General features: G+C 36.9%; 1 protein-coding gene and 1 pseudogene across 2 annotated transcripts; both read left to right on the top strand.

Moving 5' to 3' along the window:
* The first annotated feature begins 6542 nt into the window (after window positions 1-6542).
* P4HA1 (prolyl 4-hydroxylase subunit alpha 1) lies at window positions 6543-101648 on the top strand. 2 transcript variants are annotated; one of them, XM_065922557.1, is made up of 15 exons: window positions 6543-6717; window positions 30197-30304; window positions 31502-31598; window positions 33990-34141; window positions 37686-37823; window positions 59836-60075; window positions 62438-62631; window positions 64977-65153; window positions 73652-73722; window positions 83837-83940; window positions 91556-91605; window positions 94135-94200; window positions 98433-98501; window positions 98994-99090; window positions 100562-101648. In XM_065922557.1, the coding sequence occupies exons 2-15, from the start codon at window positions 30229-30231 to the stop codon at window positions 100630-100632; spliced, it is 1602 nt and encodes a 533-aa protein (XP_065778629.1). In that variant the 5' UTR covers window positions 6543-6717; window positions 30197-30228; the 3' UTR covers window positions 100633-101648. The 2 variants fall into 2 exon arrangements, with proteins under 2 accessions (XP_065778629.1, XP_065778628.1); XM_065922556.1 differs by lacking the exon at window positions 73652-73722 and adding an exon at window positions 72563-72633 and having other exon boundaries at window positions 6544-6717.
* A 153-nt stretch (window positions 101649-101801) lies between these two features.
* LOC136159854 (transcription factor BTF3 pseudogene) lies at window positions 101802-105645 on the top strand (annotated as a pseudogene).
* Window positions 105646-127252: the final 21607 nt, after the last annotated feature.

Below are 127252 nucleotides of genomic sequence, written 5' to 3'. Positions count from 1 at the left end.
TTCTGTGAACTCAGAGACCTAGATAGGTGAAGATTTCATCTTGATACAGCTTCTGTGGTAACTGCAACAGAGGGAAGGGAACATGATGAAACACATCCTGACTTTGAAATATGTTGCCTTCATTGACCAAAGCAAATTAGTTGGCCACAACTAACTTCAGAGAATGTGAAGAGCAGATCTCTCTGTCTGAGAAGAGAAAAGCCCTAGAACCAGTTGGTGAACAACATGAATGAACACCATGGGGAGGTAACCTTGCCTTCTCAGTCAACAGCAGAGAGATATGAACAGTTAAAATGTGCTTGATTCAAGTTGAGCAGAATTAAATTTAAAGAAACCACAGATTTTAAATTAGAACTGCAGCTGGATAAAAAGTCAGAATTTTAGCCCTTATATCAGTTCCTGTTTTGTTGTGGAAATCTGCCTAATATTGACAAACTGGTTATTAATTAGCAGAGTAAGTGTGTAGCCTATGATGGTCCCTGTCATTTCAAATCCATTAAGATTCAGAATCAAATTCTTCATTTTCTCTACAAATTCAGCTCACTTTCCCAACTTCCTTATTTTGTTTGTTGATACCCACTATTTGGCCAGTTTTCGAAACTAAAGACCATGGCACAGTTTTTATGTAATTCACATGTCTTGCTTTTTGAGGGCAAAATATGAGCAGGTCATATGCCTCTTAATATTAAAATCAGAGGTCTTAATACTCCTATTGTGCTTTTTGAGAGAAGCTCTTTCTTTTTCTCTGAAGTCCTCTTCCTCAGACTATTTCCATGATTTTAAGAATGTTTATCTAGTGTAAAGGGTCAGTCCTAATAACTGCATTCACCTCTAGTAGAGAACATTGGGAAATTTACTCTGACCCTTGAGAAATGTCATAATCTTCAGACATTGTTTCAGTTGTGATCATATATGTAGGTGTGTCAGTTTCTTATCGCTACTATGACAAATTACCACAAATCTGATGGCTTAAACAATACAAATTTATTACCCAATGGTTCTATAGGTTATAACTCTGACAGTGCTCTCATTGGGCTAAAATAAAAAAAAAGTACTGTCAGGGTTGTGTTCCTTTTTGGAGGCTTTAGAGAAGAATCCAATTCTTTTCTACTTTCTAGAGGTAATTCTTTGCTACTTTCCAATTCTTTGCTACTTTCCTACATTCCTTGACACATGGTGCCCCTTCTCTATCTTTAAATAAGCAATATATCAAGTATCTCACTTTGCTTCCATCCTCACATCTTTCTCTGATCAGAGCAAGGAAACGTTCTCAGCCTTAAAGAATTTATTTAATAAGATTGGGCCCAACTGGATAATCTGGGTTAGTCTCCGCATATAAGAGTCCTTAATTTACTTACACCTGCAAAGTTCTTTTGCTGTGTAAATTAACGTATTCAGGGGTTCTAAGGATTAAGATGTGGACTTCTTTGTGGGGCCATTATTCTGCCTGCTACAGTGAGTGTCCCTATTGAGGCCACACGATGGAGGTGGTCTGGCTGCCCTACTGTAGCCACTCTCCTCAGTGCCACAGTGACAGGATGTTAGTGACTGGAATGGTTTCTAGTTTCAGCTGTATTCCAGAATAACTCATCTCTTGACTTTCATGTTCTTACTCAAGATTAAGGAGGAAGTCCCTATCACTCCTTGTTCCAAGGCTCATCCCACCCCCAGTGACATAGAAAACTCTTATGTTTTTACATTGTGTTTTTACTTTGTTCACGGTAAATAATGTTACTGCACTGTTTGAATACTTCAATGCTTTCCCATTATACTTGTTTCAGTACTAAGCAAGCCCCACTGACTGAGCCTTTGCATACCGATCATACCAGTTTCTCCCTTGCTTATTGAGCTACAATCACACTGAATTTCTTTTCGCTTCTCAAATGCGCCAAGCTTTTTCCTGCAACAGGATTCTCACACAACCTGTCCTGTCCTCTTACATGAATAAGAATGAAAAGATTGTTCTTCCTCACATACTTCGGCTGGCTAACTTAGATCTCAGTTTATGTCACTTCTTCAGAGACACTTTCCCTGTGCTATGAATCTAAATTATGTCCTTCCTATTACTGTTTTCCATTATTCTTTTTCATAGCATCTGGTCATTTTCCTTGTTGCTTTTGTTTATTCACTTATTTATTTAAGTGTACTGTTCATTTCCTTAAAAGGACCCCAAGTTCTATGATAGCAGGAAACATATTCCCAGCACTTAGCATTATTTGACTCATATAGGGAAATCTTTATTGGATGAATGAATTCTCACTGCCACAAGTGCAGGTTTTAACTCTATCCAATAAGTTTATAAACTCTTTAAAAGCAGAGACTGTCTTAATTAAAATTTGATCTTCCACAGTGCAGTAGACAGTGTCTTGGACACAATGGTAGGCTTTCCACAAATATTTACTCAGTGAATCTTGGATTACTAATCTAGATGCCACTTTCTTGTAATTCACATAGTATAATATTTCTAAAATATTGCTTCCATCATCTTAACCCCTGCTAAAGAACCTACCCACCAATATCTATTTTATCAAATTTACTTTATTCAGTCTCCTAACTCTCAAGGTTATTTTATTTATTTATTTTCCAGAGAAGGAAAGACTTGCAGCAAGTGAGGAGAGCACATGCTTTTCAAAGCAGTGTCCCCAAATAAGTAGTATCTTATCCTCACAATACATTCAACATTTATTCACTCTATCAAATAATTTCTAATTGTTTCATATGTATGAATGCCTTCAATAACAGGGTCTTGTGTCTTCTGTTATGGCTGACTTTTTTGTTGGGCACACAAGTGCTCAGTGTCCAGAGAAGAAACCATCATTCAAAATGTGAAATAAAAACTTGACTTATTACTTTCTATGTAAGAAAAGCACTATGCTTGTTTGACACATTCCCCCTGCTGATCTTATCTAGGTTTTGTGAAAGATGGAGTCCAGGGATTGGCTGACTTTCAGAGGTTAAAGTGGGTTGACGTCAGCCGTGGAAGCATGATTACTGTGCTGGAGAGACTGTTGACAATTGGCTGAACTTCACAGATGTGTTCATGAGAGTAAAACTGTTGCTGTCTGGTCAACTTTAAAAGTGGGAAGCTATCAATGACTGGCTGATTTTTCAGAAGCTTGTTCACAAGGTTGAGTGGCCATTTATCTATTAACTGAGTTTAAAATCACTTCTGCTCATTAGCTGTTACAATGGTTACACAATAGGCTTTTCCTAAGAATATAGGACTTTAAATATTTTTTAAAATAAATATTCAATTGATGAATTTTTTCAGAAGTAAAAGAAGAGATTTACTGGAGGCTTACGTACATGTGTGCTCAGTTGTGTCTGAATCTTTTGACCTAGGTAGCCCACCAAGCTCCTCAATCCATGAGATTCTCCAGGAAAGAATACTGACATGGGTTGCCATGCCCCCTTCCAGGGGATCTTCCCCACCCAGGGATCGAACCTGCATCTCCCGTGTCTCTGCACTGCAGCCAGATTCTTTACCACTGAGCTACTGGGGAAGCCAATGAAGGTTTACCTCCACTCTAGTGTTTGACCATTCAGAGGGGATCCATGTCTTTTTTAGCCCCCAAAGTATCTGCCTCTTCATATTAACTAAGCAAGGATGACGATGTGGGTGGTCATATGTAGATCTGATATGAAGTGTCCTTTTTGGGCAACCAAATGATATTGATAGGGATAGGTAAGAAGTTTCAGCTGCATAGTTCTGATAATGTCATGTAAATTTTTAGGATTGTTGTCACATTTGGGAAAAACCCAATAAGGTTATTTGTATGACTTAAAAGAGTTCAGGGCACATCAGTTTTCTTTAAACTGATGACATTCTAACCAGTTTGTTATGGATAGCCTCATTAAATTCTGCCAAAAAAAACCCCCCACTTACTTTTATTGGTTAAGCATTGATAAGCACTAAATCTTTAATTAAAAATTTATATATCCCATAATTGGAAGAATTTCTCACAGTGTAGCTTTAGATTGCCAAAGCTTCGACCTAGTTTCTCCTTCACTATTCATCTATTTTTGATGCTGAAACATAGGGCACGTTCAATGGCTGTACGGCGTCTGACCCTGTACCTTTGTTTCACAGTGCTGGGCAGGTCAGAACAATGGGTGGTAGTATTCCTGGCTGCCGCTCCTACACTGGGACAGCTGGAAATAGCTTAACTATACATGGGAGTGACTGTGAATTACAGAAATAAATCCCACTAAACTCAAACCAAATGTATTCTAAATGAAGTTCCCTTCAGTTAAATTATAAAAATGCCTTCTAGCCACTCCAACACTAGACAAAGGGAAGTGTGACAGAGGGAAAGCAGTGAGAAAAGAATTAGCAGTCTAAAAGATTGCAGTTAAAATTTTTACTTTCACAAATGTTACAAAAGCATAAGACTGTGTGAGCATATCGCTAAGTCCCTTCCAGGGTCTTGGAAAGGGCTACTGCAAATGAAGTCCCCCCAAAGCTGAGACTTTCTTAGCTTCACTAAATCTGCCTCAAGGTCTGGAGCCATTTTATTTACAGGGTAAATTGCAGTTTTCAGGGTTTTCTGCTCTATATAGGGCCAGTGGATACCACTGATTATAGCTTTACTTGAGACCAAGATTTAAGGAAAAGATCTTTGCCTTGCCCTTTAGTCAAAGGGCTCCCTGGTTTTTGTTTAGACTAGTGGTTCTCAAACTCTTTGATGTCATAACCACTTCACGCTCCTAAAAAGTATTGAGATCTCCAAAATGCTTTTATGTGGATATCTATCAAAATTGACTGTATCAGCAGTTAAAACAAACATGCAAAATATTTGTTTATTAATTCATTTAAAAACAACAATAATAAAGTGGTTACATGTTAATGGGAGACCTGGGTTGGATCCTTGGGTTGGGAAGATCCCCTGGAGAAGGGAAAGGCTACCCACTCCAGTATTCTGGTCTGGAGAATTCCATGGACTGTATAGTCCACAGGTCGGAAAGAGTTGGACTTCCACTTTCACTACATTATAACAGGGTTTCCAGGTGGCGCTATTGGTAAAGAACCCGCCTGCCAATGCAGGAGACAGGGGTTCAATCCCTGGGTCAGTAAGATCCCCTGGAGAAGGGCATGGCATCCCACTCCAGTATTCTTGCCTGGAGAATCCCATGGACAGAGAAGCCTGGCAGTCCATACAGGTTCAGAGTCAGACATGACTCAAACAACTTAGCACATACATGTTAAAATACTTTTAAACAGAAAATAACTGTTTTCCAGAGCAAAAAGAATTTAGTGAGAAAAGTGGCATTATTTTACATTTCTGCAGATCTTTTTATCTGACCTAATAGGAGATTCTCATTCTTCTGTGTGCACTCTGTTGCAATATCCCAGGACATGTAGTCTCTGGAAAACCCCATTGTACTCTCATTAGCGTGAAAAAGGCAAATAAACTTTTAGTATGAAGTGACTTTTTTCCTGTGAATTCCCTGACCGCACTCTGAGAACCACTGATTAATGGTTCACTATGTTTTTCACTGTATTTCCTTTGGGTTGCCTAATGTTCCCTAAGTACCCTCTCTATGACCATTTCTGTATCTGTTATAATCAACCCCCCCTCCTAGATAAGAGTTAAATTTTAATTATTGCTGTGCCATCATTCATGGAAAACTTTAGAAACAATTTTTAATGACTAACAAGTCTTAGAGAAGTCTTTTTTCCCTTCACTGACAAGGGAAAAAAATATTTCCTTCATTGTCTGCTTCCAGATAGTTAAGACTTCTCTTAGGAATATAATGGCTAAGGGAAATGTTAAACGAAGACCAGACACAAGACTGGGTTCCTTATATGCTACAACACCATCTAATAATTACCAAGTCCTTTCTGTGTGCTAAGCATGTTCTGAGTGCTTTACATACAACATCTCATTTAATCCTCACAACAACGAGGTAGGTACTATGAGGTACCTATTTGTCGTTCTCATTTTGTAAGAAACTGATCTCTCTGTATAGAGAGATCAATGCCCATAGTTTTACGGGACTGAGCCAGAAATTGAACCCAGAAAACCTCCGGAGCGCGCAGTCCGTTATCTGCTGATTAAGTATAAAGATGTGCAATGGAACAAGATACAGATAAAATGAGTGTAGGTGACAGAGGGAGCCTCAGGGCCAAGACAGCAAGACAGAATATACTGTTATTTTCCACCCGATACTTATTCTTTTCTGCTTTATTTTCTACGCTTCCATGTTCCTCTTCTCACATTTAAGACATTTTCTCGCTGGCGGTTTCGTCGCTCAGGCCTGATTGAGGGGCTGATCCCAAAATTCAGGCTCTAAACAACCTGTTGAAAGAAGCAGCGCAAATCCCAGGTAACCATGGAGACGGTGGCGTGGTGAGAGCCCCGCGCAGGCGCGTTACATCCCAGGCCCGCCCTCCGGTCCCTCCTCTCTGCCTCAGACTCCACCGGCTGGTGAGGAGTCCCGGGCGTGGGCCGTGGGCCACGGGTAGGGGCGGAGAGGGCCCGGGCTGGACGCCTGCGCAGACGCCGGGCCGCTGGTGTGATCGAGCTCACGTAGCGAGGGTTGCAGTCGCCTCCTCCTCAGCGCAGCCGTCGCAGTCTGGAGGTTATAAAAGGGCTAACTGGCTCCCTCTGCTGCCGAGTCGCGCCGCCAGCGGGCTGAGGGAAAGGAGTAGGTAGCCGGCCGGGTGCAGGCGACCGGGTACTGAAGAAGGCGCAGCTCTCGCGTGCCATTTCCCAGGTGAGACGTTCCCCCGACCTTGGGGACTGAGGCTGCAGTCCTTGGGCAGCCGTGACCCTTCTCGAATGGCTCTGCTGGTCTGGTCCCTGCCCCCTCTCGTGGTATGGCTCGGGGGCGGGGGGGGGGGGTGCTCCCCAGTTTACTACTGTCGCCTCAGTTCCTTCTCCTTTGGAGACTCGCCCTGAGCCCCGTTTCCCCTGGGAGCCCCAGAGGCCCTTTAGCAGTCCTCCTTGCTCCTCTTGCCACCTCCTCGCTGGTTGGCGCCCCCGATCGTTGGGGCTGCGGCAGCCTCAGCCTCCGCCCCGGGGACCAGGACTTTCTTGAATATTCCTTCCTGGGGAGGAATCACCCTGTTGAGTTTTCCAAGCGCCTCGCCTACGTGAGTCCCTCCCGTCAAAACTGAGGGGTATGCAAGGGTTTTCGGCCTCCACAGCCGCAGATGGTTATCATGTGGCAATAGAGAGCGGTTTTTAAAGCTTAGACCTGACGCTGAAGCGCTCGAGCATTTTTATTCTGCCGGAGTCGTGGGGTCTGGGAAGCGGACCTACCCGGGAAAGTTCAGGTTTAACTCATCTGTTGCGCGCCGCGGGCTGATTGAGCAGCTGGAGGTAGCCCCGGGCGGCGAGTTTCGGGCAGCTAGGTTGAGGAAGTCGGCTGTCAGATCGTCCAGTGAACTGGGAAGCTAGTCTTCTTCCTTCCTTCTTCTGCCCCCAAAATTTTTTAAAGGCACATGAGCTTTTCCCCTCCCCCCCTCTTTCTCTCAGCCTAGTTTGCAGCTTTTAAAAGTCCACATCAGTAAATCAAATTCTGTGGCTCTGTGAGAAGTTTGAGTTGAGTTACATGGATGGCCCGCAGCTGCATGTTTTTAAGGGGTGGGGGGAATGGTTTCATAAGACCATTTCTCCTAAATAATCGAGTGTATTAAATGCAGTCAGGTCGTAGACGCTAATAACTTAGGCGTTCCGAATAGAATGGACAGGACTTGGAATTTTGCACTGTTTGCTTTAAGAAAGGGATGAAGCAGAAGCTGGATCTCCTTTTAGGAAATTGATCTGAAAGGCCAAAGAGGCTTGCCAGTTTCAACTTAACTGTTTCTGGTTTCTCTTGAGAGCTGTGGCTCTTGGACTTTCCCTTGGAATGCACTCTGAAGGAATGGAATAGCCACTACTGAGCGGGGGAAGGGAAAAGACGTGGCAGCGGTGTTCTTTCATCAACTTTTGCCTCCTTTTTTTTTTAAAATAGGTTCTGGCAAGAAACGTATTTCCCCTTTTAGATTTATATGTAGCTTATGAATGAGGCTAGTCTTTTCCTAAAAATAATCTGATGAAATATTCAAGTCTTCATAGCGGGAATACTGAAATTTAATTTATGAAACACTTAAAAGGGATTTTTTTTCTGATCAAATATCTATGGAAAAAATGGATATGATAAGCAAGAAATATTTAAGAAGCTGAAAGTGAACAACCTTGAATAAGGGTTTTTCTCTTGATTTAAAATTTAAGTAGACATTCAGTGATTTTTTTTTTTAACTTTGACTTTTAGCCTGTGAATGTAATTCCTAATCTTAATGATGAACTTCATATTTTACCTTCCCCCCCGCCATGGGAAGCGTAAGTTTTATTACTTACCTTAAAACGTTTTTATTTATTTATTTGTGGCTGTGCTGGCTCTCCCTTTCTGCCCATGGGCTTTCTTTTTTTTTTTTTTTAATGGGCTTTCTTTAGTTGTGGTGAGCAGGGACTACTCTAGTTGTCAGTACACAGGCTTTTTATAGCGGTGGCTTCTCTTGTAGAGCCCAGGGCTCAGCGGGGGTTTGAGTAGTTTGGCACATGGGCTTAGTGACTCCTCCACATGTGAGATCTTTCCAGACCAGGGATCAAATCCGCGTCCCCTGCGTTGGTAATTAGATTCTCAACTACTGGACCACCAGGGAAGTCCTGTTACTTAGCTTTGAAAGTCCTGTCAGTTTTGGTTTTAGTACATTATGCCTTAAGTCCTGTCAGTATTTTAGATGGCTGATGGCAAATGATTCTTATAGATTTAACATAGTTACTAAGAAAAGGACTACTTTGTGTCTTTAGGTGAAGAATGCTATTTCCTTTGACAATGAGTTTTATCTTGAAGTACTGAAAATCAAGGATTTTGATAAGCGGATAATTATATTTGCCATTTTGGTAATTAAAATAGTGAAAAAAATGAAAGTGTACTTTTAATTATTGCAGAAAAAATTAGTGTAAAATACTAATAAAAAAAAAAATCTGTGTATACCAGAGTAGTGCAGGTTGTTGCAGGTGAATCTTGGCTTTTTGGTAAGGAGATGTTAACCTTTTCTATTACCTCAGAGTGGGTTGTATTCTGACAAGCAGTATCTTTCATAGGACCAATAGGTTTGAGCTCCTGCTTTTATTTCATGGATGCAGCCTAAAGCTTGTGAGCCTTCACTTTTGTGAACGGAATGCCCTATTTTACTTAGCAGTTATCAACTGGGAGAAATATAATTACATCACTTAGATTTGAAAAGTGTCCCTGTGGGATTCTCATAGTAGTAATTCTCAACCTATTTTGTGGTCGTGAAGTCCATTGGAAATCTGATAGAAGGTGTGGACTCTGGGTCTGAAAATGCAAGTACACATATCATTGTGGAATTTTAGTTACCATTTACAGAAATTCTCTCCCTCCGTAAGTGCATCTGTAAATTCTAAAAACCCTAACCCTGTTAAGAACTAAAAAGTAAAAAGAGATACGGAATAAAGGCATCTCGGTATCTTGAGACAGGATTTCTTGAATATTTTTGAAAACAGATCTAGGCTTTTATGTTTGACTGGCCTTGACTGTATAGATTACTCTAATAAACTTTGGCTAAAAGAGTTTTTAGGGCTTCCTGGATGGCTCAACGGTAAAGAATCCGACTGCAGTGCAGAAGACAGGGGTTCATTTCCTGGGTTGGGAATGATACCCTGGAGGAGGAAATGGCAACCCGCTCCAGTATTCTGGCCTGAGAAATTCCCTGGACAGAGGAGCTGGTGGGCTACAGTCCGAAGGGTCACGAAAAGTCTGACATGACTGAACAACTGGGCAGAGAAGAGTTTTAGCAAAGTGAATAAGTTGGTTGGAGAATTGTTGAATTGCTTAATTGCCTAGATAATTATACATCATGTCAGCCCCCCTCACCCCCTTAAATATTATAACATATCTTTGGTTCTGCTCTAAAAGTGGAAAATGCTTGAAGGTAAAGAAAAGTGAATTGCATAGACCTTTGGCATTACACTTTATTGCTCTTCTTACAGTGAGATCTTGAATCTTTTAAAAAATATTTATGTATTTGACTGCACCAGGTCTTCATGGTGCCATGCAAACTCTTAGTTGTGGTATGTGGGATCTAGTTCCCTGACCACAGATGGAACTGGAGCTTGGAGTCTTAGCCACTGGACCACCAGGGAGGTCCTAAGATCTTGATTCTTACAGTTACATTATAAGGTGCGAGTGTGTGTGTGTATAGTAAATGAATATATGAGACAAGTCAAATAAAGTGCGTATGTGGTTTTGTGAAAGCTTCATTAGTTAAAGCTTCGTTTATGTTTCTACTCAATAAAATTTATTTGAATAAATTAAAGCTATGCTCTCATTAGTTTTTTATAGCCAAATAATTGTGCTTCAGTAAAAACTAATGAAACTCAAAAGATTTCATTAGGTTTATTCCAATGGTTTTGAACTTGATATAATTAAAAACATTCCTTTTCCTGATGTTGTTTGAATGATCAGTGTGACTATTAGTACATTTGGTTGTGCACTGACAAAAGCAATAAAGTTTAGAGATTCATGGTTCTTATATCGTTGTCATCAGTAAATGAGTACTCGCCTGGACTTCTTAAACTTTCTGCTTAGTGTGTTATATAAATGTCCATGTTTAGTGTCCATGTTTTGGTTTGCATATTTTTCATTTATATAGTGATATTATATGAAGTTAATATACTCAGTCTTTTTTTCTTGTTGGGCACTTGAGTTATTTCTTCATTGTAAATATTGTGAAGAGAAGCCTGAAATTTAGTGGTTTATTTTATTTTATCTACCTGTTTAGCAAAACCTTAACTAGTTTTCTTTCTACCTGTACTTTTTTTTATTTTGGAAAAGAAACACATGACAGTAAAAATTCTTATACCAGTAATTTTTTCTTCCTACTAAGAATTTTCTAGGGGATTGAATTGGTTTTTTTAATCAGACTAAAGATTTTTAATCAATCTGATAGCAACTAAAGGACTTTCAGTTCAGTCACTCAGTCATGTCCGACTGAGACCCCTCATATAGTATTTATTTCTTGTGGTGGGGGGAGGATGTCTGGCTTCTTAAACTCAGTATTAGTGCTTTGAAATTCATCCATATTGTTATGTGTTCATGTCTTTTTATTGTTGGGTAATGTTATATTGTATGGATATACTGCAAAACTTTTTGTCCATGTTCTAATTGACAGCCATTTGGGTGGTTTTCAGCTTTTAACTATTATAAATAAAGCTACTGTGAGCATTCACATATAAGTCTTTAGAGGAATATATACTTTCTTTTCTCTTGCATAAATGTCTAAGAGTGGAATAGCTGCATATGTGATAGGGAAATATTTTTTCCCAGATTGTGGCTTGTTTTAATTCTTTTAACAGCATGTTTCAAAGGGCAGCAACTGGCTCTAATCATGGACAGAGTGTCTGTGCAGAAAATCTTTTTCTGTTCAGAAAAATTTTAAAAAATGTCTCTATATCTAATAAGTGAATTCTGCAAGGTTAAAAGATAGAAAGTCAATATATAACAATCAGTTGTATTTCTATATAATAGCAAAGGACAACTGGAAAGAAAAATTTTAAAGTACCATCTCAATAGCACCAGAACTTATAAAATATTTAATATTAGCTTTACAAGACGTGCAAGATTTGTATAATGAAAATTACAAGATACTAATGGAAGAAACCAAAGAAGACCTACATAAGTAGAGAGAGACACCATATTCATGTATTGGAAGAGTTAATATTGTTAAGGTAACCGTTTGTCCTGAGCTCATCTACAGAGTCAGTGCAATTCCAGCCAGATCTCAGGAGGAGAGGATTTCTTATAGAAAGAAATAAGCTGATTCTAAAATTGATATGGGAAAACAAAGGAATTAGAAGAAGGTAAAACAATTTTGAAAAAGACAAAAAAGTTGAAAAACTTGTGATTTCAACTTACTATATTACTGCAAATACTCAAGAGTAAAGATAGAGAAAAGACAAACTTACAGATCAATGGAACAAAATAGAGAATTCAGACATGCAAAATGGTCAGTTTGTTTTGATGAGGGTATTAAGGCAATCAAGTAGAGAAAAGATAATCTGGAATTGTTGGATGTTCATATATAAAAAACTCTGTCTTATTTGGGCATCTAATATCCTCTGTTGGACACTGGGCAGCCCCTTGCTCAGGAATTCGTATAAATGTTGGAACAGATGACAGAAAGGCGCCAATGGATATGAAATAGGAAATAAGGTTTACTCACAGAGTCAACTGCAAAAGGATTCCTTAAGGAGAGGTCTTAGGTTTAGTCCAGACTGAAGCCAAAATGAAGGAGGGTGGTTGAGTTTAATTTTCATTGTGACTAGGAGTGTGATAGTTCCCATGTGTGGGATTTTCATGGTTTTAGCTTCCCATTGATAGTGGAGAGAATGGACAGGCTTTCCTACTAACTTATCCAGATGTGGGGCAAAGGGAGAGGGAAGTGGGCTTTAAGGCAGTTAACCTCCAAACATCAAAATAGAAAATTTTTCTTTATTATAGCCTCAGCGCAAAAATTCCCCACTTTTGCCAGTCTATGCAAAAACTGGTTCAAAATGGTCCATAGATCTCAAAATAAGACCTAAAGCTAGAAAATAACTTGAAGAAAATGTAAGACAATCTTTTGGACCTTAGATTGAGCAAAGTTTTTTTTTTTTTTAATCAGCAAAAAGTTAAACACCAAAAGCATGATCCATAAATGAATAAATCAGTACTATGTTCAACTTCATCAAAATTAAGAACTTATGCTGTCTGAAAGAGTGTTATGAGAGTGAAAAGAGAAGTCCCAGACTGGGAGTTAATGTTCTCTTATCACATATCTGACAAAAAAACTTGTATCCAGAATTTGGATACAAAAAACTTGTATCTACAGAACTCACAAAATTCAATAGTAAGTGAACAACCTAATTAAAAATTTGACAAAGGATTTAAGTAGAAACTTTACCAAAAAAGGAATATGGATAGCAAGTAAATATACCAAAAGATATTAAACATCATTGATAATTGAAGAGTTTTAAGTTAAAACCACAATGAGAAACCAGTAGTGAGAAAGTTAAGACATTAAGAAAAATGAAGGAAGAAAGGAAAAAAAAAAAAAAAAAAACCAAATGCTGATGAGACCATGGAGCAGTTGGAGCTTTCATTTGTTGACACGGGCAATGAAAATAGCATAGCGACCTTAGCTTTTGGCAGTTTTTTATGAAGGTAAACATATATATGGTTGAACTTCTCTGATGGCTTAACTGGTGAAAAATCTGCCTGCAATGCTGGAAACTGGGTTTGATCTCTGGGTTAGGAAGATCCCCTGGAGAAGGGAATGGCAGCCCACTCCAGTATTCTTGCCTGCAAAATCCCATGGACAGAGGAACCTGTCGGGCTACAGTCCATGGGATCACAAAAGAGTTGGCCATGACTTAGCGACTAAACCACTAAACCACCACCACTATATATGCTTACCGTAGAACCTAGCATTCCTACTCCCAGATTTACCTAGTGAAATCAGAGTTTATGTCGATTTTTTAAAATAATTTTATTCATTGATTTTATTTTTGGCTGTGCTGGGTCTTTGCTTTGGGCAGGCTTACTCTGGTTGCTGTGAGCAGGGGCTACCTCTAGTTGCAGTGTGTAGTTTTCTTATTGCCGTGGCTTCTCTTGTTGCTTAGTTACTCTGCAGCAGGTTTGATCTTGGACTAGGGATCAGACCTCCACCCCCTACACTGGCAGGCAGATTCTTATCCACTGTACCACCAAGGAAGTTCTTGATTTCTTTTTTTAAAAACAGCTTTATTGAGATATAATACACATACCACATAATTTACCTCTTCAAGTGTACAATTCATGAATTTTAATACACCTACAGAGTTGTGTAACCATTATGACAATCAATTTTAATCCTTTTTTAAATAAATCACTCCAAAAAGAAACCCCAGATCTATTAGCAGTTACTCTCCTCTCCCTCCCCCAGCTCTAGGCAATCACTAATATGCTTTTTATGTCTGTAGATTTTTTTCATGTAACATAATGTTTTCGAGGTTTATTTGTGTTGTAGCATGTATCAGTACTTCATTTCCTTCTATGGGCAAATAAGATTCCATTGTATGGTTATATCAAATTTTGTTTATTCAGTCATCATTTGGACATTTGGGTTGTTTCCACCTTTTTGCAATTACTAACAAAGCTGCTATGAACATTTCTGTACAAATATTTCTGTGGATATGTGCTTTCATTTGGTTTGGGTATAGACCTAGTAGTGGAATTGTTGGGTCATATGGTAACTCCACGTTTAACTTTTTTAGGAACTGAAAAACTGTTTCACAAGGTAGCCACACCATTTTACATTCCTATCAGCAATTTATGAGTATTCCAGTTCCAGTTTCTTCATATCCTTGTCAATACTTACTCTTTTTATTACTGTAGCTATCTTAGGGGCTGTGAAGTGGTATCTCATAGTGGTATTTCATTTACATTTCCATAATGACGTAACAGAACCTTGTGTGCACCAGGACCCGGGAGAAAGGAGCAGTGACCCCACAAGAGACTGACCCAGACTTGCCCAGAGTGTCCAGGAGTCTCCAGACAAGGCATGGGTCAATGGTGACCTGCTACAGGGTTGGGTGCCCTGAGTGTAGCAGTACATGCATGGGATCTTTTGAGGGAGGTCGCCATTATCTTCATTACCTCCACCATAGTTTGGCCCCAGGTAAATACCAGGAAGGGAACACAGTTCTACCCATCAACAGAAAATCGTTAAAAAGATTTACTGAGCATAACCCTGCACATCAGAACAAGACCCAGTTTCCCCCTCAGTCAGTCTCTCCCATCAGGAAACTTCCATAAGCCTCTTATCCTTCTCCATCAGAGGGCAGACAGATTGAAAACCACAATCATAGAAAACTAACCAATCTGATCACATGGATTACAGCCTTGTCTAACTCAATGAAACTATAAGCCATACTGTGTAGGGCCACCCAAGACAGACGGGTCATGGTGGAGAGTTCTGACAAAATGTGGTCCACCGGAGAAGGGAATGGCAAACCACTTCAGTATTCTTGCTTTGAGAACCCCATGAACAGTATGAAAAGGCAAAAAGATAGGACACTGAAAGGTGAACTCCCCAGGTCGGTAAGTGTCCAATATGCTACTGGATATCAGTAGAGATATAACTCCAGAAAGAGTGAAGAGACGGAGCCAAAGCAAAAACAACACCCAGTTGTGGATGTGACTGGTGATAGAAGCAAAGTCCAATTCTATAAAGAGCAATATTGTATAGGAACCTGGAATGTTAGGTCCATGAATCAAGGCAAATTGGAAGTGGTCAAACAGGAGATGGCAAGAGTGAATGTCAGCATTTTAGGAATTAGCAAACTTAAATGGACCAGAATGGGTGAATTTAACTCAGATGACCATTATATTGACTACTATGGGCAAGAATCCTTTAGAAGAAATGGAGTAGCCATCATAGTCAACAAAAGAGTCCAAAATGCAGTACTTGGGTGCAATCTCAAAAATGACAGAATGATCTCTGTTCATTTCCAAGGCAAGTCATTCAGTATCACAGTAATCCAAGTCTATTCCCCGACCAGTAATGCTGAAGAAGCTGAAGTTGAATGGCTCTATGAAGACCTACAAGACCTTCTAGGATAACACCCTCAAAAGATGTCCTTTTCATTGCTGGGGACTGGAATGCAAAAGTAGAAAGTCAAGAGATACCTGGAGTAACAGGGAAATTAGGCTTTGGAGTACAGAATGAAGCAGGGCAAAGGCTAATAGAGTTTTTCTAAAAGAATGCACTGGTCGTAGCAAATACCCTCTTCTAACATCACAAGAGAAGACGTTACACATGGACACCACCAGATGGCCAACACTGAAATCAGATTGATTATATTCTTTGCAGCCAAAGATGGAGAAGCTCTATACAGTCAGCAAAAACAAGACAAGGAGCTGACTGTGTCTCAGATCATGAACTCCTTATTGCCAAATTCAGACTTAAAGTGAAGAAAGTAGGGAAAACCACTAGACCATTCAGGTATGACCAAAATCAAAACCTTTATGATTATACAGTGGAAGTGAGAAATAGATTCAAGGGATTAGATCTGATAGACAAGTGTGCCTGAAGAACTATGGACGGAGGTTCATGACATTGTACAGGAGACAGGGAGCAAGACCATCCCCAAGAAAAAGAAATGCAAAAAAACTAAATGGCTGTCTGAGGAGGCCTTACAAATAGCTGTGAGAAGAGGAGCGAAAAGCAAAGGAGAAAAGGAAAGATATACCTATTTGAATGTAGAGTTCCAAAGAATAGCAAGGAGAGATAAGAAAGCCTTCCTCAGTGATCAATGCAGAGAAATAGAAGAAAACAATAGAATGGGAAAGACTAGAGATCTCTGTAAGAAAATTAGAGATACCAAGGGAATATTTCATGCAAAGATGGGTTCGATAAAGGACAGAAATGGTATGGACCTAACAGAAGCAGAAAATATTGAGAAGAGGTGGCAAGAATACACAGAAGAACTATACAAAAAAGATCTTCACGACCCAGATAATCATGATGATGTGATCACTCACCTAGAGCCAGACATCCTGGAATGCAAAGTCAAGTGGGCCTTGTAAGCATCACTATGAACAAAGCTAGTGGAGGTGATGGAATTCCATTTGGGTTATTTCCAGTCCTAAAAGATGATGTTGTGAAAGTGCTGCCCTCAATATGCCAGCAAATTTGGAGAACTCAGCAGTGGCCACAGGACTAGAAAAGTTCAGTTTTCATTCCAATCCCAAAGAAAGACAGTGCCAAAGAATACTGAAACTACTGCACAATTGCACTCATCTCACATGCTAGTAAAGTGATACTCAAAATTCTCCAAGCCAGGCTTCAACAGTATGTGAACCATGACCTTCTAGATATTCAAACTGGATTTAGAACAGGCAGAGGACCCAGAAATCAAGTTGCCAACTTCTGTTGGATCATCAAAAAAGCAAGAGAATTACAGAAAAACATCTATTTCTGCTTTATTGACTATGCCAAAGCCTTTGACTGTGTGGATCACAACAAACTGGAAAATTCTGAAAGAGATGGGAATACCAGACCCACTGACCTGCCTCCTTAGAAATCTGTATGAAGATCAGGAAGCTACAGTTAGAACTGGACATTGAACGACAGACTGGTTCCAAATCGGGAAAGGAGTGTGTAATGGCTGTATATTGTCACCCTGCTTATTTAACTTAATGCAGAGTACATCATGAGAAACGCTGTGCTGGAGGAAGCACAAGCTGGAATCAAGATTGCTGGGAGAAATATCATTAACCTTAGATATGCAGATGATACCACCCTTATGGCAGAAAGTGAAGAAGAACTAAAGAGCCTCTTGATGAAAGTGAAAGAGGAGAGTGAAAAAGTTGGCTTAAATCTCAGCATTCAGAAAACTAATCATGCCATCTGGCTCCATCACTTCATGACAAATAGATGGGGAAACAGTGACAGACTTTGATTTTTTGGGACTGCAAAATCACTGCAGATCGTGATTGCAGCCATGAAATTAAACGACGCTTACTCCTTGGAAGGAAAGTTATGACCAACCTAGACAGCATAAAAAAAGACAGACCTTATTTTGCCAACAAAGATCTGTCTAGGCAAGGCTATATGATTTTTCCAGTAGTTATGTATGGATGTGAGAGTTGAACTATAGAGACAGTTGAGTGCCGAAGAATTGATGCTTTTGAACTATGGTGTTGGAGAAGACTCTTGAGAATCCCTTGGACTGCAAGGAGATTCAGCCAGTTCATCCTAAAGGAGATAATTCCTGGGTGTTCATTGGAAGGACTGATGCTGAAGCTGAAACTCCAGTACTTTGGCCACCTCATGCGAAGAGTTGACTCATTGGAAAAGACCCTGATGCTGGGAGGGATTGGGGGCAGGAGGAGAAGGGGATGACAGAGGATGAGATAGCTGGATGGCATCACCGTCTCAATGGGCATGAGTTTGAGTAAACTCCGAGAGTTTGTGATGGATAGGGAGGCCTGGTTTGCTGTGACTCATGGGGTCGCAAAGAGTCGGATACGACTGAGCGACTGAACTGAACTGATTCATTGGAAGGACTGATGTTGAAGCTGAAACTCCATTACTTTGGCCACCTGATGCGAAGAACTGAATCATCTGAAAAGACCCTGATGCTGGGAAAGATTGAAGGCAGGAGGAGAAGGGGACAACAGAGGATGAAATGTTTGGATGGCATCACCGACTTGATGGACGTGAGTTTGAGTAAACTCCGGGAGTTGGTGATGGTCAGGGAGGCCTGGCGTGCTGCAGTCCATAGGGTCACAAAGAGTCGGACATGACTAAGCCACTGAATGACTATTGATGTTGAGTTTTTTCAGGTATTTATTGGCCATTTGTAGCTTCTTTGGAGAAATGTCTTTTCAAATCCTTTTCTAACTTAAAAAGTGGATTATTTGTAATTATTCAGTTCCAAGAGTTCTGTATACTAGGTATTAAACTTTTGTTAGAGATATGATTTACAATTTTTTTTTAACCATTCTTTTGGTTGTCTTTTCACTTTCCTGAAGGATCAAAGTTTTAAATTTTGATGAAGTCCAATTTAATTTTTTCGTTGGCTTCTTGTGTTTTTTATGTGTCATATCTAATAAATTATTGTCTAGATATTAATGTTTAAGTGCTTAATCAAAGTTATGAAGATTTACACCTCTATATATAGGTTTATAGTTTTAAAGATAATCTTGGATACATTTTGAGTTAATTTTAGGGTCAATATAAAGTTTTCTTAAGTTTATTTCCAGGTAATTAACATATTGCTTGCTGTTGCTTCTGGTGATTGATTCTTGTTTGTATGGAAAGGTCCTTTTCTAAAGGGAATGCTGCTGTTTTGTAAATGGTAATTTTTCAAGTAGTATAGCTTGCTTTAAAAAAAAAAATCAAGACCACCCAGAGGGATAGGGTGGGAGGGATTTGAGAGGGGGGTTCAGGATGGGGGGGACACATGTGCACCCATGACTGATTTGTGTCACTGTATGGCAAAAATCACAATATTGTAAAGTAATTATCCTCCAATTAAAATAAATTAATTAAAAAAATCAATCTTTAAGGAAGTTTCATTGAAAGCACTTCTTTTGGAATAGTTTGCTTTGCCACATGTTCCTTGTTGTTTTACTGGCTGTGCCGTGTCTGACTCTTTTGCAAACCATGGACTATAGCCCGCCAGTGTCACTTGTCCATGGGATTTCCTAGGCAAGAGTACTGGAGTGGATTGCCATTTCCTCCTCCAGCGGATCTTTCCCACCCTGGGATAAAATGCCAGTCTCCAGCATTGGCAGGTGGATTCTTTACCACTGAGCTACCTGGGAAACCCACATATTCCTTGCTTAAGTTTAATAAATCTAAAATGTGTATTGTACAAGATTTTATTTTCCACTTGTATCCTAAGTGTGGCAAAGACACTGATAAGTTGCCTTATCAAGATTTTTTCTGTAAATCAGATATACATATAATTTATTTTTGAACAGAAGGGATTGATGGTGGTATTATGCCCCAGTAGAGGTATGGAGTTGCTCATTTGAATTTTACTAACCCTGTGATTTGATTTGATCATTCACTTCAGTGCTACTTTGACTTCATTTTTTAGCTTGCATATTTATTTATAGAAATACAAATTTTCTGTTAAAAATGTTTATTAAAATGCAGAAATGAGTAAAGAGAATTGACTGTGATTCCCTCAGACAATTGTTAACATTTTTTTAATTCTTTTAATTACTGTATAAAGTTTTAAGCTTTTTACATGTATATCCAAGTATATTCTTTAAACTTAGAAATTAGGCTTTAAACTTTCTCATGTTTATATTTAACACTCTCTAAACTAGAAAACAAAACTAAATTATAAAGCCTGTGTATCTGTTTGCTAGTAGATTGGGCTTCTTGGTCCTTTTCACTGCCTTAGCCCAGGATTGAGGTTGCCTGGGCTCCCCACAATTCTCCAAGTCACCTCTTTTTCCATGTCCTTTGAGATGCTCTTGGCAACAAATCCAGTTATTCTTGTGCTCTTGCCCCACATCTAAAAGTAACATTTCTTAAATGTCTTATAGGTGTCAGGCATTGTCCAAGGCACTTTCATCTGAAGTACTGCTGATTTTTTATTATTAGCTGGTGGTTAAGTTTGGCCTCATATTAGATACCTTACCTTTTTGCTTATTTCACTTCCTTTTAAAGGGACCACCAAATAAAAGTCAACATTACTGATGAAATTTTACTAAATTGCAGGACTCCTAGTCTTATGGTAATTTTTGTTTTTTTCCTGTTCTGAGAAAAAGAATCCTGATACTTTATCCTGTATTGGGAAACGTACGCATTGCTAACTAAAGTGTTTGAAATAATTGAGAGGTATATTGTACAATTTAAAATACACAGTTTAAAAATCAGTGAAGAATGGCACCATTTTAATTATAAATAAGATTTGTTTCTTTCTCAAACTTTCCCCTCAGCCTACATTTATTATTAAAATGTTTCTGGTTTAGGGGAACTTGAATTTCCTAGTTGAAATAGAAACTTTAAATATTGAGCTTAACTTCAATTGTGAATCCAGTTTAAATATTTTTAAAAAATGGATTAAAATCGTATTTATTCTTAAATTTTGTATCTCACATATATTCATTGAATTTATAAAATTAAGAAAAACATTTAAAAGATCATTGAAAAATATTGCTTTTTGGTGATAGAGAATAGACAGGAGTAAATATATGAGAATTATTTACCTTTTTTAGTTTGCCTTAAAGAAACAGGGTTGATGAGTGAAAGAGTGTGTGTGTGTGTGTGTGTATTTTAGATCTGATGTCAGATCTTATTTGTCACTCTTGGAACATCTCATTTTTGACTGGACTCAGAAGTTCTCAGGACAGCCTCCATCTCTTGGTAATCTGTTATTGCCATTTTTTTTTACTTCCTTCATTCTCTTGGCCAAAAATTTAGCATATTCTGCAGCCTCTTCCTTATTTTTCTTAGTACACTGTTTCTTCAGAGCAATAGGCCAGCATTTTTGCGTTGCAGAATATGTGGAGTAACATGATGCTGAATCTTGGGCGCTTTGGTAGTGGGTTTCTTACCTTCTTTGTTTAAGGGCTTTCTCACAATATATTGGTGGACATCTTCTTTAGAGAGGAGAGAAAGTATATTAATTAGGACTCTGAGTTAAACAGAAATCTTAACTCATACTAGTCCATAATGGAATTTAAGAATTATGGTGATAGGAAGTTGTCTTAGTTGTCTTAAAGAACATTACAGCATACTAACACATATATATGGAATTTAGAAAGATGGTAATGATAACCCTATATGCAAAACAGAAAAAGAGACACAGATGTACCGAACAGACTTTTGGACTCTGTGGGAGAAGGCGAGGGTGGGATGTTTCGAGAGAACAGCATGTATATTATCTATAGTGAAACAGATCACCAGCCCAGGTTGGATGCATAAGACAAGTGCTCGGGCCTGGTGCACTGGGAAGACCCAGAGGAATCGGGTGGAGAGGGAGGTGGGAGGGGGGATCGGGATGGGGAATACATGTAGCTCCATGGCTGGTTCATGTCAGTGTATGACAAAACCCACTGCAATGTTGTGAAGTAATTAGCCTCCAACTAACAAAAAAAAAAAAAAAAAAAAAGATGTAGTAACTAAGTGCAGTGTGGTATCCTGGGTTGAATCCTGGAATAGAAATGCACGTTAGTGGAAAAGCCAGTGAAATTTGAATAAAGTCTGTGATTTAGCTGAAAAAAAAAAAAAAAAGAATTGTGGTGATAGGAAGTTGTCTTAGCAACACAGGTCAGGAGTATGATTAAATTTCAAGAATAATTGGAACATCAGCATGTTTTCTTCTGTCTCTTGTCTGTCTTCCTCTCTGTGTATGTGCATCATTTTAGAATCTTTCTAGATAAGCTTCATTTCACTTGGTCCCTAACTTTTCCCGAGCTTTGTTTATAAAATAGTTCAGACATTTGAAGAGTGCCTGCCACCTCTTTTCTCAGTTTCATTTTCAAATTTTCTGACAAAGAACTTTGAATGGCCACTTGGTCAGGGAGAAGTATCATGCTATACAACATGACTGGTAAAACTATGAGAATGAATTAAAGGTGAACTGGGGCAGTTAAAAAGGTAGAAGGGGGCAATTTCCAGAAGAAAGAGTAGGAATGATTGAGGTGCCATGTAGGGAAAAACAAGTGTGTGTTTTTGAAGTGATCTTATCTTCAGATTACTTCTGACAGGGAAGACTGAGCTTTGGAAGAACCTCTGAAAGACAGCCTACATTGCACTTTCAGTTAAGGGCAGTATCTTGGTTTAGAGGTCCTCTCCAATCATATCCTAAACTGCTGTTCCGTTGGAATGATGCCAAAGACTGGGCTCACTGCTCAAGTATAGAAAATTGTGGCAAAGAGGCTAGCATGACTTCTGGGTTTTTAATCGAAAAGTTGGTCATACCATTGAATCACTAATCCCAGATTTTATGTATGTACCAGAGATGCAGCTCACTCTCTTTGGGAGCAGAGGTATGACTGGGATTCTTAGAGTTAAATTAAAGCAAATGGCAGTTAGCAGAGCGATTACAGGGAAGAACAGAAATATAACTGGTTCTATTAGCAATCACTCTTAGCTGTCTTGGAAAATCCATCCTGCTTATATGAAAGAGACATTCTGTCTAGATGTATATACCACGTTGCAGTGGCCTGAATTAGCAGCTTAAATGTGTGTTGATCTTTTGCGCTGACCATAAAAACTGTCAGAAAGATTAAAGTCTAACACAGATGTCAGGAAAACCAACAGTTGAGTACGGAATTTGTATGAGGAAAAATAATCTTAAATTTGGAACCTTCTAAAAGAAGGTTTGGAACAAGTTGTGGAAGATGTGGAGAGACTGTTAGAAGGAGCCCTGTGAAAAGTTTTTCATGTCAGAGAAAGATTAGAGTATCAAGCATTCTTTAGTCTGCCTAATTTTTGAGTGATTTGTTTGGGAAAGACAGACTTGTTAATGTTGCATTTTTTGGGGAGGGGGGGAAGAAAAATGTTAGACCAAAAGGCTAATAGAATTATTTGCCAGATGCCCTGTTACAGTAATCCATTGAATAACATACAATTCAGTGAATCCTGATAACTCAGAGTCATATTTACAATGTAGTAGAACTGTTTTAAAATCTATTCCCAGGTTTGATTGATCTGTGAGTATGTGGGACTGGACTTTCCTAGAAGAAGGAATGTAGGAAAGTTTTAGATAAATAGTACAGTTTGCATTTTATTTTTGTCCAGATCTACCAGAGAATATGTTTCCCAGGTGGTTGTTTCTTTATAGTTTTAAAAATATTTAAAATTATAAAAATTTTTTTAAATTTAAAAATATTCATGCATTTCAAAAATTATATGTAATATATAGAGAGATTATTTATAGATTAATAAACACTCATGAAACTGCCATCCAACCAAGAACCAAAATATTATGAATAACTTATCCATACTGTTTCAGTAATAAATTTTATTCCTGTATAAATTTGTCTTTGTATCTGCCTCTTCTTTGTCTTTCTTTCCTTTCTTCCTTCCTCCCCTTTCTTCTTTTCAGTCTTTCTCTCATTGTGTCTTCTCTGGGATCTGAGATTTACCTTCTTTTGAAGAAGATTGCATCCTCTTTAACCCATTTGAATTCTATTTCAAGCTTGTTGGAGGATTTAGAACAGAAGGCATTTATGTCTTACTGTTTTTGATAAAACCCTAATTTCTAAACTGAACTGAATGTCTTTTGGGATGCTTTACTCTTAGTTGTACATAATGATTGCTTTGCATGCTGCTAAATTAAAAGACGCTTACTCCTTGGAAGGAAAGTTATGACCAACCTAGACAGCATATTAAAAAGCAGAGACATTACTTTGCCAACAAAGGTCCGTCTAGTCAAGGCTATGGTTTTTGCAGTGGTCATGTATGGATGTGAGAATTGGACTGTGAAGAAAGCTGAGCGCTGAAAAATTGATGCTTTTGAACTATGGTGTTGGAGAAGACTCTTGAGAGTCCCTTGGATTGCAAGGAGATCCAACCAGTCCATCCTAAAGGAGATCAGTCCTGGGTGTTCATTGGAAGGACTGATGCTGAAGCTGAAACTCCAATACTTTGGCCACCTCATGCGAAGAGTTGACTCACTGGAAAAGACCCTGATGCTGGGAGGCTTTGGGGGCAGGAGGAGAAGGGGATGACAGAGGATGAGATGGCTGGATGGCATCACTGACTCGATGGACATGAATTTGAGTGAACTCCGGGAGTTGGTGATGGACAGCGAGGCCTGGCGTGCTGTGATTCATGGGGTCGCTAAGAGTCAGACACGACTGAGCGACTGTACTGGATTAAACTGAACTGAAAAAAGGTGGTAATAAATGGAAGTGAGACATTGTAAGTAAAGAAACCATTACGTTTTAAAAACCTGTGATTGATAAGGATATGCTTGCCTATAAACATGCCACTTAAGGTTTCTGAAAGAATGTGCATGAGGCATAGTATTCAGACAGATTAGAGAAACCATTCCCTAGAGTAATTAGAAATTCCGTGACATGTTCTAAAAAGTAAATTGAAGTAAAATATATTTTAAAGGCAGAGAGCACCTTTTGTATGATTTCAAGAGGTAGTCATATCCTGTGGTTCTCAAAGTGTGATCACCTGAGCAGCAGCAGCAGCATCACCTGAAAACTTGCATATATGATCTAGGTACTTTGACCTTTGGGTGATCTGATACAGCTAAAGTTTAGAACCACTGCTATGTAGGCTATCTTCATTTATATTAACTAGCTTAGGTTGGCATGGTAATTTGGAGTAATGCTGTGAGAGGGTCTGAATTTTCTATTGCAAGTGACAGAAATCCAGCTTAAGCTAGTTTAAGAAAAAGGGAATTTACAGGCTCCCTCAGCTGAGTTGGAAGATTATTAGGGAAGTTCACAGGTTCAGAGCAGAAACTATAAGAATCAGGGCCATGGAGCTTGTAAAACTGCTTGTTTCTGCATAACTTTGTCATTTTTATAGGCTAGGTTCCTGTGTATGCTTGTCAGGTGGCACAGATGGTCACAGGCAGCTCCAATTTCACATCCTCTGAGAGTAGCAATTCCAGAAAGAGCTGCTGCTTACCATTTCACAAGCCCACTCTTCAGCAGTTAAACTCATTGGAATGAGGGTCAATGACTGGCTTAGCCTGGGTCATAAGTCTATTTCTGGGAGACAGGAGCATAGAAAAGTGTGCCACTGTGTTGTCAGGAGTAGCACACTTTTGGGTTGCTTTCAAATAAGCTTAACAATCTTTGAAGCAGGGCAAGAAATCTAGAAGATTATAGAGTTAGAAAATGGAACATACTCAAACATGTTAGCTACTTTATTGTATTAGAGTGTGGTTAACCACTTCATTAAAGGCTTACAGTGCCGTAATATGAAGTCGATGTTTTAGGTGTCTTATTTTGTATAGAGTTAATTTGTGTCATTATAAAAGCAAATATAATTAGAGAAGTGCAAATGAAAACTACAGTGAGGTACCATCTCACACTGGTCATAATGGCCATCATTAAAAAGTTTACAAATAGAAGATGCTGCAGAGGGTGTATAGAAAAGGGAGCCCTTCAACACTGGTGGCGGGAATGTTGGTTGGTACAGCCACTGTGAAATACAGTGTGGCAGTTCCTCAGAAAACTAAAAACAGAACTGCCATATGATCCAGCAAACCCATTCCTGGGCATATACCCAGACAAAACTACAGTTCACAAAGATACATGCACCCCTGTGTTCATAGCAGCATCATTCACAATAGCCAAAACATGGAAACATCCTAAATGTTCATTGACAAATGAATGGATAACGGTGATGTGGTAACTATATAAAATAGCATACTATTCAGTCATGAAAAAGAATGGAAGGCCATTTGCAGCAACATGGATGCAACTAGAGATTATCATACTGTGAAGTAACTCAGAATGAGAAAGACAAATATCCTATGATTTCACTTATATGTGGAATCTAAAATATGACCCTAGTAAGCCTCTCTACAAAACAGAAAAAGACTCACAGACAGAACAAACTTGTGGCTGCCGAGGGGGAAAGGGTGTAGGGGGAGAGAAAGACAGGGGGTTTGGGATTAGCAGATGTAAACTATTATATATAGGATGGTTAAACAACATGGTCCTACTCTGTAGCAGGGTACTGTATATACAGGGAACTATACTCAATATCCTGTGATAAACCATAATGGAAAAGAATATTTTAAAAAAAAGAATGTATGTATATACCTGAGTCACTTTGCTGTAAGCAGAGACTTGTACATTGTAAAACAACTATACTTCAATAAAAAATTAAATAATAACCTATTACATGAGGAAAAAATAAGCCTTGAGTATAAAAGTAAATATACCCTGTGTTGTTGTTTAGTTGCTAAGTCGTGTCCAGCTCCTATGTGAGTTCATGGACAGTGGCCCACCCGGCTCTTCTGTCTGTGGGATGTCCCAGGCAAGAGTACTGGAGTGGGCTGCCATTTCCTTCTCCGGGGTCTTCCTGACCCAGGGATCAACTTGTGTCTCCTGTTTTGGTAGGTGGGTTCTTTACCACTGAACCACCAGGGATGCCTAAAAAATACACCTTTGACATCTGGAAAATACTGAGAAATAGAAAAAAAAAAAAAATCACCTAATGTTCTGCTCTCCAGAGACAACTACATTTTGGTGAATTTCCTCTGCATATTTTCTTGTAAAGTTATGATCATATTATAATGTTGTTTTTTCTTTGTTTTGATTAGTATTTATTTATAACTTTCTATCAGAGTATAGCAGAAACTTAATCATCTTCTTCAGTATAGATTCCACCAGGATTGTATGGTGTTTATTTTTTTTAAGATTTAATTTTTTAGAGCAGTTTTAGCTTCATAACAAAATTAAGGGGATGGTATGGAAATGTCCCATGTCCTCCCTGCTCCCCATATGTGTTGCCCCCCACCAGAATGGCATATTTTTTAAAATTAATGAATCTACATTGACACATCATAATTACCCAAAGGCCATAGTTTAACATTACCCCTTCACTCTTAGTGAAATTCAAATGTCAAATTCTGTGAAACTGAACAAATGTATAATATGTATTCATCATTATGATATTACACAATATTTTTACTGCCCTAAAAATCCTCTGTGCTCCGTTTGTTCATTCCCTGTCGTCTTCTAGCAACTACTAATCTTTTTATTCTCTTCATAGTTTTACCTCTTCCAGAATATCATATAGTTGGAATTATACAGTATGTAGCCTTTTCAGATTGACTTCTTTCACTTAATAATATTTTTAATTCCTCCATGTTTTTTAATGACTTGATAGCTCATTCCTTTTTTAGCATTGAATAATACTCTGTTGCCTAGATGTATCACAGTTTATCTGTTCACCTACTAAAGGACATCTTGGTTGCTTCCAAGTTTTGCCCATTATAAATAAAGTTGCTATAAAAATATCCATATGCAGGCTTTTGTGGACATAAATTTTCAACTCCTTTGAGTAAATACTAAACATAATTCCTGAATCATATGGTAAGAGTGTATTAAATTTTTTAAGAAACTGCCAAACTGTCTTCCAAATTGACTGTACCATTTTGCAATCCCACCAGCAATGAATGTTGTAGGATTGATGTTAATTTTTAAATCTTGTTTTTCATTTGAATTTACAAGTAAGGAATATGTTCATTTTAAGTTTCTTGACATATAGCACTATCATTAGGTATTTTAAATTTAGTTGTTAAATTTGTTTAATTGTTCATTTGATAGGCAAAAACTGGCTATCTTATTTCAACTTCTTGTGTCCTTGATTACTGATGAGTGAGTTTTTGTTTTGGTGGGTTTAGTTAACTATAGTTCCTCTTTTGTGGCTTTCTGGGTTCTTAACCCACTTATTGGGCTTCCCTGGTGGCTCAGCTGGTAAACAATCTACCTGCATTGCAGGAGACCTGAGTTCAATCCCTGGGTTGGAAAAATCCTCTCGGTAAGGGAACCCACTCCAGTATTCTGGCCTGGAGAATTCCATGGACAGAGGAGCCTGGTGGGCTACAGTCTATGGCGTCGCAAAGAGTTGGATGTGACTGAGTGACTTTCACTTTCAGCCCACCTATCTGCTGATGTCTTGGGTTTTTTATTGATTTGTAGGAGTTCCTTAAATGAGCTCTGTTTTATTTAGTTTCCTAGTTTATAGTTTAGTTTAAAAAATATATAAACCTAAATTATTTTGTGTATTTTAATTCCATCTGGCTTTTGATAGATTGTCTTATTTTTAAGTTTAAAAATTCTCTTTTCAGAGGGCCAGTAACTTTTGCTGTTTTGTTTTTTGTTGATTATGACTCTTTATTTCATCTAGAATAAAGAAATTTTCAAGCTTTTTTGTTAATTTCTGTAGGTGTTTCTTGATTCATTGTGAGGTTTAAGGACGATGAAAGATGACAGAGAAACTTTAATGACAAAATACATTTTAGCAATGAAAAAAATGATAACTTCTTATCTGACAGATCTAAACTTTCTCATCAGAGTTAATGTTTAGACAACATTTCTGGTTAGCCTTCTCTTGGTACAGCAAAAGCATTTGTATTTGCTGGAAATAACATTCATTTATGAAGAAATTATGGCAGAAATCTGTTTAAACAGTGAGAAAATTCTAGACTGTTCAGACAGCCCAGGATTTTGAAAAAAACTTGCGCGTTGGCAAGAGCACAAGAGAGGAAGTGTCTGCATCTGCCACATTCTAGAAGCCTTCCCAAAGAGTTACTGTGAGGCAGCCAAGAGAACAGTGCATTTCACTACTGTGTGGTTCTGGAGGAGGAAACTTAGGAGGACTTCCATCCAGCATGTCAGCTTCTGTGGTGATCTATTTTTATTGAGTCAAGTTAGGCGGAAAATGATGTGTGTATGTGTGGTGTGTGTGTGCGCGTGTGTGAGAGAGAGATTGGGAGTTTTCTAATGTGGCAAATGGTGTGTGTGTGTGTGTGTGTGTGTGTGTGTGTGAGAGAGTGAGTGAGTGAGTGAGTGATAGGGAGTTTTCTAATGTGGACTTGAACCTGTTGCTTTTGGTGAAGTCTGTTGGGGAGAGTCAGAGGTTCCTGCACAAAGAGGAACAGGGTGACAAGTGAGAATAAGCAATGGGTGTCTGTTATTGGGTAAACAGTATTGCAGGGGTAACTTGTTTTCCTGTAAGGTAATAAAGAATAACTTAAAAGTCCATGTTTATGTGGTAAAGAAGGAGCAGGAGAAGAGTGCTAACAGGGCCTTTGGGAAAGCAGAGTAAAATCTGGTTGAAAATCTGCATCTGCCATGAAGAATCCATTCCAGAAAAGACAGACAGACAGAGGGGCTTTACTGCCAGTTTTTGTTTTTTTTTTGCATGCTACAGCTGTGTACTGGGCTAAGGATTTTTTACATGGAACACAGTAGATAAGAGAAAAAACTCAACATTGGGTCCTTTGAGAGAGATTACTAGCCTAAATTGACAGCTTGCTGGCTTAAATACCACACTGTTCACCCATTATGTTCACGATTGGTTCATTTTGAGTAGTTTCACAGTGTTCTTCAGCCATCAATCCCCACAGTATATTTTGGAACATATTCATCACCTCCAAATCTATAGCTTTTAATTGAACTTATTTTAAAATTTAAAGTCATTGTAGGGAAAAGATGACCAAGTTCGGAATTAAGGGGATTAATCAGAAAGCTCTGAAACATTTTGTCCCTTTAAATATATTCTAACATTCTAGAATGTATTTTGGTAGTATTTAAATTAAATTGCTATAATAAAGTGGTATATTTTAATGGGAAATTCATGGCTTAGATCTAGATCACAAAGTAAACTTAATGAAAAAGTGTACTACTCTCCAGTTAATCTAACTGTAGTAGTACCTAAAGAGAAAACAAACAACATTTTTAAGCATATATTATCATGGTGATAGCAAACATGTATATTTTTCTTTTAACATGAACTATCAAGTGAGTACTCTTCTTTGAAAAATAAGATAGTAGCTCTTACTAAGTTATTAAGTCAGTTTACTAGAATAAACAATGTTCTATGGGCAATCTTAAAGTCTGACTTACATTTTATTCATAGGAAAAATAGGTTAGGAAATTTTCCTATCCTTCCTTTTTTTAAATAATGGCCATATTTCTCTTGTAGGTGTGTGAGCCTATAAAATTAAACCTTTGAAGATGATCTGGTATATTTTAGTTGTAGGGATTCTACTTCCCCAGTCTTTGGCCCATCCAGGCTTCTTTACTTCTATTGGTAAGTCTTAATTATTTTGTTATTGTTTTTGTATTTAAAATTTTCCTTTTTTTCATGCTTTTAAATTGATAAAAACACATACATTGTATTTCACAGGGACCGATACATTACTTCAGTCCCTACCCCTCTAAAAGTCTTTCTTTTAAAGTCATTTTTTTCCTTCATATTTAAATATTTAATTTTTTCTGATTGCCACAACTTAGTAAAGCATACAAAAGAAAATTCTCTGGTAGAGTCTACCTGGCAAATCACTTAATGTATATACTTAGTCTTTTGTATTTTCCTATATGCGTACTTTATATGTTTTAAAAGAGGTGTTTTCCTACATCCTGTTGACGAGTTTTACCCTTATGTGATTGTGGAGCTAAATAAAATGCAAGCAAGTATATTTATGACACTTAATTTTGTGATGTAAAATGATGAGTTTTCTCATCCTATTGGGGCTTCCCTAGTGGGAGGAGCCTGGTGGGCTGCCGTCTATAGGGCCGCACAGAGTCGGACACAACTGAAGTGACTTGGCAGCAGGAGTGGCTCAGACAGTAAAGGATCTGCCTGAAATTCAGACATGGGTCGATCCCTGAGTCAGGAAGATCCCCTGGAGAAGGGAATGGCTACCCACTCCAATGTTCTTGCCTGTAGAATCCCATGGACAGAGAAACCTGGTGGGCTACAGTCCATGTGGTCCCTAAGAGACACAATTGTGCATCTTTTTTCTCTCATCCCATTAGGAATAACTAAATATGGATATTTGAATTTCAGTTGTGAAGTATACTTTTTGTTAGTGTGGTCTTTGTCAAATTGAATAAAAATTTAATTCTCAGTACTCTCAAAACCCAAAAAAGATGAGGGGGGAGGTAGGGAAGAAGAAACGTTGATCCTTGGAAAGTAATGTTTTGAAATTAAAAAAAAAAAAAATTCTTCTATGAAAAGACAATTTGTCGATGTGGTCCAAACTTGCAGAATTAAGTAGCTTGAAAATTAGAATTGGACCACATGCTTAGAAAAGTTTGGGGCTTAGTTTTTATTTATTTGGTTTTAAAAAGAAAAAAAAAATGGTGCTCTCTCCAACATATCCGGTTCATGCCTGTTAAGTCCTTTCATTAAATGAAGCATTCTCAATCATTCTTAAATTATTCTAGAAAACTTGTTTCGACAATATGGGTATTTGATAACTTTCTTCTCTTTCTTCTCTTCTAGGTCAGATGACTGATTTGATTCATACTGAAAAAGATCTGGTGACTTCCCTGAAAGACTATATAAAGGCAGAAGAGGACAAATTAGAACAAATAAAAAAGTAAGCCAAGTGTTTTACTTATTATGACTGACTCTACCTGGATGTTTTCTTCCTGGTTAAAACATTCTTTAAGTGAAAATGAAAGCCCTCTGTCAGTCTTAGAAGGCCAGATAAGGGCTAAAATAGGACCACAGAAAACAAAAGTTAGGCCCAATTAAAGACTTCACGTGGAAGAATATGGATTGAGATAAGAGCGTAAATGGATACAGGTAATTGACTGACAGTTTTTTTTTTTAAATAGTTGCTAATGTCTTCTATCCTCCCTAATCAAGCAATTTTCCACTGCTATTTATCCTTTAGTTTTATGGTTGCATTCTGAGATTACAGTGGTAAGTATAGTATTATTTAATTGATATGGTTTTTCTTCAAATGCTGATTTATCTTTAATTGACTCAGGTTCATAGTTAATCCTGACCTGAGAGTTCCTAGCCTTTGTTTAATGAGTAGCTAAGTAGTCAGGTTTTTTTTTTTTAAGATTTATTTATTTATTTTTGGCTGTTCAGGGTCTTCATTGCTTCACTCAGGCTGTCTCTAGTTGCAGTGCACAGGCTTCTCTTGTTGTGTACCTAGGCTCTAGGTGCATGGGCTTCAGTAGTTGTGCATGGGCTTAGTTGCCATTCGGCATGTGGGATTTTCCTGGTGTAGGGATCGAACCTGTGTCCCCTGCGTTGACAGGCAGATTCTCAACCACTGGACTATCAGGGAAGTCCCAGTTTTTCTGTTTTAAAATATAGTTTCTAAGTACTGAGTACAAAATTTTTCTATAAGTGTGATTTAAATGAATATGTAAGTGAATTTGGATTGGGCTGATTTGTACTTTGTAATAATCAATTGTTTGGACTTGTAGGGAAATACATTTTTAGATTCTTACAGAGGGGTCCAATCAACTTTTACTAAGATATGTTACATTTACTATAATCATTTGGGAGAAACAACAAACTAAAAAAGTTTTATGTTTTAATTTTGCCAAATTAGATTTTATCTGTAAAGAATCTTGCTTTTTAAAAATAGGCAAAACACTCTCCTACATAAATCACAGCAAGATCCTGTATGACCCACCTCCCAGAATATTGGAAATAAAAGCAAAAATAAACAAATGGGACCTAATGAAACTTAAAATCTTTTGCACAGCAAAGGAAACTATAAGCAAGGTGAAAAGACAGCCTTCAGAATGGGAGAAAATAATAGCAAACGAAGAAACAGACAAAGGTTTAATCTCAAAAATATACAAGCAACTCCTGCAGCTCAATTCCAGAAAAATAAATGAATGACCCATTCAAAAAATGGGCCAAAGATCTAAACAGACATTTCTCCAAAGAAGACATACAGATGGCTAACAAACACATGAAAAGATGCTCAACATCACTTATTATCAGAGAAATGCAAATCAAAACCACAATGAGGTACCATTACACACCAGTCAGAATGGCTGCTATCCAAAAGTCTACAAGCAATAAATGCTGGAGAGGGTGTGGAGAAAAGGGAACCCTCTTACATTGTTGGTGGGAATGCAAACTAGTACAGCCACTGTGGAGAACAGTGTGGAGATTTCTTAAAAAACTGGAAATAGAACTGCCACATGACCCAGCAATCCCACTCCTGGGCATACACACCAAGGAAACCAGATCTGAAAGAGACACGTGCACCCCAATGTTCACCGCAGCACTGTTTATAATAGCCAGGACATGGAGGCAACCTAGATGCCCATCAGCAGACGAATGGATAAGAAAGCTGTGGTACATATACACAATGGAATATTACTCAGCCATTAAAAAGAATTCATTTGAATCAGTTCTAATGAGATGGATGTAACTGGAGCCCATTATACAGAGTGAAGTAAGCCAGAAAGATAAACACCAATACAGTATACTAACGCATATATATGGAATTTAAAAAGATGGTAACGATAACCCTATATGCAAAACAGAAAGAGAGACGCAGATGTACAGAACAGACTTTTAGACTCTGTGGGAGAAGGCGAGGGTGGGATGTTCTGAGAGAACAGCATTGAAACAAGTATACTATCAAGGGTGAAACAGATCAGCAGCCCAGGTTGGATGCATGAGACGGTGCTCAGGGCTGGTGCACTGGGAAGACCCAGAAGGATGGGATGGGGAGGGAGGCGGGAGGGGGGATCCGGATGGGGAACACATGTAACTCCATGGCTGATTCATGTCAATGTATGGCAAAAACCACTACAATATTGTAAAGTAATTAGCCTCCAACTAATAAAAATAAATGGAAAAAAAATCTTTATAATTTTGCTTAAAAAAACTTTAGGTATGATTTTAACTCAAAAACCTCCTGTTTTGAGTGCTTTACTAAATTATGTTCTTCCTCATTAAGTGTGTATATACTTTATGTATATTCCATTTATGTCTTACATTTTAGATGGGCAGAGAAATTAGATCGGTTAACCAGCACAGCAACAAAAGATCCAGAAGGATTTGTTGGACACCCTGTAAATGCATTCAAATTAATGAAACGTCTGAACACTGAGTGGAGTGAGTTGGAGAATCTGGTCCTTAAGGATATGTCAGATGGTAAGTCAGATGGTAAAACTAACGAGCCAAAAAAAAAAAAAATTTTTGGTATAACCTGTAGAAATGCCAAAATAAGTGATAAATTCAGTTCCCAGAACATCAGGTATTCAGTCTTGTAACTGAATTATTGCTGAAATGTGTTTGATTTGACTGGGGTTATATTAGCCTAGATCCTGAATTCTTGATTTAAAAAAAAATGAGTAAAAACTGAAAACAAAGAGAAATAAAATTTTATTCTTAAAAAAGTAATTTCTACTCTTTGTTTGCTTAACACTGGCCCTTTTTACTTTGAAATATACTAAAGTGAATCTATTATTGGCATATAGCTTCATTTCTGATGGTAATCATTTGCATTTTAGGATTTCCTTCAGATTTTAAAAATTTATGACTAGTTCTTTATCTTCTAATCAATTATTAATGTACCGGGAGTGGTACTGATAAGGGAAAACATTAGCTGTGTTTTACCTAGTCCTTTGAAGCTTAGGATTGTTTTGTTTAACATAAACTATAAATTTAAAACTGAGACTGCAAACAGTAGTAATGAATGTCCTTCTCAATGAAACAATAAAATTGTAGTTGGAGTAATGAGATGTTTTAGATATTTAAGTAACATATACAGAAAACTAAGTCTGAAGTTTAAGGAAGTAAAGGTATTATTCTGCTTAGTACATAGTATTTATTTGTTGAATGATTGAAGATGGCAAAAAAAAGAAAAAAAAAAAGAACTGAGCCAGCTGTGTAGGTGAAATACTCCAAGGGGGCTTTCAAGTGTTTGTGAGCAGTAAACCAAATTATTATGCATAGGACAGGAAAACCTTGCTAAGAAAAATTAAGACAAGCACTTATAAATATTTTGACATGAGAAGGAAATACCTGTGGTCATTTGCTCTCATATAACACCATGAGAATATTTTTAAGGTCATATATATTCATATATATATGCATTTGTATACATATATACATGTTTATTTTTTAAAAAAAACCTCAAGTAACAACCTGTATGACCTAAGTGTTTTTAAAATAAGATAAGCCTTAAGACTTTGGTATTTTAATCCATGGTAGTACCCCATAATGCCATAGTAGATATAAATTTTCTCTTATTGGAGAGGATTTTAAGCAACTTCTAGGAGACTTTTTTTGAGGCATAAAAAACATTACAGGTCTCTGTAAAACTTGCTTGTACAAATTGTGTGGATTTTGTGACTTAAAACTAAAGAATATGCTTAATGTGAACTTAGACCTCTTCAGCTAGTTGTTTATTTGCACATTTCAATTAACATAAAAATACCTGGCCTTCTGATGATCAGAGTGTGCATAGTTGATTATAAGTAAATGAGAATGGAGGGAAGTCTCATGCCTAACTTTGATCTGCAGATGATGACACATATATTATTCACATTGTAAATCACTTTTTGTTTCTGTTGTATTGGTTTATTAAGGAAGTATTTAGCACCCGTTTTCCTTCGGAGTTATGTGTATGCCCTTGTGCTTAGTTGCCCAGTTGTGTCCGACTCTTTACGACCCTTTGGACTGTATAGCCTGCCAGGCTCCTCCGTTCATGGGATTTTTTTCCTTAATATATATATTTTATTGAATTATGGTTGATTTACAGTGTTTCAGGTACACAGCAAGGTGATTCATTTATATGTATGCATATATTATTTTTGAAATTATTTTCCATTATAGATTTTTACAAGATATTGACTATAGTTCCTTGTATTATACAGTAAACCTTTGTTGCTTGTTGTATATCTGTATTTTTTAGTTAGAAATTTAGCGTTTTATTCATAGTAACTAAAAGTGTAATCAAAATGTCATATATTTTTTAATTAGGCAAAATTTCATAAGTTTTCTAAAATACATATATTACACATATATATGTATACAAAAACTTTACTACTATACTTGATAAAGCCTTGAGAATATTAAAAAAAAAAAGAGATGGGGAAATTGGAAAACATAATCTATAAGTGAAATGGGAGCACTGAATATAAAATAGAAAAAGTGAAACAAACTAAATAAAAGTAAAAGATCATCATGTAGTTTCCATGGAATGTTTTTTAGGCAAGAATGCTGGAGGAGTTGCCATTTTCCTCCTCCAGGGGATCTTGCTGATCAGGGATCAAATTCCTGTGTCTCCTCCTTTGAAGGCAAATTCTTAACCTGCTGAGCCATCAGGGGAGCCCTAGGAGTTACACAGTTATCAGTAATTAGTTTCTGAATTTGATTTTTGCTATATTTTATGTAAAACATTTTAAAATTAATATTAGGATTTAGGTAGAGCAAACCTTGATTGATGAACACGATATTTAATAAATGAGCTTAAAGAATTCCACCAAACTATATATTTACACATTTGTGTGATATGTGGCACATGGAAGAAGAAAATAGAACTTTAAGAGCATACATTTTATCTGAAAATCTAATTTATTGCCAGTGAATATGGTTTTCAAGTCTTTAAATCTGTTTGCTTGTCAAGCTTCAAGCTTAGCAGAGGCTATACTGTGTAACTGAAACCTATTCATATAGATATAATTTATGCAGTGACCTCAGATTACATAAAGTGAAGTCGCTCAGTCGTGTCTGACTCTGCGATCCCATGGACTGTAGTCTACCAGGCTCCTCTGTCCATGGGATTTTCCAGGAAACAGTATTGGAGTGGGTTGCCATTTCCTTCTCCAGGGATCTTCCTGACCCAGGGATCGAACCCAGGTCTCCTGCATTGCAGGCAGACGCTTTACCCTCTGAGCCACCAGGGAAGCCCTGTTGCCAGATTACATAAGCAACATTAAAAATGGTCTGGGAAGATTTAACAAGTTAGAGGTATATGAAATCTCATTCAGTGTATTTAATTTTTTCTTGTTACACATGATATAGTGGAAAATTATAATAATATAGATTTAAAAAATCTTTATAAGACTTATATTGGAAATTAAAAGTCTGTGAGGGTCTAGAGTCTTTTTTCTTCCTATTTTATTGAGATATAATTGACATATGGTACTATAGAAGTTTAAAGTGTACAGTACAATGATTTGACTTACACACATTATGGAATGATTATCACAGTTAATTAGTGAACATTCATCATCCCATGTAGTTACAAAATTTAAAAAATAGAAAAAATGTTTTTCCTTGTAATGAGAACTCTAAGGATGTACTTTTTTTATGTAGCAGTGTTAATTATATTTATCATGTTGTACATTACATCCTCTGTACTTATTTATCTTATACCTGAAACTTTGTGCCTTTTGCCTGCCTTCCTCCAAATCCCCTATACCCCTACCACCTGCCTCTGATAACCACAATCCTGATCTCTTTTTGTGTGAGTTTTATTTTGAAATATAACTGACCTACAACACTATGTTAGTTCCTGTTATACAACATATTGATCCTATATTTCTGTGTCTTTCAAAATGATCACCATGAGAAGTCTAGGTATGAAATGTCATTACCGTACAAATATATTATGTAGTTATCAACTATATTCCCTACATTGTACATTTCAAACTTGTGTCTAAATCTTTATTTGCTCCTCTATTTTAAGGTTTTATCTCTAACCTAACCATTCAGAGACAGTACTTCCCTAATGATGAAGATCAGGTTGGGGCAGCCAAAGCTCTGTTGCGTCTCCAGGACACCTACAATTTGGATACAGATACCATCTCAAAGGGTGATCTTCCAGGTAAGAATTCTTGTAGCCTATGAAAAAATCCATCTCCTGGCTTCTCTGTTCAGTCCATTAGGAAACTATTAATATAAGGAGACTTCAGTTATTAAAAAATTTTTAACTTTAGTTTGTTTCATAGCCTTTGAGGTCAAAACAACGTTTTCTCTTGTTCTTAATAGTTGTAGATAAGCTGCTAGCTTGTTACTGTGAAAGCCTGTGTTTTAGGGACTAACTTAAGCAATTTTAGCATGAAAGAAAAAGAAACTATTTTTCTAAATGTCTTTCTTTAGAATACCAAAGTTTGTATGTAAAGTTATAAGGGAATTAATAAAGTTTGTATGGTTAATAATTTAAAACCAAGGCATGTTGAGTGTGCTGATTTTTAGTATTCTGTAGTATGAAACATCCTGCTTTCTGACTTCTTTTTCACAAACACTTTTTAAAATACTTTATTTTTGGCTGTGCTGGGTGTTTGTTGCTTCATGTGGGATTTCTGTAGTTGCAGAGAGTGGGAGCTGCTCTAGTTGTGGTATGCTAGCTTCTCATTGCAGTGGCTTCTCTTGTTGCAGAGCACAGGCTCTAGAGCACTCAGGCTTGAGCAGTTATGGAGAATGGAATGAGTAGTTGCGGCTTTCAGGCTCTAGAGTGTGGGCTCAGTATTTGGCACACACACTTAGTTGCCTCGTGGCATGTGGGATCCTCCTGGGCCAGGGATTAAACTGGTGTCCGTGCATTGCAAGGTGGAATGTCAACCACTGGACCACCAGGGAAGCCCCCAGACCCTCTTTTTTTAAGTTACAGCTGATTTCATGACAATCCATTTACTTTTTTTATTGTGAAAAGAACATAAAAACAAAATTTACCATGTTAACCAATTTTAAATGTGCAGTTTATGGCATTAGGTGCATTTGCATTTTTATGCAACCATTGATTACCATCCATCTGCTTAGCTCTCTTCATCTCCTGAAACTGAAGCTCTGTACTCATTAAACAATAACTCCCCAACACCCACTTTCCCAGCCCCAAGCAACTGTCATTCTACTTTTTGTCTCTGATTTTGACTACTCTGAGTACATCATGTAAGTAGAATCATACAGTGTTTGCCTTTTGTGACTGGCTTATTTCACTTAAGATGATGTCCTTCAAGGGTCATCCATGTTGTTGTATATGTTGAAACTTCCTTCATTTTTAAGACTGAATTAATATTCCATTGTATATATCCATATTTTGTTATGCATTCATCCCTCAGTGAACACTTGGGCTCCTTCCACATGTCAGCTATTGTGAATAATGCTGCTGTGAACAAGGATATGCAAATAGCTCTTCAAGACACTGCCTTTCATTCTTGAGTATATACCCAGGAGTGGAATTGCTGGATCAGATGGTATTAATTTTTGAGAAGACACCATACTCTTTTCCATAGTAGATAAAGCGTTATATTCCCACCAACAGTGTACAAGGGTTCCAGTTTCTCTAGACTGTTGCCTACACTGGTTATTTTCTTTTTTTTAAGTTAATTTATTTGTTTACACAAATTTCATATATACAGAGAAGTATAGAGAATAACATTCATGAACCTGCCACCTAGCATGCATATTAATATTGTACCTTATTTGCCACATAATTATGTATTTATTTATTTATGTTTAATTGGAGGATAATTACTTTACAATTGAAGGAAATGGCAACCCACTCCAATATTCTTGCCTGGAGAATCCCCATGGACAGAGGGGTCTGATGGGCTATAGTCCATGGGGTCTCAAAGGGTCGAACATGACTGAGCGACTTAAGCACAATTACTTTACAATACTGTGATGGTTTTTGCCCTACATCAGCTTGAATTGGCCATAGGTACACATGTCCCCTCCTTTTTGTTACTCCCTCACTCCTTCCTTCCACCCCATGCATCTAGGTTTTCACAGAGCACTGGCTTTGGGTCCCCTGCATCAAATATCAAACTCCCACTGACTGTCTGTTTTACATATGGAAATGTATATGTTTCAATGCTATTCTCTCAAATCATCCCACCCTCTCCTTCCCCCACTGTGTCCAAAATTCTGTTCTTTATGTCTGTGTCTCCTCAGATGCCCTGCACATAGGATCATTGGTACTAACTTTCTAGATTCCATATGTATGTGTTAATGTACAATATTTGTCTTTCTCTTTCTTATTTACTTCATTCTGTATAATATGCTCTATGTTTGTTATCTCATTAGAACTGACTCAAATGCAATCCTTTTTATAGCTGAGGAATATTCCATTGTGTATATGTACCGGTTTCCTTATCCATTCACCTGTCTATGGACATATGGGTTGCTTCCACGTTCAGTTAAGTCGCTCAGTCATTTCTGACTCTTTGCAATGCTATGGATTGCAGCACGCCAAGCTTCCCTGTCCATCACCAACTCCCGGAGCTTGCTCAAACTCATGTCCATTGAGTCGGTGATGCTATCCAACCATCTCATCCTTTGTTGTCCCCTTCTCCTCCCACCTTCAATCTTTCCCAACATCAGGGTCTTTTTTAATGAGTCAGCTCTTTGTGTCAGGTTGCCAAAGTATTGGAGTTTCAGCTTCAGCGTCAGTCCTTCCAATGAATATTCAGGATTGATTTCCTTTAGGATTGACTGGTTTGATCTCCTTGCAGTCCAAGGAACTCACCAGAGTCTTCTCCAATACCACAATTCAAAAGCATCAATTCTTCAGCACTCAACTTTCTTTGTAGTCCAACTCTAACATCCATACATGACTACTGGAAAAATCATAGCTTTGACTAGACAGACCTTTGTCGGCAAAGTAATGTCTCTGCTTTTTAATATGCTGTCTGATTTGGTCATAGCTTTTCTTCCAGGGAGCAAGCGTCTGTTAATTTCAGGGCTGCAGTCACCATCTGCAGTGATTTTGGAGCCCCCCAAAATAGTCTCTCACTGTTTCCATTGTTTCTCCATCTATTTGCCATGAAGTGATGGAACCAGATGCCATGATCTTCGTTTTTTGAATGTTGAGTTTCAAACCAACATTTTCACTCTGCTCTTTCACTTTCAAGAGGCTCTTTAGTTCTTCTTCGCTTTCTGTCATAAGGGTGATGTTATCTGCATATCTGAGGTTATTGTTATTTCTCCTGGCAATCTTGATTCCAGCTGGTGCTTCATCCAGCCTGGCATTTCACATGATATACTCTGCATTTAAGTTAAATAAGCAGGGTGGAAAATAAACAGCTTTGACGTACTCCTTTCCTGACTTGGAACCAGTCCGTTGTTCGATGTCTGGTTTTAACTGTTGCTTCTTGACCTGCGTAAGATTTCTTAGGAGGCAGATCAGGTGGTCTGGTATCCCCATATTTCCACAGTATGTTGTGATCCACACAGTCAAAGGCTTTGGCATAGTCAATAAAGCAGAAGTAAATGTTTTTCTGGATCTTTCTTGCCTTTTTGATGATCCAACAGATGTTGGCAATTTGATCTCTGGTTCCTCTGCCTTTTCTAAAACCAGCTTGAACATCTGGAAGTTCACGGTTCACATACTGTTGAAGCCTGGCTTGGAGAATTTTGAGCATTACTTTGCTAGTGTGTGAGATGAGTGCAATTGTGCGGAGTTTGAGCATTCTTTGGCATTGCCTTTCTTTGCAATTGGAATGAAAACTGACCTTTTCCAATCCTGTGGCCACTGCTGACTTTTCCAAATTTGCTGGCATATTGAGGGCAGCACTTTCACAGCATCATCTTTTAGGATTTGAAATAGCTCAACTGTGATTCCATCACCTCCACTAGCTTTGTTCATAGAGATGCTTCCTAAGGCCCACTTGACTTCACGTTCCAACATGTCTGGCTCTAAGTGAGTGATCACACCATCGTGGTTATCTGGGTCATTAAGATCTATTTTTGTATAGTTCTTCTGTGTATTCTTGCCACTTCTTCTTAATATTTTCTGTTTCTGTTAGGTCCATACCATTTCTGTCCTTTATTGAGCCCATCTTTGCATGAAATGTTCCCTTGGTCTCTAATTTTCTTGTAGAGATCTCTAGTCTTTCTCATTCTATTGTTTTCCTCTATTTCTTTGCATTAATCACTGAGGAAGTGTTTCTTATCTCTCCTTGTTGTTCCTTGGAACTTTGCGTTCAGATAGGTATCTTTCCTTTTCTCCCTTGCCTTTTGCTTCTCTTCTTTTCTCAGCTATTTGTAAGACCTCCTCAGACAACCATTTTGCCTTTTTTTATTTCTTTTTCTTGAGGATGGTCTTGATCACTGCCTCCTGTACAATGTCACAAACCTCCGTTCATAGTTCTTAAGGCACTCTGTCTATTAGATCTAATCCCTTGAATCTATTTGTCACTTCCACTGCATGATTGTAAGGGATTTGATATAAGTCATACCTGAATGGCCTAGTGGTTTCCCCTACTTTCTTCAATTTAAGTCTGAATTTGGCAATAAGGAGTTCATGGTCTGAGCCACAGTCAGCTCCTGGTCTTGTTTTTCTGACTGTATAGAGTTTCTCCATCTTTGGCTGCAAAGAATATAATCAATCTGATTTCAGTATTGACCATCTGGTGATGTCCATGTGTAGAGTCGTCTCTGGTGTTGTTGGAAGAGGGTGTTTGCTATGACCAGTGTGTTCTCTTGGCAAAACCCTGTTAGCTTTGCCCTGCTTCTTTTTGGATTCCCAAGGCCAACTTTGCCTGTTACTCCAGGTATCTCTCGACTTCCTACTTTTGCATTCCAATCCCCTATGATGCAAAGGACATCTTTTTTTTGGTGTTAGTTCTAGAAGTTCTTGTAGGTCTTCATAGAACCGTTCGGCTTCTTCAGCATTACTGGTCGGGGAATAGACTTCGATTATTGTGATATTGAATAGTTTGCCTTGGAAACAAATGGAGATCATTCTGTTGTTTTTGAGATTGTACCCAAGTACTGCATTTTGGACTCTCTTGTTGACTATGATGGCAACTCCATTTCTTCTAAGGGATTCTTGCCCACAATAGTAGATATAATGGTCTTCTGAGTTAAATTCACCCATTCCAGTCCATTTTAGTTCACTGATTCCTAAAATGCCAACGTTCACTCTTGTCGTCTCCTGTTTGATCACTTCCAATTTGCCTTGATTCATGCACCTAATATTCCTATGCAGTGTTGTTCTTTATAGCATCAGACTTTACTTCCATCACTAGTCCCATCCACAACTGGGTGTTGTTTTGCTGTGGCTCCATGTCTTCGTTCTCTTTGGGGTTATTTCTCCACTCTTCTCCAGTAGCATATTGGGCACCTACCAACCTGGGGAGTTCATCTTTCAGTGTCCTTTCTTTCAGTGTATATCCATGTCATCTTTCAATGTCACAAGCTATTGTAAACAGTGCTGCAGTGAACACTGGGGTACATGTGTCCTTTTCACTTATGGTTTCCTTAGGGTAAATGCCCAGTATTGGGATTGCTGGGTCGTATGTTAGTTTTTTCCTACTTTTTAAAGGAATCTCTGTACTGTTCTCCGTAGTGGTTTTATCAGTTTGTATTCCCACCAGGAGTATAACAGGGTTCCCTTTTCTCTACATCAAACAACATTTATTGTTTGTAGATGTTTTGATAGCCATTCTGACCAATGAGAGGTGATACCTAATTATAATTTTAATTTGCATTCCTCTAATAATGAGCAGTGTTGAGCATCTTTCATGTGTTTATTAGTCATCTGTATGTCTTCTTTGGAGAAATGTCTGTTTAGGCCTTCTGCCTGCTTTTTGATTGGATTGTTTGTTTTTATGGTATTGAGCTGCATGAGCTGCTTGTATATTTTGGAGATTAAATCTTAGTCATCAAGTTTGCTGTTATTTTCTCTCATTCTGAGGGTGGGTTGTCTTTTCGCCTTGCTTATAATTTCCTTTGTTGTGCAAAATTTTTAAGTTTAATTAGGTCCCAATTGTTTGTTTTTATTTCTTTTCCTCTAGGAGGTAGGTCATAGAGGATCTTGCTGTAATTTATGTTAGAGAGTGCTCTGCCTGTTTCCCTCTAAGATTTTTATAGTTTCTGGTCTTATATTTAGGTCTTTAATCTATTTTGAGTTTATTTTTGTGTATGGAGTTAGGAAGTGTTCTAATTTCATTCTTTTAGTAACGTAGTTGACCAGTTTTCCCTGAACTACTTGTTGAAGAGACCATTTTCTCCATTGTATATTTTTGCCTCCTTTGTCAAAGATAAGGTCCACTGGGGCGTGGATTTATCTCCAGGCTTTATATCTTGTTCCATTGGTCTGTATTTCTGTTTTTGTGCCAGTACCATACTGTCTTGATAACTTTAGCTTTGTAGTATAGTGTGAAGTCAGGAAGGTTGATTCTTGCAGTTCCATTCTTCTTTCTCAAGTTTACTTTGACTGTTCAGCATCACTTGTGTTTCCATACAAATGAAATTATTTGTTCTAGTTCTGTGAAAAATACCATTGGTAGTTTGATAGGGATTGCATTGAATCTATAGATTGCTTTGGGTCATATAGTCATTTACACTATATTGATTCTTTCAATCTAAGAACATTGTGTATCTCTCCATCTTTTGGTGTCATCTTTGATTTCTTTCATCAGTATCTTAGAGTTTTCTGCATACAGATATTTTGTCTCTTTAGATAAATTTATTCCTAAGTATTTTATTCTTTTTATTGCAGTGGTGAGTGGGATTGTTTCCTTAATTTCTCTTTCTGATTTTTCATTATTAGTATATAGGAATTCCAGGGATTTCTGTGTATTAATTTTATATCCTGTGACTTTACTATATTCATTGATTAGCTCTAATAGTTTTCTGATGGCATCTATAGGGTTTTCTATGTAGAGAATCATGTCATTTGCAAACAGTGAGAGTTTTACTTCTTCTTTTCCAGTCTGGATTCCTTTTATTTCTTTTCTCTGATTGCTGTGGCTAGGACTTCCAAAACTATGTTGAATAATAGTAGTGAGAGTGGGTATCCTTGTTTTGTTCCTGATTTTAGAAGAAATGCTTTTAGTTTTTCACCATTGAGGATATTTGCTGTGAGTTTGTTGTATATGGCCTTTATCATGTTGAGTTATGTTCCTTCTGGTTTTGAATTTTGTCAAAGGATTTCTCTATCTATTGAAATGATCATATGATTTTTGTCTTTCAATTTGTTAATATGGTGTATCACATTTATTTGCATATTGAAGAATATTTGCATCCCTGGGATAAAGCTAACTTGTTCATGATGTATGATCTTTTAAGAGTATTATTGAATTCTGTTTACTAGAATTTTGTTGAGGACTTCTGCATCCATGTTCATCAGTGATTTTGGCCTGTAATTTTCTTTTCTTTTGACATCTTTGTCTGGTTTTGGTGTCAGGGTGATGGTGGCCTTATAGAATGAATTTGGGAGTTTTTCTTCCTCTGCATTTTTCTGGAAGAGTTTGATCAGGATAAGTGTTAGCTCTTCTCTAAACTTTTGGTAGAATTCACCTATGAAGCCATCTGGCCCTGGGCTTTTGTTTGTTGGAGATTTTTGATTTCAGTTTTGATTTCCATGCTAGTGATTGATCTGTCCATATTTTATTTCTTCCTTCTTCAGGTTTGGAAGGTTATACTTTTCTAAGAATTTGTCCATTAATTCCAAGTTGTCCATTGATTGGCATATAGTTGCTCATAGTAGTCTCTTAGGATCCTTTGTATTTCTGTGTTGTCTGTTGTAACTTCTCCTTTTTCGCTCCTGATTTTATTGATTTGAGTTTAGATTTTTAATCCCTTTTTTTCTTGATGAGTCTGGCTAGTGGTTTGTCAATTTTATCTTCTTAAAGAACCAGCTTTGCTATAGTCTTTCATTTCTTTTTCATTTAGTTCTGCTCTGATCTTTATGATTTCTTTCCTACTAACTTAGGGGTTTTTTGTTGTTGTTGTTCTTTTTCTAGTTGCTTTAACTGTAAGTTTAGGTTGTGTGTTTGATATCTCTCTTGTTTCTTGACGTAGACTTATATTGCTGTAAACTTCCCTCTTTGCACTGCTTTTACTGCATCCTATAGATTTTGAGTTGTCATGATTTCTTGTCATTTGTTTTTAGGCATGATTTCTTTAGTTATCTCTTGGTTATTCAGAAGCATGTTGTTTAGCAACCACGTGTTTGTGTTTTTTAGTGTTTCCTGTAGTTGATATCTAATCTTACAGTGTTGTGATCAGAAAAGATGCTTGATTTCAATTTTAAATAAATTTACCAAGGCTTGGTTTGTGGCCCAGGGTGTGATCTATACTGGAGAATGTTCCATGTGCACTTGGAAAAATAGTGAAATCCATTGTTTTTGGATGAAATGCCCTGTAGATATCATTTAGGTCCAGTGGGTACAATGTATCATTTAAAGCCTGTGTTTACTTATTAATTTTCTGTCTGGATGATCTTTCCATTGGTGTGAGTGAGATATTAAAATCCCCCACTATTATTGTGTTATTGTTTGTTAGCATTTGCCTTATTTTTTGAGGTGCTCCTGTGTTGAGTGCATATGTATTTGTAATCATTGTGTCTTCTTCAACTGATCCCCTGATCATTATGTAGTGTCCTTCTTTGTCTCTTCTAATGTTCTTTATTTTAAAGTCTGTTTTGTCTGATACGAGCATTGCTATTTCCTCTTTCTCTTTGTCTCTATTTGCATGGAATATCTTTTTCCCATCCCTCACTTTCAGTTTGTTCATGTCCCTAGGTTTGAGGTGGATCTCTAGTAAACAGTATATATAGGGGTCTTGTTTTGGTATACATTCAGCCAATCTGTATCTTTTGGTTGAAGCATTTAGCTCATTTACATTCAGGATAACTATTGATGAGTATGATCCTGTTACCACTTACTTTATTGTTTTGGGTTTGTTTTTATAGGCCTTTTCTGTGTTTCTTGTCTAGAGAAGTTCCTTTAGCATTTGTTGAAAGGCTGGTTTGGTGGTGCTGAATTATATTAGCTTTTTCTTGTCTGTAAAGCTTTTGATTTCTCCTTTGAATGAGATTCTTGCTGGATAGAGTAATCTCAGTTGTAGGTTTTTGCTTTTTATCACTTTAAATATATCCTTTTATTCCGTTCTGGCCCGTATGAAAGTGGAAGTCGCTCAGTCGTGTCCGGCTCTTTGTGACCCCATGGACTGTACAGTCCATGGAATTCTTCAGGTCAGAATACTGGAGTAGGTAACCTTTCCTTTGTCCAGGGGATCTTCCCAATCCAGAGATTGAACCTGTATTAGGTCTCCTGTATTGCATGCAGATTTTTTACCAGCTGAACCACAAGGGAAGGCCAGGAATACTGGAGTGGGTAGCCTATCCCTTCTCCAGGGGATCTTCCTGACCCAGGAATTGAACCAGGATCTCCTGCATTGCACGTGGATTCTTTACCAATAGTTTCTGTTTAAAGATCAGCTGTTAGCCTTATGGGGATCCCCTGGTATGTTATTTGTTTGCTTTTCTCTTTCTGCTTTTAATATTTGCTCTTTGTGTTTAATTTTTGTTAGTTTGATTAACATGTGTCTTGTTGTTTTTCCTTGGGTTTGTCTTGTATGGGACTCTCTGGGCTTCCTGGTATTGGGTGGCTATTTTGTTCCCCATTTCTTTTCTTTTTTTTGGTAGTAGCCAGCCTAGTACATATGAGGTGGTATCTCACTGCAGTTTTGCATTTCCCTAATCACTGATCTTAAGCATCTTTTCATGTACTTATTAGCAGCTGTCTGTATATCTTCTTTGAAGAAATATCTGTTCAAGTCCTTTGCCTATTATTTAATTGGGTTATTCATTTTTTTGTTGTTGAGTTTTAGAGATTCTCTACATATTCTGAATATTAATTCCTTATGAGATACATGATTTGTAAATATTTCCTCCTGTTCTATGGGTTGCCTTTTTACTCCATTGATAACTGTATTTTGTATCCAAATTTTTTAATTTTTACAAAGTCCAGTTTTTTTTTTTTTTTTCTTTTCTTGCCTGTGCCTTTAGGGTCATATACAAGAAATCATTGCCCAATCCAGTGTTATGAAGCTTTTGTCCTATGGTTTCTTCTAAGAGTTTTACTGTTTTAGGTCTTATATTTAGGTCCTTGATTTATTTAGAGTTAATTTTTACATGTGGTATTTGGTAACGGTTCAGCTTCATGCTTTTGCATGTAAATATTTGGTTTTCCTGGCACCATTTGTTGAAAAGATCATCATTTTCCCATTGAATGGTCTTTCCACGCTTGTCAAAAATCATTTGACAATATATACAAGGGTTTATTTCTGGCTCTCTATTGCGTTGGTCTCTTAAGTCTGTTTTTATGCTGGTCTATAAGTTTTTTTATGCACTACTTTATTATTATAGCTTTGTATTAAGTTTTGAAATCAGGAAGTATGAGTTCTCCAGTTTTGTTCTTTTTTAATATTGTTTTGACTCTTCTGGGTTCCTTGAGATTCTGTAAGAATTCTAGGATGGAGTTTTCTATTTCTGTCTTTTGCATTGAATCTGCAGATCACTTTGAGTAGTATTGACATTTTAATAATGTTGTCTTCCAATCCATGAACATGGCATGTGTTTTTCATTTATTTATGTTGTCTTTCAGTAGCTTTTTGTAGTTTTCACTGTATGTCTTTCACCTCCTTGGTTAAGTTAATTCCTAAGTACTTTATGCTTAGATTTGTTTTTGTAATTTTTTATATTGTTCATTATTGGTACATAGAAATGCAATTCATTTTTGTGTGTTGTCTGTGCATCCTGAAACTTAACTGAATTCATTTATTAGTTCTAACAAGTGTTTTTGTGGGAAGATTCTTAGGATTTTCTAGTATAAGATAATGTTATCTGTGGGGAGTATCCTGATAGTCCAGGGGCTAGGACTCTGAGCTTTCACTGCTAAGGGCTCAGGTTCAATCCCTGGTTGGGGAACTAAAATCCCACAAGCTGTGTGGTGTGGCAAAACAAAAAACTGTTATCTGCAAATAGAGATCAATTTACTTCTTCTTTTCCAATTTGGGTACCTTTAAGCTTGTTCTTGCCTATTTGCTCTGGCTAGAACTTCAAGTACTATGTTGAATACAGTGGCAAAAGTGGGCATCCTTGTTCTCATTCTCAAGGGAGAAGCTTTCAGTCTTTTACCATTGAGTGGGTTTTTCAAATATGTCTTTTGTTATGTTAAAGTATTGACAGTTCAACTTCTATTCCTAGTTTTTTGAGTGTTTTTTTTAATTATGAAAGAATACTGAATTTTGTCAGTTGCTTTTTTTGCATAAGTTGAGATGATCATATGTATGTTTTTTCCCCTTCATTCCATTAATGTGGTATGTTACATTGATCAATATTCATATGTTCAAACATCCTTGCATTACAGGAGTAAGTTCCACTTGGTTATGGTGTGTAACCATGTAATCATGGTATATAGTCATAGGCTGCTGAATTCTGTTTGCTAGCATTTTTTAAAAAATATTTATTTATTTGACTTTGCTGGATCTGAGTTGCAGCACATGGGCTCTTTAGTTGTGGCATGTTGGATCTAGTTTCCTGACCAGGAGTTGAATCTGGGACTCCTGCATTAGGGGGACAGAGTCGTAACCACTGTACCATCAGGGAAGTCCCTGTTTTTTCGTATTTTGTTGAAAATTTTTGCATCAGTGTTCATAAATGATGTTGGTCTGTAGTTTTCTTGTAGTGTCTTTTTCTGGCTTTGGTATGAGGATGATTCTGGCCTTATAGAATGAGATAAGAAGTGTTCTTTCGTGTCTTTTTGAAAAGTTTGAGAAGGACTGGTATTAGTTTTTTTTAATGTGTGATAGAATTCTCCAGTGAAGCTAATAGTCTTCCAATCCACAAACATGGCACATGTTTTCCATTTATTTGTGTTAATAACAGAGCTTTTCTTTTGTCAGAAGACTGTTGATAACTGATTCAGTTTCCTTACTTCAGTTCAGTTCAGTCGCTCAGTCATGTCCGACTCTTTGCAACCCCATGAACTGCAGCATGCCAGGCCTCCGTCCATCACCAACTGCCAGAGTCTACCCAAACCCATGTCCATTGAGTTGGTGATGCCGTCCAACTATTTCATCCTCTATCGTCCCCTTCTCCTCCTGCCCTCAATCTTTCCCAGCATCAGGGTCTTTTCAAATGAGTCAGCTCTGTGCGTCAGCAGTTTCCTTACTAGTTAAAGGTCTATTCAGATTTTCTATTTTTTTCTTAGTCTTGGTAGGTTTTGTGTTTTTAGGAATTTGTCCATTTCATCTGGGTTATTCAGTTTGTTGGTGTACAATTTTTCATAGAATTCTTATAATCCTTTGTTTTTCTATAGAATCAGTAGAAGTATCCCCACTTTCATTTCTAATTTTAGTAATTTGTCTTTTTTTTCTTGATCCATGTAGCTAAAAGATTGTCAGTTTTATTGACAAAATTCTTTTCAGAGAACCAACTTTTGGTTTCATTAATTTTATCTATTATTTTCTATTCTGTGCTTTAATATTTCCTTTCTTCTGCTAGCTTTTGGTTGTTTCTTCTTGTTTTTCTAGTTTCTTAAATTGTAAAATTAGGTTGTTGATTTGAGATCTTGTTTTTTTAATGCAAGAGTTATAACTATAAATTTCACCCTTAACACTGCTTTCATTGTGTCCTGTAAGTTTTGGTATGTTGTAATTTCATTTTCATTTGTCTTTTAAGTATTTTCTAATTTTCCCTGTGATTTCTTTTCTTTTTTCTGTTAGCTGTTAAAGAGTGTGGAGTGTGTTAATTTTTGCAAAATTTGAAATTTTCCAGTTTTACTTGTGTTACTGATATCTACCTTCACGTGATAGTTTACTATTGCCATCTTCATTTATTCTGTGAATATACATACCATTACTATCTTCTTGTCCTTATCAATTGGAAAAATAAAATGTTACCTCTGTCTTCATACTAAAATTGACTTTCTCAGTAAGAAAATACAGTGGTATGAATGACTTAAGATGTTTTTCTTGCTTATCTTTCTAAATTTGGAATGAAGTAGCAAGTAGAAAAACTAACCATGGTGTTCCATTAAACTATAATGTAATTCCATTAAGTTGGACTTCCAAAAATGTATACATTTGCAAATTTTATTTTCTATTTCTACTGTTATAACACTTATGATAAGATCACAGCCTTGTTTTTTAATTTGCTTCTGGTTTAAAACATAAATTGTTTAATAGATATAAGCCATTTAGTATCTATTTAATATCTCTTTAACATAATAACCATTGTGTATAAGTATTAGAGATGCAATAATGAATAACACTGTTTTTGCCCTTAGGGTACTTATATTCTTATGCTATGGTATGATGAATGCCTAGCTGGAGATAGCTTAGGAGACCATGGAGCACATAGACAGAAATCTAATTCTGAACCTGATAAATGAGAGGTGTAAAGTAAGACTTCCTGGAAGACAGAATATGTTAAAAAATTGAGATATAACAGACAAGGAATTAGTCAGGAAATAGGAGGTATGAAAAAAGTACTGCAACCAGAACATGTATATAGGCCAGAGAGGAGAGAATGTTTAAATCAGATAGCTAAAAAGTAGTTTGTTTAAGAGCTAAGTGCATGAACTAGGGGCACGGGATGGTGTGAGAATAGTGAGAGATGAGGATATATAGGTAAAGCTGAAGCCATCTCTTGAGGGACTTTGTAAGTTATGTAGAGAAGTTTGAACCAATTCTGAATATAATGTGTAGTTATTGAAAAGTTTTAAACAGGGAAATCATATGATTTTCATTTTAGAGATATCATTCTGGCTACAGAATGGTTTGAGACCCAAAGGTAGAAACAAAGAAATCAGGGAGGAGGCTGTTGTAAAAATTTAAGAGATGACAGTGGTAGCTTAGGTTATTTCCAATTTTTGCAGGGCCAAGGTTTCAACAAACATTTTCATTATGTTTTCTTGTGTCCATTGCACACATGCAAGAGTTTCTCTAGGATGTAAGGTTCTCAGACTTTACTAGATGTAGCCAGATTGTTCTCCAGAGCAGATGTACCCAATTACAGTAATATTCCCTCCAGCAGTGTATGGGAATTCTCATTTCTTAATGTCCTTGCTAACACTTGGTTTTGTCAGATTTAAAATTGTAGCAGTTGAGATGTGAAGCCTCAAGAATGAGGACTGGAGGGAAGGATAATTGGCCTTTTTAAATTGCCTCACCCCCCAAAAATCAGGGAAATGCTTTTCTCAGTGGATTTATATTGATGTGATGTTACTCCTTGATTAATTTTGTCTGTTTCTCCTTTTTGAGCCTACCCTTTGAAATGCTTTCTTGATGTTTTAATACAAAATCTGATAAGTTACATGTATTTTGGCATCGATGATGCCTTTACAGTTCATATGGACCATTCCTTTAGTTTCAGGTTGTTCCTAACCCTAATTTGTTTAATAGATTCATAGCTTCCGGAGATATTACACTTTTGAGGGGGAGGTGGTAAAGTAGAAAAGAATGGTGGTATTGCTTTGATAGGCAAAGGGGACAACAGGGAGCTAATGCCCTCAAAACTGTGTGTCCTCTACACTTTTTTTGTGTGTAGAATATGTCATATATAAAATCTGAGTTACTTCGGGTAGAAGTTGAATGTTCTTATTGGTCATTTGCATCATTATCTTGGTGAACTGATAAGCTTACTACACCAAGCAGTAGATTCTCTGTACATCTCTGGAGTGCACTCAGCTATGAGTGTACCATATTGCCCCTGATGCAAGACATCAGCTTCCCAGGTATGTGCATTTTAAATGTATTTGTTCCTTACAAATCAAGTTTTTATCCAGTAAGTGTTCCTATAAAGTGTAAGGATTTTAAAATTAAACCTTGCAGTTTAAGGGTGAACCAAAAATTTCTAAGTAAGTTTTCCTATACTGTCTACTGTCACATATTATTATAGTTTATATTGTGATAGTAAATTTAAAGGACTTTTGTGTTTTAACTGTAAATTTGGGTTACTACATTCAGTTTTTTTTTAATGGGAAGATAATTGCTTTACAATGTTGTCATAGTTTCCGCTGCACAACATGGTGAATCATCTATAAGGATCCATGTAGCACTTCCCTCTTTAGTCTCCCTCCCACCCCGACCCCCCACTCCGCTAGGTCATCACAGAGCACCGAACCAAGCTCCCCTGTATTTACAGCAGCTTCCCACTAGTTACCTATTTTACACACGGTAGTGTATGTATACGTCGGTGCTACTCTCTCAATTCATCCTATCCTCTCCTTCACTGCATTCAGTTTGACATGCTAATGTCAATCATCTGTGCCATTTGCTTTGAACCGAAAGAATTTGCCTTTTTTTGTCATCAAATTCTAACTATTCATGCTTTGTGTGAACACTTTTTATGGTTTTTTTCTGCCAACATCATTTCCTTTATGTCATTTTATTTGTCTTCTTGTCCATTACTTTTTCTTCTCATGTTCTCTACTTTGGAAGCAGCCTTCCCTTTCAAATGCTACATCACTTCTCTTTCATTTTCATTTTCTTTAATACAGTTCCCAGACATTTTGCCTTTGATAATTGTGAAGAGATCAGTAGGTAAAATAACCAGAGATACTTTACCAAGGCAGAATAGCTCAAGATCCTCTACTGTCTCCATTATGCTTTCAAATAATATTGCCAGGATATAAGGTCATGTGAAAAATTTTACTGGTGCTGTCTACATTTATTAATAGCATACTTTCCTCTTGTGTCTTTTGTATGTCCCTGAGAAAAGACATTCTTAATTTCTGCATTGTAAAGCTCATCTTAGAACTGTATTCCAGTTCTCGTAACTGAAAAATAACAGTCAAAATTCAGTGTGTTTCTTTTGTTTCTGAAATTGCATCGTGTTAAACTATTAGTAAGTTAGTTTGTTGGTATCCTTTTCTAGATTAGAGTGTTAAGTAGAGAGTACCTGTCAAAATATGGATCTTTATCTTCATTTTAGTAGTATACTGATAATCAGTTATGGACTTCACAGGTGGCACAGTGGTAAAGAATCCACCTGCCAATGCAGGAGATGGAAGAGACTTGAGTTTGATTCCTAGGTTGGGAAGATGTCCTGGAGGAGGAAATGGCAACCCACTCTAGTATTCCTGCCTGGAAAACTCCATGGACAGAAGAGCCTGGTGGGCTATAGTCCATTGGGTTGCAGAGTCAGACATGACTGAGGGACTGAGCATGCAAGCATGATAATCAGTTACTATCCATAAGTGACTAGTAGGAGGCAAAAAATTATATACTAAATGGAGGTAGTTGTATGATTTGAATATTTGATTGTATTGGTCCCCGTGATCCTCCAGTACGTATACCTCCGTATTAGGACTCTGCTTTGTACTGAAATCTAACATCTTCAGAGCATGTTATCACCTAGACAAATAATCACTAGCAAAATGTGTCCTTGATTTTATTTCTTCTTAATTTTTCATGAACCTTTTCTGCTAGCACTGAAAAAAAGTGTTGACATCATTGGGTAGATTAGAGCTAAGTCTGATTCTAGTCAATATACTGATTTGTTGAATTATATTCAATCAGAAGTTTTTAAGGAAAACACCGTTGTGTTCCTTTTTCTATCTGTTTCCTTTGTGCTGTCATCAGACATATTAGGCATGTGTTTCTTTTGGTTAAATACTTAGAAGTGAATTGGCTGGGTTGCATGGTAGGTATATATCTTATTTTTAAAGTAAAATAATTGGTAAGTATATATTTGATTTTTAAGAAAACTACCAGATGGTTGTATCATTTTATACTCTTGTCATTAGTATATGAGCATTTCAGTACCTCCACGTACTTGGAAACACTTGTGAATAAGTTCTTTAATTATGTTCTTTGTTAAAATTGCTTTGGCTATTCTAGATTCTTTGAATTTCCATATAAATCTTAGAATTTCCTTGGTAGTTTCTACAAAAATGCCTGTAGGAGTTTTAATTAGGTTTATTTTGAATCTTGGGGAGAATTTAGGCAACACTGTCATTTTAACAAGACAATTTTCTAATCCATGGACGTGCTATATCTTTTTGTTTTGGTATAGGAGGTAAGATATTTTGACATTAACATTAAACCACTGAGAGCTTCACATTTATTGTTTGAACATTGGTATCAAAAGTTGGAAAATACTCCCCTCCTTTTCTTTCTCCCCTTCTGTTTTTCTTCTTCTATATCTTTTCTACTAAAAGCAAATTTATCACAGGATTTTTTTTTTTTTTTTTTTAGATTTCTTTATTTACCAGGCTGTGGTGGGTCTTTGTGGCTGCACATGGGCTTTCTCTAGTTGTGGTGAGCAGGGCCTTGTCTTTGTTTGGTACACAAGCTTCTCATTGCAGTGGCTTCTCGTTGCAGAGCACAGGCTCTCGGGGCGTGGGCTCAGAAGTTGCAGCTCACAGGCTCTAGAGCATCAGCTTGGTAGTTGTGGTGCATGGGCTTAGTTGCTCTGCGTCTTGTGGGATCTTCCTGGACCAGGGACCGAACCAGTGTCTCTTGCATTGAACTGGTGTCCCTTGCATTGCAAGGCGGATCCTTAACCATTGGACCACCAGGAAAACCCCACAGGTTCAGTTTTTAATTTATATCCTATCTTTGTCCTCTTCTATTATTAAAAAATTTAATGTTTTTATTTAAAAGAGGTGCCCAGATAAACTTTTAAAAAATTGAGATGTGATTGATATATAACTTTGTGTTAGTTTTAGGTGTGCAATATGACTTGGATATGTATGTGTTGCGAGATGATCACTGCAATATGTTTAATTAACATGCACCATCACATCATATCACATAGTTACAAAAATTTTTTTCTTTTAAAATATATCTGCTCTTCCAGCAACTTTAAATATATAATACAGTATTATTAACTATAGTTAACATGCTGTACATTACATCCCCAGGACTTATCATATAATTGGGAGTTTGTACCTTTTGACCACCATCACCATGTCTCTTGTATTAGTTTTAGTTATGCCGAACTTTTTTTATTCATTCAGAGTCCAAGCTGTATTAATGAGGTCCACTTATAGAAGGTTGACTATCATTTCTGTACTTCCCAGCCTGTTGCTTTCTTCTTCCTATATGAATTACCACTTGATTAGGTTTTTCGTTTCCACTGTTTCTTTAAAATATAAGCAAATATGTATATATATTCCTATTTCCTCTCAGCCTCAGCAGAGAAGGCAGCATAGTATACTTTCTGTATTTTGGTATTTTAATTTATTGATATGCTCTAGATATTACCTCATATGCTATGTAGAAATCCTCATTTCTTTTTACAACTACCTGTTACTCTATTTTGTGAATTTACTATGGTTTATTTAACTGGGGCCCCGTTGATATGGATACTTGTTTTGTTTGTAGTCTTTTACTATTATAAAAATAATATTGCCAATAACCTTGTGCATATTTTTTTTTTTTTTTGCCAAGTGATCTTTGGGATATTTTTTCTAGAAATGATGCCACTGATTCAGAGTAGATGTATAGGACATTTTGCTAATATTGTTCCAGTTTCCCTCCATAGTGGTTGTATCATTTTTCCTACCAGTGATACATGAGAGTGCCTATTTCCCCACAGCATCACAAAAAAAATTTCAGACTTTGGAATTTTTGCCAATCTGATAGCTCACTTTTCTTTAAATATATACCAGTTTCTTTATCTATTTTTTTTTGGTACCTCAGACTTTTCTTTTGGAATTATTTTCCTCCTCCTTGTTGAAACAAATCCTTGAGAATCCCTTGCATGTACTTGGCTTAGGATTCTCTGTGCTTCCTGAATCTTTGGTTTCATGCATTCTAATTCGAGAAAATTGTTCACTGTTATTTCTTTAAATAGTGCCTTTTCCACATTCTGTTGTCTTCCTAGTTTTTCTTCCTTACCTTTTAACTAGCACTTTTATGTATTCCTCCTCTCTGCTACATTCTGAGTAGTTTATCCCATGGCAATTTATTCAGTTGTCTCTTCTAGGTACGTTATTCTCTTTTTTGTTGTGTCTAACTGTTTAACTTAAGCAATACATGTTTGTCTCATTGATATTTGTAATTTCTGAAAGTTCTATTGTTTCTCCTACTCACATCTTCCTGGTCCTTTTAGGGTATCTTACATGTTCATATTTTCTTTTTTTTAGAAATTCTTTAAACATTTGAGTCATAGTTATTTTGTATTCTTAATCTGATAACATCTGAATATATTGGGTGATGTCTAATACTGTTTTTGAATAGTTTCTGCTGATTTTGCTCATAGTGGCTTGTTTCATCGTGTGCTTTGTGATTTTGAATTGTGTGCATTTCTTCAGATTGTGTGTGGGAATATTGCAAAACCTGAGGTGAGGGTGCATTTTGCAGAGTATAAATGTTGCTTCTGCCAGGTGTCTTTTGACCTTACCAGCCTCCAACCACTTTAAGTTAAATTCTTGACTTTAGTTTCCCAGACCGTGGAGATAGCGTATATTTGAAATTGAAACCTCCCAGAAGGCATGCCTGGGGAATTCTTAAGAGATTGTTTCCTTACCTGCATGCAGAATGAGAAAAATAAGTTCTTTTGTTGTTTCTCTTTGCCAGCTGACAAGAGTTTTTTCTAGCTCATTTTTTTATTCAAGATGTAGTCTTTCAAGGGTCTGTTCTGTCATTTTGCATGGGCCTGAGGCTTTATCTCCTATCCCTTTCTTTTTTAAAAAAAATTTATTTACTTATTTGACTGTGCTGGGTCTTCATTTCTCTGCAGGCTTTTCTTTAGCTATGGCAAGCAGGGCTACTCTCCAGTTGCAGTGCACGGGCTTCTCATTGAGGTGGCTTCTCCTGTTGCGGAGCACAGGCTCTAGAGCATCGGGGCTTCAGTAGTTGCGGCACATGGGCTCAGTAGTTGTGGCTCGCAGACTCTAGAGCACAGACTCAGTTATGGCGTACGGGCTTAGTTGTCCCTCGGCATGTGGGATCCCCGGACCAGGGATCGAACCCATGTCTCCCATATTGGCAGGCAGAGTCTTTACCACTGAGCCATTAGGAAAGCCCTCTTTTATCCCTTTATCCCTCTCTTGATGGTTAAAAATCATGCTTCTAGTTTTCTCATCTGACGACTGCCTCCAGAGGAGATGCAGCTTCATCTTTTACTTACCTCTAGGTTTCAAGTTCCTTTTTGGTTTTGACCTCAAAAAATTTGCTTAATTCCTCTGAATCTGGTCATCATACAGATGGATAAATGGATAACTGTTACATTTTATCCAGCATTTCTAGGTAGAATTAATCCTACAAAAATGCTGGTGTTACAGCTGCTGAGCTCCTGAGCAGTTGAAAATCAGCATGTAAATTTTCATTCTCCCTAGACTTAACTACTAATAGCCTACTGTGACCAGGAGCCTTACTGATATTTTAAACAGTTGCTTATTAACACAATTCGTATGTTGTATGTGTTGTATGCTACATTTTTGCAATACAGTAAGCTAGAGAAAAGAAAATGTTATTTAGAGAAGCATAAGGAAGAGAAAATACATTTATAATACATATATGCATTTATTGAAAAAAATGCACATATAAGTGGACCCATGCAATGCCAACTTTGTTGTTCACAGATCACCTGTGTTTTATATCAGAAGCAGTTCCCTTCCCCACTCCACCCCCAGAATATGTGGTCCAGATGTAATTTTCTCACTATTGCTTACTTAACATGTTATAAACAAAGAACAGCATAAAATACTCAGGCTCTTAAAGTCTCAACTCATCTGATTTACTGTTTATAAAATGGAATGTTATATGGTTGCTATAATTCAGAGAATATTTTTTGCATTTATTTCTTTCTGTAGTTCTTCATCTTTTCCTTATTCTTATAAAAGTAATGGTGATTGTACAACATTTGAAACATAATTAGTCAATAGTAAAAAGACAACCAAGTTTTTAAATGGACAAAGGATTTGAACAGGCATTTTTCCAAAGATGATATATAGATGGACAATAGGCATGTAGAAACATGTTTAACATCATCATTAGAGAACTAAAATTTAAAAACCATAATGAAATGCTACTTCATACCCTCAGTGGCTATAATAAAAAAGATGAGCAGTAGCAAGTATTGGTGAGAATGTAGAGAAATTGGAACCCTCATACATTGCTTTATGTATGAGCATACATATAGGATTGTAAAATTGTAAAATGGTGCAGCCACTTTGGAAAACAGTTTGGCAGTTTCTGAACATGGTAAGCATAGTGTTGCCATAAGACCCAGCAATTTCACTGCTATGTATATACTCAAGAGTAATGAAAAAATATTTCCACACAAAAACTTGTACATGAATGTTTATAGTAACATTATTCATAGAACTCAGAAAAGTGGAAACAACTCAAATGTCTGTCAACTGATAAGCAAAATGTAGTCTGTCCTACAGTGGGCTGGTATTTGGCAATAAAAAGAACCTTGAAGACATTATGTTGAGTAAAGCAGTCCAGTCACGAAAGACTACCTGTTGTCCAAGTCCATTTATGTATGATAGCCAGAATAGACAAGTAGATACAGAAAGTAGATTAGTGGTATCTAGGGATAGGGCAGGAAAGGGGAGATATAATGGGTAGGGACTGCTTATGGTTACAGTGTTTCTTTTTGGGGTAATGAAAATGTTCTAAAATCATATTATGGTAATGGTTGTACAATTCTGCGAATATAGTGAAAAACTATTGAATTCTTTAACTGGGTGAACTTTATGATATGTAAGTTACATATCATTAATATTTTTGAAAAGGGGAATGGTAGGGGAAGGAGTCAATAGACATGTATAGTCCATGTATCCCTTTATCCTAAGTTGTAGTTAAGAGTTAGATATATCTCACATGGTGATTCCCACTGTGTTGGAAAATGGCATACTTCAGCTTAATTGGTGCGTCTTTTTGGTATGATGACTGATAATTGAAATCTTGGATTCTCTAGTTCCCACGTCACCTATTAGCTGTGTGATCCTTGCCATGTTTCATTACCTTGTACTTTGTTCCTTTGTTTATAAATCTAGGGTAATTCCTGCTTTTCCTACCTCAGAAGGTTGTTGTGAGGTTCAGATGAGAGTGACATAGTACTTTGAAAGCAGTATAGTCCTAAACAAACATATAATAGTATTAAGATTCCTAAAGTTCTCTGTATTTTCTTTCCACAGGAGTAAAACACAAATCTTTTCTAACAGTTGAGGACTGTTTTGAGTTGGGCAAAGTGGCCTACACAGAAGCAGATTATTACCATACAGAACTGTGGATGGAACAAGCACTGAGGCAGCTGGATGAAGGCGAGGTTTCTACCATTGATAAAGTCTCTGTTCTAGATTATTTGAGCTATGCAGTATACCAGCAGGGAGACCTGGATAAGGCGCTTTTGCTCACAAAGAAACTTCTTGAACTAGGTATGTTAGTTTGGCCTAATTCAAGGTTAAGGATATATTGGGGGATATATAGATATACTAATTATAATTGTGTGTGAGTATGTATATCTGTCATATAGTTTTGGTACGTTTTGTCACAAGTCAAGAGCTCATCTGTCAGACATACTTTATCTTTCTGTTCATCCTCTAAATAAATGGCAACTGATTTTTCTCACCTAATAGTACTATAAGAGTAGCTGTGTTTCTCTGCTCTGTACTTCTTAGGAACTTCAAAATTGAATCGAACATAGCTAACTCAGTCAAAAATGTTTATTTGCCATGTTGCCATATTAAATATTAACCAGTATCCTTTGAAGGAAATTTTTGGTTTACTGAATTTCCTGTTTGGAAATTTGAAAGTGATTTGAAATGTCAACCTAAATAAAAAGGTAAAATGAAGCAAACTCATAATTGTCAAAAAGATGAGTTTATTCAGGAATAGCAGAGGAACTGCATTTGGGACATGCAATCTATAGGAAGCTACAGGTAAGTCCGTTGAGGGTTTGAAGTAGGGCAGGGAATATAAAGAAGCGAGAGTTCAGTTAGAGTTTGTTGAAATCAGAAACAAATGGGGACCAGCATTGAACATTCCTTAGGCAGACAAAACCCTCCAGTCATACAAACAAAGCTCGATTTAGCTTACTTTGTAAGACCATCTCAACCTGGGTCATTTCTTGTTCATGCCCCTGGAAACTGTAAGCAAAATTTCCCAAGATTGATATGAGGCAACCCCTGACCAATTCCCTGAAATTTAAGAAAATTCCAGTATTGTCAATTTTCTGAAAATCAGGCCTTTATGGGAAATCAGTCTCTCAGTCTTTAAGTTTTGTGTTCCTCAGGGCACATGCATGAGATTTTCCATTTAATATCTTCCAGTTCCATCAGAGATTGAAATTCTTTCACAGAAATAAATAGAATGAAAATATATTTGATTGTCATATTTAAATATTAGGAAAATGTGATACGAAGATTTTACCACTAGTATTTTTAACAGGGATGTAGTGTTTCTCCAAGTATGATCCAAAGGCCAATGATCAGAATTACTTGGATGCTTATTAGAAATGAAAATTCCTTGATCTCACCCCAAACCTACTAACTTAGAATCTGTGGTGGTGGAATTGTATGCTAAAAAAAGTCATGTGGCCTTTGGTATATAATGAAGCTTTAAAACTTAAATTCTTTTTATGAATAGGTAAATATGTATATGTTAGGAGTCAAACAATTCAAAAGGATTGATCATCTGAAATAAGCTTTTGAAATTAGCTTATTTCTTAGTTGAGTGAATTGATAAATTGAGATATTCATTTAGCCCTTTCCCCCCAGTATTTTAAGTGATTTTTTTCCTCCTGACTTAAAAATACTTCATTCATTTTAGAAAAAATTTTAAAAGTAAAAAAAGATACAGGAGAGTCACCATAAACCAATCACCCAGAGATACCTACCAATTTTTTTCTTTCCTTGTAGCATACCCTCTTCTCCCCCCATTTTTCCATTTCTTTTACAAAATTAGCCTCATATTCTGTACATCACAACATATTATAATTAGTTTCTCAAAGACAAGAAGTATTTTACAAATCTAAGGCTGGATTTTTTAAAAACACTTCAATTAATGTCACAAGTGAACTTTCTGTGTCCTAGTCTGTCTTCTTCATTTGTGTGTGTGTGTGGTGGTTTATATTTTTTTCCTCCCAGATGGGTGGAGTAGTCTTCCTTCCCCCTACTAAAAGATAGCTAAAAGTTATGACTAGCAATTCTGAGGCAGTTAGTGGATTCTGGCTTATTTGAAAATTATATTTTTAGTTTCTCTTTTCTGTCTCACTTAGAATTTTGGGACTGAAATGCACTCAGCCCTCAGAAGTAGACTGTGTTCAGCATTTATAATATTATCTGTGGTAAAGGTTACCTTTGAACTGTATACCCTGTCTTTCCCATGGTCATTACATTTCAATCTTAGAAAAATCTTTTCTCTTGTTTAAAATAAGTTTTATCAGTAATACTTTAAAATTCATTTGACATCGAATTGATCATAGTTCCTTTGGCTGCTTAGTAACTTGTCACATGGAACATTCTCAAAGTAAAGGCAATAATTACTACTTCGAAATAGATGGCTGATTCCATCTCCAGAACTCTCTTTATATGTGGCAACTGTACATCTTGATTTGCTTGGGGCAGTACTGATTCACACCTGTTGTTTTGGTATAATAATTTTCATTAATGCCTCCTTGCACTCTCATAAAGCAACCTGGTTTGGAAGGTAAATTACATGTTCCTCCACTGTATCTTATGCTCATGCTTGAACAATTGTAAACTTACTCATGGACATGCTTTCTTTCTTTTGTAATAGATCCTGAGCATCAGAGAGCTAACGGTAACTTAAAATACTTTGAGTATATCATGGCTAAAGAAAAAGATGCCAATAAGTCTTCAGATGACCAATCTGACCAGAAAACCACACTGAAGAAAAAAGGTGCTGCTGTGGATTACCTGCCAGAGAGACAGAAGTACGAAATGCTGTGCCGTGGGGAGGGTATCAAAATGGTAAAGTGGAAAAGCCAATTGTGTGTGTGTGAATGTGCATGTGTGTTTGTACATAGTTCTGGAGAGATTCAGAATTCTTTTAAACTTTTGTGGTAAAAATCAGATTTATTCCTAAAGTATTACATTATGTCACATCACTTTATTGTTGGTGTTGCACTTACTGTGTTCCAACTTCTAGTAAAGTAGCTTTAAAATACGTGTAAGTCAATGGCTGATTCATGTCAATGTATGACAAAACCCACTGAAATGTTGTGAAGTAATTGGCCTCCAACTAATAAAATTAAAAAAAAAAAAAATAAAAAAAAAAAAAAAATAAAAAAAAATAAAAAAAATAAAATAAAACTTGTGACTCATATACCATTACATGCATTTTTGGTAATTATTACCCTTTTCATAGATTAGAAGAGGCTTTGTAAGGTGAGGGATCAGATTATTTAAGAGAAGTGATACAGTTTTTTCTTATATCTTAATGCAAAAGAGATTTCAGCAGTCTTACATAGAAATAATATACCATTCTAACTTATCCTATGAAATGATGGATTTATCTATACAGTGATATCTTGTGGTTTTGCCCCTAGTCAGCCTTGGTAAGACTGCCTAATGTAATGTTTTAGTCTCTTTAAGAAATATTAAAAATGCATAAAGACTTTAAATAGATTTTGGCTTTATAACATTTTTAAAAATACTAAAATGTGTCTGTAAATATCCCTTTGTTTATTGTATATCTATATTATATATTTATACTCAGTTTACCAGAATACTAAAAAGGTAATAGGCCAAAAATAGTACAGTTCAAGCCTTGGGATCATAGGTCTTTTGTTCAGCTTTAGGACTTTTCAGATCCTTTTTATGATGATTATGAATGTGATATACTTTGTTTCTCAATGTTAATTGATCATAGAACCCTTTTTAAAGGAGTATCATGTGGTACTAGTGTTCAGTTGAATGCTGGTGTATGTAGAAGGATTTAGTGAAGTTTTGGAATAATTTTAAGTGAAAGCATTTGAATAGTGTTTAATTTTTCTCTACTACTGATAAACTCAGGCTGGGTTTTATGTTTTGATATTGATGACTTCTTGATATTTGGTGATTTACTGTTGACAGCCTAACCTCTACCAGCAAATAAGTAGATCTTTTCTATGTTGACACTTTTGGTAAGTTCATGGATTCCCAGAGAACATGTTTACTTTTGTTTTGATCTAATGAGTAAATACAAATTAGACTCATGAAACATTTTTTTAAAAATTTCACATGTAAATATTTTAGTGTGTATTGTTTAAAGATAAGAACTTTTAAATGACCACAATACCATTATCATGATATTTCCAGTATCGTTAGTAGTTAGTAGTTCCATAATATCATTAAGTACCTAGTCAGTGTTCAGATTTCCAGTAGTGAGTGGATATTTTTTACTGCCCTTAGAAACTCTTAAATAAGAGAGCAAAATAGAACTATAGGTATTTAACAGAAGTCTGTTAATTTGCCCATTTGTTGATGAGAAACACATGTAAACTCAGCCCAAAATCAAAGGAGCATCCTTTTTCTCAGAATAGTTAAATTGGTCTTATCATCATATAAAAGATATATTTAAAACCTTGGATTTGATTCTTCATAAATAAAGAACAAGAATAAACATAAATCATTACTAGTTCTACTTCATAATATGAAATACTTGTTTAATCAAGAGAAGAATCAGCAATGGCATAACATTGGATTGGCCAAAACATCCATGTGGGGTGTTTTTTTTTTGGTAAGATCTTTTTGGCCAACCCCATATTTAGTTAATGTGATACATAGGTGATTGAAAAGTACATTTGTTGATTTTTGCTGACTTTAATATCTGCTACTAAAAGCACCTGGCTTCTTTAATAACTAATTTTCTCTTTTTCAGAGCCACTGAGTTTCATCTTCAAAAAAAAAATCACTTAAATTTTTTAAAATTGGGAGGCACTTGGGAAACCCTGGTTAGGTTTTTTCCTTTAAGAAACTTTCCTAGGTTCTTCGCAGTTACTTGGTGAGGTTTGGAGCAGGGCTGGTCATTCATTTCGCATTTCTATAATCATTTTATTATTTTTTTCATATTTACAAGGCCTGAACTTTATTTTGATGAGAGAAAGGTTAAAGAGAAACCTCACCATCTCTTCCAGAAAACAATCATTAATAAAACTTTTAAAATTCTGAAGGTCCTGTTTGATGCAGAATATTTGCAGAGTACTATTTCTTTTGCACGTTCTTCCTCAAGTACTCTGTCTATACACCAGCATGATTATTGCTTCTTCATAGGAACAAGCATTAAGAATATTATTATTCTAATATATTTACAATTTTTTAAACTTTTTGTTCAGACTCCTCGGAGACAGAAAAAACTCTTCTGTCGCTACCATGATGGAAACCGGAATCCTAAATTTATTCTGGCTCCAGCCAAACAGGAGGATGAATGGGACAAGCCTCGTATTATCCGCTTCCATGATATTATTTCCGATGCAGAAATTGAAATTGTTAAAGATCTAGCAAAACCAAGGGTAAATAATTTTTTTCTTTTTTTCTCTCCTCAATTTACTTGTGTTTCAGCTTTTCCTTTGCAAGATTATAAAAATGATAATTGACGTGGCAATAACCCCATAGATAGTTTTAGATATTATTGTTGCAAACTAAGGGAATTAACTAAGCTCTGTTTATACCAGTTTTTCTGTTTTTGTTATCAACACATATTGCGTACCTTGTATGTAACCTTGCAACTAGGTTTTAAGCACTGAATTATGAAAATCATAGGTGATATTTTTATTGACACTTAACAGATTTGTGTTTCAGCATCTTCCTTAAAAAGTTTCTATGTACTTTGGAGCCCTGTAATCTCAGAGACTAATCAAAGGCCAACTTTTTATATATAACTTCCATAGTTTTATCTGAAATAATACTTATCTGCCTAGGTACATTATTACTTAACTGGAGGATATCATTGGGCATGAACATCTTGCTAATCTGAAATAATGACATCATAGTTTTCTGGCTTCAACCTACATCATTTATCTTAATAAGAAAGACAATTTATTATAAACACAATCCTATAAGCTTTAGTGTTTAGCATAGAAATTCATCTTTGGTGAGCAAGAATGACCTTTATGCTCTTGCCTTTTTCCCCATCAGCTTGTTCTTAAAATCTGTTTGGTCTTATTGACAGCAAAATACAAACTATGATTATTTTCATAAAGAGGCTGTTAAATAAACACTAGAAATATTTTTGCTCACTTACTATACAGGAGCTGGAAAATATTTCTGTAAAGGTCCAGATAGTAAATCTTTTTAGGTTTTGCAGGCTATACAGTTTGTTATAACTACTCACCTCTGGTGTTGTAATGCAAAAGCAGTCATAGAAAATACATAAATGAGTATGGCTGTATTCCAGTAAAACTTTTATTTCTAGAAGCAAGTGACTGGATGAATTCAGCCCATTGACCATAGTTTGCTGTTCCTTGTCTGAATATCTGTACTGCAGAATAAACTTGAAGTCAGAATGTTTGTTGCTGTTAAGTTTTACTGCTTTTCCAAATGGGTACTTTTTGTTTTTTTACTAAAGATTATGAACTTCTCTGGTGGCTCAGATGGTAAAGAAGTTGCCTGCAATGCAGGAGACTCAGGTTCAACCCCTGGGCCGAGAAGATCTCCTGGAGAAGGGCATGGCAACCCACTCCAGTATTTTAAATGAAAATGGATGTTGTCCAAGGGAGCTCTTATAAATCTTTTAAACAGATAAAAGATAGTGATGTCATATTGTCTTTTTTTTTTTGTTTTGGATTTTAGTCTTTTATTTGTGTCAGTAAACCAAAATTATTGTAGAATATTAATTAGGAATTCATTTCAGGTTGGAGACTGTCTTATATCTCTGAGTTTGGAGACCTCAGTCTTAAAAGGGATGCCTCAATTAGATTATTTGATCAAAAAACACAATGACAATGAAAATTTTATATTCTTGTTAACCTCCGAACCATCTTTCATTTTTAGAAAAAAGTTTAAAATCATTATCTTGGCTGTCATCTGTGTGTTGTTTTTTTTTTAATAATATTTATAAGTTCTTTTCATCAGTCTTTGTGCTCAGTCTAAGATTTTTTCACTGTTTATTTGAAATATATGAGCAAATATCTTGAAGGAAGAAAAGATTGACCTTGAAACTGATTTTTTTCTTTTTAATTAATTTTTTTATTGAAGGATAATTGCTTTACAGAATTTTGTTGTATTCTGTCAAACCTCAACATGAATCAGCCATAGGTATACATATATGCCCTCCCTTTTGAACCTCCCTCCCATCTCCCACACCATTCCACCCCTCTAGATTGATACACAGCTCCTGTTTGAGTTTCCTGAGCCATACAGCAGATTCCCATTGGCTATCTATTTTACATATGGTAATGTAAGTTTCCAGGTTACTCTTTCCATACATCTCATCCTCTCCTCCCCTCTCCCCATGTTCATAAGTCTGTTCTCTATGTCTGTTTCTCCATTGCTGCCCTGTAAATAAATTCTTCAGAACCTTTTTTCTAGATTCCATATATATGCGTTAGAATGTGATATTTATCTTCTCTTTCTGACTCACTTCATACTGGAAAATAGGTTTTAGATTCATTCACCTCATCAGAACTGACTCAAATGTGTTCCTTTTATGTCTGAGTAATATTCCATTGTGTATATGTACCACAACTTTATCCATTCATCTGTCAATAGACATCTAGATTGCTTCCATGTTCTGGCTATTGTAAATAGTGTTGCAATGAACAATGGGATACATGTGTCTTTTTCAACTTTGGTTTCCTCAGGGTATATGCCTAAGAGTGGGATTGCTGGGTCATATGGGTGGTTTTATTCCTAGTTTTTTAAGGAATCTCCATACCATCTTCCATAGTGGCTGTATCAATTTACATTCCCACCAGCAGTACAAGAGTGTTCCCTTTCTCCACACCCTCTCCAGCATTTATTGTTTGTAGACTTTTTGATGATGGCCATTCTGACCAGTGTGAGGTGATATCTCATCATAGTTTTGATTTGCATTTCTCTAATAATTAGTGATGTTGAACATCTTTTCATGTGTTTGTTAGCCATCTATATGTCATCTTTGGGGAAATGTCTGTTTAGGTCTTTTTCCCACTTTTTGATTGGGTTGTTTGTTTTTCTGACATTGAGTTGTTTGAGCTGTATGTATATTTTGGAAATTAATACTTCGTCAGTTGTTTCATTTGCTATTATTTTCTCTTATACTGAGGGTTGTCTTTTCACCTTGCTTATAGTTTCCTTTGTTGTGCAAATGATTTTAAGTTTAATCAGGTCCCACTTGTTTACTTTTGTTTTTATTTCCTTTCTGCTAAGAGGTGGGTCATAGAGGATCTTGCTTTGATTTATGTCATCGGGTGTTCTGCCTGTGTTTTCTTTTAAGAGTTTTATAGTTTCTGGTCTATCTTTGTGTATGGTTTTAGGAAGTGTTCTAATTTCATTCTTTTACATGTAGCTGTCCTGTTTTCCCAGCATCATTTATTGAAGAGGCTGTCTTTGCCCCATTGTATATTTTTGCCTCCTTTGTCAAAAATAAGGTACCCATAGGTGCATGGGTTTATTTCTGGGCTTTCTATCTTGTTCCATTGGTCTGTATTTCTGTTTTTGGGCCAGTACCTTACTGTCTTGATGACTGTAGCTTTGTAGTATAATCTGAAGTCAGGAAGGTTGATTCCTCCAGCTCCATTCATCTTTCTCAAGGCTGCTTTGGCTATTCAGGGTCTTCTGTGTTTCCATATGAATTGTGAAATTTTTTGTTCTAGTTTTGTGAAAACTGTCATTGGTAATTTGATAGGTATCATATTGAATCTGTAGATTGCATTTGGTAGTATAGTCATTTTCACAATATTGATTCTTCCTATCCAGGAACATATTTATGTTTTCTTTCATCAGTGTCTTACAGTTTTCTGTGTACAGTTTTTTGTCTCCTTAGGTAAGCTTAATTTCTCTTTCTGATTTTTCATTGTTAGTATATAGAAATGCAAGTGATTTCTGTGTATTGATTTTGTGTCCTGCAACTTTGCTAAATTCACTGATTAGATTAGCTCTAGTTATTTTCTGATACTGTCTTTAGCGTCTTCTATGTACAGTATCATGTCATCTGCAGACAGTGAGAGCTTTACTTCTTCTGTTCTGATGCCTTTTATTTCTTTTTCTTCTCTAATTGTTGTACTTAGGACTTCCAGAACTATGTTGAATAATAGTGGTGAAAGTGGGCACCCTTGTCTTGTTCCTTATCTTAGGGGGAGTGATTTCAGTTTTTCACCACTGAGAATAATGTTTGCTATAGACTTATCAAATATGGCCTTTACTATGTTGAGGTGGGTTCCTTCTGTGCCCATTATTTGAAGAGTTTTAATCATAAATGGGTACTGAATTTTGTCAGAGGCTTTTTCTGCATCTATTGAGATTATCATATGGTTTTTATCTTTCAATTTGTTAATATGGTGTATTACATTGATTGATTTGCATATATTGAAGAATCCTTGCATTCCTGGAATAAGCCCAACTTGATCATGGTGTATGAACTTTTGGATGTATTGCTGAATTCTCTTTGCTAAAATTTTGTTGAGGATTTTTGCATCTATGTTCATCAGTGATATTGGCCTGTAGTTTTCTTTTTTGTGTGTTGTCCTTGTCTGGTTTTGGTATCAGAGTGATGGTGGCCTAGTAGAATGAGTTTGGAGGTGTCCCTTCCTCTGCAATTTTTTGAAAGTTTTAGAAGGATAGGCATTAGCTCTTCTCTAAATGTTTGATAGAATTCTCCTGTGAAGCCATCTGATCCTGGGCTTTTGTTTTGGGGGAGATTTTTTATCACAGCTTCAATTTCAGTGCTTGTAATTGGATTGTTCATAATTTCTATTTCTTCTTGGTTCAGTCTTGGAAGATTGAACTTTTCTAAGAATCCGTCCATTTCTTCCAGGTTATCCATTTTATTGCCATATAGTTGTTCATAATAGTCTCTTATAATCCTTTGTATTTCTACATTGTCTGTTGTAACATCTCCTTTTTTTGTTTCTAATTTTGTTGATTTGATTCTTCTCTCTTTTTTTCTTGATGAGTCTGGCTAAAGTTTTGTCAATTTTGTTTATCTTCTCAAAGAACCAGCTTTTAGTTTTATTAATCTTTACTATTGTATCTTTCATTTCTTTTTCATTTATTTCTGCTCAGATCTTTATGATTTCTTTTCTTCTACTAATTTTGGTGTTTTTTTATTCTTTTTCCAGCCGTTTTAGGTGTAAAGTTAGATTGTTTATTCGATCTTTTTCTTATTTCTTGAGGTAGGATTGTATTGCTATAAACTCCCCTCTTAGAACTGCTTTTGCTGCATCCCATAGGTTTTGAGTTGTCGTGTTTTCTAGAAATTTTTTGATTTCCCTTTAGATTTCTTCAGTAACCTGTTGGTTATTTAGAAGTGTGTTGTTTAATCTCCATGTGTTTGTGTTTCTTACAGTTTCTTTTTTTTGTATTGATATCTAGTCTCTTAACATTATGGTTGGAGAAGATGCCTGATACTCTTTTTCAGTTTTCTTAAATTTGCTGAGGTTTGATTTGTGACCCAAGATGTGGTCTATCCTGGAGAATGTTCCATGTGCACTTGAGAAGAAGGTGTATTCTTCTGCATTTGGATGGAATGTCCCAAAAATATTGATGAGATTCATCTCATCTAATATATCATTTAAGACTTGTCTTTCCTTATTAATTCTCTGTTTTGATGACCTGTCCATTGGTGTGAGTGGGGTGTTAAAGTCTCCTGCTATTATCGTGTTACTGTCAATTTCTCCTTTTGTGTCTGTTATTGTTTGTCTTATGTATTGAGGTGCTCCTATGTTGGGTGCATAGATATTTACAATTGTTATGTCTTCCTCTTGATCAATCCCTTGATCATTATGTAGTGTCCTTCCTTATCTCTTGTAATATTCTTTATTTTAAGGTCTATTTTGTCTGCTATGAGGATTGCTACTTCAGCTTCCTTAGTAGTTTGGGGTTGATCTTGTAGATATTTTTCCTTCTCTTGTTTTTTTGACTATTAAGTCTGTTTAACATTTGTTGTGAAGCTGGTTTGGTGGTACTGAATTCTCTTAACTTTTGCTTGTCTGGAAAGCTTTTTATTTCTCTATCAGTTTTGAATGAGATCCTTGCTGGGTACAGTAATCTTGGTTGTAGATTTTTCCCTTTCAGTACTTAAAATATACCCTGCCATTCCCTTCTGGCCTGCAGAGTTCCTGAAGCGTGTGGGGTTTCCCTCATATGTTACTTGTTGCTTCTCCCTTGCTGCTTTTAATATTCTTTCTTTGTGTTTAGTCTTTGTTAGCTTGATTAGTATGTGTCTTGGCATGTTTCTCCTTGGGTTTATCCTGCATGGGACTCTTTGTGCCTCTTGGACTTGATTGACTATTTCCTTTTCCATATTGGGGAAATTTTCAACTGTAATCTCTTCAAAAATTATCTCATACTCTTTCATTTTCTCTTCTTTTTCTGGGACCCCTATAATTCAAATGTTGGTGCTTTTGATATTGTCCCAGAGGTCTCTGAGACTATCCTCAGTTCTTTTTGTTCTTCTTACTTTATTCCGCTCTTCAGAAGTTACTTCCACTATTTTATCTTCCAGCTCACTGATTCATTCTTCTGCTTCAGATATTCTTCTATTGATTCCTTCTAGAGTATTTTTAATTTCAGTAATTGTGTTGTTTGTCTCTGAATATTTATTCTTTAATTCTTCTAGGTCTTTGTTAATTGATTCTTGCATTTTCTCCATTTTGTTTTCAAGGTTTTTAATCATCTTTACTATCATTATTCTGAATTGTTTTTCAGGGAGTTTGCCTGTTTCCTCTTCATTTATTTGGACTTCTGTGTTTCTCATTTGTTCCTTCATTTGTGTAGTATTTCTCTGCCTTTTCTTTTTTTTTTTCAACTTATTGTGTTTGAGGTCTCCTTTTCCCAGACTTCAGGGTTGAATTCTTTCTTCCTTTTGGATTCTGCCCTCCTAAGGTTGGTCCAGTGGTTTGTGTAAGCTTAGCACAGGGTGAGATTTATGCTGAGTTTTTGTTTGTTTGTTTGTTTTTCCTGTGATGGGCAAGGCAGAGTGAGGTGGTAATTCTGTCTGCTGATGATTTGGTTTGTATTTTTGTTTTGTTTGTTGTTTAGATGAGACATCTTGCACTGGGTGCTACTGGTGGTTGGGTGATGCCAGGTCTTGTATTCAGGTGGTTTCCATTGTGTGAGTTCTCACTATTTGATACTCCCTAGGGTTAGTTCTCTGGTAGTCTAGGGTCTTGGAGTCAGTGCTCCTACTCCGTAGGCTCAGGGCTTGATCTTGAGTTTTGCGTGGGTCTATATATTCTTTTCATCTGACCAGGTACTCCTGTTCACTCTCAACTGGAGTTCTGCATGCACTTCTGTGTCTGAAGGTGTATTCCTGATTTATTCATGGAGAGAGATGTACTCCACGTTCACCTACTCTGCCATCTTGTCTTCAAACTGATTTTAACATTAGCTTTGCAAACATTTCCATCACTGAAAAAAATTAAAGCAAAAAGTTTGTAATGAGTTACTGAATGTATATAGCCATTCTTGTAATTATAAATTTACTTCAAATTTTAGAAATTTCTTTTCTTCATTTCGCATCCTGTAACCTTTCAAGGAAATTTAGTTTCCAGTCTGTTTTGTTTGTGTACCCTCCATTCATGAAAAAAAATTTTTTTTTAAATATTAAAAATTTAAAAATTAACTGGCTTTCAAGGTTCAACACAGGTGACTGGAAGTTTATGGAGTTATTTTCTCTTTTTAGCCTCCTTTGTAAAAATCCCAGATTTCTGACTGATTGGATAAATGTGATTCCTTTTTTTTTTGTTTTGTAATGCAACTATTTTGATGGTTGGCTTCACAGCTGAGGCGAGCCACCATTTCAAACCCAATAACAGGAGACTTGGAGACGGTACATTACAGAATTAGCAAAAGGTAAGAGATGTGTATGCTGCATATTTTGCCCTCTAATGAGTGTTTTGTACATCCTACAGGAATCATTCATTTAAGGGAAGTAGGTCATTTTCAGTCTCCAGTCAAGTCACCGCCTATTTTTAAGCATGGAAAAACTGTTGTGTTTCACAGGTCTTTCTCTCTAACTAGAAGTTCTGTTTTTAATATTTAATTGATCTATTATTTTTAGGGAGTTAATATACTTTTCATCTCTCTTCAGGTTAGGAATCAAATGTCCAGGAACTGGCCTAGTACTTGTTTTCTTATTCCTTTTTCTTTTTTCTTGCCAAAGATGGAAAAAAAAAAAAAGGCAGCAGCCTGGATTAATCTGGGAGTAGTCTTTGTTTATGTAGTTCTCTCATATTCATAAATATGCTGCAGTGAATTCACATCATTCTTCATGATGATTGTGTTGGCATTTGTTCATGCATTTTATAAAATAACATTGTCATTATGGAGTAATCTGTATTTCTCCTGTTGGAGTCTTTATTTTAAAAAACTTGCTGACTTAAACGTTGGCAATGGAAAGAACAGAGTTATGCTTCAGATCTCAGTCTTCCAAATGCTATTATTTATGAGTTTAGTTGCCTTTTACTTTACCAGAGAGATTTAACGACAGTTACAGCTTGGTGAGAGTTTTAAAAAATGAATTTAAAGAGACTATTCTTTTGCCAAATGATTTGGAGAACATTAAACTTCTAGATCTGAGAAAGCACCTGTGAAACCCAGTGCTATAAATCATTTACATACAGCTTCAAATGATTTAAAAAAAAAGTGAAAGGACAATCTGCAACAAAAATCTGTCAGCCCATTTTTTTCTTGATTTGGAAGTGGCTTTTCTTATCGCCACTTTTCTAAATGTTTCTGCTGATTTGAAACCATTGCCTACCATCCAGACCAATCTGAACCCTTCCAATCACCTGTGGCTTGGCAAAATAAAACAAAAGCCCCAAATTGCCTGCTACGTGAGTAAGCCCTTGTCCTTTCTCTTTTTTTGTAGCTGAGCCGAGCTACAGTACATGACCCTGAGACTGGAAAATTGACCACAGCCCAGTACAGAGTATCTAAGAGGTAAGGGAGTAATGGGAAGAATTTTAGTCATATTTGGACTATTTTCTTTCTTGAGAGTCTAGTTTTCACAAAACCCATCTTATGGTTTCTAAGACCTCGGCTATTAGGCATAGGTATTTGATAGCTGTGCATGACTTTTCATGATGGACATGGTTATGGGGAAGTTGATAGAGGTTTTTCAAAGTGACTTGCTAGGTTTTAAAATGCCTGCTGAGATAGCCCACACACCCTACCTGGTAAGTGAAGTTGTGTTATCATATTAAAGTAACAGAAGTTCCCAAAGACACTCCATAGAACAAGGCCTAATTTAATTTGTAGTAAAGCAGGGGCTTAAAAATCTCAGAGTGACTCAGTAGCTATAGGTAGTGAGAATGACACCTTGAAAGGTTACCTAAAAAGTCCTCTGTAAGTCAGTTGATTGCAAATTCTTTTTTTTTTAAACAATATTTAAGAGAATCTTAAGTTATTGGCTGATAGGTCACCGAAATAATTTTTAATAAAAGATCACTATGTAACTTGTAACTATATATAACTTAATAGAAGCTCACAAAATAAATGATGTTATTTCAACAGAACTCTTTTTCCATCTACTTATTTGTATAAATAAAGTTTCTCAGTTCTCATGAAAATAGAAGTGTCATTGAGCTGAATTCTGTCTCATTGTAGCAACAAGTAATATTTATTCACATATAATACTTAATTGAAAATAAACTAAGCTTCATCTCCTTAGGAATATTTTAATATATTTTCATTTTTTATATTTGATGATGATTGTTTAATTATGCTCTTTAGATTGCTGTTGTTCAGTTGCTAAGTCATGTCCGACTCTCTGGAACCCCATGGACTGCAGCATGTCAGGCCTCCCTGCTCTTCACTATCTCCCAGAGTTTGCTCAAATTCATGTCCATTGAGTCAGTGATGCTATCTCACCGTCTCATCCTCTGCCGTCCCCTTTTCTTCTTGCCCTCAAATCTTCCCCGGCATCAGGGTCTTTTCCAGTGAGTTGGCTCTTCACATTAGGTGGCCAGAGTGTTGGAGCTTCAGCTTCCAATGAATATTCAGGGTTGATTTCCTTTAGGATTGATTGATTTGACTTCATTGCTGTCCAAGGGACTCTCAAGAATCTTCTCCAGCACCACAATTCAAAAGCATTGTAATATCCCATTCTAGGAGACATGTTTTTTTGTTTTTTTTTTTTAACAGTTCAGCCTTTATGTTACAGGAAATTTATATTTTTATCAGTTTACATAAATATTTTGTTGTGGAGAAGTATCATGTGATGAATAAGACTTTTAGTCATAAAAATATATCCCTCTTGGAGAGGGCTTCTCAGTCTCAGCACTGTTGACATTTTGGATCAGATGATTGTTGTTTATTGACTGACCTGAGGCTTGTAGGATATTTAGCTGCATCTCTAGTGCCCGCTGAGCACCAGCACCCTTCTGTCACCAGTTGTGACTATCAAAAATGTCTTCAGACATTGTCACATGTCTCCTGGTAGGCAAAATTTCCACCACCATCCCTGGGAATTCTACCTCTCTACCCCTGTTAAGAACCACTGTTTTAAGATAGGAATGGAATGAAAATGCAAGTTCAAGGAGAAAAAGGGAAGACTGATGTAAAATTTTCAAGCATTTAAAAAATGCTTCATTCATGTATTTTCTTAAGTGGATGATGATGGGCATAAAATCATCATGGTATTTAGAGTCCACTGGATACATAAAAAAATAATCATTTCTCAGAAATTACCACTGTTTTCAGTATGACAGAATTAAATTTTTTGAAACTCTTGGGATGAAAAATTTCATTTGTCAGCTAAAAATTGTGCAAAGGAGTACATAGATTTTAACAACTAATTTAGGAGGCAAACAAAAAATAGCATTGCTCTGTAAGTCATAGCAAAAGTACTATAAAGACTATACAGAATGCATTGATTTGTTTTCTTAATTACTTTTTTAAGGCAAAGCTTTATGTTCTTTATGTATTAACCTTCAGTATCCCCACATACATATTCTGGTATACTGTCTGTCCTATACCACTAGCTACCCCCTTACCCCAATCACATTCCTGTAATGTGATTTTGATGTTTGTTAATACTAATACAAGGTAAGGATTTGCAATAATTAATTTGGATAAACATGTTAAACCATGATTATAATGCTTCTGTGCATTGTATAATAATTAACCCTCATTTGAAGTTAAGTACACTAATTTTCCATTTATAGAACCTTTTCATGTCTAAAAAGAGAGCTCATCTATTTTTAAAAATATATAAATCCATTATATATTTTATTAGAGATAATTACATGGTTTTAGGCTTTTTTTTTTTTTTTTAAGTGTCATAAAGCTAGTAAGTATCTAAATTCTCCAGATTTGGATGTTTTTAGGAAGCACTTAAAACAAAATTTTATGAACTTAGTGTTTTCGAAGTCATTTTTGGAAATTTTCTATATATACAATGGACTTTTTGACAAAATATTCAGCCCACAGAGTCACTGGACTCTTACCAAAAGTCAAATTACTCTTGGAAAGGTGATCCAAACCTTTTTTTCCCCTCTTTGGACCTAAATATTTCTAAACATTCTGAGCTTAGTTTTGAAAATATTATAATTTCATAGCTCTGGATTTTTGAGAAAGGTATAGTCATACTTTATATTATATTTAACAACAGAAGATACTTAGTAACATTAGACACATTGAAAGAGTGATAACACCACAGTAAATTCACACAGACTTGGCAACGTATGCAGCGTGAGTGTGTGTTTGTGTTCAAAACAACCTAGTAAAAAAAGAATTCCATAGCACAGTGGTTTTCATTTTTACTCTAAAGGAAAAATTTTCATCAGCCCTTTAAAAAATAAAATCTTTAAAGTGAGAGAGAGGTCTTAATAGTCAAGGAAGGAATTTGCTCCTTGAAATGTCCAGTACATTTCATATTTTAACAAATGAAAAGCTTTTACTATTTTGAAAATTTAATGTCTATTGAGAGATTTTCTACCCATCACTGTAAATCTGAAATTTGGAGAAAGTGAAATAAGTGAGTGTTTTATGTTTTCTTCATATTTTATACCTCTGAAGAAGGCATCTCCAAAGCAAAATAGCAGAAAGAGTTTGTGTGTACTGATGTCAGTTAAAGAGGTCCCTTTTTCTCTGGGAACATCTGTATTTTGAAAGAGTCAGAAGGGAATTTCAAATATCTGTATTCTGTATTCTGAGACATTTCTAAATGATTGCATCATCATCTGTGGAAGTGAAAATATGTTCATGTTCTAGCAAATAGAATTTTCTTTGGGGAGAGTATGTGTGGAAATCCACTACTGTTTAAAAAACAAAATATTTACTTTATTGACTACATGTGAACTTTTGGCAAATCATTTTTTGTCTTTCCAGTATATATATATATATATAAACCCTAAAGTTTTACTGTGTGTGTGTGTGCTCAGCTGTGTCTGACTCTTTGTAACCTCGTAGACTGTAGCCTCCAGGCTCTTCTCTCCATGAAATTTTCCAGGCAAGAATACTGGAATGGGTTGCCATTTCCTTCTTCAGGGGATCTTCCCAACTCAGGGATTGAACCTGTGTCTCCTGCATTGTCAGGCAAATTCTTTACCACCGCTCCACCTCAGCTTGTTACTGGAGAAGCTAATAGTTTGACTAAATCAAAGTAATGGAATTTTAGTTTTTGAGAGGTAATCATTCAGTTGTAGGTGGTGCAGTGATAAAAAAATCTATTTGTCAATGAAGGAGATACAAGAGACGCAGGTTTGATCCCTGGGTCAGGAAGATCCCTTGGAGAAGGAAATGGCAACCCACTCCAGTATTCTTGCCTAGAAAATTTCATGGATAGAGGAGCCTGGTGAGCTACAGTCTGTGGGGTCACAAAGAGTTGGACACAGTTGAGTGACTGAGCACACATACGCCCATACACATTCAGTTGTCTACTCAGAGAAAGTAGTTATATGAGTTCATAAGTCCAGTTAAAGTAATATATGCAAATAAACAGTTTATTGAGTGTGGTAGAAAAAGCTTCTTTAATTCTGGTGGAATCTATCACTTCTTGGAAGTGATTTCATTTTTTACTTTGAAGTACAGATTTCCTATAATATGATATCTTATTATGCATAAGATTTAATTTACCCCATGTTAAAAAGGAGCAAATGGAGTGTAAAAATGTATTAATATTTTTACAGTTTAGAGGCTAATGCAGATAGCCTTGAGTGATACCATTTTTTTTTTTAAATTGGCATAGCTTGTAACAACAACATCCCCTTCTATTGGCTAGAACAGTCGTTCTCAGATTGAGATAACTGAAATGGATAGATCTAGCTAGATCTATAGTGTTTTTGTATAACTGTCCCACTGAGAACCAAAGGGACTGGATAAATTCCAAGTCTAGATGATTAGCCTTTCTTTGTTAATTGTGAAGCACATAGGGAAGAGTTATTGAAAGTTTTGCCCTCGGTAACTTTGGGCCCTGAATTATATTTTGCCTTTGCTAAAAAATCACATAGTGGTATGCAGATTACATTAATCATGTTTTCTTTCGGCAGTTTTGTAACAATCTTAACCTTCCCTTGTGTCTCAGCGGGTAAAGAATCTGCCTGCAGTGCAGGAGACCTGAGTTTGATCCCTGGGTTGGGAAGATCACCTGGGGAAGAGAAAGGCTACCCACTCCAGTATTCTGGCCTGGAGAATTAATTCCAACGAACTGTACAGTCCTTGGGGTTGCAAAGAGTTGGACATGACTGAGTGACTTTCACTTAAAAACCTCCAGAGTGGTGGTGTCTTTTTACTTGAGCATGTATTCCTTAGTACTAGAAATATAGTCATGCAACGTCAGACTGTTTCTTCTTACTTAAATAAAGCATTCCAGTGATATTTTTTAAAGTATATATTAAAAGGATAATGAACTTTTTTACAGCAGAAACTCTTTAGAAATGAAAAAATGTTACTCTGCATGTACAACTCTCAGTTCCTATCATTAAGACCAAAAGAAATATATTTTGGGTTATCTAATTATTAATGAAAAAAGAAGACACATAAAGAGAGTTCTGTTTTTCTCCTAGTGCTGAACTATTTTTTGTGGAAAAAACACTATATAACTTAGTTGACATTTTCAATTATAATTGTACAAAAGATAAAGAATGTTCTTCAAATGATTTTTTTCCAGGTTACAGTAAATGCTATAATTTTACATTCTAGCTCAGTTAAAGCACTGAATACTAGAAGAACGTTGATACCTGATTTATTTAATTTAATGTAGGAGTAAGACTTCTAGATCCTAAAGAACAGACAGTTAACATATTACAGTATCATTGTCTTGTCATTTTTAGTAGCATTAAAACAACTCAGCTAATTTCAACTATTCAACAAGTCTACAATAATGTTCCTGAAGACAGATTAGCAGTATTGCTTTTAAGGATGGGATGAGTAAAATGTTTTAAATGTGTTCTCCAGCCTAGGAGAATCTTACTATATTTTGGAGAGGTTTCATGTAAAAGTCAAATTAAGTGAAATAACCTCCTATGTAGAACTCATTTTCCTCTGCAGTGACTATAGCAGTTTCTTTTAAAGCTGTGGTTATCAGTGACTGTCTCTCATCTGAGGCTTAATTTCTAAACCTTCTATTAAGATAGTTTATGATATAGCGAGAAGTGCAAATTAAAACTTTTTAAAAATTTAAACAATTAAAATATTTTTGCCTCTAAGATTGGCAAAGATTAAAAAGATTGATACTGTCAAGGATTTTATGAAATGGGCACTCATAAACAGTTGACAGAAGTATAAGTCACAAATACTTTTGGAAGACAATTCGATATCATTTATCAAAATGTAAAGCTTATGTAGTATTTCCACATCTAGGAAATTATGCTACAGAGATAATTGCAGAAGTATGCAAAATGTATACAGAAATTTGTTACAATATTGTTTGTAATAGAGAAAAATTAGAAGCAGACTTTTTAAACCAGTGCTTTATTGACCTTTGTGGTCATCTTGGAATTAAAGATATTTTAATATTAAAAATAAAAAACAGTAATTAAAAAGTGACAAATTGAAATGTAAAGTGGTATAGTTGCTGTGGAAAACAGGCTGGCAGTTCCTCACAAAGTCGAACATGGGATTATGATATGATCTAGAAATTCCACTTCTAGGTATATATCCCCCCAAATTGAAAAGAGGTCTTGAACTGATTACTTGTACATCCATGTTCATAACAGCCTTTTTCATGATAGTCAACAGATAGAGGCAACCCAAATATCAATTAGTGGATGAATGGATAAATAAAATGTGGTATAAACAAATTATGGACTATATTCAACCTTTAAAAGGATTGAAATTCTGATACATGCTGTAACATGGATGAACCTTGAGGATATTTACTAAGTGAATAAGCCAGGCACAAAAGAACAAATAGGGTATGATTCCACTTATAGGAGGTATCTAGAATAGGCAAATTCGTACAGACAAAAAGTGGACTAGAGGTTACCCAGGACTGGGAGGAGAAGGAAATGGCAAATTGTTGTTTCAGAGTATACAGAATTTCAGTGTGGGATGGAGAAAAAGTTTTGGAAATAGAGAGTTGGTGATGCTTGTGCAACTTTGTGAATGTATTTAACACCCCTGAATTGCACTCTTAAAAATGGTTAAAATGGTTAATTTTATGTTGTATATTTTTTACCACAGTAATTTTAAAAAATGAGGTAGCATTATGTGTATTAACTAGGAAATACGTCAGAAGTATTTTTAGGGAGAAAAAAGTATATGTGTATATTAAGGTGAAAGGTTGAAGGGTGGATTCTTTTTTTTTTTTTCTCTCAGTAAGTTTGTTTACACACAGGGAAAAGCTATTGAGAGGATATATATATATCTATTTGTTAATAGTGTTTTGAGACTTGGAAACAGATTTCATGTACTTTTATACTCTTTGAAATTTTTATAGTAAGTATTTCTTTTTAAAAATAGCTTTATTGAGGGACTTGCCTCACAGTCCAGTGTTAAGACTTTGAGCTCCCAATGCAGGGGGGCATGAGTTCAGCCCCTGGTTGGAAAACTAAGATCCTGCAAGCTGCTTGGTGTGGCCAAAAAAAAGCTTTATTGAACTATATACCATACAGTTCACCCATTTGAAGTGTATAAGTCAGTGGTGATTAGTTAGGGAATTATGCCTCCATCACCACAATTAATTTTAGAATATTTTCATTACCCCAAAGAGAAGTTTTACACTCCTCAACCATAACTACCCAATCCTTAATCCCCTACCTGCCCCAACCCTGGGCAACCACTAATCTACTTTCTGTTTTTAATGGATTTGCCTATCCTGAATATTTTGTGTACATGGAATCATATACGTGACCTTTTAGTGTCTGGCTTCCTTTGCTTAGCATGTTTTCAGGGTATGGTTGAGCAATATTCTTTTGTATAAATATGCCACATTTTATCTATCTTTTGATAGGTATTTGAGTTATTTCTACTTTTTGACTATTATGAACAATGCTGTTCTGAAATTCATGTCCTTTGAAATATAGTTTATTTTGATGATGTCCTGTTTGTTTTTGTTGTTGTTTCTACTTTTGATGTCATAGCTAAAACAATGACTAATCTAAGGTCACAGAGATATACATCGTGTTTTTTTCCAAAAAGTTTTGTAATTTTAGCTCTTATGTTTAGATCTTTAATCCCTTCTGAGTTAATTTTTTTATTATAATGTGAATGAGGTGGGGGTTCATCATCTTTCTTTTGCACATGGTTATCCTGTGTCCCAGAACCATTTGTTGAATATAACAAGCATTTGTGATAGTCTTGTTAAATAAACAAGCATATTATAATGTTGAATATAACAAGCTTTTATAATTTTAAAACTATACAGTGAAAGATTAGACTGATAATTTCCTAAAATGGTAAAAGTGAAGGTGTTCTTCTTGATAACAGGAGACTTCAGGCTAAAGAGTTAGTAAGCAAGGAATACCTGGAGAATGCATGAGTGAGGAGGAGAGTTTCAAGAGGGATGAACATTGTGAAATGTTACTAAAAGAACAAATAACTGTGAGAAAAATCAGAAAATCTTGTTAGATTTAATAACAGTAGGATTATGGGTGATATTAGCAGGAGTGGTTTTGATGGAGTGATAGAGATTAAAGCTAGATTGGAATGGATTGAGAAGTGAGGAGTCTCTGAAAAGGTTGGCTTGAAGAGGGAGGAGAAAGAAGTTGGTAGCTGGAGAGAGAAAGAATTTGAAATTTTTGCTTATTTGTTTAATGGGAGAGTCTTAAGCCCTGTTAAAAGCTGTGGGAGGAATTGTTGAGAATGGATGTTGATTATGTAAGAGAGATAAGGGCTAATCAGTGATTCATGATTCCTGAAATGGCAGGAGATAATAGAATCTAAGGCAGAGGATTGGCCTCAGATAATGGAGAGAAATCTCTTGGAACTGGAATGAACTAGAATGAACTGTGTATCAGTAATAGATTGTATGGTTTCTGTTTTGTCTTCTAAGTAGGAGATATGTTGTCCACTGAGTGAAGGGGGACTCATGGGTGGGCTGGTGTTCAGAATAAAGGAGAGGGTAAGGCCCACTTAAAGTTAGCGTTCATGAATTTTTAGTGGAATGTATTTGCCTTATTTCGTTATTTTCTCCAGTAGAATTTGGTAATACAGGTATAAGTTTGGAGAAAAGAAATTCATTCAGGATTGTGTTTTTGCCAGAGAGTTGAATTTAGGCTTTTATCAAGAATGCTGTTGAAGGACTTCCCTGGTGGTCCAGTGGTTAGGACACCATGCTTCCATTGCAGGTGGCATGGGTTCAATCCCTGTTTGGGAAACTAAGATCTTGCAGCCATGGCACTACTAAAAAAAATTGCTGATGCTGTAGAAATAATGGACCATAGCTTGATGAGAGAAGTGAAGAAAGAAAAAGTCGATTAGACTGGGGAAAAGCATACATAAAGGAGAGAGTTGAATTTTGCAGTACCATTTTATGGACCTATAGTTTCCATACCATAAAATTCATCCTTTAAAGTATACGGTTCAGTGGTTTTCAGTCTTCTTAGCTGTGCAGTCATCACCATTATCTAATTCTAGAACATTTTCGCCACCAAAAGGAAATCCTGTACCCATTAGCAACCATTCCTTAATTCCCCCTTCCCCTGGCAACCACTAATCTACTGTCTCTATCGATTTACCTGGACATTTCATGTAAATAGAATCATAATGTGTGATCTTTTTTATCTGATTTATCTTTAACATAATGGTTTCAAGGTTCATCCATGTTGTGGTATGTATCAGTACTTACTTTTCATGACACAATAATCCATCTTATGGATATATTACATTTTATGTATCTGTCCATCAGTTGATGGACATTTGGATTATTTCCACTTTTTGGCCATTAACAATGCTACTGTGAACATTTGTGCACAAGTTTTGCTATGAACACACATTTTAATTTCTCTTGGATATACATACCTAGGCATGGAATTACTAGGTCACTTTATGTTTAACAATTTGAGGAACTGCCAAAGTGTTTTCCAGAGAGACTGCACTAGTTTACATTCCTACCAGCAATATATGAGGGTTCTGATTACTTCACATCATCACCAACACTTGTTATTGTCCATCTTTTTGATTATAGCCATCCTACTGTGTGTGTTGGCTATCTTTTAAAAACTTTTTTATTTATACAATCAGTACATGAATTCTTTTCCTTATAAAATATTAGCATTATATAAATCAAGCTAAAATCCCTAACCTCCACCCTGGCCAGTTTCTATACCTTACCTAAAAGGAACAGTTGTTTTCAGTTTGATGTATATGTTTGTTTGATATATATATATATTTATCAAAATTAATAAGAAATTCTCAGTGTAGATAGTCCTTTATAGCCTTCTTATATTAACCTACCTGCTTTCATGAAAACTCTGTAATAAATGATATTAATTTTTTCCCTTTCCAACCTCCAGCTGTTGAATGTAACATCCTTTAACATCAGTAAAAATCATATCAAAGAAACAAATCAACTAAATGCTTATAGATAAAGCCATAATATTATGGCTTTTAAAATGGCCTTTATGTATTGAAACTTAATCAGTAAAAACTAATATTTTCTTCATGTTTTTAGTGCCTGGCTGTCTGGCTATGAAAACCCTGTGGTGTCACGAATTAATATGAGAATCCAAGATCTAACAGGACTAGATGTCTCCACAGCAGAGGAATTACAGGTAGGTAATCACATTATTCTTCTACTTCTTCAAAAGATGCTTCACATAGAGAACTCTCCTCAATGTTATGTGGCAGCCTGGATGGGAGGGGAGTTTGGGGGAGAATGGATACATGTATATGCATGGCTGAGTCCCTTTGCTATCCATCTCAAATTATCACAACACTATTAATTGGCTATACTCCAATACAAAATAAAAAGTTAAAAATTTTTTTTAAAGATGCTTCAGATGAGATTTTTCTGTAACTGTACAGACAGTATTCAATTTGCAATATGCTTTGTGACTGTAAAAGTGAATATATAGGCTGAAACTGTGTACACTGATTTTAATAATCAGTGGGAAAACTTAAAATTGTTCTGGGACCTTTAAATTTTTTTCTCAAAACATTAAAAACTCTTACTGTTGAGTATAAATTTCTAGGGAAATTAAAAATATGTAACACTAATATTTATTAGTACAGTTTTTCATAAATAATTTTTTCTTTGTTTTCTATTCATATACCATAAAATTTACCCTGGTTTTAGTATTTACATGGTTGTACAATCATCACCACTATTTTCATCACACCAAAAGAAACCCCATTTAAGTAATCACTCTCCATTCCCCTGCTCTAGTGCCCCTGGCAAATGCTTCTCTACTTTCTATCAATTTGCCTATTCTAGTTATTTCATATAAATGGAGTAATACAATATGTGGCTTGGTATATTTGGGTTATTTCACTTAACAATGTTTTTAAGCTATATATGTGTTGTAGCATGAGTCAGTACTTCATGCTTTTTTGTGTCTGAATAATACTCTCTTGTTGGATATACCACATTTTATTTATCAGTTGAAGAACATTTGTTTCCACTCTTTGGATATTATGACTAATGCTATGAACATTTGTCTACAAATTTTTGAACAGACAACATTTAAATTCCTCTTGGGTATATATCTACTTAAGGAAGTGTGCTGGGTCATGTGTTATCTTTGATATTTGAGGAGCTGACAAACTGTTTTCCCAAATGGCCACATGATTTTACGATCCCACTGGCAATGTGCAAGGGTTCCATTTTTGTCACATCTTTGCCAACACCTGTTCTTGCCTGGTTTTTTAAATTAAGATTATTCTAATATGTTTGAAATGCTATTTCATTATGGTTTTTATTTGCATTTCCCTGGAAAACCACTAGACCATTCAGGTATGACCTAAATCAAATCCCTTATGATTATACAGTGAAAGTGAGAAATAGATTTAAGGGATTAGATCTGATAGAATGCCTGATGAACTATGGACAGAAGTTCGTGACATTGTACAGGAGACAGGGAGCAAGACCATCCCCAAGAAAAAGAAATGCAAAAGAGCAAAATGGCTATCTGAGGAGGCCTTACAAATAGCTGTGAAAAGAAGAGAAGCGAAAAGCGAAGGAGAAAAGGAAAGATATACCCATTTGAATGCAGACTTCCAAAGACTAGCAGGGAGAGATAAGTAAGCCTTCCTCAATGATCAATGCAAAAAAATAGAGAAAAACAATAGAATGGGACAGACTAGAGATCTCTTCAAGAAAATTAGAGATACCAAGGGAACATTTCATGCAAAGATGGGCTCAATAAAGGACAGAAATGGTATTGTCCTAACAGAAACAGAGATATTAAGAAGAGGTGGTAAGAATACAAAGAAGAACTGTACAAAAAAAATCTTCATGACCCAGATAATCATGATGGTGTGATCACTCACCTAGAGCCAGACATCCTGGAATGCGAAGTCAAGGAAGCATCACTACAAACAAAGCCAGTGGAGGTGATGGAATTTCAGTTGAGCTATTTCAAATCCTAAAAAATGATGCTGTGAAAATGCTGCAGTCAATATATCAGCAAATGTGGAAAACTCAGCAGTGGCCACAGGACTGGAAAAGGTCAGTTTTCATTCCAATCCCAAAGAAAGGCAATGCCAAAGAATGCTCAGACTATCTCACAATTGCACTCATCTCACACGCTAGTAAAGTAATGCTCTAAATTCTCCAAGCCAGGCTTCAGCAATACGTGAACCATGAACTTCCAGATGTTCAAACTGGTTTTAGAGAAGGCAGAGGAACCAGAGATCAAATTGCCAACATCCGATGGATCATCGAAGAAGCAAGAGAGTTCGAGAAAAACATCTATTTCTGCTTTATTGACTATGCCAAAGCCTTTGACTTGTGGATCATAATAAACTGTGGAAAATTCTGAAAGAGATGGGAATACCAGACCATCTCACCTGCCTCTTGAGAAACCTGTATGCAGGTCAGGAAGCAACAGTTAGAACTAGATACGGAACAACAGACTGGTTCCAAATAGGAAAAGGAGTACATCAAGGCTGTATATTGTCACCCTGCTTATTTAACTTATATGCAGAGTACATCATGAGAAACGCTGGGCTGGAAGAATCACAAGCTGGAATCAAGATTGCTGGGGGAAATATCAATAACCTCAGATATGCAGATGATACCACCCTTAAGGCAGAAAGTGAAGAACAACTAAAGAGTGAAAAAGTTGGCTTAAAGCTCAACATTCAGAAAACTAAGATCATGGCATCTGGTCCTATCACTTCATGGCAAATAGATGAGGAAACAGTGGCTGACTTTATTTTTGGGGGCTCCAAAATCACTGCAGATGGTGATTGCAGCCATGAAATTAAAAGATACTTACTCCTTGGAAGGAAAGTTATGACCAACCTAGACAGCATATTAAAAAGCAGAGACATTACTTTGTCAACAAAGGTCCATCTAGTCAAGGCTTTGGCTTTTCCATTAGTCATGTATGGATGTGAGAGTTGGATTGTAAAGAAAGCTGAGAGCCGAAGAATTGATGCTTTTGAACTGTGGTGTTGGAGAAGACTCTTGAGAGTCCCTTGAACTGCAAGGAGATCCAACCAGTCCGTCCTAAAGGAGATCAGTCCTGGGTGTTCATTGGAAGGACTGATGTTGAAGCTGAAACTCCAATACTTTGGCCACCTGATGGGAAGAGCTGACTTATTTGAAAAGACCCTGATGCTCAGAAAGATTGAGGGCAGGAGGAGAAGGGGGCGACAGAGGATGAGTTGGTTGGATGGCATCACCGACTCAATGGACATGAGTTTGGGTAAACTCTGGGAGTTGGTGCTGGACAGGGAGGCCTGGCGTGCTGCAGTTCATGTGGTCACAGAGAGTCAGACACGACTGAGTGACTGAACTGAACTGATTGCTAATGATGTTGAGTATCTTTTCATGAGCTTATTAGCTATTTTTATATCTGTGAAAAAAATTTTAAATCCTTTGCCTGTTTTTTTAATGGGGTTATTTGTCTTTTATTGAGTTATATGTGTTGTTCATATTTTCTGAATACTGGACCCATATTAAGTATATGGTTTGCAAATATTTTCTCCCATTCTCTGGGGTGTCTGTTACTTTCTTGATGGTGTCCTTTGGCAAAAATTTTTAAATTCTATGGAGTCTGATATGATTTTTTTGGATTTTGCTTAAGGTGTCTTAAGAAACCATTGCCTAATCCAAGGACATAAAGATTTACACCTGTGGTTTTTCCTATAACTTTCATGGTTCTATTTCTTACATTCAGGTCTTTGATCCATCTTGAGTCATTTTTATATATGATGTAATGTAGAGGCCCAACTTCATTCTTTTCATGTGGTTATATAGGCAATTGTCCCAGCATCGTTTGTTGAAAACTAGTCTTTACTACTGAATTGTCTCAGTAATTTAAAATATTAGAAATATTGAGGATTACCATGTTTTAAATCTTTGTAAGCACTTATCAACAGTAGTTTCCTTTCTTCTCATTGTGAAACTTATGATACAGAGCGAGCATCTTTTCTCTTTCTTTGTAAATTGTCCTGCTTCTAAGTTTGGTTCAGTTTTTAGTGTTTTATCCTTTTGCTTTTAATGTTGTTAAATATCTCTGAGAGATCTTTTATTGATGATTTTTTCCAGAGTCACTTCCTCCAAGATATCTTCATTCTTTTCATCATGATCACTTTCTTTATGTTAATAAGTTTACTGTCAACAAAATTCCTCTGACCTTCACCAGATTCATCTGACTGCATATCTAGAGTTTCTCAAACAGCAAAAGTTGGAAACATTTTCCTTGTCAGCCTTTTATTCTTCATCTCCATTTTAGTTTGATTTGTGGGGGGATCAGCATGAGTTTTCTTTTTAATATTGAAGTATAGTTGATTTACAATGTTGTGTTAGTTTCAGGCATACCGCAAAGTGATTTAGTTACACATATCTATATATGTATTCTTTTTCAGATTCTTTTCCCCTATAGGTTATTACAGAGTATTGAGTAGAGTTCCTTGTGCTATATAGTAGGTCCTTATTAGTTATCTATTTTATATATAGTGGTGTGTGTGTATGTACAAACTGCTCAGTCGTAAATCCCCTAGGCAGATTCTTTACCACTGCACCACCTGGGAAGCCTCATTTTAACTAGTATGTGTATGTTAATCCCAAATTCCTAATTTATCCCTTCCTGCTACCTTTCCGCTTTGGTAATCATGTCTGGTTTTGTTTTGTTTTGTTTCAATTTTGTAGTTTGTATTGGAGTATAGCTGATTAACAGTGTTGTGATGGTTTTAGGTGAACAGTGAAGGGACTCAGCTATACATACACATGTATCCATTCTCCCCTAGATGGCACAGTGATAAAGAATTTGCCTGCCTGTGTAGGAGATGTGGGTTCAGTTCCTGGGTTGGGCAGATCCCCTGGAGGAGGAAATGACAACCCATTCCAGTATTCTTTCCTGGAAGATTCCATGGACAAAAGAGCCTGGTGGGCTACAGTCCATGGGATCACAAAGAGTCAGACACAACTAAGTGCGTGCACACACACACTCCTCCAAACTCCCCTCCCATCTTGGTCCTTGTTGGTTATCCATTTTGAATATAGCAGTGTGTTTATGTCCATCCCAAACTCCCTATCTATCCCTTTCCCTTAGTCTTTCCCCCACCCCAAACCATAAGCTTGTTCTGAGAGTCTCGTTTTTGTTTTGTAAGTAAGTTCATTTGTATCAGTTTTTTAGATTCCACATATAAGTGATCACATGATATTTATCTTTCTCTGACTTACTTCACTTGGTATGACAATCTCTATGTTGTTGCAAGTGGAATTATTTCACTCCTTTTTATGGCTGAGTAATAGTCTATTGACAAGTATATACCACGTCCTTGTCTATTCCTCTGTCAGTGGACATTTAGGTTGCTTCTTAAATGTCTTAGCTATTGCAAATAGTGCTGCAGTGAACATTGGGGTGCATGTATCTTTTAGAATTATGGTTTTCTCTGGTTATATGCCCAGGAGTGGGATTGCTGAATTATTTGAAAGCTCTGTTTTTCGTTTTTTAAGGAAGCTCCATACTGTTCTCTGTGGTGGCTCTATCAGTTTACATTCCCACCAAGAGTGTAGGAAGGTTCTCTTTTCTGCACACCCTCTCCAGCATTTTTTGTTTCTAGACTTTATGATGTTCATTCTGACCCTTGTGAGGTAAAACCTCATAGTTTTGATTTGCATTTCTCCAATAATTAGTAATGTTGAACATTTTTTTCATGTGCTTTTTGGTCATCTGTATGTCGTCTTTGGAGAAACATCTATTTAGATCTTCTGCCCATTTTTTGTTAGGGTTTCTTTTTTGATATTGAGTTGTGTGAGCTGTTTGTGTATTTTGGAGATTAATCCCTTATCAGTCGCATCGTGAGAGAAGTTAGCTCAGGTCCTACTCATCTTTTCCCATCTTGTCCCAGAACCGAGTCCATTTCAGTTTGATTTCAATTTCAGTTACAGCATTATTGCTTTCCATTTCTCTGCTGCAGTTGCCTTTGTTGGGCAATTTCTTCTAATTGTCTATTATTGCAAAATATCACATAGATTTTTACTGGGGAATAAGGAGGCATATGCTTTGCTGTCTGTACAAGAACTGAATAACAGATATGCAGTGGCCAGTCATTGATACTTTAGAGAAGTGGTTGGTCATTGGTCATGTTCTGTAGCTGTTATGTAGTAATTTGTGGATTGAAGAGCTAGTAGCAATATTTGCTACTATATATAGTAATTACTGTGGTCTTGTATATAATTACTCACAGTTAATGTAACATGGTAACTGAAATGTCCACTGTGCTGTTGGGGGTCTAGTGTTAATGGTTACCTTTGAACTGTGGTGTTGGAGAAGACTCTTGAGAGTCCCTTAGACTGCAAGGAGATCCAACCAGTCCATCCTAAGGGAGATCAGTTCCAGGTGATCATTGGAAGGACTGATGCTGAAGCTGAAACACCAATACTTTGGCCACGTCATGCGAAGAGCTGACTCATTGGAAAAGACCCTGATGCTGGGAGGGATTGGGGGCAGGAGGAGAAGGGGACGACAGAGGATGAGATGGCTGGATGGCATCACTGACTCGATGGACATCAGTTTAAGTAAGCTACAGGAGTTGGTGCTGGACAGGGAGGCCTGGCGTGCTGCGATTCATGGGGTCGCAGAGAGTTGGACATGACTGAGCGACTGAACTGAACTAAACCCATGATATCTGAGATTTGTGCATTTTAGAACTGTGCAAAACAGGACTGCCTATATTTAAGTTTGCCTAAGTAAGTTATCATACTCCATTGTCATCTACAACTTCCTAGGTACTCATTTGATTATTAAAAAAAAAAAAGCTATGATGTGTCTCTTTCTTTTCTAATTTGTATTTACTCTTACCTGCTTAACCTTCACAGGCTCTTTCAGGCTACTTGATATATTTCTGACTGAATAGTCTGATCCAAACAAAGGCATCTACAACATATGAAGTAAATTATCCACAGTAATAATAATTTACATGAGACTTGGACTGTGCTGTGGACAACAGTTTTAATTATGTACTCATTTTGAGAGCAATGCTCTTTAGCTTACATTTTCCTTTCATTTTGTTAGCATTTTGTCATATTGGGGTGAAAAGAGGTAGTTAACATTATCTTTATTTTACAAACAAGAAAACTGATTGTATCTAAAGTTACATATGCTGTATTATAACTAAGAAATCTGAACCGTGAACTCAGACCAAATATTTTTCTTACTTTCTTTTGCTGCTTCACACTGGGGCATTGTCACATCCAAATGAAGTTGTCAGGGCCTTCCAACAGGAATAATTAAATTGGTGTTTACTTAAGTAAAAAAAGGGAAAAAGTTGAGAAAAAAAAAATACATATCCAAGGGGGATTTCATTAAAGTAGATTGGGAATTTGCCAATATTTTGGGCTTTGGGAAACATGAATCTTGATTTAAATTCTTAAGGAAAGTGTTTAGTGACAATAATAAAAATTGTGAAATTCTAATTTTAGAAAACTAATTCTAAAAATCAAAGTTTGTTATGTATTAGGAAAATCATGTGCTCCAAACATTTGCTAAAGAAAAGCTTATTAACTAAGATTCTAAAATAGCATGTAACAGCTGTTAGTTTTTCATCCTTGATTTCTTAGAAACTCTCACCGATTTAAAAAAAAAAAATCCTTTGCTTCTCATTTATTTAGAAGTACCTAACTGTGATATATAAGACATCAAAATGGGACTCAGCTTTTTTTTGAATAGTAATCTTGATAGTTCTTTCATTCATGCCTTGTTTCTCATGCAGGTAGCAAATTATGGAGTTGGAGGACAGTATGAACCCCATTTTGATTTTGCACGGGTAAGTAAAAAAAAAAAATGGAGAATGTAGGACCCTATTTTGATTTTGCATGGGTAAGTTAAAAAAAAAAAAAGAATGTAGAAGTTCCACTGAAACTTAGGCATGACATGTTAATTCGGTTCTTTTAGTATTATAAATTCATAGCTCATTTTGGAATAGATTTGTAGCTCATTTGTGGAAGCATGGTGGGATAGATATTCTGTACATTTTAGAAGTAAGAAACAACTAGAGACATGGTAAAAGAATTTAGGATACTTTTAAATGTATTGCTGAGCTTGGGGGAAAGTATAGGAAGTTCTCAAAGGCAAACTGAACAAAGAAAATCTAGAGACTAAAATTAGAGTTAAAAGGAAGCAAAAAGGCTGAGGCTGAAGGCATATACCTCCAGGAACGTAGAGCTTTGGAGATTAACAGCTCTGTGAGAGGACCTGCATAAATGTAGGCTACTGACCTGAGATTCCTGCATAAAACCTAAATTTCTAAAGGCTTACACCTTCAGAGAAAAAAAGGATGGCCTAGAAAATCATCTGCTTTGAGTCAGGACACTTCAGGAGTTTCCTTTTGCATCCTGGCTTGAGTAAGATGTATTATGGGGAGTTTCTTTGGGCAGTTTGAAAGCATAGGCCTGCCAACAACTATAGGTGCCTGCAGGGTGTTGATACCTCAGTGATCAGATACAGAATATAAAATAACTATATGATACTTTAAAAATAAAAGATAAGACAAAAATGAATAAATTCTCAAAATGATTTAACTGAAATAAGCAGAATCTTCAGGTTGAAAAATTTTTTGAAATTTTAAATTTAGTGAATAAACAGATTAGACAGCTAAAGTGAATTAGTGAATTGGCCAGTAAATCTGTAGGAATTACAGGAATATATTTTGAAAGAAAAAAAATATAAAATAGATGCAGAGACTGGAGGAGAAATAATATTAAAGCAGTTTGTTAAAAAGCCATCCTTGCCCAAGTACTCTTGCTTAAGTGTTTAACCTTTTAAATAAAAGTAATTTTAACATGTTGAACTATGAATTATGTCATTACCAAATCTTAATCTAAGCTTTATTATAATTACATGAATTCTAAGAAATGTGCCAAGTATTCAATAAACTTCTTGATCTATTACCATTTTTAAATAAGAGTATATTCTTTGGAAAGGAAACACAGTCTGTTAACATATTGTGTTATATTCCTTGACTGACTTAATCCTAAAATCCTAGATACTTTCTGTGTATAGGCTAGCAAAGAATATATTTTTAGTGTATTTTCCTTCTATTTTCAATTACTGAAGAATGTCTTAGGATCTTGGATGACGTGAAAGACTGCAGTTTAAGTTCTGACATTAATGTAACTAAACTTTTTTTCTTAGATTTGTATTTTGAAATAATTAGAGACTCCTAGGAAGTTCCCCCCAAAAAATGTACAGGAAGAGCCCATGCACCCTTCACTCAGCCTTCTTCAGTGTTAACATCTTGAATAACTATAGTACATCATTAAAACCAGAAAACTGGCACTGGCACAAGCAACAGAGCTTATTCATGTTTCACCAGCTATACTGGCTCTCGTGTGTATATGTGTATAGTTTTATTACATGTGTAGCTTTGTGTAACTACCAGCCCAGGTCAGGATACATAACTGCACCATCACTGTAACACTCCTTTGTATACTGCTCTAGCTCCACATACCCTTCTGCTATCCCTAACTGCTGGTAGTCATCAATCTGTCTTTACGATAATTGTTATTTCATAAATGTCATGTAAATGTTATGTACAGCATGCATCCTTTTAAGATGGTTTCTTTTCACTCAGCATAATTCCCTTGAGATTCATCCATGTTTTTGCAGAACATATTGATAGGGCGTTTCTTTTTATTGCTGAGTAGTCTCTCATGGTATGGAAATACCAGTTTGTTTAGTCATTCATCTTTTGAAGGATATTAAGGGACATATTGAGGATATGACAAAGGAATGTGTATAAATTTCTGTATGAAAAATAATTTTTTTTTGAGAAAATGCCAAGAGACTATTCTGTGTTTTAATTAGCTTTAAATAGCCAGATGTAAATTCTCCAGCCAGATTAAAGTGCTGACAGTCCAAAAGACAGGAATAGTAGCAGTGTGAACATTTGAATGGATCATGAGTTCAAAGTAAATCTCAAAGATTTTTTTTTTACCCACAGAGAATTGATTTTATGAATGTGGCTGAAAGTCTCTCATGTCTTGCTTGTTTGGAAGCTAAAACTATAGGTGTTAATTTTTAAAACAATCTGTGGATAGTAGATATTGGTTTTCATTGTATAGACTAACACATCTGTTTTTCCCCCCAAATGCTCTTATCAAAAGTATTCAGTGTACTAGTTGAATAAACAGTCAACAAATATTTGAGAGACTTTTGTATAAAGTGCACTGGATATTACAAAGGAACCTTTAGGGGCTATTTTTAGCATACTGTTCAGCATGTTACTGATGATTAGTTGCCTGTGGAGAACTTGCATTACTGAATTTTATATCACTGAATTGTATTTTATTCACAGAAAGATGAGCCAGATGCTTTCAAAGAGCTGGGGACAGGAAACAGAATTGCTACGTGGCTGTTTTATGTAAGTTATAGCTAAAATTTTCATTTTAAATGGGATTTGATCACATGCCTTATTTTAATGTGTTTAGATGTTTGCTTTGGTTAGCTCTTAACATCTTAGTTGACTGTTTCTTACAACTGAGTAAAGAGAGTTAAGATTTTTTTTTTCATTTATCACTTTTTCAGATTGTACTTACTACAGCCTGAGGAAGAAAGTTAAAATGATCATATCAGAAAAGTGTACAAATCATAGGTATTAACTTGATAAATTTTCACAAAGGGAATATATCTAGTGTATTCGGCACTCAGACCAAGAAATGGTAAATTACAGCACCCTGGAAGCCCTTTCCTCAAGGGTAACCATTCTCACATGTTAATTACTTTCAACACAGTATGATGTTTTAAAAAATTGTTTATCTATTGAAATATATAGAAAAAACCAAGCTTTGATCATATAATATTTGCCCCAGTTGTCTATTGCTGCATAACAAGTCACACCAAAACTGAATGGTTTAAATTAATAACTTGATTTTTACCTTTCATGGTGGTGAGATTGGCCTTTATTCATGGTTCTTGCTCTGAATCTCTCATGATGGCTGGCACTTGGGGTCACCTTGAAGGCTGAGATTGAAGCTAACCAAAATATTGACTTGTGACCTGGGCTTCCTCACAGCATGGTGACTGGCTTCTAAGAGCAAGCATCCTCCCACAAAAGGAAGTACATGACATTTTTATTAGCCATGCTCCAAAGTCAAATACTATCACTTCTGCTGTTTTATTAATTGAGGCCATTATAGATGTCTTCCATGCTTCAAGAGGGAAGGAACATAGACTCTACCACTCAAGAAGGATGTCCATGTCATGTAAAAAGAACACAGGGGTCAGGACATATTGGGATATATTAGATTGAGCAAGTACAATCTCCTACAGTGTTGTAACCTTCATTAACTTTAAAAGATTTACTTTATATTGATTTAGTTTTGCTTATTTCATTGTTATTTCCATCCCCTATCCTCCTTTGATTTATATGAAATGGAATCTTTTTGTTACCTGTTTTACTTCACCCCCTACTAGATCTGTGTCTCCCTACTCTGTCTGGTTTCTTTCTTCCTTGCTCCCTGCTATCTTCTGTTTGTCTTCTGCCCAGTTTTTTCCCATTCTTCTTTCCCTCTTTTTTTTTTTTTCAAGCAGACCTCTCTCCCTGTATCCAACCTACCTTGTCACTCTCTTGATTTCTCTCCTTATCCCTCTCTTTCCCTCTCACAACTCCATCTGGTTTGCAGAAGGATCTTAAGACACTATAAAAAAAGGATTTAAGATGTATAAGATAAATTAAAAATGAGAATTATCACAAAGGGAAAACCAGGGGAGAAGTTGATAACATTATACAAAAATTCATGTTGTGAAGTCTTTGTATATTTTCTAGAGGTGAGATCTGTAGACTTGTACTAATTTATATACCATCTTTTAAGTGTGATGCTTGTCAAACTTTTGATCTGTACATCTTTTACTTTATCAGATTAGCAGTTATTGTGGTATTTTTTTTTTTCATTTATTTTTATTAGTTGGAGGCTAATTACTTTACAATATTGTAGTAGTTTTTGTCATACATTGACATGAATCAGCCATGGATTTACACGTGTTCCCCATCCTGAACCCGCCTCCCACCTCCCTCCCTGTCCCATCTCTCTGGGTCATCCCAGTGCACCAGCCCCGAGCACTCGTCTCATGCATCCAACCTGGACTGGCGATCTATTTCACACTTGATAATATACATGTTTCCATGCTGTTCTCTGAGATCATCTCACTTTCGCCTTCTTCCATAGAGTCCAAAAATCTGTTCTATACATCTCTGTCTCTTTTTCTGTCTTGCATATAGGGTTTTCGTTACCATCTTTCTAAATTCCATATATATGTGTTAGTATACTGTAATGGTCTTTATCTTTCTGGCTTACTTCACTCTGGATAATGGGCTCCAGTTTCATCCATCTCATTAGAACTGATTCAAATGAATTCTTTTTAATGGCTGAGTAATATTCCATGGTGTATATATACCACAGCTTCCTTATCCATTGGTCTGCTGATGGGCATCTAGGTTGCTTCCATGTCCTGGCTATTATAAACAGTGCTGCGATGAACATTGGGGTGTACATGTCTCTTTCAGATCTGGTTTCCTTGGTGTGTATGCCCAGTATTGTGGTTTAATTTGCATTTCTCTTATTAGAGAGGTTGAACATCTTTTCAGGTATTTAAGAGCCATTAAGCATTTGCTTTTGGCTGTATTTGATTCATAAAAGCAGACATACATGATGCTATATTATTTGGTCCAGTATTCATAAATGTTAGATTATTTGTAACTATTATACTACATATTAATTATGTCCCCCTTTAGTTATATATTGGAGAAGGAAATGGCAACCCATTCCAGTATTCTTGCCTGGAAAATCCCATGGACTGAGGATTCTGGTAGGCTCCAGTCCATGGGGTCGCAAAGAGTCAGATACGACTGAGCGACTTCACTTTAGTTATATACAGCATTTTTATTAATTAGTTTTCATTTTTTCCCACTATTTGAATGCTCTTCCCAGATAGGCCCATAGCACAAAGTTTAAATTTTTCTAAAGTTAATTTTTCATTGCTTAAGAGCAATCAGGTCTTTGATACTGGTTATATGTGTATCACAGTAAAATACATGTCTTTATATCACTCAGTGCTTTTACCTTTAAACTGTTTGATATCAAGGTCAGACTGTTTTCTTTGGTACAGCTTCCCTGGTGGCTTGGTACAGCATTTGCCTATATATCACTGATTATAGCATATAGATGGATTAAGCTTGCTTGATGATACACTACATTATACTTCCTTATTTTTTTGGAAAAAAATCTTCACTCTGTGATCTCTGTTTCCTTTGCCTCATTTTGTGAATGTGCTTCAATTTATTTGGAAGATTTTGTGTTTTTATTCTGATTTACCTTTAAGACTATAACTTTATAAATCTTAATTTTTAGTTACTATGTGTTACATGAGAAATGACAAAACTGGTTGTAGTTTGTTACTTTTCTCTTAGTGTTTATTTCTGTTTGAATTCACCTATTTAAATATTTATTGAAATACATACTATTTTGAGGTATCATTTTAGACAATGAAGTTCAGCAATAAAACAGGTGAAAATTCCTACCCCCATGGAGGTGATATTCTAGTGCTATATAATACATATTTATACCCTTATGTTACTCAATTTGTCAGTTTTAAATCCTCTCTTTTTACCTCTTGGCTATAAAAGAAATAGCTATCTTCCAAACCCTTTTCCTGTCTCCCTTGCTGACTTTATCTTTCCTTTGCTTTTATCTATGTGTGTAAACCCAAATGGCATCTTGTTTTTTAAAAACTGACCAGCATCCACCAATCCATCTATGTAAATAGAAGTCCAGGTATTCTCATTCTAGTTTTCAGTATCTTATCTATCTCACAGTAGCATGTTTAATTTTTTTTTTTTTAAATATCTGGCAGTTTATTAACCAGTGGAGCATACTGAACAACAAACTGTTACATCTTTCAGGAAGAAAAAACACATCACCCACTGAATTTGGACACAACACCTCTACTCAATTAAGAGAAACATTTATACAGTCTAGATCTTTATTTTTACACCCATCAGTCCATGAATTCATAGGGAATGGGCTCCAACAGTTCAGGTTCCTTTGCATTGGTCCTCATGAAGTGTGCCTCTCTGGGTGGAGCAGGCTGGCACTTCAGCTGAACTCAAGTCCCTTTCTCTCTGGTTTCCTTCCTTTTTGATCATTGTCCTTCACACGTTTCAGGAATCTATCTCAGCACATTAATTCTTTTGGCAAGAACCTTGTCCTTGTTTGTTTACAGTGATGCCAGCAGCATGCTGGGTAACGCTGTAGACTCCCCTAGTTTTGCCGTGGTAACATTTGTGGGGCATTCCTTTTTGAACAGTACCCATTCTCTTGGTATCTATAATATCACCCTTCTTGTAGATTTGCATGTATGTGGCCAAAGGAACAACTCCATGTTTTCTAAAAGGCCTAGAGAACACGTGGTGGGTGCCCCTCCTCTTGCCCTTTTGTTGGTCATTTTGGCGAATTAGCCTGAGGGGCCAGGGGAGAGATGGGAAGCAGCCGAAGACGCGCATGGGCCTTAGCTGGAAGATGGAGGTTCCGGCCGAAAGGGGCATGTTTAATTTTATTCCACCAGCACTTTTGATAATACTCTGTCATCTCTTATTAGATGAGTGATGTGTTAGCAGGAGGAGCCACTGTTTTTCCTGAAGTAGGAGCCAGTGTTTGGCCCAAAAAGGTAAGTTTGATTTGTCGTTTTAACTGGGGGTGTTTCTCTGTATTTTTTTCCCCTCAGGAAGAGAGATACCTATAGTTATTTATCTATAAAAATAACATTTTAAAAGGTAGTATACTTAAGGAATACATTATCTATAGGAAAATCCTTACTTTTCTTTTTTTGGTACAATTTACCATGGGTACCCAGAGGTATGAACATCCAGGGATTAGTATTTAGAAGTTTTCATTTTTAAAATGGGTTCCATATGGTGCTTGCTATTTATAAGATGTGTTAGCTTTGGCAGACATACTTCTTTGTTAAGCAACTCTGATGTTAATGTTTTCAGGTCATTGCCAAAATTTTGTAAGTTATGTCATACTTTCAGAATTCTATTAGAGGAAGATATAGTGCTGCCATGGATAATTATTTCCATAAAACAGAGGAAAATTTAATTACTGTAAAAGTGATAACCTGATACTTTATTTGGGGATAATTTTGCATTGTTCTCCTTAGGGAACTGCTGTTTTCTGGTATAATCTGTTTGCCAGTGGAGAAGGAGATTATAGTACACGGCATGCAGCCTGTCCAGTGCTGGTTGGAAACAAATGGGGTAAATATTTCCTGTACTCTCTGAATAGAATTTATGATTTTGGTCTCTTATTTTGGAATTATTTTTTATGACAATTTAAACACTATTTCCACTTGTTACTCTGAGAAACACTAATTGACTCAAAGTTGAGTTAGACAATATCTTCCTCTCATGGGATCCACAGTTGTCTCAGACACATTAGTGGGTAGAGTATAATGTAGTATATAATAATACAAAGATGTAAACAGAAGACAGTAACTACTTACATTTAGGGAGGCTTCTTTGAAGTTTTGATTTTTCTGTCTGGTCTTGAAGATAAGCAGTTGTTTTCCAAGCATGTTAGGGACCAGGGCCAGGACTCCTATGAGGCTGGAGAGCTCTTGAGGGTCATGCAAGTATAGAACTGGCCAAGTTAAAAAAAGGGACTAGAAATGGGTAAGATTATTTTAATAAAGATTCATTTAACCCCATAACTATTTTAGTATGTGTCACTTGGCCACACTTCAAAGATTTAAAAGAAGTGATGTTTATATTTGTGAACCACTGGACTAGAATAAAGAGAGGCTAGCACAGGAGAGATGAGTTTAGAAGGCTGTTTCCTGTTTTCTAAGTGGGTGATGATAAAGGCTGGACTAAGGCAGCTGCAGAAGATTTGGAGAGCAGTGAACAGATTGAAGAGATCAAAGAAGGAAAAATGACAGGGTTTAATGAAAGAAAGATTGGCTACACAGGTTAAGAAAGGTAACAGACTAGTTAAGAATTAGTAAGGAATTAGTAAGAGTTAGTTTAGATATCTTATACATGTTGATGCCATGTTCTATAATATAGGAGAAGAAGAAAATTAATTCCTTTTGGGGTGTATTAAACAGTATCTTGGAACACAGGAAGCTTAATGAGCACATAATAGGAGAGATTAATCATAGAATTGCTCCTTTAGCGTGGAGACTTTATGTTCATCTTATAAATGTCTTTGTATTAGAAGTTGTATTTTGTGAGCAGGTAAAACATTGTTTTGTTCTGTCTATACCTACATCGCTTCCCTAGTAGCTCAGATGGTAAAGAATCTGCCTGCAATGCAGGAGACCCAGGGTTTGATCCCTGGGTTAGGAAGATACCCTGGAGAAGGAAATGGCAATCCACGTCAGTATTCTTGCCTGGAGAATTCCAGAATATGGCTACAGTTTATGGTGTCGCAAAGAGTCAGACATGACTGGGCGACTAACACATATGCACATCACAAGCCTTAGATTGAACATTAGAAACTTTAGGAAGTGTACATTTACAGATTCTCAAATGTACATACATATAAAATCTGTGTCTCCATCATTTAGTGAAGTTCTTGAAAGACAGCCTCAGTAGCATGCATATTTGTCTGGTTTTGGTCTTGGGTTAAAAAATTCATGTTGAAACTTCATTATAGAGCTATATCTCAGAAGTTAATGCAATACTAGTTAGATAGCAGGGTACATTAATATATTTTGTTCTTTCACAGTATCCAATAAATGGCTCCATGAACGTGGACAGGAATTTCGAAGACCATGCACCTTGTCAGAATTGGAATGACAAATGAACTTTCTTTCTCTCCTGTTATTCTCTAATGTGTCTGATACACACAATTCCCAGTCTTAACTTTCAAGAGTTTACAATTGACTAACACTCCGTGATTGATTCAGTCATGAACCTCATCCCATGTTTCATCTGTGGACAATCACTAACTTTGTGGGTTTTTTTTCTTTTAAAAGTAACACTAAATCACCACATTGTACATATAAAACCCTTAAAGTTCAGTTAGTATCACAGAGGACAAAAAGGCAGGGTTAAAAATGAGGAACTTTTACCTTTATATTTTAAAAACTTTTTTTGGTTGGAAAAAAAAATACACGTTAAGCATCTGGTTGTAATATTTCAGTATATGTCTGTTGGTTGGTGGTGGACTAAAATGGTCCATCTGATTAAGGAACAGATGCCTTACAGGGTATACCTAGGTACTGTGTTTACCTAGTCTTAACTTTCTTCTGGATCTGCCTGACAACTTGGAATAAATTAGCCCTCTAAACTCGGTTCTGTTTAACGTTTGCCCCTATGTTTTCTAAGTACATTTTTTCTTCTCCCAAGTCCTTTTTAAAGTATTCTTTATTTTTACCAATCTGCTCCTTTCATAGCTCCTCTGTGGTGAATTAAATTTGAGTTAAAATACTTCGATTTTAAAAAAATTTAACAGAAGGTCCTACATTAAAAAGTTTTGGCCTTCATAACAGAAATGATCATGACTTAGCCTGTTTCTTCCTTTTCTTAAATGACTCATGATTTTGTCCAAAAATTTTTGTTGTTTTCCTTAGCTCTAATTCCTTGCCTCTTATTCCAGCTACAGACAGCAGGGGATGATGATGTTGGCATTCAGATTAAATAAATATTGTGCCTTAGGAGACTGGAAGTTTTAAAATGTACAAGTTCTTTCAATGATGAGGGAATTGATAAAAAAAAAGTTTTTCCTAAACAGCCAAAATGTTTGTTTCTTCAATTCTGGAAATGTGTTGTGACAATAACCTATTTATGATCTTAAACCTTTTTTTTTAAAATGTTTCTGTTTTCTGTGTGGTATTTTTCATATTTGAATGTGAATGTATGCTATTGCAATAACAGGTTATTTCTTTATATTTAGGACCTAAATTTATTCTCAATGTTCATTCATTCTAAAGTCTCATTGTATGGTAGAAAATGTAGGCTCTCTAAACCTTCAGATATTTAATCAAAATACATTACCTTTAAAGGGAGCTCCAATCTTTAATACTATGGTTATGGAATTTTTACAGTAATGTTATATAAGACTTTATTTTCTTCAGATATATGGTGTGGTAGTTGAAAGCTCTGAACCTAAGGAAGTATGTTACTTGACCCTTTAAGCTAACCTTTACATTTCTTATGGTGAATCCTAGTTCATAATAGGGCTCTTTATCCTTCACATAGTATTCAAATAGGAATTTGGTTAATTCTCTGGGAAAGAGGGTATTCAAAAACAATTGGTAAAAAGTTAACTGAAGTTTCTTTCTTCCACCTATCCTTTGTTCCACTACAAAGTCAGTGATGCCATCCAACCATCGCATCCTCTGTTGTCCCCTCCTCCTCCTGCCCTCAATCTTTCCCAGCATCAGGGTCTTTTCCAGTGAGTTAGCTCTTGGTATCAGGTGGCCAAAGTATTGGAGTTTCAGCTTCAGCATCAGTGCTTCTAATGAACACCCAGGACTGACCACCTTTACGATGGACTGGTTGGATCTCCTTGCAGTCCAAGGGACTCTCAAGAGTCTTCTCCAACACCACAGTTCAAAAGTATCAATTCTTCGGCGCTCAGCTTTCTTTATAGTCCACCTCTCACATCCATACATGACTATTGGAAAAATCATAGCCTTGACTAGATGGACCTTTGTTGGCAAAGTAATGTCTCTGCTTTTCAATATGCTGTCTAGGTTGGTCATAACTTTCCTTCCAAGGAGCAAGCGTCTTTTAATTTCATGGCTGCAGTCACTATCTGCAGTCACTATCTGAAAATTATATTTCAAGAAAAGTTTCTGTAGTGTGAGTGCCTTTCAAGAAGCTGTTAACTGCTGACACATCCATTTCAAAGGCATCCATCTTAAACATACTGCCAGCTGTATGACACGGCTGCAAGCAAAACAAATAGATAAGCAATCAGGCTGTCCCACCCCTGCAGCTCCCCTTTTATTAACAGAAAGTCCTGTGTCCTAGATCAGCTGTCCCCAACCTTTTTGGCAGCAGAGACTGGTTTTGTGGAAGACTTATTTTCCCATAGACCCGGGGCGGGGGGATGGTTTTGAGATAATTCAAAAGCATTACATTTATTGTGTACTTTATTTCTATTATTATTACACACTGTGATATATAATGAAATAATTCTACAACTCACCATAATGCAGAATCAGAGGGAACCCTGAGCTTGTTTTCCTGCAACTAGATGACCCTATCTAAGGGTGATGGAAGAGTGATGGGAGTGGCAGATGCAGCTTCACTCTCACTCACCTCACCTCCTGTAGTGCAGCCTAGTTCCTAACAGGTGGCTGGGGACCTCTGTCCTAGATAAATGACCATTCTACCGTATCTGTTTTTCCCTTCCCTTGCCCAGGTCCCACTCTTATACTTGAAATTTGCCAATACTGAGGCAGGCACAAAATCTCAGGCACCCTATCCTGGGAACTTAATAAAGGCAGAATCCTCCAGATCTGCGCTACCCCCTACTCTACCCGTGACCAACTCTGTGGCCCTGGGTAGCGCTGCACCCTGTAGGGTCTTTGAGTAATCTTGTTCTTTAAAGTCCTCTGATGGTTTTTGCTGAGGTGCTCCCTCCCTGTAGTCATAGTTAAGAACCACAGGGCTGCTGCGGCCACAACATTGACTCTAGTCCAGGAAATGTCCGGTGTTGGGGGTGGGGGGGGCTCTCCACAAGTAATAGGGACCCAGTCAAGTGTCTCAGGCATTCCTGTCCAACGTTATCACTATGAGTAGGCTGAGATGGACACAACACTTTGCTAAAATTGTTTAAAAGTATATATTGAAAGAGCAGAGACTTGTGTGCCAGAAAATAACTCAGAATAACCAACATCAATACGTACTTGTAAAATTACCAGATTTTAAAGAGGGGAAAAAATTCCTTTGAGCATTTTGGCAAAAGGACCACATTACTTGTAAAGGAGAGAGAATTAGATCATTATTAGATGTTGACAACAACACCTTATTCTAGAAGAAAATGGATATAAAATATATTTAAGATAGTCAAGGAAAGAAAATGTGAACAAAATGTTTTGTCTGTAGCATAACTAACCTTTAAGTATAAAGGCACAGACAAATCTATCAACATGCAGGAACTCAGAAAATATTGTTCCTATGACACCTTCCTAAGAAATCTAGAGAATGCACTTTTGATACCAGAATGGAAAGTATGAAATAGATATGAAAGATGATGAAAATACTAATTATCAAACCCATAGGATACAGCATCAGCTACAGAAAAAAAATTAACTTTTATAGTATAAAATTTAAAAAAAGATTTAAAATTAGTGTACTTATGGAGTAGCTACTCTGAAAAACAGTGTAAAGTTTCTTCAGAATGTTAAAAACAGAACAGTGACCCAGCAATTCCACTTCTGGATTTTTATCTGCAGAAATGAAAGCACTATCTTGAAAATATACATGCACTCCCATATTCTTTGCAGCACTGAACATGGAAGCAACCTAAGTGTCCATTGATGAATAAATAAAGAAAATGTGATATATACACACAGTAGAATATTAACCATCCATAAAAAAGAAGTTTTGTCATTTGTGACACCATGAGTGGACCTTGAAGATTACCATGCCAAGTGAAATAAGTTGGACAGAGAAAGGTAAATATTGAGTACTATATGATCTTACTTGTATGTGGAATCTAAAAAGACAAAATGGTAACAAAAAGACAGATAAAAGATCTAGTGGTTTCCAAAGGTAAATGATTAGGGTAAAGGGTAAAAAGAGTGAAGGTGATCAAGAAGTACAAACTTCCAGTTATAAAATAAATAAATCACATCTAGCTGCCATCTTGCATCCCCACATGTGTGCGCCTAATCTCAGATGGTCTGCCAGAGACCACCTGAGCACCAAACCTAGTCCCCAGCACAGCCCCATTTCCACTCCAGCAAGATGAAAGAAACTATCATGAACCAGGAGAAAGTTGCCTGCACAAATGTGCATTGGTGGGAAAGGAACTGCTTGCAGAAAGAAGGTGGTTCATAGAACAACCATGGCAGATGACAAAAAACTTCAGTTCTCTTTAAAGAAGTTAGGGTTAGACAATATTCCTGGTATTGAAGAGGTGAGTAGGTTCACAAATCAAGGAACATTGATCCACTTTAACAATGCTAAAGTTCCGGCATCTCTGGCAGCAAACACTTCCACCATTACAGGCAATGCTGAGACACAGCAGCTGACAGAAATGTTACCCAGCATCTTAAACCAACTTGGTGCAGATAGTGTGACTAGTTTGAGGAGACTCGTCAAGCTCCGCCCAAACAATCTGTGTACAGAGGAGCACCACTTGCCAGAGAAGATGATGATGATGAAGGTACAGATCTAGTGGATAATTTTGATGAGGTTTCCAAGAATGCAGCAAACTGAATTGAGTCAACCTCTGAAGAAAATAAATCTTGAAGTTACTGAGAGCTGCTATTTTATGTTATGACTGCTTTTAAAATTTTCTTTATGGGTCTGATAAAATCTAGATCTCTAATGTTTTTAAGCCCAGCCACTGGACACAGAAGCTCTTTTCAGGTTTTGCTTATATACAATTCATTCTTTGCAGCTAATTAAGATGAAAAACCTAAGAATAAAGTTTGAAATAAAGATTAATAAAGTTCTTTGCCTAATAAAAAAAAGCCACAAGGAAAAAATGTAACTATGTGTGGTGATGGATGTTAATGATTATTGTGATGATCATTCTGCAATATATATAAATATTGAAGCATTATATACCTGAAACTAATACAGTGTTATGTGAATTATAACTCAAAAAAAATTATCACTCCCAAATGTCAGTGGTGCAAAGGTAGAGAAACCCTGATTTCAGTCATTTGATTAAAAATAGCTGAAAGAAATATACTAATTGTGGTGAAGTGCTTGTTTGAAGAATCTGCCTTTAAAGTTTTCAGGTTGTATTATAGTTGAGCCTGATAGATATATTGATCAGATACCATGTTCTTCATCCTATTCATTTTTTCTTGAAACATTAAAGGGCATTATAAAAACCATAATAATCTGGTTTCCACCTTAAGGACCTGGAAAACTATACAATAGAGAATATTAGCAATAAAAATAAATGAAGTAGTGATACATACTACAAGGTAGAGGAGCCAAGATGACAGAGGACTAGGACGGGGAGACCACTTTCTCCCCTACAAATTCATCGAAAGAACAACTGAACGCTGAGCAAACTTCACAAAACAACTTCTGATCGCTAGCTGAGGACATCAGGCACCCAGAAGAGCATCCCATTGTCTTCGAAAGGAGGTAGGACAAAATATAAAAGATAAAAAGAGAGACAAAAGAGCTAGGGACGGAGAGCCGTCCCGGGAAGGGAGTCTTAATAGAAGAAGTTTCCGAATACCAGGAAACCCTCGCACTGGCGGATCTGGGGGAAGTTTTCGAATCTCGGAGGGCAACCTAACTGGGAGGAAAAATAAATAAAACCCACAGATTACGTGCCTAATAGCAACTCCCAGCAGAAAAGTACCCCAGACACCAGCATCTGCCACCAGCAAGTGGGGGCGGAACAGAGAGGAGCGGGCGGCATTGCTTAGGGTACATACTACAAGGTAGATGAACCTTAAAATATACTAAGCAAAAGAAATTACTCACCAGGGGCTGTATATTGGTAATACGATGCCTTGTATATGAAATGCCCAGAATCAGTCAGTCAGTTCAGTCGCTCAGTTGTGTCCAACTCTTTGCAACCCCATGGACTGCAGCACTCCAGGCTTCCCTGTCCATCACCAACTCCTGGAGTTTACTCAAACTCATGTCCATCAAGTTAGTGATGCCATCCAACCATCTCATCCTCTGTCATCCCCTTCTCCTCCCACCTTCAATCTTTCCCAGCATCAGGGTCTTTTCCAATGAGTCCAGCTCTCTCCATCAGGTGGCCAAAGTATTGGAGTTTCAGCTTCAGCATCAGTCCTTTCAATGAATATTCAGGACTGATTTCCTTTAGAACTTGACTGGTTGGATCTCCTTGCAGTCCAAGGGACTCGCAAGAGTTTTCTTGAACACAATTCAAAAGCATCAGAACAGACAAATCTAAAAAGAAAGCAGATTAGTGGTTGCCTGGGGATGGGGTTATTAGAGAGTGATGGTATTAGATCTTTTTTTTGGATTAATGAAAATGTCCCCAAGTTGATTGTGATGATGAATACACAATTCTTTGAATATACTAAAAGTCATCAAGTAGTACATTTTAAGCTATAGAATTGTATGATATGTGAATTCTGTTTTAGTAGAAGTGTATTTTTTTTTCTGTTTAAGGCAAAAAAGGAAGAACAAATTAAACCAAAAGGAAGCAGAAGAAAACTAAGAGCAGAAATAAATGATATAAAAACAGGCAAATCATAGAGAAATTCAGTAAAGCCAAAAAATATTTTCTTGAATACATCGATAAAAATTGATAAGTCCTTAGCTAGACTGATAGAGTCAAGAGAAAAGAAACAAATTACCAATGTCAGGCATCAAAAGAGGGACATTACAACAGTTTTAACAAGTATAATAAGAATAATGGAAGATTATGAACATTTTTATGCCAATAAATTTTAGACAATTCATATGAAATTGACAAATTTCTTAAAGACAAATTACCAAAATTTACTCAAGAAGAAATATACTGGACAACCCCATATCAAGTAAAGAAACTGAGTTAATAATTAAAACCATTACCACATAATCCCAAGAAATAAAAATAGTTCAATATTTTTAAAATCTGATGGCCAAAAAGCAGATGGAAAGATGTTCAACATTACTAATTATCAGAGAAATGCAAATCAAAGCTACAATGAGGTATCACCTCACACTGGTCAAATGGCCATCATGAAAATGTCTACAAACAATAAATGCTGGCGAGGGCATGGAGAAAAGAGAACTCTCCTACACTGTAGAGGGAATGTAAATTGGTATAACCATTATGGAGAACAGTATGGGTGTTCCTTAAAAAGTTAAAAACATAACTACCATATGATCCAGCTATCCCACTGTAGGACATAGATCCAGAGAAACCATAGCTAAAAGATACGCCCCAATAATCACTGTGGAACTGTTTACAGTAGTCAAGACAAGGAAGGAACCTAAATGTCGATTGACAGAGGAATGAATAAAGAAGATGCAGAACCTATATATAATGGAATATTACTGACCTATTAAAAAGAATGAAGTAATGCCATTTGCAACAATATGGATAAACACAGAGATTATCATATTAAATGAAGTCAGGCAGAGAAAGATGATTTCACTCAAATGTGGAATCTAGTTCTTTAAAAATGATATAAATGAACTTATTTACAAAATAGAAACAGGTTCACAGATTAAAAAAAAACAAAAAACTTAGGAACTCCTTATTGCAAAATTCAGACTTAAATTGGCCATTCAGGTATGACCTAAATCAAATCCCTTATGATTATACAGTGGAAGTGAGAAATAGATGCAAGGGATTAGATCTAACAGAGTCCCTGAAGAACAATGGACAGAGTTTCATAACATTGTACAGGAGGCAGTGACCAAAACCATCCCCAAGAAAAAGAAATGCAAGAAGGCAAAATGGTTGTCTGAGAAGGCTTTACAAATAGCTGAGAAAAGAGAAGTGAAAGGCAAAGGAGGAAAGGAAAGGTATACCCATCTGAATGCAGAGTTCCAAAGAACAGCAAGTAGAGATAAGAAAGCCTTCTTAAGTGAGCAATGAAAAGAAATAGAAGAAAACAACAGAATGGGAAAGACTAGAAATCTCTTCAAAAAAATTAGAGATACCAAGGGAACATCTCATGCAAAGATGGGCACAATAAAGGACAGAAACTGTATGGACCTTACAGAAGCATAAGAGATTAAGAAGAGGCGGCAAGAATATACAGAAAAACAGTACAAAAAAGGTCTTAATAACCCAAATAACCATGACAATGTGGTCACTATAGATATTCTGGGATGTGAAGTCAAGTGGGCCTGAGGAAGCATCACCGTGAACAAAGCTAGTGGAGGTAATGGAATTCCAGCTGAGCTATTTCAAATCCTAAAAGATGATGCTGTGAAAGTGCTGCACTCAGTATGCTAGCAAATTTGGAAAACTCAGCGGTGGCCACAGGACTAGAAAAGGTCAGTTTTCATTCCAATCCCAAAGAAGGGCAATGCCAAAGAATGCTCAAACTAGAGCATAATTGTGCTCATTTCACATGCAAGCAAGGTAATACTCAAAATCTGTCAAGCTAGGCCTCAACAGTACATGAACCAAGAACTTCCAGATGTACAAGCTGGATTTAGAAAAGGCAGAGGCACCAGAGATCAAATTGCCAACATCCTTTGAATCACAGAAAAAGCAAGAGAGTTCCAGAAAAACATCTACTTCTGCTTCATTGACTATGTTAAAGTCTTTGATTGTGTGGATCACAACAAACTGTAGGGACTTTTTTCAAGAGATGGGAATACCAAACCACCTTACCTGCCTCCTAAGAAACCTGTATGCAGGTCAAGAAGCAACCGTTAACAGAACATAGAACAACAGAATCGTTCATAATTGGGGCAGGAGTACCTCAAGGCTGTATATAGTTACCCTGCTTATTTAACTTATATGCAGAGTACATCATACAAAACGCTGGGCTGGATGAATCCCAAGTTGGAAGCAAGATGGCTGGGAGAAATATCAACAACTTCAGATATGCAGATGATACCACTTTAATGGCAGAAAGCAAAGAGGAACTAAAGAATGTCTTGATGAAGGTGAAAGAGGAGAGTGAAAAGACTGGCTTAAAACCCAACATTCAGAAACTAAGATCACAGCATCCAGTCCCATCACTTCATGGCAAATAGATGGGGAAAAAATGGAAACAGTGACAGACTTTTCTATTCTTGGGCTCCAAAGTCACTGCAGACAGTGACTGCAACCATGAAATTAAAAACTTTCCTTCCAAGGAGCAAGCATCTGTGACAAACCTAGACAGTGTATCAAAAAGCAGAAACATCACTTTCCTGAAAAAGGCCCATCTAGTCAAAGCTATGGTTTTTACAGCAGTCATGAATGATGTGAGAGTTGGACCACAAAAAAGGCTGAGTGCCAAAGAATTGATGCCTTCCAATGGTAGTGCTGGAGAAGAACTCTTGTGAGTCCCTTGGACAGCAAAGAGATCAAGCCAGTCCATCCTAAAGGAAATCAATCCTGAATCTTCACTGGAAGGACTGATGCTGAAGCTGAAGCTCCAATACTTGCGCCACCTGGTGTGAAGAGCCAACTCATTGGAATAGACCCTGATGCTGGAGAAGGTTGAGGGCAGGAGGAGAAGGGGATGACAGAAGATGAGATGGTTGGATGGCATCACCAACTCGATGGACATGAGTTTGAGCAAACTTGGGGAGATAGTGAAGGCAGGGAAGCCTGGCGTGCTGCAGTCCAGGGGATCACAAAGAGTCGGATACGACTTGGCGACTGAACAACAACAAAAATAGTTAACAAAGGGGAAATGGGGTGGGGGAGGATAAATGAAGAGCTTGGGATATATACACACTACTGTACATAAAATAGATAACCTAACAGGACTTGCTATACAGCCCAGGGAACTCTACTGAATATTCCTTTCCTTATATGGAAAAAGAATCTTAAAAAAGTATGAATATATGTATATGCATAACTCGGTCACTTCACTGTACACTTGAAGCTAACATATTATAAATCAACTATACTCTAGTAAAATTAAGAAATATAAAATAAAATTGACTAAATCCACAGCTTTAATAAATTTAATATTAATTGCTTGAGAAGGTGTTTGACATCCACATGTTTAAAAAACAAAACAAATTGGAAACTAAAAGTAGTAGGGAACCTCCTTAATCTGTAACAGGTAGCTACTATAAACTTCTAGTAAATATCACACTTGCTTGCGAAATTTGCTTTTAAAAATTTCAGTTAACACCAGAAGAAAGGTCAAATACTTGCTGGTGCTTCTTCCATTCAAAATAGTGTCAAGCATAAATCACAGCAAGACCTTTTTTTTATCCACCTCCTTCAGTAATGAAAATAAAAACAAATGGGACCTAATGAAACTTAAAAACATTCTCACAACAAAGGAAACTACAAACAATGAAAAGGCAACACTCACAATGGGAGAAAATATTTGCAAGCAAAGTAAGTGACAAAGGATTCATCTCAAAACTCTATAAGCAGCTAATGAAGCTCAACATCAAACAAATAATTCAATCAAATAATGGACAAAATTCCTAGACAGAAATTTCTCCAAAGACGACCTGCAAATGGGTAACAAGCAATGAAAAAGATGCTCAATGTCTTAATTATCAGAGAAATGCAAATCAAAACTACAAAGAAGTGTCACCTCACACCAGTCAGAATGAATGACCATCAAAAAGTCTACAAACAGCCTGTGAGCCACAGCTGTTGAGCCTGTGCTCTAGGGCCCAGGAACACAGCTACTGAGCCCTCATGTTGAGACCCCTGAAGCCCGCGCGCCCTAGAGCCTGTGCTCAGCAACAAGAGAAGCCACAACAGTGAGAAGCCTCCACACCATAACTAGAGAGTGGCCCCCACTTGCCACAACTAGAGAAAAGTCCACTCAGAAATGAAGATTCAGCACAGTCAAAAATAAAATGTTTAAAACTCTACAAACAATAAATGCTAGGGAGGGCATGGAGAAAAGGGAACCCTTCTACACTGTTGATGGGAACGTGAATTGATACAGCCACTAAGGAGATTCCTTAAAAAACTAAAAACAGAACTACTATCTGACCCAGCAATCCCACTCCTGGGCATATACCTGGAGAAAACCATAATCCAAAAAGATACATGCCCCCCAAATGTTTACTGCAGCACTATTTACAATAGTCAAGACATAGAAACAACCTGAATGTCAATCAACAGAGGAATGGATAAAGATGTACAAATATACAATAGAATATTACTCACCCATAATAGGAAGAAAATTGTGCCATTTGTAGAGACACGGATGAACTGTCATACAGGGTAAGTCAGAAAAAGACAAATATCATATATTAATGTATATATGTGGAATGTAAGAAAATGGTATAGATGAACTTACCTGCAAGGCGGAAATAGACACATAGACATAGAGAATAAATGTATGGATACCAAGTGGGGGAGAGGGCGGAACGGATTGAAAGATTGGGATTGGCATATATACACTGTTGTGTATAAAATACATAACTAATGAGAACCGACTATATAGCACAGGGGACCCTACTCAATGCTCTATGGTTACCTAAATGGGAAGGAAATCCAAGGAAGAGGAGATATGTGTGTACGTGTGGTTGATTCACTTTGCTGCACAACAGAAACTAACGCATGGTAAAGCAACTGAACTACAAGTTTAAGAAAATGGTACCAAGGTCCTTGTAAATAAAACAAGAAAAATAAGAGGTACATAGCAGACAGTTTAGAAAGACTCACTCTACCCATTCCAAGTCTTATGTTGCCATACTAAATAGACTGAAAGCTACAACAATTTTAAGACTTCCTGTCTGACGGAATCCACTTAGGTTTTACCACACAAACACACTGGAGAGCAATGTATGGCATCATTTGTACATTTGAAGACTGGATCTTTCTGCAAGCCTCATGATGGTGGCAACTAGCTTTTCCGGGCCCTCTATGGCAGAGTTTCTGGCATCTATTCACAAATATTGAGTGGCAGCATTTTTCCTCGCTGTGTTACATCCAAATTCAGCATCTCCTATTCCTGTCGTTTTAGTAATCTAATTCACATAATTTAAAACAATCTACTTTTTGCTTAAATTAGATATATTGCTATGTTATAAGCAGCTACAAGTCTTGGCCAAGGAAAGAAATTATGATTAAAAAGGAAAAAAATTCTTGTTATTTACAAGTTACATGATTAAATACAGAGGAAAATCTGAGAAACATGCTATATACAAATAACTATAATACCAGGTTAAAATGATATTATGAAAGTAGAGATAAAGTGCTACTTAGGTTCAAAAGGGAAATTGAATTTCTAGCTTTGAGAGCCCAGTGGTGGTGGTATGATGCTAGGAGGAGGCATGCACATGGTTATGGTGTATAATTTCTTAAAATGATGATCAATTTAGTTGGCTAGTATTTTGATGAAGACATTTGCATCAATATTTATAAGGGATATTTGCCAGTAGGTTTCTGTTCTGGTAGTATCATTGTTTTGCGTTGGTACACTGGACTTATGAAACGAGTTAAAAATGTCCTTTCCTCTCCAGTTTTTTGGGAAGAATCTGAGAAGCACTGGTGCTAGCTCTTTGTACATGATTTATAGAATCAACAGGGAAGCACCTGGTCCAGGGCTCTCCTTGATTGAGAGGTCTTTGATTATAGATTCAATCCCACACTAGTTGCAGGTTTATTCAGATTTTCCATTCTTTATTATCTAGTCCTCTTGATCGTGTATTTTTAGGAATTTGTCCATTTCATCTAGGTCATCCAATTATTGGTGTACAGTTGTTCCTAGTACTCTTACAACACTTTTCATTTCTATAAAATTGGTAGTGATGTCCCCACTTTCATTTCTGATTCAGTAGTTGAATCCTGTCTTTTTTTCTTAGTCACTGGCAAAAGATTTATCAGTTTTGTTGTTCTTTTCAAGTGGAGTTTGTTCTTGAAATGCAAGGATGGTACAATGTATGAAATATAATACACCATGTTAATAATAGAATGGAAGAAAATCCCACATGATAATTTCAATTGCTACAAAAAATGCATTTGACAAATTTTAACACCCTTTAATGGTAAAAACTCTTAAACTAGGAATAAAAGGGGATTTTCCCAACATGATTTTTTAAAACCCCATTGTTAACATATTCAAAGGTGAAAGGCTTTTCCCAAGACCAAGACAATTTTACCACTTCTATTTGCCATGGTATTGGAAGTCCTGGCCAGAGCAATTGAGCAAGAACAAGCAAAAAGGCATCCAAATTGAAAGAGAAGTTAAATTATCCTATTAACATGTGCTATGACTTTATATGTAGAAAAGCCTAAGAATTACAGGCAAAACCCCCGCTAAAACCAGTATGGAGTAAGAAAAGTTACAGAATATAAAATCAATTTTTAAAAAGAGTTGCAATTATATACAATAATATGACAATTGAGAAAGGAAAGTAAAAAAAAAAAAAATGTCCATTTCCAAAACTGAGACAGGCTGGGACCTGGGACCCTTTCCTGCAGTGCTACACTGCTTGCACCTGAATACAGCGCTCCTCCAGCAACAAAATACAAACAGAATATATGGGATGGAAAATAACTGCATGCATGCACACTTGGGGCAAACTCTGGACCCCAAAATACAGAGACCAAAAACCCACTTGCCACTTTATAGGAGCCTAGAGCAAAAAGAGGGTACTGCACATGCCCCCTGCACATGTAAGAGACATGCCCCCTGGAGACACCCCCGCCCTCACCCCATTAAGGAACAAGCTCAATCCCTCACTTTCAGAGTTGATTGTTCTCATTTTCCCAAGCTACAGCAGAGGCCCCAATAAGGCCTTGTCTGGATTTCTTTTCCGGGCTGTGATTAATTTCTATTGACTGGGAAAGGACAAGAACAGTGGTCAGTAACAAACGTGCTGCCCAACACAGGGCAGTGTCTGTCTGGGGAGAGAATGTGGATGCCTCCATGATCACCATACCCACCTCCTGGTGGGTGACAAATGTCCACCTCAACCTCCTGATGCTTCAGCATCACCATGTTTGCTAAGTCTGCCCTCCAGTCCCCTGGGGCCTCGGTCCCCTCACTACGGCAATGCTTTTCCCCTCTTCCCTTGTCCTTTATCCTTCATCATTTTCCCTCTGTCCTTTTGGGGCTTCCCTGGTGGCGCAGATGGTAAAGAATCAGCCTGAAATCACCCTGAAATCAAATCAGGGTTTGATCCCTGGGTGGGGAAGATCCCCTGGAGAAGAAAATGGTAAGCCACTACAGTTTTCTTGCCTGGAGAATACCATGGACAGGGGAGCCTGGTGGGCTACAGTCCATGGGGTCACAAAGAGTCAAACACAACTGAGCGACTAACATTTTAACTTTGTCCTTTTTCACTCATCACTTTCCCTTTGTCCCTTTCCCTCTCCTGAAACCTACTACTTCTCTCTCTGTCCTTTCCATCTGAGAGTGTGGACGTCGGGCAGCTTCAGCATCACCCTCTCGGCTTGTGAGACCTGCTCCCTCTGGCCGGCAATGGCGCACCTTGATGGGTGACGAGCAGAGGGGAGAGGGACTCGCCTCATACCCGGCAGGCCTTCATCCAGTGGGCTCCCCGCTGACCAGAGGCTTAGGAGACAGATCGAGGCGAAACCTCATATCATGTAGTGGCTAGAGGTCTGATCGTCCCAATATTCTCACCTTTATTTTCTTGTCTCCAGAAGTCCCATGGGGGTGGGCTGAAGTGACAGATTTCTAAATACTGGTGTACACGTGGGTGAGAGTTCCACTTGTGGGTTGCAGTCCCATACATGATATACAACAGGTACATCATGTACACATGATGCTTTCCAGGCTTGATCACCCTGGTGGACAGTGGACAGGGTGCTGTCTCCTCAACGGGCCCTTTCTGGAAGTGTACAGGCTGGGATCTGAATACACCCCCACAGTGGATGGGTGGAAATGGCAATCTCTCAGTCTCTGTCTCATTTTCAGTCCTTTCCGTCCCTCCTCCTTTTATCTCTCCCTTGGTCCTCATCTCTATACTCCAGTCCTCTTTATCCTGAGAACTCTTGTTCGTGTCTTTAAGTTTTGTCATTGGTATCTTTGTATGTGGTGTAGTTTTGTCTGTCCTACTGCTCCTGCAAGCCTCTACAGATATTGTGGACACAGTGGAGCATTGAAACCTTGAAAAACAAACAAGTCCCCATTGCCTGAGATTCCAACTTTGGATTACTAAGTGGGATTTTAAGAGCAGAAAGAGAAAACAAGAGCTTGCATTTTCCCCTCCTCTGTTCTTGCAATGTAACTAGCCTGCGGGGCTCTCAGGAACTACTTGAATCATCTGTAGTCTACCAGACTGAGGGGGAAAAGGGCCATTTTAAATACAAGTGGGAAAAATGTGAGATTTCTGGTTCTATCTTTGTGTAAAGATTAACTTCTAAATTCCTGGTTCTGCCTTTGTGTAAAAATTAACTTTTTTAGTAGTCACGTATGGATGTGAGAGCTGAACCATAAAAAAGGTTGAGCACTGAATAATTGATGCTTTTGAACTGTGGTATTAGAGAAGATTCTTGAGAGTCCCTTGGACAAAATTAACTTTTTCAGTAGTCACATATGGATGTGAGAGCTGAACCATAAAAAAGGTTGAGCACTGAATAATTGATGCTTTTGAACTGTGGTATTAGAGAAGATTCTTGAGAGTCCCTTGGACTGCAAAGAGATCAAATGAGTCAATCCTAAAGGAAATCAGTCCTGAATATTCATTGGAAGGACTGCTCCTGAAGCTGAAGCTCCAATACTTTGGCCACTTGATGTCAGCGAAAAGCTGACACATTAGAAAAGACCCTGATGCTGGGAAAGACTGAAGGCAGGAGGAGAAGGGGACAACAGAGCATAAGATGGTTGATGGCATCACTGACTCAATGGGCATGAGTTTGAGCAAGCTCTGGGAGATGGTGAAGCCTGGAGTGCTGCAGTCCATGGGGTTGCAAAGAGTTGGACACAACTGAGCAACTGAATAACAACAACAAACTTGTAAATGAGCTGTATTTAATTGGCTTAAAGGAAATCGAGTGCTTATACACATTCTCAGAAATTTAGAAGAGGTTCACCAAAGCTGAGAAACGAAGTGAAGTAAAGAGAAAGTCGCTTTGCAACTGTATAGTCCATGGAATTCTCCAGATCACAACACTGGAGTGGGTAGTCTTTCCCTTCTCCAGGGTATCTTCCCAGTGCAGGGATCAAACCCAGGTCTACCGCAAGCAAAAGGCAAAGGAGACAGGGAAAGATATACCCAACTAAATGCAGAGCTCCAGAGAATAGCAAGGAGAGATAAGAAGACCTTCTTAAATAAACAGTGCAAAGAAGTAGAGGAAAAGAGTAGAATGGAAAACATGAGATCTTGTTAAGAAAATTGGAGATATCAAGGGAACATTTCATGCAAGGATGGGCACAATAAAGGACAGAAATAGTAAGGACCTAACAAAAGCAGACAAGATTAAAAAGAGGTGGCAATAATACACAGAAGAACTATACAAAAAAGGTCTTAATGACCGAGGTAAGCACAATGACGTGATTGACATCACCTAGAGTCTGACATCCTGAAGTGCAAAGTCAAGTGGGCCTTAGGAAGCATCACTACAAACAAGGCTAGTAGAGGTGATGGAATTCCAGTTGAGCTATTTAAAATCATAAAAAATGATGCTATTAAAGTGCTACACTCTATATGTCAGCAAATTTGGGAACTCAACAAAACTCAGCAGTGGCCAAAGGACTGGAAAAGGACAGTTTTCATTCCAATCTCAAAGAAGGGTGGTGCCAAAGAATGTACAAACTACTACACAGTTGTTGTTCATTTCAAACGTTAGTAAGATTATGTTCAAAATCCTTCAAGCTAGGCTTCAGCAGAATGTGAACTGAGAACTTCCAGATGCACAAACTGGGTTTAAAAAGGCAGAGGAACCAGAGATCACATTGCCAACATTCACTGGATCATAGAGAAAGCAATGGAATTGCAGAAAACATCTACTTCTGCTTCACTGACTACACTAAATCCTTTGATTGTGTGGATCACAATAAAATGTGGAAAATTATTAAAGAGATAGGAATACCAGATCACCTTACCTGTTTCTTGAGAAATCTATATGTGGGTCAAGAAGCAACAGTTAGAACCTTACATGGAACAACTGACTGGTTCAAAATTGGGAAAAAAGAGTGTGAACAGGCTGTATGTTATCACTCTGTTAACTTAACAGATATGCAGACTACATCAGGTGAAACGCCAGGCTAGATGAATCACAAGTTGGAATCAAGATTGCCAGGAGAAATACCAACCTCCTCAGATATGCAGATGATACCACTCTAAAGGCAGAAAGCTAAGAGGAACTAAAGAACCTCTTAATGAGGGTGAAAGAGGAGAGTGAAAAAGCTGGCTTAAGGCTCAACATTTCAAAAACTAAGGTCATGGCATCCAAACCCATCACTCCATGGCAAATAGAAGGGGAAAAGTTGAAGCAGTGACAGATTTTATATTCTTGGGCTCCAAAATCACTGCAGACAGTGACTGCAGTCATGAAATTAACTTGCTCCTTGGAAGGAAAGCTATGACAAACCTAGACAGTGCATTATAAAGCAGACATCACTTTGTTGACAGAGGTCTATATAGTTAAAACGATGGTTTTTCCATTTGTCATGTATGGATGTGAGAGTTAGACCATCAAGAAGGCTGAGTTCCAAAGAATTCATGCTTTTGAATTGTGGTGCTGGAGATGACTCTTGAGAGTCCCTTGGACTACAAGGGGTTCAAATGAGTCAATCCCTAAAGGGAATCAATCCTGAATAATCACTGGAAGGACTGATGCTAAAATTCCAGTACTTTGGCCACCTGATGTAAACAGTCAACTCATTGGAAAAGACCCTGATGATGGGAAAGATTGAGGGCAAGAGGAGAAAGGGGTGGCACAGGATGAGATGGTCCGATGGCATCACCCAGTCAGTGCACATGAATCTGCACCAAGTCTGGGAGATGGTGAAGGACAGGGAAGCCTGGTGTCTTATAGTCCCTGGGGTTGCAAAGAGTCAGACATGACTTGGTGACTGAACGGCAACAGTTGCTTTCCAGTGTGATAGGGAAGTTAAATAAATAGTTTTGTTTAGGCTTCAGAGACAAAGCAGAACAGGCCTCTGCCCTTGCCTGGACACTGGTCTGTCTCTGAGGGCCCTGACTGCTTGCTGTGAGTGCAAGGCTTGTGGCACCATAGATAAGATAGGGGACATGTCTTGAAATTGTTGAGCCCTAGGAGAGGCCCTGGCCAACCAAGCTCCAGGCTTAACAACAGTCCAAGTTTTATCAGACAAAACAAACAGCATTAACACGAAACCAGAGCTGCAGTTTGCTCAGAGATCGATGATGATATCAGTTTGCGTCCTGGGATTATAAGCAGGAGCCCAAAGTGTCCAATTTTTGAAGTCTCACCCACAGAGCAGACACGCTGCCTGGGACCTTTTCCCAGTTGGGATTCCAGATGTGCTGTGACACAGGACTTCCCAGTACTGTTTGAGTTTGGATGTTGGTCAAAAACCCAATTTTGTGATGTACCCTCTGCTATTTATATTTCAATTTTCTTTTAATGTTAGTATACTGAAAGTAAGCTAATTAATTCTCTAATAAATATAAGCATTATTTATTTGTATATAACAAGTGGCTTATTTTGTTAACAAATCCTTTAAACCCGAGATGAAAGTGAAAACCTTCTGCAAAACACAGGCTGTGCTGGTTTCTGCTGTACAGCGACGTGACTCAGCCCTGAGTATACAATCCCTGGGGGTTTTTGCTGAGGTGCTCCCTGCAGTCAGAGTAAGAACCACAGGACTGGTTCAGTCACAACACTGACTGGTCCAGAAATGTCTGGGGGCGCTCTCCACAAGTAACAGGGATCCAGGTAAGTGTCTCAGGCATTCCTATCCAACAGCATCACTAGGAGTAGGCTGAGACAGACACAACACTTTCCGAAAAATGTTTAAAACTATATACTGAAAGAGCAGAGACTTGTGCGCCAGAGAATAACAACTCAGAATGACCAACATCAATACATACCTATAAAATTACTAGATTTGAAGGGAGAAAAGAATTCCTTTGAGCATTTTGGCAAAACGGCCACATTACTTATAAAGGAGAGAGAATTAGATCATTATTAGATGTTGACAGCAACACTTCATCCTGAAAGAAAATGGATATAAAATATATTTAAGATAGTCAAGGAAAGAAATTGTGAACAAAAGGTTTCATATCCAGCATAGTTTAACCTTTAAGTACAAAGGGCACAGACAAATCTATCAATATGCAGGAACTCAGAAAATGTTCCTGTGATACCTTCCCAAGATATCTAGAGAATGCACTTCTGATCCAAAATGGAAAGTATGAAATAGTTAGATATGAGATGATGAAAATACTGATTATCAAACACATAGGACAGAGCAGCAGCTACGGAAAAAAATTTAACTTTTAACACTTATAGTATAAAATCAAAAAAAGATTTAAAATTAGTGCACTTCTGGCATAGCTACTCTGGAAAACAGTATGAAGTCTCTTCAAAATGTTGAAAAGAGAACAACCACATGACCCAGCAGTTTCACTTCTGGCTTTTTATCTACAGAAGTGAAAGCACTAACTCGAAAATATACAGGCACACCCCCATGTCCTTTGCCGCACTGAACATGGAAGCAACCTAAGTGTCCACTGATGGATGAAGGGTAAAGAAAATGTGATACATACACACAATAGAATATTAATCATCCAAAAAAGAAGTAAGTCTTGCTATTCGTGACACCGTGAGTGGACCTTGAGGATATCATGCCAAGTGAAGTAAGTGGGATAGAGAGAGATAGCTATTGAATACTACATGGTCTTACTTGTATGTGGAATCTAAAAAGACAAAGCGACAACAAAAAACCTACTCATAGATACAGAGAGAAGAGTTAGTGGTTTCCAAAGGTGAAGGGTGGGTTGGGGGGCAAAATGGGTGAAGGTGATCAAGATGTACAAACTTCCAGTTATAAAATAAGTCACTAGGAAGAAAATGCAACTATGTATAGTGATGGATGTTAATGATTATTGTGATGATCATTTTGCAATATATGTAAGTACTGAATCATTATGTTGCACACCTAAAACTAATATGTCAGAAGAATTATAACTCAAGAAAAATGATCACTCCCAAATGTCAATAGTGCCAAGTTGAGAAACCCTGACCTCAGTCAGTTGATTAAGAACAGCTGAAGGAAATGTATTGATTGTGGTGAAGTGCTGTTTTGAAGAAGTTGCCTTTAAAATCTTCAGGTAATATTACAGGTGAACCTGAAAAATATGTTCATCAGATACCATGTTCTTCATCCTAATTCATTTTTTCTTGGCACATTAAAGGGCATTATAAAAACCAAACAATATAATAATAAAATAAATGTATTCAATTAGGAAAATAGGGAAAAACTTTAGTAAGTATAATGAAAGCAATTAGTGCTTAGATGCAAGTTTACAGCACTAATGTCTACATTAGAAAGAAGAAAGGTCCAGAATTAATCTGGTTTCCACCTTAAAAAGCTGGAAAAGCTATACAGTGGGGAATATTACTCAGCAATAAAAAGAAATGAAGTAGTGATACATGCTACAAGATAGATGAACCCTAAATACATGCTAAATTAAAGAAATTAATCACCAGGGGCTGTATATTGTAATATGATTATATATGTATGAAAATCCAGAGTAGACAAACCTAGAAAATAAAGATTAGTGGTTGCCTGGGGGTGGGGGAATTAGGGAGTGTTGGCATTAGGTTTCTTTTTGGGTTAGTGAATGTGTTTCCAAGTTGATTATGATGATGAATACACAATTTGTTGGATATACCAAAAATCATCAAATAGCACATTTTAAGTTGTTCAGTTGTATGGCATGTGAATTGTTTTAATAGAAGTATTGTCTTTTTTAAAGCTAGAAAGGAAGAAGAAATTAAACCAAAAGTAAGCAGGAGAAAACTAAGAGCAGAAATAAATGAAAATAGATAAGTCATGGAGAAATTCAATGAAATAAAAACTATTTTCTTGATTACACTGATAAAAATTGATAAACCTTTACCTAGACTGACAAAGAGCCATGAAAAAAGAAACAAATTACCAATGTCAGGCATCAAAAAAGGGACATTAGTACAGCTTTTACAGGCATTGAAAGGATGATGGGGACTTCCCTGGTGACTCAGTGGTAAGGAATCCGCCTGCCAATGCAGGAGACTGGGTTCCCTGATCCAGGGTCTCACATGCTGCAGAGCAACTAAGCCCATGGGACCCACTGTTGAGCCTCTGCTCTGAAGCCTGGAAGCGACAACTGCTGAGCCCACGTGCTGTAACTACTAAAGCCCCACGTCCTAGAGCCCGCGCTCTGCACCAAGAGGGGGTCACTGCCATGAGAAGCCAAGACCCCGCAACAAAGCCAAAGACCCCCACTCAGCATGACTGGAGAAAAGCCCACACAGCAACAGATACCCGGCACAGCCAAACATAAATTTAAAAAATTGTTTTTAAAAAATGGATAATGGAATAATATACACATCTTTATATCAATAAAGTAGACAATTTATAGATAATTAACAAATTCCTTGAGAGAGACAAATTATCAAAATTTACTCAAGAAGAAATAGTCTGGATAGCCCTGTATCAAGTAAAGAAAGTGAATAGTTAAAGACATTACCACTTTATCCCCAGAATGTAAAGATGGTTCAATATTTTTAAAATCTGATGGTCACATGAAAAGATGCTGAACATCATCTAATTATCAGAAAAATGCAAATCAAAACTACAATGAGGCATCATCTCACACTGGTCAGAATGGCCATCATCAGAAAACCTACAGAGCTTCCCTGGTGGCCAGGTGGTAAAGAATCCCCCTGCTAATGCAGCAGACACGGGTTTGATCCCTGATCATCTCACGTGCCACGGAACAACCAAGCCTGTGTACTCCAACTGTTGAGCCTCTGCTCTGAAGCCTGGGAGCCACAACTATGAGCCCATGTGTCAAAACTACTGAAGCCCCTGTGCCATAAAGCCCATGCTCCCCAACAAGACAAGCCACCGCAATGAGAAGCCTGAGCACCAAAACTAGAGAATAGCCCTCACTCACCACAACTAGAGAAAAGCCCGTGCAACCACAAAGATCCAATAAATTAAAAAAACCCCTACAAACAGGGGGACTTCCCTGGTGGTCCAGTGGTTAAGAATCTGCCTGTCAATACAGGGGATACCCATTTGATTCCTGGTTGCAGAACTAAGATCCCACATGTCAAGGGGCAACTAGGGTGGTGTGCTGTAACTACTGAGCCCACACTCTAGAGCCCGTGAGCCGCGACTTCGGAAGCCCGCGCACTCTACAGCCTGTGCTCTGCAACAGAGAAGCCACCGCGATGAGAAGCCCACTCACTACAACTAGAGACCAGCCTCTGCTCAGCACAACTAGAGAAAGCCAGCACACAGCAATGAAGAGCCTGTGAGCCCCAGTGAAGACCCAGTGCAACCAGAAATAAATAAACTATTTCTTAAAAAACCTACAAACAATAAAGAAAAGAAGAAAAGGGAACCCTCCTATACTGTTGGTGGGAATGTAAATTGGTACAGCCACTATGGAAAACAGTATGGGGAGTACTTGAAAAACTAAAAATTGAACTACCGTATGATCCAGCATTCCCACTTCTGGACATACATCTAGAGAAAAGCATAATTCAAAAAGACACCTGTACCCCAGTATTCATTGCAACACTATGTACAATAGCCAAAACATGGGAGCAACCTGAATGCCCACTGACAAAGGAATGGGTAAAGAAGTGGTACTTATATACAATAGAATATTACTCAACCATAAAAAGAGTGGAATAATGCCATTTGCAGCAAGATGGATAGATGTAGAGATTATCATACTGAGTAAGCTAGACAGAGAAACAGAAGCATCAAATGATACTGCTTGCATGTGGAATCTAAATAAATGATATAAATGAACTTATTTACAAAATAGAAATAGATTCACAGGTTTTGAAAACAAACCTATGGTTCAGTTCAGTTCAGTTGCTCAGTCGTGTCCGACTGTTTGCAACCCCATGAATCGCAGCATGCCAGGCCTCCCTGTCCATCACCAACTCCCGGAGTTTGCTCAAATTCATGCCCATCGAGTCGGTGATGCCATCCAGCCATCTCATCCTCTGTCATCCCCTTCTCCTCCTGCCCCCAATCCCTCCCAGCATCAGGGTCTTTTCCAATGAGTCAACTCTTCACATGAGGTGGCCAAAGTATTGGAGTTTCAGCTTCAGCATCAGTCCTGCCAGTGAACACCCAGGACTGATCTCCTTTAGGATGGTTACCAAAGGAAAAATGTGTGGGAGGGATAAATTAGGAACCTAAGACACACACTACTATATATAAAATAGATAACCAGTAAGGACCTACCGTATAGCACAAGGAATGCTACTTAGTATGCTGTAGTAACCTATATGAGAAAAGAATCTGAAAAAAGAATATTATGTATATGTATCGGCTTCCCTGGTGGCTCAGATGGCAAAGAGTCTGCATGCAGTGTGAGAGATCCGGGTCGGGAAAATCCCCCAGAATAGGAAATGGCAGCCCAGTCCAGTATTCTTGCCTGGAAAATTGCATGGACAGAGAAGCCTGGAGGGCTATAGTCATGAAGTTGCAAAAAGACAGACACGATAGAGCGGCTAACACACATGTATATGTATAACTAAATCAATTTGCTGTACAAACTAATAGGACACTGTAAATCAACTATACTCCAATTAAAAGTAAAATAAAATCTGTTCATTGAATCCACAGCCTTAATAAATGTAATGTTAATTGTTGGGGAAGGTGTTTGACATCCATAAATGATTTTTTAAAAAACTTGGAAACTAGAAGGGAACTTCCTTAATAAGATTATGGGCATCTACTATAAACTTCTAGTAGATATCACAGTTGATTGTGAAACTTGTTTTAAGGGTTCCAGCTCATGCTCATGCTCAGTTCATGTCTGACTCTTTGTGACCCCATCAACTGTAGCCCACCAGTAGCTCCTCTGTCCATGGAATTTTCCAGGCAAGAATACTGGAGTGGGTTGCCATTTCCTCCTGCAGGGGATCTTCCCATCTCAGGAAATGAACCCATACCTCTTGCACTGGCAGATGGATTCTTTAGCACTGAGCCACCTGGGAAACCCTCAGAAGTAAGGTCAAATGCTTGCTAATACTTCTTCCATTCAAAATAATGTCAAGCATAAACCATGGAAAGATCTTTTTGACCTACCTCCTAGAGTAATGGGAAAAAAAGGGACCTAATGAACATTAAAAGCTTTTGTGCAGCAGAGGAAACTACAAACAAGACAAAAAGACAGCCCTCAGAATGGGAGAAAACATTTACAAATGAAGCAACTGACAAGGGATTAATCTCTAAAATATAAATAGCTCATGCAGCTCAATACCAAAAAATAAACAACACAGTCAAAAAATAGGCAAAAAACCTAAATAAAATTTCCCCAAAGAAGACACACAAATGGCCAACAAACATGAAAAGATGCTCAGCATCTCTAATTAGTAGAGAAATTAATCAAAACTACAGAGGTATCACCTCACACTAGACAGAACAGTCATCATCAAAAATCTACAAATAATAAATGCCAGAGAGGGTGTGGAAAGGGAACCTCCTACATGGTTGGTGGGAATGTTAATTAGTAGAGTCACTATGGAAATTGTATGGAGGTTCCTTGGAAAAAAAGAAAACTGAAACGAGAACTACCATATGACCCAGCAACCCCACTCCTGGGCATATACTTGGAGAAAAGCTACAATTCAAAAAGACATATGCACTCCAGTGTTCACTGCAGCGTTATTTACAATAGCCAGGATATGGAAGCAACCTAAATGTCCATCAACAGAGGAATGGATAGAGAAGATGTGGTACCTATGCAAAATGGAATACTACTCAGCCATAGAAAAGAATGAAACTGTGCCAACTACAGAGACGTGGATGGATCTAGAGACCATCATACAGGGTAAAGTGAGTGAGAAAGAAAAGCAAATACCGTATAATAATGCATATATGCAGAATCTAGGAAAATGGAACAGATCAACCTATTTGCAAAGCAGAAAGAGAGACATAGACATAGAGAATCAATGTACATATACGGACAGGTTGAGGAAGGGTAGGATGGAATGAGAGATTGGGATTGGCATATATACGCTACTATGTATAAAAAGAAACTAATGAGAACCGACTGTGTAGCACAGAGTTCAATGCTCTGCAGTGACCTAAATGAGAAGGAAATCCAAGGAAGAGGAGATCCGTGTGAACGTGTGGCTGATTCACTTTGCTGCACAACAGAAGGTAACACAACATTGGAAAGCAACTACACTCCAATTTTTAATAAATGGTGTCAAGGTCCTGGTAAATATAACAAGAAAAAGAAAAGAGGTATACGGCAGACAATTTAGAAAGATTCACTCTACCCATTCCAATTCTTATTTTGCTATACCAAGGAGACTGAAAGCTACAACAATTTTAAGACTTCCTGTCTGTTGGAATCCACTTAGGTTTTACCACACAAACACACTTGTGAGCATGTGTGGCATTATTTGCACATGGATCTTTCTGCAAGCCTCATGATGGTGGCAACTAGTTTTTCTGGGTCCTCTATGGCAGAGTTTCTGGCATCTATTCACAAATATTGAGTGGCAGCATTTTTCCTTGCTTTATTGTATCCAAGCTCAGCATGTCCTACTCCTGTAGTTTTAGTAATCTAATTCACATAATTTAAAACAATCTACTTTTTGTTTAAATTAGATACATTGCTATGTTATAAGCAGCTACAAGTCTTGGCCAAGGAAAGAAATTATGATTAAAAAGGAAAAAATTTCTTGTTATTTACAGGTTACATGTAAATACAGAGGAAAATCTGAGAAACATGCTATATACAAATAACTGTTATACCAGGTTAAAGTGATATTATGAAAGTAGAGATAAATTGCTACTTAGGTTCAAAAGGGAAATTGAATTTCTAGCTTTGAGAGCCTAGTGGTGGTGGAATGATGCTAGGAGGAGGCATGCACATGGTTATGGCATATAATTTCTTAAAATGATAATCAATCCAGTTGGCCACTATTTTGATGAAAACATTTACATCAATATTTATAAGGGATATTTGCCTTTAGTTTTCTGTTCTGGTAGTATCATTGGCTTGCATTGGTATCAGTGTGGATACCATTGCGTTGGTACACTGGACTTATGAAGCAACTTAAAAATGTCCTTTCCTCTACAGTGTTTTGGGAAGAATTTGAGAAGCACTGGTGCTAGCTCTTTGTACATGATTTATAGAATCAACAGGGAAACACCTGGTCCAGGGCTCTCCTTGATTGAAAGGTCTTTGATTATAGATTCAATCCCACACTAGTTGTAGGTTTATTCAGATTTTCCATCCTTTATTATCCAGCCTTATTGATTGTGTATTTTTAGTAATTTGTCTGTTTCATCTAGATTATCCAATATTGGTGTACAATTGTTCCTAGTACTAACACTTTTCATTTCTATAAAATTGGTAGTGATGTCCCCACTTTCATTTCTGATTCAGTAGTTGAATCCTGTCTTTTTTCTTAGTCATTGACAAAAGATTGATCAGTTTCATTGTTCTTTTCAAGTGGGGTTTGTTCTTGAAATGAAAGAATGGTACAGTGTATGAA

The sequence above is a fragment of the Muntiacus reevesi genome, chromosome 2 (genome assembly GCF_963930625.1).
Source record: "Muntiacus reevesi chromosome 2, mMunRee1.1, whole genome shotgun sequence".
In the NCBI taxonomy this organism is placed as follows: domain Eukaryota; kingdom Metazoa; phylum Chordata; class Mammalia; order Artiodactyla; family Cervidae; genus Muntiacus; species Muntiacus reevesi.
The sequence above is the reverse complement of the archived record's forward strand: the minus strand, read 5'-3'. Positions and strand labels throughout refer to the sequence as shown.

Excerpts from the sequence above, each read along its gene's own strand:
- P4HA1 (XM_065922557.1), top strand. The coding sequence starts at position 30,229 with ATGATCTGGTATATTTTAGTTGTAGGGATTCTACTTCCCCAGTCTTTG. Across the intron at positions 60,076-62,437 it reads AAAGAAACTTCTTGAACTAG|ATCCTGAGCATCAGAGAGCT; the intron begins GTATGTTAGTTT and ends CTTTTGTAATAG. Across the intron at positions 65,154-73,651 it reads AAGATCTAGCAAAACCAAGG|CTGAGCCGAGCTACAGTACA; the intron begins GTAAATAATTTT and ends CTTTTTTTGTAG.